The sequence below is a fragment of the Phyllopteryx taeniolatus genome, chromosome 14 (assembly GCF_024500385.1).
Source record: "Phyllopteryx taeniolatus isolate TA_2022b chromosome 14, UOR_Ptae_1.2, whole genome shotgun sequence".
NCBI classification, from domain to species: Eukaryota; Metazoa; Chordata; class Actinopteri; order Syngnathiformes; family Syngnathidae; genus Phyllopteryx; species Phyllopteryx taeniolatus.
In genome coordinates this window covers 16,293,570-16,437,748 of record NC_084515.1, presented here as the reverse complement: position 1 = coordinate 16,437,748, position 144,179 = coordinate 16,293,570, and the positions used below count along the sequence as shown (strand labels likewise).

The 144,179-nt window shown below is 43.0% G+C and overlaps 5 protein-coding genes and 2 long non-coding RNA genes across 17 annotated transcripts in view; 4 read left to right on the top strand and 3 right to left on the bottom strand.

The window, feature by feature from the left end:
* Positions 1 to 51,730: 51,730 nt before the first annotated feature.
* On the top strand, positions 51,731 to 78,478 carry LOC133489054 (uncharacterized). 2 transcript variants are annotated; one of them, XR_009791802.1, is made up of 5 exons: positions 51,731 to 51,860; positions 55,080 to 57,361; positions 61,822 to 61,945; positions 62,020 to 62,223; positions 78,337 to 78,478. It is a non-coding gene; the product is annotated as an uncharacterized LOC133489054 (long non-coding RNA). The 2 variants fall into 2 exon arrangements; XR_009791801.1 differs by lacking the exon at positions 78,337 to 78,478 and adding an exon at positions 77,738 to 77,868.
* Positions 73,520 to 94,675, bottom strand: mylk4a (myosin light chain kinase family, member 4a). 5 transcript variants are annotated; one of them, XM_061797727.1, is made up of 15 exons: positions 84,455 to 85,236; positions 80,729 to 80,866; positions 80,459 to 80,543; positions 79,571 to 79,940; positions 78,246 to 78,622; positions 77,759 to 77,864; positions 77,224 to 77,317; positions 76,828 to 76,937; positions 76,158 to 76,299; positions 76,012 to 76,082; positions 75,800 to 75,928; positions 75,279 to 75,431; positions 75,126 to 75,204; positions 74,891 to 74,945; positions 74,357 to 74,495 (listed from the first exon to the last, which is right to left on the bottom strand). In XM_061797727.1, the coding sequence occupies exons 1-14, from the start codon at positions 84,914 to 84,916 to the stop codon at positions 74,892 to 74,894; spliced, it is 2,370 nt and encodes a 789-aa protein (XP_061653711.1). In that variant the 5' UTR covers positions 84,917 to 85,236; the 3' UTR covers positions 74,357 to 74,495; position 74,891. The 5 variants fall into 5 exon arrangements, with proteins under 5 accessions (XP_061653712.1, XP_061653709.1, XP_061653713.1 ...); XM_061797728.1 differs by lacking the exons at positions 74,891 to 74,945; positions 84,455 to 85,236 and adding an exon at positions 94,501 to 94,675 and having other exon boundaries at positions 73,520 to 74,495; XM_061797725.1 differs by lacking the exon at positions 74,891 to 74,945 and having other exon boundaries at positions 73,520 to 74,495.
* Positions 94,676 to 95,555: 880 nt separating this feature from the next.
* Positions 95,556 to 103,402, top strand: wrnip1 (WRN helicase interacting protein 1). 2 transcript variants are annotated; one of them, XM_061797730.1, is made up of 8 exons: positions 95,556 to 96,639; positions 97,939 to 98,133; positions 98,852 to 99,093; positions 100,746 to 100,954; positions 101,717 to 101,872; positions 101,961 to 102,040; positions 102,201 to 102,478; positions 103,287 to 103,402. In XM_061797730.1, the coding sequence occupies exons 1-8, from the start codon at positions 96,025 to 96,027 to the stop codon at positions 103,384 to 103,386; spliced, it is 1,875 nt and encodes a 624-aa protein (XP_061653714.1). In that variant the 5' UTR covers positions 95,556 to 96,024; the 3' UTR covers positions 103,387 to 103,402. The 2 variants fall into 2 exon arrangements, with proteins under 2 accessions (XP_061653714.1, XP_061653715.1); XM_061797731.1 differs by lacking the exon at positions 103,287 to 103,402 and having other exon boundaries at positions 95,559 to 96,639; positions 102,201 to 103,186.
* A 2,934-nt stretch (positions 103,403 to 106,336) lies between these two features.
* On the top strand, positions 106,337 to 118,918 carry wnt3a (wingless-type MMTV integration site family, member 3A). Its single transcript, XM_061797215.1, has 4 exons — positions 106,337 to 106,573; positions 111,660 to 111,901; positions 116,967 to 117,232; positions 117,377 to 118,918. The coding sequence occupies exons 1-4, from the start codon at positions 106,467 to 106,469 to the stop codon at positions 117,854 to 117,856; spliced, it is 1,095 nt and encodes a 364-aa protein (XP_061653199.1). The 5' UTR covers positions 106,337 to 106,466; the 3' UTR covers positions 117,857 to 118,918.
* Positions 118,919 to 126,385: 7,467 nt separating this feature from the next.
* On the bottom strand, positions 126,386 to 130,876 carry LOC133489122 (uncharacterized). Its single transcript, XR_009791821.1, has 3 exons — positions 130,648 to 130,876; positions 127,109 to 127,182; positions 126,386 to 126,953 (listed from the first exon to the last, which is right to left on the bottom strand). It is a non-coding gene; the product is annotated as an uncharacterized LOC133489122 (long non-coding RNA).
* Positions 130,877 to 138,117: 7,241 nt separating this feature from the next.
* LOC133489121 (ADP-ribosylation factor 1-like) lies at positions 138,118 to 141,533 on the top strand. 4 transcript variants are annotated; one of them, XM_061797887.1, is made up of 5 exons: positions 138,118 to 138,274; positions 138,838 to 139,017; positions 139,090 to 139,200; positions 140,164 to 140,288; positions 140,504 to 141,533. In XM_061797887.1, exons 2-5 carry the CDS (start codon positions 138,873 to 138,875, stop codon positions 140,660 to 140,662), a joined length of 540 nt encoding a protein of 179 aa, XP_061653871.1. In that variant the 5' UTR covers positions 138,118 to 138,274; positions 138,838 to 138,872; the 3' UTR covers positions 140,663 to 141,533. The 4 variants fall into 4 exon arrangements, with proteins under 4 accessions (XP_061653871.1, XP_061653873.1, XP_061653874.1 ...); XM_061797889.1 differs by having other exon boundaries at positions 138,132 to 138,274; positions 138,862 to 139,017; XM_061797890.1 differs by having other exon boundaries at positions 138,138 to 138,274; positions 138,865 to 139,017.
* Positions 141,534 to 143,794: 2,261 nt separating this feature from the next.
* The window catches only part of c14h1orf35 (chromosome 14 C1orf35 homolog), a 4,547-nt gene continuing 4,162 nt past the window's right edge, over positions 143,795 to 144,179 (bottom strand). The window contains exon 8 of one of the 2 annotated variants that reach the window (XM_061796399.1): positions 143,795 to 144,174. In XM_061796399.1, the coding sequence (XP_061652383.1) occupies positions 143,919 to 144,174 (256 nt within the window). In that variant the 3' untranslated portion in view covers positions 143,795 to 143,918. The remainder of the gene's footprint in view (positions 144,175 to 144,179) is intronic. The other variant, XM_061796398.1, reaches the window with a different exon arrangement.

Genomic DNA, 144,179 nt, shown 5'->3' with positions numbered 1-144,179 from the left:
AAGGTTAGCGCTGATGCTAGTGCCGGCATTATTGTGCACCACTTAAATAGGGGCTGCCATGGCAGTGGCAGATTGTTTTACTTTATGCACGCCAGTCTAGCATGGATTTAAAGCTGCTATTTAAGATACACACACGCACACACCCCACACACACACACACACACACACACACACACACATATATATATGTTTACCGATGACCCTTTGCACACTTTCTATTTTTTTTACTCTAATCTCATGGCATTTCATCGACCAAAATTAGACTTAAACTAAAACGGTTTAGATGACAAAATTATGACTAAAACTGAATTGCATTTTAGTCCAAAGACTGAATAAAATGACTAAAACAGGTAGGTTTTCTCCCTCTCTTCTGTCTGGAGGCACAAAAAGCTTTACAAGTGTCGCAACTCACGAGATTCATAATCCATTTGCAGAACTACATTAATAATAATAATAATAATAATAATCATCATCAATAAAGGCTGTGATAACCATACAGCTACTGTCTGCATTCTCACACATGCCGGTCATGGAGTTTAGCTGCCCTTCATGCAACCTTGCCTAGAATATTTATAGATTCTTTTTGCACAGCATCAATGTGACAGTTCTTCTCAATGTTTGTTTACAGGACTATGGCACGACTATGTTTCAGCAAACATGATTTTTTTATTTTTTTATTTTTTTTATTTTTTGGGACTCGTGTGCCCCCGAAAAATCCTGTGCACGCAACACATTTTTTCAACTGTGTGGGACCTTCCCCATTCCCAAACAGCCAGGTGTTGTAAGAAAAATACAGGTGCCTGGAGAGCTACGAGGGCTCACAAAAAGCCCAAAGAGGCGACTCGGACTTACGTTGGGTATAATTATGCCCGCCTCACGCCTGACCACCTCCCACGGGGAAAAGTGGTAAGCCCCGTTGCGAAAACTGAGAGCATGAAGTCATTTCCTCCTCACGGGGGCCATGAAGTCTCGCGACTGTGTGGCACACCATTGTACCTTTCCCCTCGCATTTCTGGAGACAGTGATGTCATCGGTGTGACCTCAGCCCTCCCAGCCAAGTGCTGTAAAGCACCAGCGAGGCTACACGCAGGTGACTTTGTAATAATATCCTGACTTTTTTTTTTTTAATAAATACTCTCCCTCAAGGCCTGTATTTCCCTGATTGGGATAATTATGTGCTTAAGCTCTAGCTGCGCTTTTTCTTCCTCCTGCGACACTTTTTGTTTTCTAAAGAACTCATTTGCAGCCCAGTTCGTTATGTGTTACATGTGAATTAATTTGTTAATGTGGAAATTTCCGACCAACCAAATGGTCTCTCTGTGCACACTCAGAATATGCAAAGGAACAGGTAGTCATTCATAACCCAAGGTAAAAAAAAAAAAAAAAAGGCATAAATACAATAATAATGTAATTCTGTAATGTAATGTAATAAATGCATGTGGGGAGGCCTTGATTGAGGGGGGTCTTTATTTGTATGCATTTTTTGTTACGGGTATAAATGATATCCATGAATTGAGATACAGTTTTCCCACCATTTTTCATGGTGGGAAAAGAAAAGAGTCTCTTTGAGGGAGATGTTTTTGGTTGGATTTCATTTTAAACGGATGACACACTTGGTAACTGATTGGGATTAGATGATCAGATTTTAAATGATTTGTTTGTTTGTTTGTTTATGAGTAGTGGTGGGGCTAGGGCATGTGACAAATCTTGAATCATCTGTAAACCTATTCAGTGTTGCCAGCTTAGCGACTTTGCCGCTATATTTACCTTCTCTTCCGACCCCTCTGGTGACAATTTGGTTTTTTTTCTCGAGAAAAAGGTCCGAGCAGCAATTCTCGTGACTTTCTGTGGTTGTTATTGAGAAGAGTAGAGTTCTCCGCTGTGTGTCCAGACTGCAAATGAATGGCGCGTACAAAGCCACCACTGGCGAAGCTGACTTTAATTTGTTGTTTCCAAGTCGATTGGGGAGGAAAGATCACTCTTAACACATCCTACACCACAGAATAACTGCTCAGGGAAGGCTTCAGAGCCATGCGACAATCTGCCCTTTGCTGACTTCGACTTTGCTGGAAAAGAGGACCAATGTTCAAATTTGGTCAGATTATCGGTACGTGCGTGCTCCGTTTAACTAACATCTCAAGCGGGCTTTTGCGGGCATTCAAATTTGGAAATTGAGCTGTAATTGTTTTATTCTCCGACTACAGCAGCACTCTGTGGGTGAAAAAAAAAAAGTCGACAAATACTGCCATCCGAATGGTGTGTGCGTACGCCGGTGTGACTTGCTGTAACCTATGATTGTGTTCCCTTGCACATTTTCAAATATAGGGGCTTCCCAATCTGTTCCAAAACAATGATGTTATGCTATCACGGTCAAGGCTTGGGCACAAAAACACTTGGTTAGGTGCGGTTTGGGTCCAAATTGGCACTTTCCTTGGGGGCAAAGGACGGTTGTGGTTTTTAAAAACATCGTCTTTCCTTTAGTTGAGATCTGGAAGTGCGGTACACGGCGGTCTCCTGTTGCAACGCACGTCAAAAGCAGTCATAGCGAGTGTCCTTGAGCACATCCAACCTTCTTGACCTGCGCTAATACCGACGACGGCTGATTTCCTTCCATTGACGCTTTGTTGGGCGGATGGCGTGCATTTTCGCCGCTCCAAAACCGCCAACACATTGTATGTCAGCAGAAAAGTGTATGTTTGCTTCCTCCGTGGCCCGTTCGGAAAACAAATCCAAAAAAGAAAGAACCCACTGTTGGCCCACACGGCTCCACGCGTACGTCACACCGGCGTCACTCGGACTCGACGCCCATTACTGGCGAGGCTGGGAGGGAGCGAGCGTTCTGCAGTTTGCGACCCCCGCTCTAAATCACACTTGAGTGGACTTATCAGCCGAGCTTGCTATTGCCATTATTTACAGTGGCTCCACTCGGCTTGAAGGGTGCAAAGTGCCGCTAATAAACGGTTTAGGGTTTCCTCATCTGCTCAGCAGCCACTTTACAAAAAGACTGTCTTTACTACTGATTGTTTATGGGGGAGCTGGACCCTTCTTCTAGCATCAAATCTGAATGGGGGAGGTTAGCGCTAAGCGCTGTATTTAACACCTGCACTATCTCATGAAATACCCTATGCCATTGCAAAGATTTTAATGCCCGGAGAGGCAAAGATAGCCTCTGTTGGAGAGGTATTCATTCAAGGATATTTGTATGATTGTGGACTGTGTGCTTCAAGAGGCAGATATCTTCACATCCGAATCGAGTTCCCTCCAAATGGGGATACAAATGGGATATGTATCGGATAGCTACCAATGCGAGGGTAATGCAAGTAAATGCACTGATCGGATTTTGTTCCCACAATGCGTGCTCGATGTGTTCGAAATACACTGGACGCACGTGTGAGTCTTTTTTTTTTTTTTGGAATAAGCGGGGATATACAGTACCACCAACAAGCCTTTTGGGGGTTGGTTTCCACCACCCCTCAAAAAAAAGAATACAAAAATTGGCCAATAGGTTTACATTATAAACACTATACATGTAAACTTTCTATTGATATATAGACAGTGTGCCTTTGCCTGAAAGCTCAAACGAGCCATCCTGCTATACTTTAAATAACATATCATTTCATAGCACTGGACATATACTGTCTATTATATGTTATTGTCCCTAAATGCACATAAGGTTCACTGATATTGTTTTACTTTGGTGATTTAGTGCTGGGAAAGTGGGAGGTTTTGGGCCAAGTTAAACGAGTGAGCTGGGATGCGCCGGCCGGGCCGTCCTCCCCCGCCGCCCTCAGTGGAACGATGCAGGCGCCGATCTGGCTCCCAATCAATCAGCTGCATCTCACTGCTCAGTGAACTCGAGCTCATCAGCTGCGACGGCAAAGGGGGCGGCCTGAGACCGGGGGGTGGGTCGGGTGAGGGTTTTGGGTCACATGGGGAAAAAAAAGTGCATAGGAGTCGTTATTGATGGCTTTTTCACGGGTGACCCGTGTTAAAGAGTTGCATCAGTAAAAACCTACTTATAATGACACATTTTATAAAGCGACTCTGGAAACTTGCATTTAAATGCATGTGTTACCATTCTAAGTGATATTTCTGTTGCAAATATAAGTAATGCATCATAAATCTAAATCTAAATTGGTGGACCTGTGACACTTATAAATAGAAATTCCTTACATGAAAAAATGAGTTCTGATGGATGCAAATAACTCATTTTCCACTGAAATTAAACAAAGTTGCTTTGAACCTGATGGAGACGCTAGCAGATCTAAAACTACTGCCTGCTAAGATTGTACAAACGTGTGTAAAATAGTATTCATTTGACTTTCTGAAAAGTGCATTTTGGTGTAAATGAACATCCGTTAACTGTATTATTAAAATTGTACACTGGCCTAATGAGGAGTAAAGGGAGTACAAATGGGCAGTGGTTGTAGATGTGGTATTATATTTACAAATGCAATAAGTAAATCGTGATGTAATCTTACTGATTTATTGTAGAAATGAAAAATTCAATATCTATACATATTACAGTATGTGGAAATGGGTCTCGAAAACAGGCTGAGTTGTTTATCTCTGTGGATAAAACTGTGCCACGTACATCATCTGGTGCAGTTCTGAGTTAATATTTAGCGAATAGAACAACAAATGGAATACATTTGCTGATGATTGAATGTATTTGTGTGTGGAGATCGTTACAGACGTGTTTCGTTAGGCAAACCAGGCATCGGCGAGACGAATTTGAAATCTGATTGGTCCCAGAGAGACAGTCCCGTTGCTAATATCCACCAGCACTACTGATTCTGAAGGCCTTGGGCAGAATAGATTGGCATGGCAACACATAGAGGCTGAAATCCCATTGGTCAAAAACAACAATAATAATAAGAAGAACCTTAACACCACATACTGCACTGGAGGCAGTGCAGCCGGGAGAAACACTGCGAAATGAAGTGAACACACTGCTGGGAATAAGTTCATACAATTTAGGTTGCAAATGTAGCAGAAAAAGCCTTCGCTACCAAATGTATTCCCTCGCTAGCTACCCAAACGCAACATAACCTGTTCAACGCAACCCTTGCATAAATGATTACGTTTTGGATCACACTCATTCTCATGTTTTGGTCCACCCATGAGGAATCGTGCATATGTGTGCCTGGCTGGGAGAGGAGTGGTGTCAGAAAAGCGCGGCCACCTCGTCTTTCTTCCCTCCGCACGTCTCCATCCATTATGGCTCTCTAACCGCATTTGTTAGCGGCTTGATGGGCCGCCCCGGAGTACAACATATTATTCTTCGGCCCTCCCAAAATAACCGCCTCCAGCCTTCCGTTTTAAGTCTCTCACCGGAGGGAGGCAGAGTGAAAGATGTCTCCACGGCGCTCAGAGGAGGAGATCAAAGCGGAGCGCTGCTTCAAGCCCGTGGCACCGCGAGGGTCCGAGCGAGAACCCTCGCTGCTCGAGATGTTGTAACACGGATGATTGGTGGCGGTGTGACACTTTGAACATTCGGCGTACAAAGGGAGAACCCAGCTGAGCGAGAAGCTTTAAACTTTTTTTTTTTTTTTTTTTTTTTTTTTTTAAGAGGGTGGGGGGGGGGGGGGGGGGGTCGTACCAGCACTCCCGGCCCAAGACGTGGGGAGATATCACATTGTTGGCCCGTCCCCGTTTTATGCACGTCGCGGGAATAAAGGACAACAAATAGTGTGGGAGGCTGCGTGCGTGCGTGCATGCTTGTCATATTTTCCCTGAGTTGAAGAGCCAAGTCTGGGACATGTTTTTCAACGGCCCAATGACACATTTGGACTGACCAGAAATGTTATTTGATCCCATTTTGCACGCTGAACACATTTGTTGAAATGTCTACAAAGGCAGCCTGTTGATACGATAATTTCCCTATGACCAGGCTTTGTTGAAACACATGTCATATGTGCTGTTATATTGTAATTGTATGATATCATTAGGATTATTATAGCAGCCTGTTCAAGTAGTTGTGCCATCGGTGACGAAGTGCTTTAGAATGCCTGAAGTCATGCAAAATGTGTAATATTATGTTAAAAGTCACTCACTATTTAACGATATAAACTATTACATATTCATCCATGTTTGTATTTGCATTACATTACATTTAACATTTAACATTTTAAGGACACTGGTGATAGCAAAACCTTCTGTACAGTACACAGAGTTTCATTTTCATGTGCTGGGAAAACAGGGAGAGTTTTTTTTTTTTTTTACTCGTTCTCATCAAAAAATATATATATTTATGAGTAACCTTTCCCCCAAAATATAATCATTTCTATTTCTAATCATGTTTCGCAAATATAATATCTTTTTTTCTTTAATTGTATTGATTCATTTCTGTGTTTTCAGTAGAAATCACATGGTTAGAATGTGACGTGGCGTTTTAATCACCAAATATGGGCCCTTACTCGTACCAAAACACAATCTAATCTGTGAAAAGTGAGAAAGACTTGAATAATAATAATAAGAATAATAATAGGCGGCACGGTGGCCGACTGGTTAGAGCGTCAGCCTCACAGTTCTGAGGTGCGGGGTTCAATCCCCGTCCCCGCCTGTGTGGAGTTTGCATGTTCTCCCCGTGCCTGCGTGGGTTTTCTCCGGGCACTCCGGTTTCCTCCCACATCCCAAAAACATGCATTAATTGGAGACTCTAAATTGCCCGTAGGCGTGACTGTGAGTGCGAATGGTTGTTTGTTTCGATGTGCCCTGCGATTGGCTGGCAACCAGTTCAGGGTGTACCCCGCCTCCTGCCCGATGACAGCTGGGATAGGCTCCAGCACGCCCGCGACCCTAGTGAGGAGAAGCGGCTCACAAAATGGATGGATGGATGGATAATAATAATAGCCGCCATACTTGTAAAATGCGGACGTGCGCTTCACCCCTTAAACAGCACACAAAAACTTAAATGCAAAATGAGGAGTGTTACAGTGTGAAAACGTTACAGATCAATTGATACTACTTTTTCGCAAAATCATCAGCGTGTAATGATTATACACTGTGAGCGGCATAACACCCAATCGGTGTTGCTGCTATGTAATGATTGACATGCACTCAAGACGGCTCAAATATTGCATGGACAAGGTCGGAAGTCAGCCAAAATCGCGAGTCAAGACGCAGACTGACTGACTGACTGGCGAGCAGTCCAGCGTGGACGGATGGGTGACGTTGGAGTGCGAAACGCTTCGCCGCTTGGTGTTGAACTCTCCGGCGCGTGAGTGATAAAACACCGCAGTGAGCTTTCATTGCCAGAGTGACTTTGTTCTGGGAGAATGAACGTGACCTCCTCCTCGCAGACTCAAAAAATGTCACGACCACGCATGCATCCACATAACTGGCCTAGAGAGGGGGGGGGGGAGTCTCATTACGTGAGAGTATTAAGATCAAATCAGGTATCAGAACATGATGAGGCCGACATCTCTGCAAAAAAAAGGATATATGACATATTCGGATGTAGTTTGCACAATTGCTGCGTTTGTGTCATAAATTTACAGAGCAGCACATGTTTTTGCTATATAAGGCTGTACATTGCTTCTTTAGTCACAACCTGGGAATTCTGGGATTGTGTCAGGACTCTGCACAAAGTCACAAGGCAGCCAACTGCTCTGTAGACTGGATGAGACCCGACTGGACTGTCTGGTCTGACGTGGAGGAAAAACGGTTCCTGTTTTCCCCTTGAGTTTATGTCGATGTGTCATCTGTTGCTTCTGGGGCAAGATCCCGCCTGGAGCAGATCCAGACCGAGGGCAATCATTTTGGACTTTCTCACTGAGCCTTTTGCTGATGGTTTGGTCCAAAATCTTGTTCTTGACATCTTTTTACATCTCTTTAGTCTTCCTCATGTTGCTATAGAGATTGGAAGGGAACAAAGTGATTCTTAGAAAAAACACACTTTATCCACACAATGTGTTAACTTTCTGTAATTGGTTGATGGGCCACATGGGCAAATACTTATTTCACCACATAAAATGCACATCAATGTTTTTTGGGCATTCTTGGCTTATATTCTGTCTATTATTTCGATCAATAAACATTGGCGACCTTTAATTAAAAACTACAAAAATTTGTCCCACTGTTTTACTTTCAAATTCTCATCAGTCGAGAAACCATATATTTCATTTTTTTTGTCAGAACTTGCAAAAATGATGGTTTATAACATTGGTGGACCAGCCTGGGTTCCTTTCATGTTGCGTTGACGTTAGCAAAACAGTAATGCTAACCGAGCTGTTCAGTGTACGTAATAACAATGTTTACAGCCCATTAAAGCTTTTGAAACATTACTGTCATGGCTGTGTGTTCCGGTTGTTGTTTTCCCCCCTGTCTCGTGCACATTGGGTCCTGTCCTTTGTTCCGTTCATGACAATTACACAGATTTTTTTTTGTGTAAATTAACAAATGTCGGGCAAGCCCAGCAGCGACACAACAGTGGGTAAAACCATTACCACTCACTGGGTGAGCTAAGGGTCAGTCTGTTGTTGTTGTTTTTTTTTTACTGTCTATCCCTAAATGTCTATCCCCATTTTCTTCCTTCTGTCAGATGACAATTTGTGTACAGGTACAGTGTTTGTACTCACACAAGTGTTTCATTCTAAGAGATGTTATTTGTTAAGAAATGGAGAGGAAGCCCTGGATGCATCCAAGTATTCCCTCGTGTTGCTTTAAGAGCTCTTAAGTGAGCTTTACCTGCTTCAGAGAGTTGGATCACTTCATAACTTGAGGGGTTTTGGCGCTGACGGATGTTTTGTTATAACACGCATACAAAGCAACATGTGAAGCTGCACGTGTGTGTCTGTGTGTGCCTGCGTGTGCGAGTGTATGTGTGTATTTTTTAAAACTAGCAAAGCATCCTGCCGCAGCCCGTGGCGTAAATTCCCCCTTCCCCCTTCCCCCCCCCCCCCCACCTCCATCCTTGGACACCTTTCATTTAGTCTATAAATATTACAAATATTCCTCACAGAAGTAAACATGGTTAAAATAAGACAAGAAATGAGCCTTTTATGGACGAGAATAGGCCTGTCTCTTTCATGTCGGAGGAAGCCTCAAACAATAATGTCGTTGCATTGTTACATGTCCGCCTCTCGCTGTGAACGCGCCACATTGATCTTGATGAGGTCACACACACACACACACACACACACACGGGCACACGCATGCCGTGCTGCTCGCTCCCGCAAACAGCAGAAGTCAAATATCATGACAGCATTTTAGAATACGGAAATTGCTTTATCCATCCCTTTTGTAGAAAAGTGATGTAGAACACTAGTTGCAAGCACAGGGGAGAATACGTTCGCTTCACACAGAGATTTTCCAACAGAAATTCTAATCGGGATCTCTTCACTGTGAGAAAATTAGTTTCAAAAATTAGTTTCGATTTTGAAAAAAATAACATTGAGTTGGCTGTTCAGTAAAATGAACCTTAAACCACCTAAAACTAATATAAGACTCACAATAATGCACGGTAATATTGCATTATTCCTACTTGGCATGGTTCTACCAACTATTGGTGCTCATTCAGTTCCATTGGAAAAAGCAGGTACTATTTCTAGTACCTGGTTCCCAGCGTGCTGAGTCGAACCTGTAGGGATAGACCGTTGCTGGTTGTTCGGCAGGTCGCGACAGCAGAGCTGAGACTGCGGAGTATAATACTGCAGCATCAGGAGCAGAAGCACGGCAGAAGGCTAAGCTAACATTAGCATGTAGGGCTGGGAAAAAAGAAATTGGCTGACTCGGCTAAGTCGACCACCCAAAAATGTCTGCGTTGAGGCAATAAAAACTATTAATGAACGCATGTTTGCACCGCCTGTAACCATTTGGCCACTGTCCATGTTTACCGCACGGACATTTGTTGCAGGCGGACGCACTGTTGGGCCAGTGAACAACATTGCCAAAAACGACAGAGGCGCATCTGTAAGTGATTTTTAAGACACTATTAGATGTGTAATGTACATGTAACATATATGATTGAGCTCAATGGTAATTATTATTATTTTTTTAACCTAAAATGGTAATCACTAGCATGCTAATGCTAATCGCAAATGCTAACCATTTAGCAAAGGCTGATTTTGTAAATTCTATATAGTTTATACTGTACAATACACTCAGTAGCGACATGTGCAGTTTAAGAACAGAAATCCAACCTTCACAAATGATAATAAAATGCATATTGGTAGTAAAAAAAAGAAATAAATAATAATAATTGGGGGGGGGGGGGGGGGGGATGATTACTCGAGTACTCGCCAAACTCGAGTACTCAGTGAACTAGCTATAGGATAATTGATTCTTAAGACTTGATGGTGACTGCCTTATCATTATGTATGCAATTTCTCTTTGAGTATCCCCAAATGTTATGCAATGCTGATCGGCATTACTATTCCACAAGAAAACCTACTAAAATGTTTTTTGTATATGATAAAATATAGTTTTATGTGGTTCAGTTGGAAAATATTTATACAGAGGTGAAAATAGTTAATAGTTTTTTTTTTCCCCCCAAAAAATGGACACACAAAAGGCAAGTGAGCCGTCGCAGCGAAAAAGAGGCGTTTCACGATATGTGAAGTTTAGACAACGAAGTGTTTTAAGACAGATGCTCTGCTGCCGATTTAATGTGCCCCCCATTCCTCCCCTTTTTATTATCTTGTTAAACTCACTGGCCTTTAAATAGCTTTGCAGCAGCACTGCGTAAAAACAGCTTTCAGCTGACAAGTAGAGAGAGAGAGAGAGAGAGAGAGAGAGCTGAGGCCCACTGAGACAGATGCATTCATCATCGGGGGACGTCGTTGATTTGTACAGTTTAACTTGACATCTTGAATTCGGATCAAGACAGATTTTTCTTGCAGACGACAAACATTTGATTAGTTGGCACGCTTTCACTGTCAGCATCAATTGGCCACATTCTTCTCCAGACTTTTTTACTTTTTATTACAAGCATATGATGGGGGTCGGGGGAGGGGTTCGTGGGGACCACCAATAATGTGTGCAGGAGGGGGTCAAACAGTCAGCTCCATTTTGTCAGTTAGAAACAAAAGTGGGCAGCAAGATGAGCCTTGTGGTGAGCATGTCTGCTTCACAGTTCTGAGGTCCTGGGTTCAAATCTTGGCTTTCGCAATGTGGGTTTTGCATGCTCTCCCCATTTTTGCCTGCCCCCCCCCCCCCCCCCCCCCCCCGGGATTCAGTTTAGGGGTGCTTCAGCAGCGCAAATGGGCTACCCGCACCTATCCCGGTCAGTAAGATATTCAGTAGCACCATGGCTTTAATATTATCACATGTACATGACACAATAACTAATTTCTCTAAATCCAATTCAAACAAAGGACAGTGAGTGCTTCTTTCTCACCACCAAAATCGTGTTTTATAGCTAGAAAAAAAAACAAAAACGCTAGCACCTAGCTGAAATGATGATGTACGATTAAATGCAGAAAAAACTGAGAACCTATAATGATAATGCTGTGCTGGTATTACGTGGTTGTAGTTAGGAAATGTGACGCATAGCCTGAGCTGGGCACTATTGATTGAGCAAACCATTTCTGATTCATTTTTGTATTTTTGTTGTTCAAATGTTACATGTTACAAGTACTGTATTGTGGTTTTACACATTTCTAGAATGTGTAAAACCGGCAGACATTTTTCAAATAATCTTTTTGGGATGTCTCAAGTGGAAATCATTTTGAGGGCCCAAAAATCTGCTCGAAACGCCCATGATGAAAAGGGACGGATGGAGCATAACGTGACACATCAGGCCCACTGAGTCACTTGTGAGTCTCTTTACTTTCTTCCACTGTTGCTTACCTTGCACCTCCACACGCACGCACGCACGCACGCACGCACACACATATGCATACCCCACACAAGGCCCAGCTGCTGCTGGCCCATTTGGTGGTAATCAAGTCGACCAGAAGGCCCACATCCTCTCCCTGATTAACACTTCTCAAGTTCTAACGCGGATCTGGACTCCTCCTTCTATTGAAAACTGGACCTGCTCACTGTCCAGGAGATGAATAACTCTGTTGTCGACACGCAAAACTGGCTAATCACACGCCGCGAGAGAAAAGAATGTCCGTGCTCCGCAACTCCGTTTCAGCCGCTGTTTGTTTATTTGAGGGGAACACATTTTTGTAATCAGCTGAGGTTGCGAGCTCAGGTTCTCTTGTACCTGCGCTGAAATCTGGACGCTTCTTATACGCTCCATTACCGCGCTTGTCAGCCACAACAAATTCATGGCCCAACATGCAGATAAATCTACGACTTCCTGCTACAGGACATTTGCTGCAGACATTCCTCTCCGGCCGCAAAGAAAGTCTGAACACACAGGATGAAAAAAAAAAAATCTCCTGTTGAAGGAAACATTGAATGAACTCTACTCTCTGTTCACAAGTAAATGATCCCACAGCTTCAAGGTTTTACTTTAAATACACTCAGTAGACTGCGGACCTCCTCCGAGGCATTTGGGATGAAGATTATTACAGGTATCATGTGCAATCTGTTGCTTTGGCATTGTTGTCATATTGTGTGTTGTAAATAGAAGTCATACTTTTTTTTTTTTTTTTTTTTTTTTTTGGTGAAGGACATTTTCCCAAATGACATTCATTTACAAAACAAAAAATATATACCTTTTGGTTGGTTGACCAGCCTGGACACCTCTCATAGTGTGTTAGCACTAGCTTCAATGCTAATGTTGCTGTTGAGTTGCGTGACGTGTTTTTAACACACTAAAATGCAGGCACATGCACAGATATGGCATGGGGGCAGGTGCTCAAGCTAAAAAAGGGCACCCAGCGCTGAAATTGTTCATAGTTTTAAGATTTTTTTGATATGTTAACACAATCAACAGAGTCATTGTGACAAATATTAACAAAGGAGATGAAGGGAAACTATCGTGGAAATACTGTAAAAAGTCGACACTCCCTTGTTCAAATGGCACATTTTTCAGGTATACAAAATGAGACCGCGTTACATCTAAAAAATAAAAAAAAAGAGGTAATTGTAGATATTTTGGTAAAATGATTATTATTAGAATTATTTTTAGATCTAAAAAAGAATGTAATTATATTTTTGTAAAAACTGACTTCCATATTTTGTATTCCATAGCCTTTAAGTATATTACGCATGTCAATTGAGTGTGAGTGTTGAATAGTGCAATATGTTTTCCTTGATCTATTTTTGGCTGTCGTGTTTCCAAGTGTATCTTAGCTGAGCAGAGACACTGTCTCCCCCCTTTGTGGGCTTTTGTTATTAGGATGCAGCTTTCTACAGAGGACAGAGAACGCTTTGTCTGTAAATCATCAAAACCCACCGGGGGTGTCTTCCGAACGGTGGAGGCTATGAAGTTTACAACTTTTCCATCCCCCCTTTTATTCGTCAGATACACTTACTTTCTTTCGATTGGTCCCGCGAGCCTGAACATGTTTCCCTCCGGTGTGACGTGCATTTCCATTCAGTTTCAAACACGCTCTATTCTACTTGGAAGAGGCTCTTTGTCAAATGCGCTTCCTTCAAAATCAAGGCTGCATTCAGGACGATGACATTAACGACTTCATTGTGACTTTCAAACCGTCTCAGCCCATGTTTGATCCCCTTGCTTGGATTCTGACTGAGCCAGCTGACCAACCACGGCGTTAGGTGCACCTGCACACTCTTTTGATTGCAAATACAAGAGGTGCATCAAAAAGGTTTCTTTTTCAATATTAATAATAATAATAATAATAATAACAATAATAGCCCTCGCACCCCCGTTTTCATGGCAAATCCTGGGGAAAATGATGTTCCCGGCGGCCACGGCAGCACCGTTTGCCCAAAACCTAGCGCGCCGTGGGACTTTGACCATTTCTTCTCCGTGTGGGAGAAGGGGCTGCTGAATCCGGAGCCTCAAAGGCGCACTATAGTCGGGCCTGCAGTCTACTACGGATTCCAGTACCTTCCCTTCAGGCCCGTCACATTGTCATGGGGTTCCTCGCTCTTTAATAAAGGTCTGACACTGTTTTTTTTTGAAAGATAGAGCACGTTTGTGGCCACCGTGGCCTCAAATAAAGCTGTATACCCCTCTTCCGCATCCTGTGCTCCGTGTCAAATCGTAGTAGAATGTAACGCACCGTATGGAGCGCCGTACACCCTATAACCTGCCGTGAGAACCATGATCAAATGTGGCAGAATGTCGAAAAACCCAAGAGGGACATTTCGATTCTTCCCATCCCGCTTCAGACTGGCTCCAATATTTTTGACACCCTATCGGGCACTGTCACGATTTGTTGTGTGCACCTCATCCCACTACAACCGACTAGATTTCTCATCGCCACTGTGACTGCTGACAGTTTAACAATCCGGCCAGGCATCGATGGCAATCACGGCCTGTCACGCTCACCGTGTTGTTTCACGTCTGTCCGGTCTTGACCACGGTGGCTTGAAACGTGGCTGCCGGGAACTTATGCCATGTTCCTATATTGCTGCATGATATGTTGGCAGCAAAAACTGTCACAACTGTTCTGTGTAAAAGACAAACGTGGATAAATGCCACATCTTCTCTGATCAGCCAGTTTTCCTTGATGGTTGTGTGTAAGAGGCTATAGTCTTCTTCAAGAAAGATCGTCATGGTGGGGGGGGGGGGGGGGGGGGATCTTCAGCACAATTTATTGTAATCATGACTTCACATACCGCTGGCAGCATGTGGTCGAGCTTAATTTGTTAGTCAGACGTTTGCACCTGGCACAGATGAGCTCCCCAGAGAGGATTAACAAACCTCATTTAAAAGCCCATAAAAACAATCCCTCTGTCTACAAACCTCAGTTGCACTTGTTATCTTCTCGGACACATGACTTCATCAATAAGCAAAGAATGAACTTGGGTCAAAGAATGTAATTTTGACATCGGAACTGTCCTCAACATTTGGTGTCTCTCTCTATTAGGAGGCTCTAATACTGTAACGTATTGTTCAAACAAATGTAATTGTGGCATGCTACATTTGTTGAACACTAACAAACAAGTGTTCCGCCCTGCATCAGGAGGGTGGCCGGTTCGTATCCCCACCCGAGTGCGTGTCGTCGTCGTGTCCCCGAGCGAGACACTTAACCCACATTGCCTAAGAATGAATGAGGTTGAATTTTTGTTGGCGGTCAGAGGGGTCGTAGGCGCAGAATGGCAGCCACGCTTCCGTCAGCTGTGCCTACACAAGTATCTTACCGCCACTAGGGTGTGACTGTGGCGTGAATGCTGTCGATTCTCACGTGACCTCTACGCCTGATCATAAATTTCATTGCTCATATGCACAAACTGTAAATAAAGGCCCATGCAGTCATCGAACTATTTAAAGCAGGATGTTGGTGACTTGAATGTTTTGGGGCTTTTTTTTTTTTTTTTTTTTTTTTAACAGTTCCTCTGAGCTTTTATTTTTGGAATTTCATGGTGGGCTGTACCAAATGGTCTCGCAGGCCCGTATATAAAAGGCCCACGGGCTGTAGGGTGGGAACTTGCAGAACCAGATAATGAATGTATGTAATGTACATAAGTAGTGATTGATGTTGTAGATTGAAGGGACCCTTTGTATACTAAGAGGTGGTTGTCTAAGTTGTATTTGTCGCATACTGTAAGTACATTTCCATATTATTACTGTTGCAAGTGAAAACAAGGAGTCTTTCTTTGTGCGAAGTCAGCCAAAGACACTCAGAGATTATTATTATTATTTTTTTTTTATACACTTTCTGCACAATTTCCTCTGTATTTCCTCCCCGGAGACCCTCGTCTGCAGAATGTGCAGAGTGTGCTTTCCATGGACAACAGGCAATGGAACCTGCTCCTCCTCCCTCCCTCGCGCTCTCCTGCACCACAAAACAGACAGACAGGGAGATGGAATTATTACCCAGAAAACCTCCCCACCACCACCACCACCAGCACCACCCCCACTGCCTCACTTTTTTTTCAACACTCAATTCTATCCATGAGTTCCCGGAACACTGAGCTACTATTACGACCAAAATACTTGGACCGCACACCGGTTAGCCACTTGTTCACTAGGAAAAGCAAAGGCTCCTCACGGGAAAGTGCATCTGCCTTTATTTTCTGTCCTGCATCACGCCTAGATGGCGTCCAAGGTGGACTGAGATGTAGCTACAAATATTACAACACACTTTTAAACAGCATAAACGTACAGTATAAGTAACTTTTAAAAAGTATCACATTAATATATCAATTTTCTACCGCCTATTATCAAATGTCCAATTGTACTCAAGAAAAAACATGAATTCTTCACGGCACCTTTAAGTATAGCAAGCTATGCTTATTATAGCTAGTTAAAAACAAACAATTCAATGTGTTTTTTGGCCGTAACCCTCAAGAGGCACTATAAACTGAACGGTTTGCCCCTTTTGGATGTGAAAATGTCCAACTGAAATATGAGGTGTACGAAAATCTACTTTGTATTTACTGCTAAAATTGGGCAAACGACAATCAGTGTGGAGCAAATGTCATCACGCAGTATGTTGTTGTTGAAGTGGTAATCACATGAAATATTTAACACCGTCCCTCGACTCAAATGTCAACTATGTATCAGCCTTGAGCTTTTTATCAGTCATCGTGTGTTTTGGTCTCAAGAGGAGAAAACATTGGCAAGGACACCGAGTTGCCATGGTCAGTGATCTCTCTGGCAAAAACCTCCCCCTACCCACACGTGTCGAGAATGACAGCCGTTAGCGGCCATTTGTTTGCAGGCTGAAGTCCAAGGGCCTCACGGATGAAGCACCTTCTGCGCAACGTGTGAAGCGTGAGGCTGTGTGCACAATGGGTGTTGGAGCGGAGGAAATGTTAGTCACGGGAGGAAGGATGCCCATTTTACAACCAGGAAGTGAGACTCCCAAGATGCTCCGGGTCAAATGAAACAGCAAGAATACTTTATGGATACATTTACACAACATTTTTCCGTTGAAATGTTTGAAACGTGGCTCACTTTTTCAATTTTCAGCATACGTATGTCATTCAGATATGCACACAATTACAAAAGTCCTTGTCTCTTGGTCAGGGGTGTGAAACTGTGGGATGATTCTGCTGTACCACTCTGAATACTGTAGGTTCAAGAATGATTTCATCTTGAAATATATTACAGAAAATTCCCCCAAAAAAAGGTGTCAACTTAAGAAAAGAGAACAAATGTGAATAACCAATTGTTTAAAACCTGATTGATTGATCTTTTTCTTTTTTGTAATTCAAAAGCGATAGTGGAAGTGTTTGAAAGCTCTAGCTTAGACTTTCCGTTTAGTTTTGAATAGTGGGGTCTTTGGTGTTCTTTTTTTTTTTTTTAAATAAATACATTAGTCTAACGGTGACACATCTCCAGCTAAGTCATTTCTGAATTTTTGGAAAAGCCGCTCTCAAGACTCTACTATTTGTATACCAATTTTACTAGAATTCTCTAATGCGGTGGTTGTTAAATGTCCGGTTTGGCCCACTGAAACATTCGGGGTGGGCTGCGGTCAATCAAAAAGTCAACAAAAGCCACTTTCTCCACCTGTTGTTGGATTTTTAGGATGAAAATGAAACCTCATTGTTTGGGTTCCTTTACTAAGCAGTTGTCAATGTTCCCCCTCAGTTTACCCTCAATTCAGAAATATAAGTGAAACGTATCATTTTGTGCACGCTTTCTTTCTTTCTTTCTTTTTTTTTTTTTTTTTACTCATACAAGTTTTTTTCCTCTTGTTTGTCTAACAACGTCTTTATTGTCCTCTTCCTCCCTCGTGATGAGTCATCACTGCTGTCGGACATCACCCCCATTAATTGCCGTCCTAACACGCTCAACTCAACATTGTGGGAGTGCGTACGAACAAGGCCAGTGTGGAAAGGGAGAGGAAGGAGATAAATAGATCCACAGAGTCATTAAGATAGCCTGAGTGTCGGTGGAATTCATCACGTCAGATAAAGGCGGTGGGCCTCTGCAGGGGGCAAGGTGTGTCGCTGGCTCCTACCAATCATTGTCAGCGCTAATGTTGCCCACAGCCACTTTGTTGTTTTTACCATATTAGATTAACAGAAAAGAGATGACCAGCAAGAGTTGGCCCACATGACATTAAACACACTATCAATGCAAAAGTGCACAGGTACATCTCAATAATATGGTAGAAAATCTATTGCAGTACTCATTTCTTATATAGATTCATTGAATACTTTGGAGAGAGCAAATTCCTGCATAATTTCTAAACTAAAAATGATTGGTTCTTGATTTTTAACGAATATTCTACTTTCTAGAGATGATGAATCTTGGGGTTTTGTTTGCTGGAAGCTATAATAATCAAAATTATATATACATATTTGAAAAAAATAATGAAATATTTCACTCTGCATGTGTGCAGTGTGTCTCAATAATATGTTAACGAATTGAAGCCTTTGACACCATTGAAATTTAATGTACGTACTGGTCGCAACATTGAGTACAGGTGATGAAATGTTTTACGTTGATTATGTCGATGAAGAAGGGAACCGGAATATCAGGATGATGCAGTGTAGTTCTAGATCACTGGGAACTACATCCATCCTATCCCAGCTATCATCGGGCAGGAGGCGGGGTACACCCTCAACTGGTTGCCAGCCAATCGCAGGGCAAACAACCATTCGCACTCACATTCACACCTACGGGCAATTTAGAGGTTTCAATTAACGTGCATGTTTTTGGGATGTGGGAGGAAACCCACGCAGGCACGGGGAGATCATGCAAACTGCACACAGGCGGGACCGGGGATTGAACCCCTCTCCTCAGAACTGTGAGGCTGACGCTCTAACCAGTCGTCCACCGTGCCGCCCTGGGAACTACAACCACAATAAAAAAAAAAAAACATACTGTTAATTGAGCACCAATGTCAAAAATATGGCTTTATTATATTTGTAATCATATTGTATTGTATCTTATTAATAGAATTTAAAAGTCCACATACGAATGTAACATTGTGTTACCAAACTATACTTGTTGACATGTTGTCTGAATAGAAATCATTATGCGGGGCAAACAAGCATTCCCTCTAATGGCCAATTCAGAATCTTTAATTAACCTAACATGCACATTACCCGCACAAGCACGGAGGGAAGCACGCAAACTTCCCGCAGTAAGGCCAGAGCCGAGATTCAAAGCCAGAACCCTAGACGTGGCCCACAAGTCAACAAAATTTGAAAAAGTGTCATTAAAAAAAATGACATGGGAAGTGGCCAGCTTCACAGTTTCATCAACCAATTTGAAACCTCAATCATGAGTTTAATGTTGCATGTCTTTGTCCCTATTATCCACAGGTGTCAAACTGGTGGCACGGGGCCCAGATCTGGCCTGCCACATCATTTTATGCAGCCTGTGAAAGCAAATCAAAATTTGCTAATTATCTCCTAGTGTAATGACATTAAGATATTGTAAGCATTTTTTGTTACCAATCCCCCTTTGAAAAGAAATGTAATTGTTGAAAAACGTGTTTTTATAGGCTTCTGAGTTCAAAACTGGTTATACATCAATTTATTGGGAACACTGTATGTAATTGTATGAGGTGATAATTCATTTATATGGGTTCACACAGTCGTAGCGGTGCTCCAAGGGAAGTCACAAAAATTTGTTTGGCACATCTGCTATTATCTACAGTGGGTACGGAAAGTTTTCAGACCCCCTTAAATATTTCAGTCTTTGTTATATTGAAGCCATTTGTTAAAATCATTGAAGTTATTTTTTTGGCCTCATTAATGTGCACACAGCACCCAATTTTGACAGAAAAAAACTATTGTTGAAACTTTTGCTGACTTATTAAAAAAGAAAGACTGAAATGTCACACAGCCGTAAGTATTCCGACCCTTTTCTGTGACAATCATAGATTTAGCTCGGGTGCTGTCCTTTTCTGATCATCCTTAAGATGGTTCTACACCTTCCTTGGAGTCCAGCTGTGTTTGATTATACTGATTGGACTTGATTAGGAAAGCCAAACACCAAGAGCTCAGAAACAGAATTGTGGCAAGGCACAGATCTGGCCAAGGTTACAAATAAATTTCTGCTGCACTTATGGTTCCTAAAAGCACAGTGGCCTCCATAATCCTGAAATGGAAGACGTTTGGGACGATCAGAATCCTTCCTAGAGCTGCCCGTCCGGTCCAACTGAGCAAGCCTTGATGACAGAGGTAAAGAAGAACCCAAAGATCACTGTGGCTGAGCTCCAGAGATGCAGTCGGGAGACGGGAGAAAGTTCTAGAAAGTCAACCATCACTGCAGCCCTCCACCGGTCGCGGCATTATGGCAGAGTGGCCCGATGGAAGCCTCTCCTCGGTGCAAGACACATGAAAGCCCGCATGGAGTTTGCTAAAAAACACCTGAAGGACTCCATGATGGTGAGAAATAAGATTCTCTGGTCTGATGAGACCAAGATAGAAATTGTAGGCCTTAAATCTAAGTGGCATGTGTGGAGAAAACCAGGCACTGCTCATCACCTGTCCAATACAGTCCCAACAATGAAGCATGGTGGTGGCAGCATCATGCTGTGGGGGTGATTTTCAGCTGCAGGCAGGGACAGGGAGACCGGTTGCAATCGAAGAAAAGATGAATGCAGCCAAGTACGGGGATATCCTGGACAAAAACCTTCTCCAGAGTACTCAGAACCTCAGACTGGGCCAAACGTTCACCTTAAAAAAAGACAATGACCCTAAGCACACAGCTAAAATACAGGAGTGGCTTCAGAACAACTCCGTGACTGTTTTCGAATGGCCCAGACAGAGCCCTGACTTAAACCCGATTGAGCATCTCTGGAAAGACCTGAAAATGGCTGCCCACCAACATTCACCATCCAACCTGATAGAACTGGAGAGGATCTGCAAGGAGGAATGGCAGATGATCCCCAAATCCAGGTGTGAAAAACATCATTCCCAAAAAGACAAAAAGGGTGCTTCTACTAAATACTCAGCAAAGGGTCTGAATACTTGTGGCTGTGTGATATTTCAGTTTTTCTTTTTTAATAAAGCTGCAAAAATGTCAACAATTCCGTTTTTTTCTGTCAATATGGGGTGCTGTGTGTACATTCATGTAGAAAAAAATGAACTTAGATTATTTGAGCAAATGGCTGCAATATAAAAAAAGAGTAAACATTTTAAGGGGGTCTGAATACTTTCCATACCCACTGTATTTGGCCATAACAGACAAACAATTCAATCTTTTGTAGCAACACTCACTCAAGAATGAATGACATTACTCTTAGTGGCAGTGACTTCATTTCACTCGCCTCACCTCCATAGACTTTAAATGGCTGACGGCAACTATGGGAATGGCTGAGTCTCTTCGTTAACGTTCCAGTCGGTTGTTAGGTCTGTCCCTCTCAGCACAAATGGATGAATCCGTCAGTGGGCCTGATTGAGAGGACTTATCTCCCAAGTTCCAGTTGACCCTGCTAGCAAAAACCAGTGGCTGGATCACTTCTGTCAGCTTGCTCCACTTTCCCGGCCAGCGAAGGTCTGCAACAAGGCCTTTACAGTGAGCAGCCGCACAAATGGTCAATGCTCGATTCATATCAACGGTGACACGCCCTCTAACGGGCCTTCTGTTTCCAGTGGGCATTGATGGTGCCTACACCCACTTCTGGTCCCCAAATGAAAAGCTGCCTGTGAGTGAAAATCGAGGCGCGAAAACCTTTTCCTCAACGTGTTGAAATGCACCCCCGGCGACTCAAACTCAAAGATTCCAGAAACTGGTCGAATTGGAACTCAAAACGTCAACACCGCGCAGATGGAGTTTTCAGATTCTGTCATATGTCTTGCGATGTGTTTGCTGCACGAGAGCATTTATGATGACCTCCGGGAGACTTTTGGAGAAAGCTGCGACCCTCCTGCCGCATTCAAGAGGTGTGAAGGAGCTGTCGAGCTTTCCCATGCTCGGGTTCTGTCCCCAACAGCAACAAGAGTGGCTGTGTGCCCCACCTCCCCCAATTTTTTTTTAAAAAGCACAAAGCACGACCTGTGTCCTGAACGCACAGCGTGTCAAGCAGGCCCTGGAAGCCCTGTAAGAAATATGTGTTCGCTGACAGCCTCCTGGATGTGCCAGACTGCCGAGAGGAGTGAAGCGCTGCAACCCTCATGCGCTTCCCTCAGGCTGATAAAGTGCTCTGATAAGCGGCTCGGTGCTGGTAAAAAGTGGGCCTGCCGTATATAAAAGAGCAGCTTGTCTACGGCGAAGAGCAGATGACGAGGCCCAGAGAAGTACAGCAAAACCTGCTGGAAGGAACGGGGGGGGGGGGGGGGGAGGTCCACAAGAAAGGATGAATGATGAATTGGGTTTGGATGCATGCATATGCGTGTGTGTGTATACCACCAGCTGTGGGGGAAGGGGGTCTGTAGCAAAAGGGGGAGCCCTGCCATGTGTTTATGTTGACTAATGAGCTAATTACCCGAACCCTAATCTAGCTCAACTTGTGTCATTTCACAGGAATGCTGCAGCAGTCAAACGCTTGCAGATTATGCCTCATTTCCTGACAGTTAAAGCAGTACAGCACTAATTCCTACGCACGCACACACACACATGCGCACACACTGCCATTAAACAACAAGTGGCCCTCCATTTGCCTCTTTATGTATTTATGGTCGCCGTGACAACATGGTTAAACGTTACCTCCACCTACCACAAGCCTTTTTTATTTGGCCAAGTGCAACCTGAGATCAATGATCTGTTTTATTTGAAACTATTTTTTAAACAAGCATTTTGTTGTAGTTGTTTTTTTTTCCCTCTTACTTGAATCATGCCTTGACATCATTTACTCTGTTTTGATATATTGGGCTGTATTTATTCCTTATTAAAACTAAAATGGACGACTACCTGTGCATTTCACAGCATAAAGAAGAGTACATACATTTGATTTTAGTATTTGATGCAAGAAACAGCAGCAACGTTGACCCACGATAACATTTCTAAGTATTTCTATCAGATGCTGAACTATTGAAAGCATTCAAATAAGTACAGATTTAATGGCAATAATTATCACAATACTTAAATAATAACTTACAGCCTTCCACCATTTGGCCACCAATCTAAACTAAACAAACTAACATTGGCAGTTGTAAATTCAATACTGACACCCCCCCCCCCCCCCAAAAAAAACGACATTTCACAATTTCCCCCAAAATGAACAGCAACAATTAAATGCACAAAAGAAATCAAATACTTCAACATGGTACACTTCATGCAAATAGTCAAGTCAATTCATCCACCCAATGGTTCATATCTGGGCCAAAAACAAATAATAAATAATCTGACTATATATAAACCGTAGATTTTTTTAAGGACGGGCGGGGGTTGCATTTTCAAAGCATCCAGTAATAAACACAAATTCAGTTTGATATCTATTCTCTAGCATCGCATTTTGTACAAAATCCTACTGTCGTAACATTTGCTTTCCTCAACTCAATTAAATTGCTACTGCAGTGGCTGAAACAGTCAGTAAGTCACTACTTTTCTCTAGAAATGATTTGTTTTTCTTTACGGGGTAGATGAAAGTACAACATTTGATGCAAAACAGACCAAAGTTTTAAGGACTCTAAAGGATGATGTCAATTTAAGTTGGAAAGCATGGGAGGTCTCCTCACAGAGGTGTAAGTGGGGATTTAACTCTCCTCCACACCCCCTGTGGTCATCCACTACCCCTCGCTCCCCCGCTCCCCTGGGGTATACGCTGCGCTACTCCCCCTCAGCAAGCTCCCATCCATCACTGCTAAAATTTCACTTTAATAGGTGGTCCTCTTCCTCCGTTCACACATCTTTTATGGGAAAATGTTGCTCCGCACAACGAGGAGGCAAATGGCGAGAAGTTGACCTCTGTTTTTCCACGGAATCCTACAGGCCTCTTTCACACTGCTGCCATTTATTCAGAGATTTCGGAAAGAACTCCCCAAAGCGTCTGTTCGCGCCGGCATTCCAACATTGCACATTCAGATAATTGCATGCACAGCGACATCGGCATCAGCGTGCAGGATAGAGACGATGGCTTCCAACTCAAAGTGGTGTGCCTACTGAGTCTTGGCTGTTAAACTCCTGGTACGTTGGAAGCCCCCAATCCTGCATTGGTACCATAATTGGTGTACACACCTACGAGATATAGCGCCAAAGTTTTTTTTTTTTTTTTTTTTTTTGGGGGGGTTTTGTTTGCCCTGTTCTGATCAACATCAGCAATGGTGTGATTGTCAGAAATCTCTAAACGATTAACCTGAGGTCTTACCCTGAGGTCAGAGCCGACAATCCGAAATTTTAAACCCGTTCAGTATTTACGATTGCAAATCCTTTCACTCCCCGCAAAAAGCTTAAAACACACTGTAAACATCATAAGGTAACATAATTTGACCTATTCTAAACTATAGAATAAACGTCCAAGTGTTCAATGTTTCAGTACTTTTTGCATAACTTTCTGTTCTCTAACACGGAGCTGAACAGAAACATTCAAAACAGGTGTTTGATCCAGGAATCAATCAAGACATTTTGTGGCTCAATTAGAATTGATACTTAAGCAGTCCTCTTCATCATGCTGTTCACATTTTGACATCATGTGACCAAGACAATTGATCAACAGCACCTAGCAAAATGTTCTCAGAGGGAAGTGGCCACTGAGCCAGAGAGACATAGAGACTGGAAGAGTCAGAGAAAGGCATAGAAGTGGACGTCCTTGGTTGATTCCCGCATCAAACACCCATTGAACATTTTGCTGTTCAGCTCCATGTTGGAGAACAGCAAGTTGTTCCAAAAGTACTGATTCGTTAAACAGCTGGACATGTGCATTTCAAAGTTTAGAAAGGTCAAATTAGGTTCACTCTGAAATTTCCTCCAAAGTTTGATTTCCCCAACTTTCTGTGAGTATGTATGGTTAACACCGAAGTTGGGCGAGCCACTGACTCAGTGATTGCGACATGAAATGAAACAATAGCCAGTTAGGAAGCAACCTGAAGCTTACGCTGCTGTCGGAAATATTTCTTCTTTCTTCTTCTTTGATTTGCGATTGTCTATGGAGATACGGTTATGTGTGTGGTGCTGTGCTGTGCCGGTCATCTCCAGTACATCCCAGATTATAAGAGCAGTACGAACACACTTTTTTCCCTCTTTACAGTATATGTGGGGTCTCTGTGCTCTGATAATCTATTCTCAACACATAACACCACACACCAAAAGTTTCTCAGTTTCTCCACCCATCTACAAACAAGTCCTCCAAAGCAGATGACACATGAACTCACAAAAAGGCGAAGACGGGCAGACACTCGAGACCCGATCTTTGCCAAGAGGTTCCGAAGCAACTTGAGGCGGGCCTGTTGTAGAGCGGCGATGTTGTCAATAAACAAACTTGCTATGGAAAATACTTCTTGCCATCTTTTGTACAAAAAAAAACATGAAGACGTTTGTTTTTATTTACGGCCGCTTTCTCGTTCGTGAGTCAGGTCGCTTCTTTGATTGGCTACATTCTGCTTCATGTCATAATTCGCGGTGTAATGTCTCAGGAAGACTTCGGTTTTCCCCACAGAAAGATTTGGCAGTCCAACCTGTTTTGGAGCCTATTGTCGGGATCAATCCAGTTAACACACCTGAGCTCTCAGCATCAATTTTTATGATAATCTTATAACACATAAGGTGTTTGACATCCTTGCTCGCGAAGGGGCAAAATCGTGACAAGAACAGCCCAATTGTCTTCATGTGTGTGTCGGGCCTAAGATATGTCTCCCTCATGGCGTGAAAAAGCCATCTCAATGTACCCTCGTGTAGGGGCTGCGGATGTACAGTTTCGCTGCTGCGTGCAAGACAGCAGGCTGAGCCTCGCAGTAGCCTTTCCTTCCAACAGAAGGCAGGTTGGTTGATGTTTAACTGGTCTCTGTTTGTTTTTCTTCTGGTCCCGTGTGTGCATGTGAGCCCGGTATAAAGGCCCGCGTCCTTTTGAAGGGGGATAGCACCAGGAAAGTGTGGAGGTGGGGGAGGGTGGGAAGGAAACCTCGCTTTGGTGTTTTATATATCAACAGATTGACTTCCCTCAAATAAAGACATGCTCAGTCTGGAACAAGCCCGCTGGCTTCCTGTCCAGAGGAGCCTCCATCTTGGAACAATGCAGCCCTTCGGGAGTGTGGAGATGTCACGTCTCGGTGATCTTTTGTTTCGGCGCAGGTTCAAGATGAATCATCTCTTTGGAGTGCTGCTGACATCTGAATGAACCTGCAGTACAATTTGAATTGAATACAGTAAATGCCGGGACAATGCATCATCACCTTTGGACCGTCTGCTGCCAGCAGGTCAAGATAAAAGTACTTCCTCACAAGTGGCTTCCTTATCACTTTCTGCAAAAACGGTAGCCTCACGCAATAGAGATGACAATAAAGACACTCCCGCAATTGAATGATGGAGTTGACTTCATCTTGCAGCTAACAAATCTGCCAACAGCTTGTCCACAGCGAGGACAAAGGCCTCTCTTTGACTCCCTCTGTCCGCCATGCGGACTTTCTCACTCACGCTGCCCCCTCATCAAATTACAGCCCCGCTCCCTCCTGTCGTGTTGGCAAACAAAGGTCTTAAAGCGCACTCACGGTGTAATTGCCTCTAATCTGAGACATAATGTGCTCTTTCATGTCGACTGATCGCGGAGAAAAGGGAGCTGTTGTTCTCGCCGCCCTCCTACTTTCCCCTCCTGGAGCACCATTTGTCGTGCTTTGATTTCTATTGTGGCCGAGCAGGAGTTGTCGATTGTGACACAATTAACAAAACCTCCTTTGCGCAGAGCGTTTCATCTTATCTTGCCGCAGTACAGCTTGGGATGGCAAACCCTGTTCTGGCTTGTGTTAGCTGAGATGGCAATAGCTGTGTTCATTAGTGTAACTCACCAATTCATTCAACAAAAAATGTAGAGTACTGCAGACCGCTGCATACAGACAATAGCTGAGTACTTAAGAGATGGATGGATGGATAGATACAGAGCTAGATATTGTACATGCAGCATATGCATTGATTAATGAATGGACTTGATACAGACGGACGGAGGGACAGACAGACCCAGCGACTGACCGATCAACCAACCCACAAACCGTCTGAGCAAAAGATAGCGTAATATTCATTCATTCATCTTCCGTTGGGTCGCGGGCGTGCTGGAGCCTATCCAAGCTATCTTAGTGCGAGAGGCGGCGTACACCCTGAACTGGTCGCCAGCCAATCGCAGGATAGTGTAACACATTTTTTTGGATTTTTCCTTTTTGTAAAGTTGTTATATTTATGTACGTATGTATTTCTTTTTCTTTTTTTCCGTGATAGAGGTATTTCTCCTTTTATGTAAATGTTTTCTTTTTTCAGCGTTTCTATTTCCATTCATCCCTTTTTGATAGCGCTTATCCTCATTAGGGTCGCAGGTGTGCTGGAGCGTGAGGCGGGGTGCACCCTGCACTGGATGACAGCCAATGGCGGTGTATTTTCTTTATTTTCTATTTTTTTTAATTTGTCTTTATGCTGAAGTCAAACTCATTGCTCGGTGCAAAATGGGCTAAAGCGGTTGGGCGACAGTCGCATACCAAACTGAACTGTCCTGCTTTACATTTGCAGAGACTCACTCACCCAGCCTATACCCACGATGCACCTCTTCACATGAACACATGCACCGTGATTCAAATAAACACGGCGGAAGCGAGGCAAATGTCTTCTGGTGGCGCGGTAGTCCTCGGCAAGCTCTTCCACCTTTGGCCTGAATTCTCTCTGCGGCTAGCATCAGGCAGTCTGCAGCTGGAAGTGTTTTCTGCGGTTTGGCCAGGTGTCTCTTGCCTCTCTGCCCTGCCCGCACGCATTCGTACGAGCACGGGACGAGGCCTCAGAGCGGGGCCCGTGCGGGAGGCGGGAGGCCGGAGGGGGGAGCCGAGAGGGCTCGGCTGCCCTCTGCGATCTGAAACGTCCCGTCGACCCGCCTGACCGATGGTCAGCTGTAACTGATAGAACACAAGCGCGGTGCCGGAGGGGGAGAAGATGAAGATGCGTGTGAGCATGTGTGGAAAGACAGGCAAACAGGAGAAAGCGTGGACGGAAAGATGGAAATTTGGAAACACGGGCAGTCGCTTTGGTTAAAAACAGGGAACAAATTCTTTCATACGCTACGGGTAGCGAGCACTGCGTCCGATATGTGTCATGGAGAGTCAGTGTGGAGCACAAGATGAGATGCAGTGTGTATCTTTGCACGTCCAGCTGCAGCGCTTTAAAGAGTCCAGCAGTGCAAAGTCATCTCAGTTTGGTTGCCGGGGACTCGTATTGCCGTATTTGCTTTAGCTTTATGAAGGAAAAATCAATGAAAAGAATATCCTGATGAAATACAAATTGGGATAAGGACTAAATACCTCACTCTACTCATATCAGCAAAAGCTAAAGAAACACATTTTTCCCGACTAAATGGCAATATGTAAAGTCAGAGAGAGACTCACCGCCGCTGTGCCTAAATGTCACTTTGCATGTTGTCACGTAGGCATTTCTGTTATGTTCTGATTGGGTTTGTTCTGGCGTTTGCAATTGTTGTGACTTGTCTCGGTTGCCGTAGTCATGGAAAAACATGCAGATCGAGGATTTATATATTTATATATATATATATATATATATATATTTCCACTTTTTGTTGCCCCCTTGATTTGTCATCAATACATCCAGCAGATGGAGCTGTGTTGTGAAAGGCTTATGTGTGACAGTTAGCACACATATTTCAGTGAATTCCTGCATAAAAAGTTTATAAAGTTTATATTTGAATTGCTATTTTCTGGATGTGTTACATAGGTTTAGTTTTATTTAGCTGTCATAATTTTTGCTTCAGTATTACAGGATGACACGCTTGTGCTGACTTCTTTTGGCTCTTTGGTGTTACAGTCCGCTTGCATTTTGGCCACCCAACGCATCCTGCAGATGGAGCTGCGCAGTAAAAGATTTAGAATATATGGCAGGTGACAATTACATTTACTGCCATCTCCAGGACTAGAGTCCCGTGGATTTAAATGAACATTCTTCAAAAAATAAGATTGTTCATCAAGTTTTATTACAATTTATGTCACCAAGGAAGTTGAAAAAAGAAGAGAAGAAGAAAAATGTTTGTTTTTGTGTTTTCTGAAATGTTAGAGTGTTTCACAATTTGTTATATTGGTTTGCACTTCCAGGCCACCGTAGTTTGTTGTATAGCTTTAGTTCGATTTAGTTTTATTATGGAAGGATTACATTAAAAAAAAAAATAAAAATCGACTGACTTACACGATATGAAATTTGCTAAAATGTTTGCGGAGCTCTGGATGAAGGTGCAATGCAGAAATCTATTTTCACTTTCAGTTGTTACAGTCTGCTTGCGTTGCGGTCGGCTTGGACATTCACCCACGACACCCAGCAGATGGCGCTGTGATGTAAAAAGCTTATTATGTGTGGCAGTTGATACCCACTTCTCTCATACACATTACCGCCATCTACAGGCCTGGAGTGTTGTGCAAGTCACGCAACATTGTACATACAGTAATTTCCTTGATTTTTCAGTGATGTCATATGGCTGAAGCTGGCCCCATCACGCCTCATGTGCCAGGAGGACACACACACACACACACACACACACACATTTCTGTTACGTAAGACAGCTGCTGAGCCCATCCATACTTTGGCGAACAATCCTTAGGTGGACGAAATGGGCGGGTTCTCGGACCTGTCCGAGGTGAGAGGTCAGATGCGCGCGACTTACCAATGTTTCGTCGAGCAAAAATATACAAGTCCCCTTTTTCGAAGGCGTCCACTTCCGACCGGAATGCTCAGAATTCACTCGGCGAGCGTCGAGTTGGCGGGACTGGCAACGCTCATCGAAACTCTCAACGGCGGCGCAGTGGAGAAGCTCATCCAGGTTCGAGCTCCCCTGTCAGCCGAGCGCACGCTCCTCTCGCAAAACAATAGGCCGCTCCCCCCAACCCTATAGCAGTTTACCTTCTACTCCGGGCGTAGGCAAAGTGTGGCCTGCGGGCCAAATACGGCCTGCTCCGGTCTTGAATCCGACGTTATCAAAAGGCCCATAAATATTTGTTTGCGTTGTTTTATACTAAAATTGGTTAGTTTTTGTAAATGAATGAAATTCTCATAAGTCATTAATTTAATTTCTCTTCATGTATTTCATTGAATAATGTACTCATTTATTCGCCGTAAATAATAGAAACAAATATTCGTCAAATAAATAATGTACATCTATATTTCATTTTAATTTGATCAAATAATTGGTTAATTCTTTCTTATTCAATTATAAATAATACATATTTAAAATGAACACTATTAGAAAATTAAAAAAAAAAAATTCGTACAAATTCTCCTTAAGAACGATAGGCCACTCCCTCCACCCAAACATGTTACACCAGGGGTTTCAAACCCAAATCCACGGTGGGCCAAATTAAAAAATTGGGACAACGTTGCGGGCCAAATTCAATATTTAATGAAAAATCACTGCGATGTGCACGTTTCCCTTCTCTGTAGCGTTAACGTTTATCATATGACAACAAACTTCAATTTTACTTAAAACACTGAATCTGGAATAAACAAACTTTAATATTATAAACACATGAGAAATCAAATTTGCGATAAAAGACATCAGTGGTATTTTGTATTTCAATAGATAACATGAATTCTTCTGTCTCTCCATCTTCTATTTATCCATCTCCAACTACCTTTCTTTTTGATGTAACTCTTTTTTTCAAAGGCCAACAACAAAACAACCCCCACCCCAAAATAAGAATATGCTTCAATAAAAAGCTAAACTTCAAACTATTACCAGTCCCTGCCTAGGAGTTGATAAAGGGCATTCAAAAATATATTCATTCAATGATGTTATATTGTCTGCTACAAGGAGGTCGTCTGTCTTTTACTTTAGTGAACAGATAATCTGCCTCCCACTCGTCTTGGAAGTGAACCGTTTTCCATCTTTCGTTTGGCTATTTTTGCAAAGGGGAAGTGTAAATTTTAGCATAGTTGCTAACGACTGCAACAGAAAGGGAAGGGGCGCTTGCCGGTCGAGACCCATGGGCCAACACACTTTGTAATATTAGTGGCGCATGTGCTATATACTGGCGGGCCAGCTCTAATACACATTTGATATGATTGTGCGGGCCAAATATAATTACATTGTGGGCCAAATTTGGCCCCCGGGCCTGAGTTTGACATATACGTGTTACATCAAACTTAACTTTCTGCGTTATAAAAAGTGTTTGGCCATGTAATTACTGTTGCTATAAAGAGTGTCAAAATGACTTCATAACAATAATTGATGTGGTACATTTCAAGGGACCCGAGGATGCTTGTAGCGGATTCCCAAAGTTGCAGTTATAACAGCTTTTATTTTTCTGGGAATCTTGGGACTTTGGAATATTTTTTCAGGGAGAGAAAGAGAAAAAAAAAACTGTGAGGGAAGCGATGTGCTTGATGTTAGCATTTTGGGGTTCTTCCTTACCAAAGTCATCTGAACAGATCTTGAAAGAAAAAATGGGCCTTCACCAAACTGTGTACAATTGTTCCAAATGTCTTGAAATTCAGAAGAATTCAGATTCAGGGGGAAATAAGCGAACAGGGCCAAGTCCGATTGACTGATTGATTCATTAATGAATGATGAAGTGTGTCTGGATAGCTTTTTTGTCCATCTCGTGTACGGAAAGTCCTCTCATTACAGAGGCCACGCTTTGCATTTGCTCTCCACGCATTTCCATTCACGCCGAGGAATTTCTTTTCGCTGACAATCAAATGTATATTTGTATTTTGTTTTTTTTTTTGCTAAACGTGGGTTTAAATTAGTCATTTGCAAAAAAAAAAAAAAAAAAAAGGTGTCAGTGTTTGTTTGTGTATGTGTGAGAGGGAGAGCGAGAGCGAGAGAGAGAGCGAGAGAGAGAGGATGAAGTGGGCAGACGCAGACGCAGACGCTGTTGAGACGCTGTCTGCATCCGAAATGCTTGATTACACGCACTGGGAAAGAAATTCGACTGGCTTGACACTCCCGGCCACACTTTCTCCTTCTTCTTCTTCTTCTAATTCTGTCTGACGTGCATGCTGGAAGCACGCGCGCGCACATGTACGCGCACACGCTGGCCAGCCGAGCAGTAACGAAAAATGTCTCATTATTATTATAATGATGATGATGATGATGATTAGCACTACTTAGTAGTAGTAGTAGCATCATTATTATTATTCTTTCGTATTTAGTGCACAACTTTTATTGTATTTTTATTGTATATTTATGAATCAGATTTGACCTATTATAATAATCATTATTATTATTATAAAGAAAGGGTCATTTCGACATCATATTCTTTCACGTGCATTATTTGGTGTAAGACTGCATATTAGACAATGTAAGTCATATTTGCCGTATGACAATGAAGTCATTTACTGTTTGCATTAGAGTATGTGCGAATCTAACCGAAATATGTTTGAGGTTGTTGCAAGACGATTTCTCGTTTGGTTCGCGAGTTGCATTTCGAAGAGGAAAAGAAACTGAAGCTCTGTACGCTGCAGCCATGCAAGTTCAAAGTTAGGATGCTGGGATCTTCTTTTTTCTTCGCGGTTAAACTCCTCGTTATGCTTGGAATATTTTTCCATAATAAATGTTTTTTTTTTAAGTCGTGTTCTCTTCAGTGGGGGAATTATTTTTTTTTTTTGGTGCTGTTTATGTAATCTTATTACGCACTAAAACCGACTTGTTCTTGTTTGTTTCATTCAGTGAAATGGAAAACTGCACAGTAATTGTATTTTCATGAACACACTTTTATGCAGTTTAACAAAACATTTTGGGAATGAATTCCTTCTATTTTCGTGACCACATTAGAAAAATCCATTAATGCGTTTTTGTTTATTTTTTTTAATTCTCACAAGTCCCTCACCCCACCAAAAAATAAAAAATAAAAATAGGCGCAATAAATGTGTTAATATGAGAGTACAATAAACATTCAACATTTAGGAATGAATTCCTTCTATTTTCGTGACCACATTAGAAAAATCCATTCATGCGTTTTTTGTTTTTTTTTAAATTCTCACAAGTCCCTCACCCCACCAAAAAAAAAATAATAAAAATAGGCGCAATAAATGTGTTAATATGAGAGTACAATAAACATTCAACATTTAGGAATGAGGCCACCACGTGATCTTTCCCTTGTTTCTGAATACAGTGTGAGCGTTTTTGAAAGAAATTACAGTATAAATGTCATTCCATTCCAATTTCTAAATGACTAAATCATGAACATATCGCGTTGACTGTGGGAAATATATAATACCCAATTTTACGAGCGACTCCACAGAAAGAATTCATACAAAATGTAATGAAAATAGTTTTGTGTTTTTTTTCCAAACGATCATAACCTATTTAATTTGAGCTTATGAACAAACAACAGGCCGATCAAATATGAGCTGAATGGGAACAAACACTTTCCCCACTGGGGGTCATCTGCAGGGGCAGCCTGGCAATTGACCGCTTCGTGCAAAACAACAAGAGTAATAACAATGGCATAACTATTGTATTTGTAGTGCGCTTTATTTGAAAACAAATCTCAAAAGTGCCACATGAGGAAAACAAAATTAAATACACTGCACAAGTAACATTTTACTAATAAATATAGCATTTAAAAATAACAACGTTTTTTTGTTTTGTTTTAAGAAGAGCAATAAATGCTCGTGACTTTGATTGTGACAAACTCGTGCTTGGTCCTCCAATTGGGATGCAGAGACTTCATGTCGCACATCAAGGACACGCAGCGCGGAAGAAAGAAAGAAAGAAAGAAAGAAAGAAAGAAATGTCGTCCGTGGCTTTCCATCCGAGCGGAACGTGACAGCCAGCCGGCGCATGTCATGGAATTGTTTCTGTGATTGCACTTTGATGGCACGCCAACGCATCCGTGCCCCCCCACCCCCAAAAAAGACGTGCACAACAACATAGAGGCATGTTTCAACGTCTTCATGTGACCACATCATCACGCCAATTATTATTATTATTATTATTATTATTATTATTATTATTTGTCATTTATAAAGCATTTTCCACCAAGTGACGTCATTTTTGTTGTTGTGCGTTGACGAGAAAAAATCCCAATTGGCTTGCATGACTGACTTGAACGCAACGGAGCAAATATTGTGTTATGTTATCTCGACCACAAGCGGCTGTCAATCTGTGGACTGCAGCTAATTAACAAAATGGGGAGGGGGCGGGCGGGGTGGCACTACCTTACCCCCTGCCCTGTGCGTCTTATTTGTTTGCCTGCGAGAGCCGTGCGTGTGCGTGCGTGTGCGTGCGTGCGTGCGTGCGCGCTCACCTTTCTTTGAAATCGCTCCCATGGTGGCAAAAATGCCGAGACTGAAGAAAAGCGCAAAACAAAACATTCCTCCCGTGACAATGGCTGACACACATGTTGAAGTTTACTCGAGAGGACTACATTCACGTTTTCGAATCAATTTCCTACTGCGAATGCCGATTATTTGAATGCTCAAAATGTATTAGCCCAGGCCTTCATCCGAGCCAAACATCCTGCTTGTGTTCCTTGAGACTTCATCGCTGCCTTCTCAAATCGCGAGCAGTGAGGAAAAACGAATGCCAGGGAACGAACAAACCATTTGTAATTGTGTACTGTAAGAGCCCCCTTTTTTTTTTTCTTTTTCTTTTTCTTTTTCTTTTTTTTTTTACAGTATTGTTCGCCGGCTCTGGCCGCACGGCGCGGCGCGGCTCTCTGCTGCCACCTGTCTCTCGGTGGTGGAATGGACCTGCAGAATGTGCTGTGTAAATGCTCGGGAGGCTCTTGACTTGTCAAAGCTGAAGAGTATTCAAGCACGTAAAAAAAAAAAGATATATATATATATATATAGTTATTATTATTATTATTCCATTGCAAAATGTCCATATTCCTCAACTGATTCAAAGCGTTACTGTGTCCAAATGTTGCGCTTCTATTTTTCCCACATTGCACAAATGTGCGCTTTTCCCATTATTTCCCACACTTGCCACAAGAGAAGAACAACGAGATTCTAATGAATTGATAAATGTAACAAATTAGCCTCAAACTGAAAATGTTTCAGCTAATTCGAATCATTCCGACGTCAAAATGTTAAATTCAGATTTTTTTCAGTTCCACATGTCCGTGAGAAAGAAAAAAAAGAAGATAATGAATGGAGAGATTTCACAGATTTGACTTTGTATCAATCAATTCTAACTTCAAAAAGAAAAATCCAAATTCTGTATTTCCAAATTTCCCCTCAAATTCCCCGTCTCCCAACCAATTCAAATGATTGTCATTTCAAGTTCACCCAAATTCCTGCCTTTTTGATCAAGTCTTCATTTACACATTCATGGAAAAATGGAACGAGTCACCATTTCTCCACCAATTCAAATAATGCCGAACAATGGATATCTCAAATTCACAACTTCTCAATTCTAACTTGAACAAAAATCCTCCTTTATGGGCGGGAAAGGGTTCCACATTTCCCATGAGAAAATTAATCCCAAATTAATGTATAACATCCAGACGAATTCACATCAAATTTCCCCATCTGTCCAACGATTCAAACCATTCTCCAACTGCTAAATCTGAAGCGCGCAGGCGCTCCACAAATGGCATTTCTAGGTTTCTCCTGAAATGTCATGGCTGATTCTGGTGTCAAATACTTGCAATTCCGTCTTATTTCATCATCTTGAGTGACTCGCGACTTCAAAAGTACACTCACAAGTTGCATGTCCCTCTCGAAAGCGGCAGCGTTATTGTTTTTGTCTCGCGTTGAATCAAATCTGCAGCACACAGCCGTGCTTTGATTGGAAAGCTCCACAGGAAGCCATTAAAACGTAACATAAATACAAAGCAGCTGCCAAGTATGAACCAATCAGCTGCTTTGCTTCAATCAATTAGCAAATGGGTTTCCCTTTCCTTGCAAATGGTCGGCACAAACCCGGAAACAAGCTGCCGTGTTGACTTTTAGGTGAGGAACCTTCGAGCAGGCGATTCCAAGCGACATTTCCAAGGCGGACAAGCGTTAGACACTTTCGATATCCAAATGTCAAAGCACTCCATGAATAGCGGTGTCAACTTGTAAAAGTTGGAACCACTCTTCATGTGAAAATGTAAAAGCAGTTAACCATTCAGTCTCAACTCTAACAATGTATGGTGACGATGAGTTGCGTGTGAGTGTCTGGGCGTGAGCTGCGGCTGACAGCAGCTCCTTCTTGAGTGCGCTCGTTGTCTTTCTGTGTTTTGCTCTTCTCGCGGTGTTTAATAAACAGCCCAAAGGCTCTCCTTTCGCACATGCGAGGGGATTACAGCAAGTATACTGTAAAAAAATGGAAAATTAAATTAAAAAAGAAATAATATTATTTCAGCCTAGCATGAGTACGCCCTTTGAGGTTCCACTGTATACTAAAGCCTCGATGATAAACAACGGTAGATGATGTCATTGTGCTTCCTGTAATTGGTCTTTTCTTCCTGCAGGCTTTTTGTTTTGTTTTGTTTTGAAGACGACCCGTCGGCCTCCCGTGCGCTCACACAGCTGACTGGCGGACTTCAAGTACAACTCCATCCTCTGCGTCCATCTGCAAAGCACTCACGCACTGAGGTATTTCCCCCGACCCCCCCCGGGGGGATGCCGGCGGGGTGCGAGGCTGTTGATTTGTAGCCGAAGAGGCCCAAATCTGAAATCCACGCAGCTGCATTGCTCATCACCGACGGACAGCGTGCGCCGTTCCATTGCTGTGGCACGAAGGGCCGATACAGTAGGAGGATGGAATGCCGTCCGCACACGTGACAACACTTCCCCGACCGCAAAGTATTGAAAACAGGCCCCGCGTTGCATCGATTTAGTCATTTGATAAATCGCTTCGGAATGAGTTAGCGCTTGGCGTAAAAGCAAACATGGCTTTCTTCTTTTAAGTACAGGAAATGAGAAAATAACGGGACACAAACGCATCGCCTATTGAGAAAAATGCGGTTGGTCCGGCCGACTGGATCGCGTCTGTATTGTGTCTGAGAGCTAAACATGGACGATGATGCGGATGTGTCCCGTTGGAAGACCTCACTTACAATTCAAAAGGACACTTGGTGCTTCAATTGACATTGGGAGGTCTTCCAAATGGCGCGCTATCCCATGACAAGTCAATCAAGTCAATCACATGATCGAAAAGGATCAAATCGAAATCAAAAGTTTTGAAAGAATTACAGTGCGCTGCTCACACTTTGGTTGAAATCACTCAGTTTGGTGGGGCAGTTCTGTGTCTTGGTGAATACGGCATTCGTTACCATGGTGATCGGGGGTGGAGCTAGTTCACAGTCCATGGGTCCAGTCACTGTTTGCAGCCAAGCGGGGAAAAAAGTCGTTTTTTGCATAATGTGTCCCATTTCATTTAGTGTTTCAATTCGTTGAGTGTCGCTAATATTAACTCAGTCTGCGATTTAAAAAACAAAAAAAATGCTGCTGCCTGGAAGCTGCGGCGACGAGAAAATAAGCTACCTGAAATAGTATTTCCGCATTTCATTTATTCAAATATTACGACGGCTCTCACTTTGAATGGTCACATTCAGCGAATGAGGCTCATCATGATCAGTTTGAATGTTTTTTTTTTTTTTTTTTGTATTATTTTGCCAGCCTGGAGTTTCTCTATCCTAAAGTCAACCGGATGAAACATCACAGACGACAGAGGAATGAATATTTCCCCCAAACGATGTGCCCCTCCCTTGAATCTGACTGGAGTCCCAACTTAGAAAGCCAGAAAGTACTTTTGGTCTGACGACACATCAAAAACAAGCTTGATTAGTGCAAACAGTTGTGTTGAGAATGATATTAGTGTTAAAAAACGTGTCCTTATGATAACATGAAAACTGGATCGTCTTCTGTATCCACTGTAAAACGCTTGAAGCTTTTGCTTTCCTGCGACTCACCCAACCACTTTTTTTTTCCTTCGGAGTGCTTCGCCTCTGTGTTGCATGGACTCCATCCTTTTGTGGCGCCTGTCACCTGCTCTTCCAGTCAGTCCGGCACCATTGGACTGTATTTCGCAATTCCTCCAAACAAATGGCTCCAATTCCCTTGGCTTCACATTCTGTCAAGAATGTCAGCTGTAAACGCTTTTAATGGAAGTTTGAAGCGATGGGAAATTATTTCAAGGCGACACCGTGGAAATTCTCACCGGGGGAAGAAAAATGAAAAATGCGTGAGAGGTCAGCATCTTTTTGCGGGGGGTATTTGAGCTTGTCAACCTTCCCGTTCTCGGCAGCATTTCGCAACTGCAGACCTTGAACGTAACACCTCGGCGTGTGCACAGTCGCTCCTTTGCCGCCCGATTCAGCGCTGAACGCCGCCGCTCGGTCGTCAAAACATTTTCCTAAAGCCTGCAAACTCCGGCGCAGTTATGAAAACAGGATTAGTCACCATGGCAACACCTCAAACGCGGAAGAGAAAAATGATTCTCGCCGAACTGACGGCAGTAATGACACTGCTCTATTTATTTGAATATTTGACGAGGGACAACTAAGCTGTCCCAGTATTCACCATCAACACTTTTTTGGGGGGGGGGGGGCCTGAAATGTGCCAGTATGAAGTTTAAATCCTATTTGGAATGATATGTAACAGGAGAGAGTCCAAACACTAAAAGGGTCAAGGGTGTCAAGTGACTGAGAACTCCTTGAAAGAGGGCTTAGCATCTAGCGCACGTCACTGAGTCGGCTTAATAATGTGCTTGACAGGACAGACCTGGAAAGTGAAGACAAAAGGTGTTTCGTTTTATAAGTGGTCCTACAGTAACCCTAACCTAAATAACAAACCAAAAAATATACCAAGATTGAAAAAAGAAATCTCAAAGGCTCGGAGGTCCTCGGTAACGGTGTTGACATACCGTTGCAGCATCATCGACTAAAGTCAATGGGAAAGGCTTGCTTGTTAACATTTTGAAGATTTCTGTCCGAGAGAATGCAAACCTTCTTTGAGCAAGGCAAGACTCACACCTGCAACTCCAAAACTTCCAGTAGACTGTTGACCCTGAGTATAAGATTCAGCGTCGAGATGCTTCCACCCCCACGGATCATTTGGAGTTGCCTCCTAAAACCTAGAACCTTTCAAACACAACGAGGGCGGCCTTTGAGCACCCGGAAATGGTTTCCAGTATTGAGATGGTGGGGCAGGGGTCTTAAGTTTGGCCTTTACAGGTCCGCAGGTGCCAAGAAAACGAATTGCTTGATGGCCCCGCATCATTACAGGGGGCGATAGATTTTTACTTTTGATAAAGTTGTACCTGCAATTGGCTGGTGACCAGTGCAGGGTGGTACACTGCCCAAAGTCAGTAAGGACGAGCCTTCTCCGCCTTAGGCTACACCCCAAGCTTGACTTCAGATGGTTGTCCCAACATTTCTCCTTCCATTCCTTCTACCAAAAAACAAAAAAAAAACAAAAAAAAAGGGGGGGGGGGGGGGGTGGGACATGGAAATTCACCACTGTTTATTCCAGAGAATCCCCTTGATTTATGGTGGTCAGCTACTGATAGCGCACGTCGCTACCCTCCCAGGCCTCGGGTCACGTTCAGGTGGAGCTTCTGTTTGGGCTACAACGGCAACCACGCCGGAGCCCTTTTTTAACACCTCGGTGACCCAGCGGCCCCGGACGGTAGGCCATCCTGCATGCCGCAGCCCCCTCTGCTTTTACAGAGCGTCTCATCCGGTCCTTCACTGTACGTACGCACTGTACCCAACAGATATCAAAAGAAACACCGAGTCGGGGTGAAGATATGTCCAAACAAAGGGAACAAATGAGAGATAAAGTGTTCGACAAAGAGATAATGGCAGCGGCGTTATCAGTATGCCCGGACTCCTGGCCGTCGGGTCAGAAAGGGTGTGAGGCATTAGCTGGCACGGCTAAGAGCGGGAGCTTGTTAGAAAGCGCGTGGGGCCATAGGAAGTGCTGTGTGGAGAAGATAACAGTGTGGGAGTGTTGGAGGGGGGTGAGGAGGAGTTGAGAGAGTAGCAGTGCCCTCGGCCATGCCCTGCTTTCCTCTATTCACTGCACCGTATCCTGTCCTTAATGGCTTTTAATGAGCCGCCAGTGAATCTCTCTCCTTCCTGCCTTCGCACAACACGACAGGCGAGGCAGCGGCAACTTGAAATGTCGACGTGGAAGGACACCGCTGCCGCTCAGGCGTTCTCCTCGGCACGCCAAATAACGTGAAACGTTCCAAATCAGGTCGCGCTCCAGAAGCAATTGGTGACGAGGCAGAAACGTTGAAGCGATGCATCTCGACTGGCACATGTCCGCTCATCTCATCATGCTTCTTATGCGCCTGGAGCTCAAACAGTTTCAACAAAGTGCTGCGTTTTTGCAACATTTTCGTAGCGGTTTGGATGTTACCACGGCGCAGAATGATAGTTTACCCTGTGGCGGAAGAACTACAGGGTTTTTAGTTGCTAAATATGAATGGCCACCTAGAATGATTTTTTCATACAAACGTTTACCCCAATCATAGCATTACAAATTCAGTCTCTGTCAGTGCCGTAGCAATGCAAATGCGTCATAAACCGAGGAGCCCCTGTTCAGTTTCTGCCGGCGCAGTAATGTAGTGAGCGACGTGTCTTTCTGAAGAAACACTTCCTTCACGAATGCAACTGCTTGTCATTGTATCCGCGTATGGATTGTGTGGGTTCTGAATTCAAAGTATGGAAGTCACATTTTCCACCCTATTTGACTATTTTGACACTGAGCTTTTTCTGGCAACAGGTTGTTGAGCCAAATGGAGCTTTGTCATGACTTCGGCAGCCCAAATGTTGAACATCCCATCATTAAACTTTGATGGTGAGCAGGGGTCATCATTTGTTGTCATCAGATCGTTGCGAGTCCCGAAAGTCAACTTATGACATTGCTCGTAGCGGAGAAGGTCAATGCTTGTTTTCTGTACGCGTCCCGTGATTGGAAGGCAACATGTCCAGGTTTGTAGCCCACATCTCGCCCAAAGTCACAGTTCACCCCAGGCTCATATGATGCCAGGTACTATACGATGGATAGATGGATGATATTGCAGGTTTAAGAACTGATACGAGTGACACACTGAAACATTTGCAAGAAAATGCTCAAGCGCCTGAAGAAAATCCAAAGCAAATATGTTGGCTCACCAATGACAACTAATTCCCAAACAAAATCCCCTCTCCAAGTCCTATGAACGTCTGTCCCTTGATGTCCCCGTCTGTCGCGATCCCGCCGGCGCAGACATTCCCGAAATCAGTGTCAGCCCCTTTTCTCATTCTCTCAACTATGCACCAGGCAAAATAGAGAGCTGACCTCAACTCTGTTCAAAAGGAACCTCTAATCCAGAGACCTCAACTCGATTACACGGGATCAGAGAGACTCTCTCACCTGTCATTTTTCACCAAGAGGAGCTACAACTCGAAGCCGGAGGAATACCGCCAGCCGGGCTCAGGAAGGACGCAAGGTGACTCCGGTACCATAGGCGGCGCTATGTCCTCGTTCAGACAAAACTCAAAAACTCAATTCAATCGGCAGCGGACCCCCCTTAGTCCTTAAGAAGTCAATTTTAATATACCTATTACACAAACCGTACGTTCTCAAACATTGAAAATAAAGGAAGGGTTTGTTTTTTCCCCGTCAGAGGGCGTCCCAGTAGATTCAAACTGATGGACACCTTGAACTGGTACGGACCAAAAAAACACATGGTCTTTAATATCGTCAGATCAAAATCAGACCTCGGTTTTATTATTTGATTATTACATTGTTTTATGAAATGTATAACACTTTGTCCAAGCCCTGTTGTTTTTTTTAGATGTGTTTTACAAATCCAAATAATTTGGCCCAGGCCAACAAAACGCTTTGTAACGTTTAGTGTAGGAATTCTTTACGTATTATCTTGACTTCCATGTTGTCACTGCCCTGTATTGACTCTTTTGGAGTTATTTACATTCAAGCGGTTTAACGTTCTGTACGTGTTGTTGGATTTGTGTCATTTGAAATCGACATTTTTTTCACCATTGCCATTGAATTGGAATTTTGCACTTGGACCTGCGCTGTAAATCCAGACGTAGTATTTCGCTTTTGGCCTCACAGTGAAGAATCTAGTCGCTGCCACAAGCCAATCAACGTTGATTTGAACATCTCTGTACTTTTGGTTAGCTGCTGTACAATTCATTTACCGATGACATGTACGTTACCTGTTTTGTAATTGCCGTACACACCACCGCCGTATTGTGCGTTCCGCAGCTGGTCGACCAGCTCAGCGGTAGTCTCCTGCCAGAAAGGTCACCTCTTGTGAAGAGAGAGACAAGGAACATTTGGATTTCTTTTCTACGCGGTATATTGTAGTGGGGACAGCAACAGATGGCAGTTAGGTTAGCGGCACTCATAAACTCTATGTCGATGATGCCGACGACGGCAATAATAGCTCCAGTGGCGCACAAGTGGACTTGCAGGTGGAGCGCAAGGGAGGACGTGTGCGTATCCATGCGAACACCTGAGCGTCTCGGCGACCCTCAGAGGAAAGGTCCTGGCTGTCGGACATCCCAGAAGAGCCCCCTAATCAGTGGGAACAAAGGGGGGAGGGGCTTTTTGCGACTTCCCAAAATAGCACGAAGAGGGAAGGATGTAAGAAATCTGATGCAATGACTTCAAGCATTAGTCGTAGTTCAGAGGTTCTGTCACTGCCGGTGTACAGGAAAGGTAGAGAAAGGTGCAATATTCTCATATAAGTATTTTATGTTTATTGTGGTTTTAATACTTGTGCGTGAATATATACCGTCTGCGATGTGAATCGAAATCCGATGACAAAACAATTGCTAACTGGCGACGTAACCAGAAGCTACTGTGACCAAATTGTGTACTACATCGAATGGGGAGGAATGAAATGTATTCAAATTAAAGTTGCAATCAAAGTGTGAATGTGTGCAAGAAGCCATAGTACCCGTAGATAACCCACGCGAGCACCAGGAGAGCGCGCCGACTCTAAAGGAGTTTTGGACCCAGATTTCTGAGTGTGAGGCAGACATGCTAAACACTACCCAACGGCGTTTCCGCCACTGTTGACTTTGTTCACATGTTGGTGTCCTTGCCGCTGCTTCCAGAGGTCCACTCTTTAGCCCTCATCAGGAGATCGGAACATTCAGAAAATTGCCAAGGTTAACTGGTTACAGTTACACAGGAAAAAAAACAAAACCCCCCAAAAAAGTCACTAACCAACGAAAAGTCGGTTGATTAGTCTTTGTGTTCGAAACCCAGCTTATCCTTCCAATCTTGACCTCCAACATGGCCGACAAATACCGATCACATGATGGAAATCTCTCTTTCATCTGTATTGTTTTACTGCCATCTTAGTGCCAAGAAACTATGTTGCAGTGAGGGGAGGAGCTTCATTTAGGCAGAAAAGTAATGTTTTGCCCTTGATCTTGTGGCAACTCTAAGCAATTGTAGACCTTTTGAGGGGAGCGTTAATTCCTCACAGATTTTCGCTGCAAATACGCTATTGTCCCCAACACTCAAAAATCCAACAATCTGTTAGGCATTTATTTTCAAGAGTAATGTTGAAAGATGACTTTGAAGTGATATTAAAGTGTTGGGGGATCATAGTTACATTTAGGGGTACATTTAGGGTTTCAACACAACATTTTGAGGGGGGTGTGTCCATTTTTTGCAAATTTTTGCTATTTGTGTCGGGACTTGAATAGCAAGAGCTCACTGTCACTCTTGCAAGCTTGAATAAGTAATAAGTTGCAACCAGGATCGCTGTCATGTGACAGCTGTCGTGTTATGAATGCGATCTTGTCATCAATCTGTTTACATGGCACGTGCGCGCTTCCCAGTAAGCTACTCTCATCATCTCTTCTGGATTGTTTTCCACGATAAGTCCATAGGGAGCGAGGCCCGACCGAAGCAGCAGATGATAAAGTGGACAATAAGTTGGGAGGCCACCGCGTCCCCATCCCCCCCGCCCATCACGCCCACCCGCTCTGCTCCGCCCCTCACTAACTACTCTGGAGGCCACAGATTAGGCCTCCTGCATTTCCTTTGGAAAACAGGCACAGGACCCAGAGGAAGCTCCTGTCAGCTGTGCTCACTCACCTCACTTTCTGTCTCTTTTTTCTCTTTCTCTCCTGTGCTCGCTCGCCCACTCAGAGAAGAAATGCAGGCCCCTCTGCAGGTCCACGAGGCCAGTCCTTGTCAAGCTACTGCGCCTTGTCACACTGACACCCTTCCTCTTTTCTTACGGCCACATGCAAAGTCCGGGACACAAAACCAAATCAAAAATCAGCAATACGACGTAGTGTGAGATGGCGTAAGCACAGGAGGCAACAGTCTCCTGCTGAGGAACATCCTGCTGCTGTGGGTCAGGTGACCAACAGTGACTGATTTTGGGTCCGCCCTTGACTTGTAGAACCAAATGCACAATTAAGGTCATCAGACATGCCTCCACCCCGATAGTTAGAAGAAGACCTTTTCAATGTCACTGACTTCGGTGCAGGCAGCATTGGTCCAGTGCCGCGCTGCGATTGGTTGTATCTCTCTTTTTGTGCTCTGTGGTTGACTTGCGACCAGTCCTCCAGGATGCAAACGGATCGATGGATTTTTGTAGTCTGACTTGCTTGCTTGAGTTGAATGAAGCTCCAGAACTTAACCAAACTATGAGGAACACCTCTCATTTTGAGGCGACGCATGGTTGTACATATGATGACAACGAAATGCACAACTGCAGCGTTTCACCTGGAGACGAACTTGTACAAATGACAAATGTCATTCATGGTATACGCACATTTGAAAATTTGGGATTTGATACAATCAACATTTTCAGTGTTCCTAATATTTTGTCCCTCTTATGTAGCGAAGCAAACCAATAGGAACGCACCTTACGATGATGATGAAATGTTCACAACGGCAACAAAATGAATAGCACGATAATAAGTCCTGTAGAATGCGTACATCTTCGACGGTGTCCGTCAGAGCTGGGCGTTGCTATCTTTGTAAAGGCTGTAAAGGTCCGATGAAACTCTGGTAAAGGATCTCACGAGGTGTGCCTAATGCTTTGGCTAAGGAAACACACCAGGCATTATTGTAGGACTTTTAACCCTGCTGCTGAGCAGACTGCAGGACATTTCGGTACACAGTGTCACATTGTCAGTGATTGACACGTTTAGACGTCTTCAGGGGTCTTGTTGCAGGCGCTCACCCGTCCCCATTGTAGACGTGGAAGTCATTTCAGAGGGCTGCGGGATCGTAGATTCTATTTCCAGCCTCAGCCGCGGGCACTTTGGATCTCCTGCAGGTTAAAGTATGGAAAGCCAAAGTAGGTAACTCTCTCTGTCAGACTGCGGCGGGCTGAAAGCTGGCACGACGTGCCCTCGCCACCGCAAAATCAAACCGCAGGTAACGTTTTCCTGATGCCGTGCCAGCCTTTGAAGAAATGCCACGCACTGAGGAAAACAACCCGTGGTCGCCCACCCCCCTGAAGAAACCCAAGACGTCCTTTCCGCCAAGACTGATGTCGTCGTCCGGCGTGTCAGACGGTGAGCAGATGAAGGATCACCTGGAGGCACAAGGGTGAGAGGATTAGGGCTCTCCGCAACGTTTGAACAACACTGGACCTTGTTGGATCCAATCAGGGTTGCTAGAAAGCAGACACGGATCACTCGGACCCGCACGCCCTATTTGGGACGCTCCTTTGTTCGCTGTGAAGGAGAGAGCGCGTGCGGCTGCCGGACCGCTGGAGCTTTGCCACGCGTCCTCCACGGGAGACCGCAGCAGAGTTCTGTTACGTGTCCTCAGACATATCTGACACTTTCAAAGGAAAATTCCATCGTTTGCTATCAAAATGTAAAAGACACGAAAACACGGCGGGCCTAGCGCTTAGCAGTGACCAATCGACCAGTGATGCGGGATGGTTTTTGCAGGGGGTTTTTTCTTCCCACATTTGCTCGGAAAAAGGTCCATCATCTTAAATGTTAAACCTATTCTATATTTCCAATGGCCAATCTTTGTGTGTGGTGAAAACCGAGTTAGGCCAATCCACGGACTCCGTACTCGTATCGGGAAATGGACCGACAGCCAACAAATCGAGTTGCGTTGAGCGTTTGTGTAACGCGTCACAAGTCATTCATCGTAGTACAAAGGAAAAACAGAAGTTTGTTAGGTAGTTACCAGATAGCTAACAGTTAGCCCAGATTGTTCTACGTATTCTTCTACCATTACACTTCCTTTTTTTATATTTTTCTGGCAGGCTGAACGCCCCGTGGCCCTGTCTCGCGTTTCACAGGTCAGTCTTGGTACCAGGGCCGATTCTAGGATCAGTTTAGGGGTTTTCTGAGCTTCCGGCCGGGCAGCGTTTTGTCTATTTCAACACAGTTTCTGTGAAGGAAAAGCGGAAGACTTTTGAGGAAAGAACCAGCATATCTGATGAAGGTTCTTCAAATGTGCCACAGCAGAAGAGGAACGGATTGGATTTATAAAACCAATATTGTAATCCTGCTAATTTCTCGGGGAAGACGACTCATTTTGATACAGCAGCACTTCTAAATACACATTAACAGTGCAGTATATTTTTTTCTGGAGTAAACAAGACTTCTGTAGTTAGTACTAAAAACACCAAAAATGGACCTTGGATTTATTTATTTAAAGTCCATCGACAGAAATGGACTTTTGTGAATACTTGGAATTCTCCTACCTCTCTCTGTGTCCTGATAAGTGTTATAATATTTATTAATTTATTTATTAATTTTCATTTATTTGTTTGGGTGGGGGGAGGGTGGGGGAATTAAAAAAAAAAAAAAGCTAATGGGCATCTAGTCAGATTGCTTGTCGGAAGCATCTGGGCTTTCATATTAAGACAACATCTAGCTTCTCTCATTCCAATTTAAACAGAGCACGAAAAACATCAGCGAACTACTATCTAGCAACATAAACAGTGAGCTACAATTAAATATGGCAAAAATGAAGAATGGTGATGATAACAGTTCAAAAAAATGTCCTGGTTTAAGCCAAGTGCTTACACCACGACTGAGGAAGGGAGCGTATTGCTCTCTGCGGCTAGCGCGCTCAGAGGTGGAGTGCACCTTTTTGTAGTATTTATGTATTGTATTTAAAAAGGGCATAAAGATCAAATTAAATAATAATCTTTCAAATTTTAGAAGTGCTGGGATTCAATTCAGGGGTACTTGAACACCCCCCCCCAAAAAAAAAAGGTCCAGAAATGCCTCGCTTGGTACTACGACACACATCAGGTTTGGGGGAGGAGACTTACGATATCGTAACTGCGCAGTAATTGACACAATGTAGTTCAGTGGCTCGGTGATGTGAAGTGCCGCCGCCATGAGGGAAAATAAAATCCATAATCCAGTTTGCACTTTTTTTTTTTAGATTCGTGGCTCTCACTACAGTACCTCTAGTTGTTATAGTAACAAAATCCATTGTCCACATTAGCCCAGCAGTCTGTGGGGCACAATGAAGGCTAGCTTACGTGGCTGTCACAGACACCTGGGAATGGTTATAAAACTGTAGAAAAAAAAGTGCATAGTACAGTATCCTCCTGAATTTCTTTGAAGTCCTTTTTTTTTAACATTTCTTTTCTGCAAAGAATGACAGAAAAATGACACGGTTATGCGTCACTGTGAAAAAGCTGCCTTAACATTTTGTAAAACATGTTTCTTTCAATCAGCTTCCCGTGTTCACATGAGCGACGTGCCAACTTCATGCTCCCCTTTGGATTCCCTTTCCACCACAGTGCGTCAAAACCAATACAATAAAAATGACACAAAAACCTGCAACGTGCCAGCCCAATGTTTCTTTGACCTTTTCAGCGTAGAAGCCCCGCTCGTGACTGAGAAGTGTCTCGTTATCGTGAACGTTCCATTTGAGCCCGGCCAAAATTCCAGACAGCTAAACGCCCCGCACCGCCCCTCTGCAGACCGGTTCCGTGATTTGACAGGGTCCGGGCCTCCGTCTGGCTGGGCCTGGAGCGGCGCGGGCCGCCGAGGAACGATACGTGATAAATGGCTCTTATCTGGAGGCTGCGGCGTTGGGAAGCCGACTCTGTTTCCCTCCGATTACATTAGCAGGCAGGAAAATCGCACGCGGGGGAATGGCTGGAATTCCATACTGCGAGCACGAGGCAGGCGCTGGCTTTGACTTGTTTGCTGACTGATAAAAGAGAGCTGGAGGAGGCGTAGACCCAGGCGTGTTTTATACCATGTGGCTGCGTATCTACGAGCACTATTTGGCATGACCGCGTGACAATACACAGCCTGGAGAGCCGTGTGATTTGTGGAGATGACATAATCTCATAATTACAATTCACCTACCACTGGTTGGAGTATATTGTTTTCCTTTCTCAAACTGTAGCAGATTGGTTGAGGCGATGTTTTGCTGTTTGCACGGGTCCACACTGGATGATTGATTACAGGGTCTGGGACAATTTCACAAGTGCCCACTTGAATGGATCGTTTCCCAGTCACAGACCTCCGCTGTGGTGGCCGCCACACGAAACGTGGGGGAGTTTTAGGAGACATATTGGGCTCACAATTGAAGACAAGAGGACCAGACTTGAAGATGCAAGCAAGCGTCTTCTACTTGCTGTAGCAGAGCCCGGAGTGTGGGATGGAAAACAAAGCACCCGTAAAGAGATTATAAGCATTTTTTTTTTTTTTACTCAAGAACGAAGCAGAAGAATGGTACACGGACAGCAAATACAAAGTAAACACCCACCGCCACAGTGTCGAGAAATTCACCCAATTATCAGAAGCTAACGCTGTTAGCTAAGGCTAATTTTGGAATCCAACAAAAGTCAATGCTCAAACCATTTAGCTTTGACATGATAGCAAGGGCGTCACACTCGCGTAGGATGTGAATAAGTAACAATATGTAGCACTTTCACCTGCTAAAGTTTCAGACGACGTCGTCCGGAAGCTGGACTCTTGTCTGTCGCTTGAAAGTGGCTCTGGATCTTTGCCCAGCCTAGCTGCTCAAGTCACAAGCAGAGAAACTCGGTGTAGGGGTGTGGTTATTATGGAAATGTTCCCACTGTTACCTAAGTGTGGGGCGGAAGCGTATTGCTCCAAAAAGAGCTCGGTCACAGACACATTTACAGAAATAGGCAGATTAAAAAAATCAATACATTTGAAAAAAGAACAATGAAAAAAGGATTTACTCGGTTGTTTCATTTCACACTTGATGAGTGGGCAGGCACTCCAGAGACCCAACTAGTTTGTATACACACATGAAAAAGATATTTTCCATAATACGTCCCCTTTAGGATAGCCTTCTACATGCAGCATGTACGGTACGCTACGGTACGGTACTGTACTGTATATATACTTCACCCGATGGATGCACATTTGAAAAGCCTTCGCTTATGAAATAAAACAAATACTTTATACGGAATGATATCAATGTTGGTGGAGACAAAAGGAAGATTCGACAACCAAACAAACATGGTGTGGTCCTTCCTCACTGACATCCTGAGCAGGAAGCGGCGGTGCCCAGACCCCCTTTGAGACATCCCCCACCCTCCTTCCTCATTTTCCTCCTGGACACGTGTCAATGCTTGTTAGCATTTTGTCATCCACTTTGATTTTGGGTTTTTTTTTTGTCGAACTAACTCTTATAACGCGTGCTAAGCACAATTGAGCATGTCACTACTTTTTACTTGTTTGCATATACAAGATTTATTTGTTTGTTTGTTACCGTGACTCTTATAAGTCAAAGTCTATACTACCCTGCTAAACTTTTTGCTGGGGTGTCACAGGGGCAGTTTAATTTTGGTGTCAATCCAATTATTTGATCCATTTATTTCATATGTGCTATTGTATCATGAAAACCGTACAGTAATTTTTGGAATGTGCAATATTTGCAAGAAACATTTTGCATTCAAATTGTTGTCATGCATTGTAATGTTGCCGTTATTATTATTATTGGGCAAAATAATCCTATTTTTAGAGTGCTAACAATGGTTACTTTGGGCTATCTTTCTATGTAATAAATGCATTAATCAAATGAATTGTACAACTTTTTAGATACAATTAATCAATAAATAAATCTCCTTATTAGAGGGTACAATTTAAGGCCTATTTGCTTAGAAAATTTCATCCAGTTTAGATGCTGAGCTGGCGCATATGCCACTGATTACCAGGTAATAGCATTTATAAAAATCCACTGATTAGCTAAAACAGGTTTTAGAGGTAAGATTCAAGCCATGTATATTTTGAAATGTATTCATGAAAGATGTCCGTTTTATACATTAGCTTTACTAAATTGTTCGTACTTAGCCAAATATGGACAAAGCGGATACAAAACTGGGTCAAACAGAAGTAGCTGTCAGAGGGGCCTTTTCTAGACAGGTATGACAAAATCAAGGTGTTTTTTGAACTGAAATTGACACTTTTATACCAAGTCCATGTTAGAGAGTCACTACAGCTCACCCTTTTCCATTTCTTTAGCCCCGCCGTCCTTCTCTGCGTTGCAGGATGTAACCCACGCAGCAAATAACAGCAAGTACGCTCCAGACATTCAGGAGGAAACACATGAGCCCGTAAATCACCATGCAGACAAACAATCCGCCCCCAATAAGCGATCGAATGGATTCGAATGGCGACTTAATGAAATTGCGTTTAAGCAGCGACTCTGGAAAGGCCATCTCGTTGGAGTGTGTGGCTTCAAGTCAAGCAGGCGGGCAGGCAGGCCGGCCCGCTGGCACCGCATTGCAGGCGCAGCGGTAGACGGCTCCGTTTAGCGTTACAGCGGTGGCTCCCTGCGGGCCCGTCCGCCGTCGTAAGCGGAGGCCTGAGGAAGTGCAGGCTCTCCACCAAAACGGCTGGAAAATAACCAGTGCGAGACGAAGAGAAGCAGGTTGTGCCAGTAAAGTATGTAGACCGCAAAGCGCGCACTTACTGTGCATTTTTCTTGTTGAATTTTTTTCTACGTACACATATATTGTGCACGATTGTTTTGAAAGAAACCTGTTATCAGCCGTCAAACGCTAAGTTGTTGACGGACATGTTTGGGACAAGGTGTCAACATAAACGTGTACAAAAAACAATGCACCCTCCCCCACAAATCAGTGGATGTTGTTGCACTGTGTTGTTTGAGCTTGAACATATTCATCATCCAGCGTGGTTATCTGCCCTCGGCATGCCTGCGCAGCGCAGCAGGGGTCCCCCGGGAGAACAAAACCACACGGGTGGGTACGTGGCAGTCCCACCGTTGACTTTCATGCGCTGTCGCCCCCTCCCCTCCTGCCGTCCCGCCAGGCTCCATCGTGACCTGCTGATAAGGGCAGCTGCGGTGCCCAGCGCCCGGTGGCGGCCCTTCCCTTTTACACAAAGCCAGTCGCGCTGTGTTCCTGATAGGATAGGTGCTCAAGAAACAAGAATAATAATACCCCAACATGGGAGAGTTACCCTATGGCGGGGGAATTGAAGCGTTTTCATCCGAGGACTGTAGAAAAACAGAACAATTGAAGGGCCACTTCTATATTCTGCACCTTCAAGTCATTTCACTGAAAATCAATCCATCGGTGTCGGTTAACATGTACAAAGACATTTTTCTTTTTTCACAAATTGGACAGAGCGCACAGTCGTAATTCCCACGCTTTGCTACTGTGGCAGAATTGGCACATTATGAATAGGAATGGTAATGCTATTTAAGATATTAATTGAGTATTTGCGTCATTGCACATCTCGAAAACCACCAATTTTCGTATCCTCAGATGAGCTGGAACCTATCCCAGCTGACTTTGGGAGAGAGGCGGGGACTGCTTGCCAGCCAATCACAGGGCACATACACACAACCGAATCCCTTTCACGCCTCTGGACGAGTCTTCGATGAACCAAACGTGCGTGTTTTTGCAATGTGGGAGGAAGCCGGGACACCCGGAGAAACCAAGACCCATACTTCGCATGTCTGCCCCTTGCACTGAGTAAGTAGGAAGTCAGAAAATGCAGGCGAACAACGGGAGCAATGTCAACTGTCAACTTTTTACTATATGCCGCTGAAGAAAAACAGTAATACTCTATTAATGAATCATTTACATTGTTTGAGGACCTCTTCGACTTACAACGTTAGTGTTTGTGTCCTAAATGTAGAATTTGTTCTCATGATTTTGATCTCATCTGAATTTACTATCAACTTGATTTACTCAGCTTGTTGCTGTAGTGCTCGAGAGACTCCAAGTGCTGGGGAAAAATTCCTCGTATATTTTGACATACTTGTCCAATAAAGATGGTTGATTCTGAAATCGTTAAAGAAAAAGCAAATTGTATTTGATTTGATTAGGGCTTAACTATATGCATGTTAGTGCACCTGTGGAATCGCTCAAATTTCCTAATTGCTCACAAGTTGTGTGTGCAATTTCTTGCAATCGGAATCTGGAATTGGAATTACAGTTCAAATATTGGCGCTTAATGCAACTCGTAAGATATATATTTCTGTATACAGAAGTAAAATCCCCCTACCCCTAGGATTCAAATTAGCATAATAAATCAACACAATTAAGCAAACAAACAAAAAAAATGTCTGTCAATGTCATCATTTTTGTTTTGATGAAGTCATTTGAAATGAGAGGAGGCCACTTGAGCAGAATGTTCCGACATTGGCCAACACCTCTCTTAAATGACACGCACACACCATTACACATTCTCGAGCAAATACCTGCAACCCCCCCCCCCCCCCTCCCCCTTTCAATCAATCACATAATAATTCCAAAAAGTGTGCCGTGTGCCGTGTGTGTGTGTGCGTGTGTCTGGCATAGCCCAGTGTAAGCCCCTGGTACGATTTGTCTGGACATATGTAACAAGGCTCATCAATCTTCTTCAGGGTTTCAATTAAAACCACCTGGGCCAACTCATGAGGTGGAAACACACTGCTGGCCTGTCACAAGACGCAAGAGCGGCCAGTCTAACGAAGGCGCAGACAGATAGAGATGGAGACCTGGGCAGAGTACAAGACCTTGACAATGAAACTTTAGACGTTTTTTTTTTTTTTTTTTTTTTGCAAAGCTACTCTGGAGAGAAACAGGCACGAGACAGCAGAGAGAGAGAGAAAACAAAAAGTTCTTGAATATTCACTGAAGCTGTGCCATGCTACACGTGTTGCACCTTTGACTAGCGAGGTAAAACGTAACGTGACACCTTAATGCAGTGTTTCCAATTGAATTCATTGTTGAATCAAGGCACGCACACATTTTACACCACCGAACAAAAAAAGTCCCCAAAAGTATATGCTGTACTAGATACTGAAATATTGATGCTGATGTCACAATTTCCTCCCAGATTTTCTGACTTGGCGTGGACTGTGGACCAGTTGAGTTGAGCGCAAAGCTATTATCTTGTTGTATGAATGCCAACAGGTGGATGCATAGGTTGATAGTTGTTAGTTGGACTATTATTCCGTTTCTTTCTTTTGAAAGGAAAACAAATGCTTCTCATCTATCACTGTTGCCTCCATCTATTTTCCTTATTGTCAATCCCAACACCCAAAAAAACTTCTGACATCCTCTCACCTTCATCTGGACACAAATATTCTCATATGACGGGTGTCAAAGTCATATTCCGTCGGAGGGCCATTATGACTGGGAAGCTATAGAAATGTATTATTACATATACACCCCCCCAAAAATGAATGGATAACTAGTTTTGAAATCAGAAGCCAGTCAAAAATTGTGTCTTCAACTATTATTCAGTTGATTTTGAAACGGGGATTGTTCACAAAACTCTCGATTGAGAGACCAGCTTTGTATGATGGGGAGGAGTTACGTTTAGCCTGGGTTGTTACTTCGCCATACAGTATGTGTGCACGTATGAACCGCACGTCTGGTGATTTTTTGTTTGTTTTTCCAATCAAATCATCTGAGAGTCCTGTCTTTTCAAGTGTAATAATTCCATTTCAAACTCCCATATCACGTCTTGTCCCATCATTTTCAAGTAGGAATGCGCTCAATTGGAATTGGCCATGAAGACATGCGACCTTAAAGTGGGAAGGCGGTCACGATCCAAGAAGAAAGGATGAGTGGCACATCTGAGCAGAGCGGCGCAGGCTGCCATGTGACTGAGGAGTCCTTCCCAGTGTGTGCGTGTGTTTGTGCGCACGTGTGTGGCTGAGAGAGGTGACCTCGGTCAAGTCACTTGACTTCTCGGCACCTCGGCCTAGCCCAGCTGTATCAACACCGGGCGGCTCTGTACACGGGCGGGCAGGCGGTGGGCCGGCGGTGTGTCAGGAGTCTGGCTTCAGCACTGACTGTGGCCGCCTGTGTGAGTTGCGAGGGCGTTTCCAACCAGCGCCCCTGCCACAAACCTACTGGATGGAATTCAAATGATTTCTCTCCGCCCCCATGTGCCCCCCACTGGCAACCGTGCCCTGAGTAAATAAGCGGCTGAGGTCAGGGCCAAAGCAATCAGCGCCACCGGGTCGCTCTTAATGGATTTGTGTGTTTGCTGACAGGTGGCATGTTGGTGCCTCAAAATCAATAGTCAGTCCAAGTATCTTCTTGAAATGCAACACGGCCTTACCGGGTTTTATTCCTCGGGCATTAAGGAGAACATCTATATTTGTTGACATAATGTCACGTCCTTGCTTGGATTCAACACACTTTGTAATGTGCATTATCGCCACCTACAGGGCTGGAGTAGAACGCTACCAACCACAAATGACCAACGTTCAAAATTACAACTGAACTTCTGTATACTTTCAAACAGTATGAAAATTGCCTGCACCGCAATGTATTTCAAATGTACTTTTCAGACCAGAACCATTCTCACATCATCACGCTCTGATGATATTATCGTTGGCAAGAGATGCTGATAATATTCTATGGCGAGTATACTCTGGGATTCCCAACACTATCAGATGTGACATTTGTGTAATAAATCACGTGGGCCCTTGATGAAATTGTCGCTGGATGTTATTTTTGAAGAAGTTTTTCCTTGAAGTAGCCTACCACAGTGGTCTAATTTTTCATACTCAAAGCACCACCGATCCACACGGCCCCTATTCAAATATAGACAATGTTATTTGATGCCCCCAGCAGTGACATTAAAAGAAGGGGGAAAAAACGCCAACCGCTAATGTCATGACTGAGAGAATATTATCTTGGCCGAGGAGGACTAAATAGAACCTCTGTTTTCTGATTGTTTCTGGCCAGATGGCGATGGTGCGCCGACGTATTGTACCACAGCCACATCTTGCAGGCTTCTCTCGCTCTCTCACCGCATACTTCGACAGAGTGCGCTTGATTGACGAGCTGAAGGATGCTGGGAGCCTTCCTGTTGCAAGCAGACTAATATCCTTACAGGAGCTGGACATTTTGAATCCACCTTTTCACATAACAGTAACCTCGATGCATAACGTGTCTCGTTGTTTACCTTTGAAAAGCGCGACAAGAAAGCGTTCGCCCGTATATTCATCCTCTCCGTTTATGTCCTGTGCAAGTGGCCCAAACACACCGTTTTACCAGAATTACCTGTTTAAAGAGGTCAAATGTATCTTTAAATTCTTTCCTGCGCTGTGTCGTGATTGGCCAGTTTGTTTCAAACAAGAATGCGGTGTACACTTCCTTACTTCCTGATAACTGGGTCGAATTTAAACATTGAATACCGCATTCCCATTAAAGTCAGCAAAGGTCCGATTACGAGATGTCACTAAAAGATGATCTATCCCGAGTGATTTTCCTGAAAGGTGATTTGTTTTTTTCCTCTGCTCCGCCCCTTGCCTCCCATTTGTACAAAGCTAACCGCATATATTATTTTACATTACAACGCTCTGTTGTTGTAATGCGGAACTCCCACCTGGGGGGGGGCGATAGAGGCTTTGCACTAACTTTATAAAAAAACAGTTGAGATGTTAAAAAGCAGTACGTGTGACTGTGTACCCTGCGCAAACGGATTTTTTATTTCTTGCTGTGTTTCCAAATCCATAAATGAACCTAGATGAATACAGGCTTTGGATAAAGCTATGCGGCCGCCCACATCGTCGCGCAAAGCCGACAAAAATCCACAAGCACACCTTTACTATCACAGACATCTGCTTTGGGTGCAGAAATGTTCTTTTTTTTAAAAAATATAAGCCAGATCACAGAGGCAACATATGCTTGTTCTTTATGTGCCAAAATATTTCTGATCGGACATATTTTGTGCAAGAGCATTTTACTGGATTAATGCTAATTAATAAAGTTAGTCTAAAAGAATAAATATGATATTTCTGTAGGTGTAGGTAGTAAAAATACACCAATTTTAAGTCATCTGTGTGTTTTTTTTTACGGTAGCAAAAGAAAGTCAACAACGTTTACTTGTTTTAAGAAATATCGCAAAGTGAAATTCTCCTGTTCTATTGGCAGATGCTTTTTGCTTAGTTTAATATATTCCTCATTCAATTCTTAATTAATTATCGTTATTTTGTATTTAAAACAGTGCAGACGTGGTTACGTGTGTGGTGTCTTGTGTTGGTCATCCGGAGTACACCAAATAGCAACATGAGAGCAGTACGAACACACGTGCAGAGCTTTTCCTTCATATATATACACATTTTAAAGAAAAGCAACAAAAAAAAGTGATTTTTAAAAATGGCTACGTGTGTGTGCCGCTTCAGCGAAAGGTCAATTGCTTATCAAATACTTCATGCTTGCCATAGTGTGATGAATGACCGTTTGCAGTCTAAAGGTGTGAGTGAGCGAGTGAGGCCTTGAATTCTGTAGTCTGGATTGTGACAGCAGGCAGAGGAAAAAATTAGCCCGGCTGAAAAGTTTAAAAAAAAAAAAAAAAGGCAGTCAATAACAGGAACTCAATCAAACTAGGCCGGTTTCCGGTAAGCTGTGCACTCGGAGCCCGGCTGGCTCGCTGAAAGACTGCTTGGCTTCGGGTCAGCCTTCGCACTCGGCTCCCTCAGACCGCCACGCTCATTTGTACCTCGTCTGGATGAGGTTTCACTTTATATTCGGCCGGGCAAAAGAAATGCGCCCGACGCCCTGCTGCCATGTGCCAAAGAAAGTATAAGCCTCCAGTCAGGTTAACACCACACAAAGCTTGCTTTTTGATCCGGCGATTAAAAATAGATTGGGTTGAAGTGAATGAAAACCTCAAGCGTTGGTGAAGTTAAACACAGCGTAGTGAAACTGCTTAATTATCGGGATTAAAGCGGAGGCCAATATCAACATGTTTTAAAGGACATCCAAACAAACAAATGAACACTTTTAAAACCACTTTTGCGCCACTGTCAGTTTACACAGGACGATGAAACTAGCTAGGGAAAATACTAGTGTTAGCAATAACATGAATTATGGTTTTGCTTTCAGAGAGTGAAGGAAGCGAGCGACTTAACACCGTTGTGGAATTTGGTGTCCAAATGTTTTGCTCCTTGGTTTACGACGATCCCAGCGTAAGAGGTTTCCAGGTTGTGAACGAGTTTGCGTGCCGGCGCTACAGTACCGAGGTAGCAGCATACTTTCTACTTTTCATTTGATTGTTTTATATTTATTTTGCACAAATATTGACTTTAATTATGACTACTGCTGCATTAGTGTAGGTTCGTAATAGAGTCTTCCACATTCTATATTCGAATAATGTCACGAACGGACCGACATTGTAAACCGAGGAGCCCCTGCAGTTTTTTTTTTTTTTGCTTCATTCTGTATGTCGTTTTTAACTATCAGTCTTGCGAATGCTATGCAAGTATAACTACACTACTGTATATGACTAATGAAAGTATAGTTAGGTCAAATCGATACTTGGGATGAAAGCCTTCTTCTTTATCCTTGGTATGTTTTGCGAATGAATTCTAATGAAGAGGCAGAATTATAAAGGTTCATCTCAATAAATTAGATGAATAATGAATTCATCAACTCTTGAAGTGAAACTCAAATGTTATATATCACTACAAACAGAGTGAAATATTTCATATTTTGGTGGTTATAGCATGCACCTGGATCAAAAACCCACAATTTACCCACAATTGAAAAAAATGGGAAAATACAATTTAAAAAAAGCAAAGAAATATTGCTTTCGAACTTCGGTAGGAATTGGCCTTCTGAGCAGTATTTTTGTGTATTTATTGAATTGGTATCAACGTCATTATTTGAGCGTCGAGGGAGTGAATTTCCGAACGTACCTATTGTGTCGGTGAAGTAAATGCATGAAGGCACGCTAGCTTGGAAGCTTTATTTGTTCCGAGGAGAACACGTCGACTTGGAGCCAGATGTGTTTCCCAACTCTTCTCTTCAGTGAAACCCTTCAAGGGCAATATATAAAGAACTTGCATCTCCACAATATTGGAAGAGTGGATTCCACGTCCACCGTCACCACCCCCACCTTGTTTAGTCTGCGTGTCAGCGGCTATCAGCTCACCGCCGCGCGGAGACGCATTAGCGCCGCAAAACCAAACCAGAAGCGGGAAACGTGAGCCCTTCGTGGCCACGTTTCACCTGTTGGTCAAACAAAGAGACACCTAAGTCCACATTTCCTGCCCAAAAATGCTTTAAATGTCATCCTTTGTGAGGTGGTCCTTCAACCTTTGCCGGTATTTCTCATACATTTGACGATGCTAATAGAGTCTAATTGCTACAATGAAAACGTGTTCCTGGGTCAAATAGTTGCTATCATAAAATGATTATGAAGTATGTGAAGTAAGGACATTTGATGTATACAGCACTTTTCACAACGCATTGAATGCAATGTGCGTATATTCTTAGGTGGCAAAATGAAAATACAAAATAAAAAAGCAAATTATTTCTCTGGTTCTCGCTGAACCGAGTTCTTTTAATCATGTAAAGCACATTGCGTTACCTTGTGTATGAGTTTTGCTGTTGTCCCTGAAAATCTTGAGGGTTTTCTGCTTTCGAAGTTCCACTGCACCGGTGAGCTTGGATAAAACACTCCACCAAATCCAAACAGTAACGCAGAACTGCCCTGAGCTTTGTTAGATGCACAGAATAGCGTTAGCTAACAATATTAGCTTCTAATGAGGGGCAAACTCGATTGCTCAGTGTCATTGTCGACGCAGCATTTGTGGGGGAGACATTTGGATTTGCCTTAAGTGTCCATTGCATGCGCCAAATACATGGGTCCTTTTCGTAATTGACACGTGCAATTTGGCAGCTTTGTGAGGAAGTGCTGCGTCCCCAAGTGAAAACTGAATCCATGACGACTTGTAGCGGCTAGCGTGTTCGTCGCAGTTAGATGTCGCTTATTTCAATTCCGGGCAGCCACCCTTGGCTCCCACCCTAGTTGTCATGGTAACACAATTGGCCCTGCAATCAGTGGGGTGACGAGGGCCTGCTCACTTGCATTACAAAGTCTGCTATAATTCTTGATCCTTGAGGTATTTCAACAAAAACATGTCACAGACGTGTTATTAAAACTTCCTGGGAACTGTTTGAAATTTTAAATTCTCAAAAAGTAGCAATGTCTTCTTTGAAGGTTTTTGCCCTCTCAGGGCAAGATCCATAATTGATTTGAATTAGAATCTGATCCCAGATTAATGACTGAGGCTACTGTTCTGTATCACTCTCTTTTTGGAAGTGCTGCACATTCATATTCGATATTTAACTGTGTGTAAACGGAAAAGACAGGCGCTTCAGGTAACTGAGTGAAATGACCCACAGCCACTCGTGTTCCTCTTCCAAAGCCCCCAAAGGCATTCCCATCCTGGGCTGTCACGTTGGCGCCACCCACAGGCCAAACAATCCATGTGCGCTTACACACAAAAAGTCGGATGAGCTCAGAGCTGATCAAGTGATCAAAATGTATCAAAAGCAGATTTAACCAAATAAAATATATACAGTCGTTGAACTTGTTCCTCCTCGTGAGAGGGACAAAATATTTAGAAACGCCCTCGTGATAATGATGCACTATTGTCACACTTACCATCACTGGCACCCTTCTGTGGTGCCATCACAACAACAAAAAAGCCAAAGAAAAAGCTCCTTGAAGATTGAGGCATATTCTTCTTGAAGACTTTGGTTGAACTCCTAATTGTGCCACTTTTGAATGCGACACTGTATTGTTAAATGATTTTTGATTTTTGAATCATTTGTATTGATATATTTTGTAATTCTATTCATCGCATTCGGTTGTGTTGTGTCTACCTAATGAAGTGTCGGGCAAGCGCACGGCCTCGTGTTTATCCCGTCGCATTTCTCACACTCTTCGGTCGAGCGTGTTAAGGAGCGACGACTTCAAGCTAATTAAATAAGCGGCGACCCTGCGGACGGCCTCTCCGAGGGATTTGGATATGATCTGCGGAGAACGCTCCTCCGAGGGCAAACACAGCCAATTTACAGCCATTTCATGCTCTGCGCTTCAGCACACACAAAGATGGAGGCCACACACACACACACACAAACACACATGCATGCATACATACAAACACACCAGAGAACTTGAGCTTAAACACATTTTCCAATTGCCTTCTCTACAGCTGGAGGTCACTGAATGACCGTATCTTTTATGAGTTCAAACACACAAAGGTCAAAAGCAAAACCCATTTCAACTTCACATACAGTGCAACCGCTAAAGTCAAAGTCCGGGAATAATTGCCGTCATCAAACTTTTATTTACTGTACAGGCCATGTTTTGAGTCAAATTTGAACCTTTTGCAAATGTAAAGAAAAGTTAACCACAGCACGATAGAATGACAGCAAAATAAAAATGTTCACCCTTTGATGACGACACGTAGGAGGTGCAAGTCGACTTTGCACGTCGTGCTTTTCAACATCCCTATCACGTCAACTGCTCAACAACACAATCGCACAAAACAAAATGAAAGTCAAACCATTCGGCTTTCAATGACAGGCGACGGCTGCTCCATTTTGTTTTTGAATATTCAAAAACACGTCCGCTGCTGTGTATCAATACTATATAAAACAACAAATAAAGTCAAATTGCTCAACTTCTCAGTCTTTCTGGGATGCGTCGATTTGACGCTTCGTACTTTTTAACAATAGTAACGCAAGTATAAAAAGATGCTTTGTGATTTTTAATCTGTCGTACAAATGCGAGAAAAAGTTATCCACAGAATAATTAAAAAACAAATGTAAATAACGTAAACATACTCTGATGACGTGACAGACGCTGTTCTTGAAAGAAAATAGACATTTTAACACTCTTTGGTCTCTATTTTCGCAGACGACGACACATCTGGCAGAGCAAAAGCTAGCGCAGTTGGAATTTTGTGCAAGCGAGAGTTTGCCAATTTGGCAGACCGGTCTACGACATGCGCCCGGCGGAGTGACAATTTGGTAGCAGGAAGTCAGTCTAAACTGACGTGCGCTGAAACCACATCTAAATCTTGCCGCAGCTGGTCTAACGCAATTTTGGTGCGTTTGATCAGGGCACAGGCAGACAGAAAATGTAAACCCTCTGAATCCCAGTAGAAATCAATTCATTTTGATCATATTAGTTATTTGGTAAATTAGCCCCACGAAACATTGATGAAATTGGGCCGAGAACAAAAGCTTTACTCGACTCTTTACTCGAGTCACACTTGATGGGTGGTCAGGGACTCCAGAGACCCAACCAGTTTGTATACAAACATTTTCCATACTATGTCCCCTGTAGACATCATGCAAACAAGTCATTTATACAGTCAATAAGATTATTTTTTTCTTGGGTACCAATGTTCACACGACTTTGATGCTCGAGGTTCGACAGAAAAAAAAAGTCACTGCGTGTGTGTTTTATTCCATGCCTCAGTGATCCAGGAAAGGGAAAGCATATGTCTCGCTGAAATACGATCTCATTCGAATTATCTGCCGACGCTGTGGCCTGTTTTAACCACTCAAATGAATCACACAAATGTCCATCCTAATTCCACGTGGGTTATTTGTCATACAAATGTCTTCTTCTTATTCTCCCTCTTGGGTGAGCAGAACTTTACTGCTCGGACTCTTTTTACAGCTGGCCTGTCGGAGAAGCCGCGAGTTGATCGGAAGACGATCCAGGACGACAAACCCCTGATGACTGCTTCTCGGTGTATGAAAAATACACATGAAGTACACTACTTTGAATTTGGAAAAACCACGTATGTACATATATATATAAAATGAGAAGACTTTTCTATCAGGCAAGTGATTCGTCAGCTCATCTGCCTCCCAGGTTCTGAGTTCAACTCCCTGCGTGGAGTTACCATGTTCTCCCCGCATTCCAAGACTACATTGTTCATAGGTGTGAATGCTTGTTGGTCTACACGTGCCCTGGAATCGACCACGGCCTCGCCAAAGTCCGGCTCACCCGAGACCCAAAGGAGGACGTTCACTCTAGAAAATGGATGGATGGACTTTCGATCATACTAGCTGCAAAGTAATGTATTTCCCGTTTTACAGTTTTAACCGCTGCACTCCATCACGACTAACTTTCATCTTTTTTCACAAATGAACTAAATCACTCCCCGGCCCCTGCTGCAAATCTCACCTCATCTGTCTTGATCGCCAGAGAGCCAGCGCAGTTGTTAGCGGTGGCTACCTCAAGTAGCAACAAAGACGTGTAATCAAAATCACTTGTGAAACAGGCGGCGTGCACAACATGTGGTTTTACATTAGATTCGATTTGTGTTTGATTTGGATCACGTTGAAATTTCAAACGTAAGTAACGGTGCTTCTCAGCATGGGCCACAAATGGTACTCAGTATCGTTATGGCGTTTTTTTCCCCCTCATAGTGTCATTGAGCTGAATCGATATGTTGAATTATTTTTTTATGATACATGCCCGCTGGGGTACCTTGTGGTCAAAGTGGTTTTTTTTCCCCTCCCCGACGTGCTTCATGGTTGAAGTTTGAAATCCAGCCAAAAGCATATGAAAAATTGGTATTGGTCATACAATTTATTGTCACTCTCGTGAAGAAACCTCATAGGTCCGAATTTATTTTTATATTATTATTTTCATATTGTTTTCACTAAATATACTGTTGGTCAGTCCTTCATGTGGGTCTGTTATTTCTCACCATTTTTTACCAATCTTAAGTGTGGAAAATGTCTCTCTCCATTTTTTGGGGGGTGGGGCTATCCTGAAAAGTGATTTGGAGATGCAAGGGTTCTGCCCGACGACAGCAATGTTTTGTTTATTAATATATAATCTAAGCAGTTATTTAGACGGGTGTTTATTTATGAATTATACTGACTACTAAGTGACCGTCGCATCGCTTGCTGTCGTTAGGTTGTTCATAGTTGCACAGGTCACAGTCCAATTGTTTAATTTTGCACGCCGGATCATCCTAGATGGTTTGTTTGATCTGATACGTAACCATGCTTAATTAATTAAGCAGCCTGTGGTTGGGAAGAAAAAGTTTGGAAAAGGAATTCAGGACTTCTTTGACTTGCTCCTCCATCTGCTGACTCGAAAGCTAAGCCGCGACTCAGGGCGCCGCGCCGCTTGAGCTTCGGTGGCTTTCCGCAGAGGCCGCTGACTCGGCATTTTCATCCCTCTATGCTTCCTCCGTCCCTCTATCCCCCGGTGTCCTGTTTACACGCTGCGGCTCTGCCACCTCGGAGACAATCCAGACCACCGAGGTCCTGCGGGCCCGAACGGCCGACGACGCCTCTTGCCATGGGAACGGAAGGGAGTGGGTGTGGCCTAATGTGAGTGACACGACCGTTAAAAGTGAGCGCTGTGCACCATTTGCCGCAAAGGGTGCAATGCCCCACACAACGGTGCTGCACTTTACCATATGCATTTCATATTTCACACAGAGCAGTGATTCAGTTACAGAATCGATGCGTACGATGACGCGTGAATAACGGAACCTGAGATGTTGCGCATAATCGAAATTGTTTTCATTTCAAAACCTGGGAAAATCATGTGATGTGAATGAATACACCAACATGAAACCTTCATTACTGGCATTTCCATTCATATATTTAAATATATATATTATGGTCACCCGTTATCCTGTCTTTGTTGCAATCCGCTTCTTCCCTGACAATTGCACCGAGTACGGTACAGCATATTGTGCGTGGAGCCTCGAAACCATCACGTGACCGGAGAGTGCCTTTTGGTAAATACAATTGCACGCAGCCAGCGCGCCAATGTGCTCTTCTCTCCCTGCCCGCTATGTACCACTGTGTACCAGTTCTAGGCAGGACACGCCCTGCTGCAATATGATTGGCTGCTGACTTGGGACATACTTGATGTCACTTCCCAACATGGAAAATGAAAGCAACTCGACACATCTTTTTGCTAAGGAAAATTCTCATAGCGTTGCATAGTGACTTGGATAAATAACGTTAATCTGATTACCGGTCCGGAAATAGTCACACGTTCGATTACTCGTCAAAGAAGTGGTCGTGCTAGAATTCAATAGAACTCATACCTCACCCCACACAAAAAGATCATCGCTCAGGATAATCTTTAAGAAGCAGCCGATAATTGGGCCAATGATTGGGAGAGAGAAAAAAGAAAATGCAATCCAACCTCGCATAGATCCTTTTCTAATGATGATTTTTGCTCTACACAATCCGTCTACATCGCCACAAGTGGTTACGTGATGAGTGTAAAAAGAATGAGTGTAATTCGGGTTTTGGGAGAAATTTGCACATCTGTGATGTTGTTTAGTAAACTGCTGCCAGGAGTGGAAATGCATATGAGCGTGACTACCGGTACTGTCCTCTTTTTAAAACGCCACATCGGACATCGTCAAAACGATTTCTCCATACTGATACACTTTCTATAAGTTCTGCTTGACGGGAGCTTTTCTTACCATCCTGCTTGGGTTTCCTCTCGACAGTAATGAAAGTCAGGAGATATGTTGTTTTTAACAGAAAGCTGGCAGGGGGCACCTTTCGCTCGGCAAAAGTTCTTTCCCAGACTTTCAAGCGCCCTCTGCTGCAAAAACGCCCCCCGCCGCCCCCAATGATGACATCTATTTTTGCCCCGGGTGGTCCTCGCGTCGAACTCTGTGACAGCGAGCCCTCGTAAATGTAAGAAAATAGCGACGGCCCCAATTTGAGGGCGGTTAAAAGACGTTCCGCTCGGTGTCCGTCTGTCAGCGAGCCGTCGAAAAGCAAAGCGGCGCACCCGCCTATTGAAGGCCATTCTCGAAACAGCTCAGTGCCAGGACATTGTATTCTCTGCGAGAGGCCCGCCACTGTGGAATGATGTAATGAGTAGTGTAGCCAGTGGAGAGTCAAATCGGTGCTCTGTGGCTACTTTTGCCGGAGTCGATGGTCATGTGGGGTTAACGAGAGACTGCTGGAGGAAGTCGAGGGCGCTGACAAGGCTGCTGGGGCGGGGGGGGGGGGGGGGGGGGGGGGGGGGGGGTTGCAGGTGTGTGTGAGTCTGTGCGCACTCCTTTTCTGCTGACTTTTGGGAAAGTGGTTTCCTGCTTCGGGGCAATCGTTATGGGTCCGCTGCATGGTTCTGATGGGTTCTGCTTGTCAGACTGGAGGTTTGCTAAGGGGAAGCCAGTTGGACCATGTGGGAGGGGGTGGGGAGGTGAAGTCGGTGTCGTTTTTTTAAAAAATGACCAATAACCTCTTTTTGTGCTTAAATGTACCCCCGTAGCTAGCTTCACAATGCTATGTTGCCTGCTTGCTAACAGGATTAAAAGTATGTGAACATTACCTCAAGTTCTCCTTGAAGAATTGGCAGCCCAAACGGTCCTCTCCGAAGCACCCGGTGACCTCTCCTCCCCCCCCCCCCCCCCCCCCCCCCCCCCCCCAACACAATCATATCAGAGCTTTTAATTGGCCCAAAGGTGAGACAAGGAGAAGTTGGCGCTGGGCTGCAAATGTAGATGTGCGCTTTTGTTGTTGTTTTTGTTTGTGCGACCCTTATACAGTCCTTTGAGGTTTGATTTGTTTGAATTGTATGGCATTATCAGATCAAATGTTCTTGCATCCGCGTGTAGCCCCCGAGCCGTAGATTCCCCACCCCCTGCATGGAATGACCCAAGCAAGTTCTTGCTTGAACGTGCAAAAAGACCTCCACCGATGCTATAGTAGAAAATAAGTTTCACAACTAAAGTCTGTTTGAAACACAACAAAAGTGAGACAAAAGCTGGAACAAGGACTCCAAATGTTTGTGTTGAGTCTTTGGTTTGGGGTTTGACAGCCGCCGGATGCGAGTGGACCATTGTTCGTCACTCCAAATGGCACCTGACTGCTACAACTTCCTCCTCTCCCAGCAGCTTACACACACGCAAACAAACAACAACCAATTGTGCCACATTCCGCACTACCGCTAAATAAAACAATGGCTAGAAATGTCAATTTAGACGTTTGCAACAATTCCCGATGATTCTATGATGATGAAAATCTCCCGCAGAGACAGCCAAGCATTCACATCATCACCAAGTGGGAACCGAACCCATGCAGTGAACCGCTACGCCGTAAGATCCATCCAATTTCAGTGCCACTTATCTTGTTCGGGCTCCAATTCCCGCTGACTTCAAACTGTTTGCCAGTCAGTCAATATTGTTGTTGACTGACTATTTAATTTGAAAGAGTGAATAGGATATATTGTGCTCCATAAAGGGCTTCCACTGCACAAAATGTAGCCGAATGAATTATTTTCATGCTACCTGCATTACTGTTATCGCTGACATTTCCCTGTTCACCCGTTCGTAAGCTTTGTCGTCTAAATAAACGCAAACATTCCACTTTTGCTCACTCAGCGCACGTAAAGCGTGTGCGTCAAAATCTTTGTGCGGTCAAAAGTGGATTTGGGCCCAAGAATGCGCCGCTCCACTTTTTCACTATTTTCCTGTTTCCTCTGTCTAAAAAGTAAAGTGGGTTCCGACGATGGCAGGGCGCAACAAGGCCAGACAAACAGCACACCAGGCAATGTATCTTTTTCATGTTGCTTTTTTTAATACATATATAAAAAAATTTTGTAGGTTGAGAACAGCCTGTAAATGCATTTTTACATTTTAATGAGACCAAATAGCCTCTGCGGTTCCGCAAAGTGGACCTGGAATTATGTCCCAATAGAGCCCGTCCTCCCAGGAATTCAGTCGGCTTCCATAGTTAGTAAGTCTTGCTCTGTCATCAGTATAAAATGGACATCTTTATGATGGAATGCTATGAAAATAATAGGCCCTAACCAATTTGAAAAGATGTCAAAAAAAGAGGGCGTTTTCACTTGAGCGCGTCCGCCATGCTTGTGGAGCATGTTACGGCGGCGCTACTTGTCTTAACTTTTCACGTGAGAAAATGCCGTTAGGATGTCAAACCTAAGCCTTACTCTATATTTGTTCATTACAAAAGTCCTAAAAGTTGGAATCTGCTGCTAATTCTTCTTGGTCATGGATGAGGGGTGGAGTTCATACACCATGCATGAGGGGACAATGAGGACTTCAGAGACGGGTGGACGGAAGGAGAGACTTTTTATTTTCAAAACTATATCTCCATCCCTTCATTTTCTTCACCTCCGTATGAACCTCATCACCGGTCCTCGGGATGCATCACGTGTTTGCGCGGCGGTAAAGCCGTCACATCGCGGCCTTCGGGCTGCCTCTTCAGCGGCCTCTCCCCGCTCATCCGCCAGGGAGGCGGGAGAACGCGACTGTTTGTGTCATGTACGCCACGGACACTCGAACGCGTGACCCGCATCTGCGCCACTGTGACACGTGAATGTTATGTGGGCCAGGCATTTGAGGGCAGGGTAAGACGTGGCTGAGGGGATGTTGGGGTTGAGGAGGACGTCACGGCTGACGGGCGGACGACGAGTTCAGACGTCACGGGTGACGGCTTGAGGCGGGGTTCCTACGTTACGGCGGAAGGGTCAAGGAGGAGTTCATACATCATGGCCGAGCGGTCAAGGAGGAGTTCATATGTCGCGGCGGACGGGCAGAGGCCACGTTCATACGTCTCGGTTGACAGGTGGAGGAGTCGATACGCCATCCGCGACAGGTTGAAGAGTTCATACGTCACGGATGAGGGGTGGAGGATGGGTTCGTCCGTCTGGCCGGAGAGCTCCAAAATGACGGGATCTTGACAAGATCGTTCAAGTCGTGTTTGAACAAAGCAATGGATGTAAAAGGGTGACGTGCGCACACGCGCACACGCGCGCAGCGGCAGCCGTGACGGATGGCGTCTCTCTCAGACGCTCAGCGGGGCCGGCAGACTGAACAGAGACCCCGTGCGGGCGTCGGGGTGAGTCTGAGGGACGAGTAAATAGAAACCCCATGGAAAAAGCGCCGGCAGCGTGGGAGCGCCCGACCGGCGGCGAGGGTTGGACTCGGAGATGAGAGCGGATGACCCGAACGCCCCGCGGGGCGAGTCAGCGCATCATCTGCTTCACTTTTTATTACATGGACATTAGACCGCTCGCCTTTAACTTGTATACCAAAACACATGACCTTTTGGACAGCTGTACAAATATGAATGTCGTAAACACTCTCCAAAATACAGAAATTCTCACTTTACAAAGAAAATAATGCATTGTAACGCGGTCGTAATCGAGTGCTTGTAGTCGACACGATGGCATTTAGAGCTGTTTCTCATAGTTTGCCGCGCTTCTGTAGTCAAACCAACGAACAGACACAAGGCAGCCAACCTTTTTGTGCTAACTTGACCTTGAGTCCAAATGGCCTGCTAAACTCCAAGTCTTGTGAGTCGCTAAGGATCCTTGAACAATTAGCATGAAATATATCATATTGCATATACCGTATTCAATTATCTAGCATATTTATCATGAAAGGGTGGAACAAATGATGACAAATATTATGGGAACCGGAATGCAAAACATGTTGGAGATTTTGGGAGCTTGTACGCCAGCTTATATTCAAAGTTACATTTAAAACGTAACAGTATATTTTAATTGAGATCCAATCCAAAAACGGTATCAAACTTAACACAAATATGAATGTTCTTATTAGATTATTTGTTGTTTCTAAAAATAACTTTCATGGAGGTGAAAGAAGGACCCAAAATGCCAGAAACCTCTTGTTCAGGCGCCATCCATTTGTAGTGAAGGGGTGTAGACCTAACCCTAACCCTAACCCCTAACCCCAAACCCCAAACCCTGCTCTGGCGGTTAATCACTTATTTTAAATTTGACAAGTGATTTAGGCCCGCTTCATCACGTACCGTAGCACCCCAGGTGGTCATGGCGATGAAAGCCGTAATGTGCATTTGCATGAGACAGAACCAAAACTAAGTGATTTGAACCAGAGTGTGAATGTTATTTGGAATGTAATTCTTGATGCCATGTGGACGTCTGTTGATGGGAGAACGTTTATTATGAAAAGACTCTTGGGGCGATAAATTGCATAATATGGCTCCTTCCAATTGTGCAGGTGTGCCTAATGTTATGGCCGGCGAGTGCACATTTGCTTGTTGTCATGTCAGCGTGTGACGACACCGGTCCCTCGGTTAACCCAATCCCAACCCTCGAATCAGAACCACCTGCCCGTCAGCAGGTCCTCGCTGGTTTTGCGGACCTTCTTGTAGCGAGCGAGCGAACACTCCTTGTTTGGACTAACGTCGGGGTCCGCTCCGGGGATCTTACATGAAACGTGGAATCTCACCCTTCCCATACCCTCCGAAAACTCCTCCTGGCCCCGTCTCCTCCCTTCTCCAGCGGGGGGCTCCGTATTTTTTAATTAGGTACAGGAAACTCTTGTTACAAAGGACACTTTCTTGGTGGATCTGCAGGGGGAGGCTGTGAGAACTTCTCGTCTCCGAGTGGCCTCTCCGGTGTGTGGGTGGTACAGCTCGTACCACCTGTAGATTTGGCTCAATGCTGATTTTATTTTCTTTTTTTTTTCACTTTCCCCAAAGCCAAGATGGTTGACTGCAGCGTCAACGTGTCTCTTTTCACATCGTAATATAATTTTATACAGCTGGATCAAGATTTCCACATCACCATGTTTTTTCCCCTTTTCCAGCGCTAGGATCTTTTTTTTTTTTTTTTTGCTCCGGTGGTCTCTAACTGACAGGAACTCAAGCCCTATTTGTTATCTTTAGGCCCAATAAGTCCATCTGGTTTTAGTTTGGCTCTTGGAGATCGCCCCTGGAGATGTGGATGGAGGGGACGGCGAGGCGGTGGAGGGGCAGTGCTTTCTCTCACTCTCGCTTTTCCTCTCGCTCCTCCCAAATTGAATTTCTCACCGTTGTGACCCGGGTCTCGAACCGGGGAGTCCGCGAAAAGCTTGAAGCTGGCTTTGGAAAAGAATATTTGGAAGAAATCACTATCACCTGTTTTGTCAGGCAAAGTTCTTTATATTCTAAAAAAAAAATGGAGCAAACATATCATCCATCCATCCATCCATTTTCTGAGCCGCTTCTCCTCACGCAAACATATCATGAACATGTTATTCAGTGAACCCCTGCTATATCATGGTCCATCGTCCATTTCTTTACGTTTTGCCCGAAAACACCACCCATAAAGAATACCAAATTTGAGCAAGTTCAGCTTCAAACTGTCCTATTGTCAATTTGTAGTTATGCGCATTAGTGCAGCATACACAAGAAGTCCGCGAGCCTGTTTTCCGGGTTTGGTCACGTGACATTCCGCATATGGATATACAGTGGAGCCTCGATAAAACGGACCACAATATAACGGATATGGGATCAAACAGACGGCACGGTGGCCGACTGGTTAGAGCGTCTGCCTCACAGTTCTGAGGACCCGGGTTCAATCCCCGGCCCCGCCTGTGTGGAGTTTGCATGTTCTCCCCGTGCCTGCGTGGGTTTTCTCCGGGCACTCCGGTTTCCTCCCACATCCCAAAAACATGCATTAATTGGAGACTCTAAATTTTCCCGTAGGCATGACTGTGAGTGCGAATGGTTGTTGGTTTGTATGTGCCCTGCGATTGGCTGGCAACCAGTTCAGGGTGTACCCCGCCTCCTGCCCGATGACAGCTGGGATAGGCTCCAGCACGCCCGCGACCCGCGTGAGGAGAAGCGCGACAGAAAATGGATGGATGGATGGGATCAAACAGACTGTCGGGACTGAACAATGTGTCCAAAAATAGTTTCCATTGGTCACTTAAAATGTCATTGACAAAGTTCGTTAGTTCCAGAATTGTCCGCTGTTGTTTACTGGCGCTGTGGCGCAATGCAGGCAGAGAATGGGACTGACCTATTTCCAGGTCACAGATATACAATAATACTAGATCCTCCCAGGCCTATGCGGCGTCCAGCTTGTATATGGGGCATTGACGTGGCCCCCATGTGACAATATATATTGCCTATTATAAATAGAGCAGAGAAAGAGCGGCATGGATACGGCGTTACGGAGTACAAAAGTCTTTGGAGTCTGTAACATGCTATTTTTAGGACATTTTTTTTTTTTTTGTCAAGCTGTTCACCTTCGGCAACGGATTTGGAACTAGGAAGCACTCTAATTCCTCGCGGCTCATGAAAGTGACTCGCCTACGACGAGTACTGTACGTCAACAATGTCACCGGGACCAAGCATACCGTCGTGCTAAGTTTGGATAAAATGTGAAATTTTCAAACATTTTCAAGCTTTTTTATTTGTTTATTTTTTTGTGTTTGAATGTCACAGACAATCAGCTATATCAGACAACCCCCGGGCCCTATTAGTCCTTTCTATTGACGTTCCACTGTACATTGATATACATATTATTCGCAGAGCAGAGAGAATATACAGTATGTCTGTAATTATTGTTGTATGCTGTTTGTATGTGTTGCTGCTTTGTTAAAGTAGCAGTTAGTGAATGTTTAGAATTACCGTAACGGCTATGCTAACTTCCGTTAGCCCAACTACGGCTTTTTGCATTTTATGTTAGCATTAAGCTCGTGGACTTTCATTAGAGGGAATTATATGGTTTGGGTGAAGATTTTCGGTATTTAAATACACAATGTTTGATTCTCTTGTTTTATGTGTCAGTTTCACAGTAAGCTTCAACTGGGAGTGAGAAATACACAAGCAAGCGCACTTTGCCTTCATGTGTCATACACCTTGTTTCACCCCAGTTAACAGGCAGACATAAAAAAAAGTTTCATCACCATCCAAAGTAAACAGCAGGATTCAAACATTAAAGCCACACTGCTACTCCACATTACGTTCAATTTGTGTGTCCAGAACTTTTTTGTTGTTGCTGCTGTTGCATGAATTCCTCCTTCTCTCTGGGGTGTATTTAATTCTTTGACGACATACAAACTCCTGCGCGTAATCTGAGCCGTGATCTGTTCAAACATGAAGCACATAAACACTTCCTTATAGGCCGGAGATGAAAGCGCATATGACTAACTCCTGGAGACTAATAAGGAGCATCTGAGGGAGCTTGTTGTGTATGTGTGTATGCATGTCCGTGTGTGTGTGTGTGTGTGTGCGTGTGCGTGAGCGTGATACAATTTGTTCACCTGAGCAAATAAACGGTGAGTGTGTGGAACGGTGATGGTTTAGAAAGAAGGCTTTGACTGAGATACAGTATACAGTATACAGCCTAGGAAGAAAAAAAAAAGTTCGAAAGGAGACTTTTTTTTTTTTTTTTTTTTTGCCGAGGTCACAGGAAGGGTAGGAAATGCGAGAGTTTGGTGAGGTGAATGTGACGATTTCAAGCTACATTGCCACAAAGTATACAGTATGTTTGATGCAGCCGTGTCCTGTCAAAAAAAAAAAAAAAAAAGGACACTGAGGTCTTATTTTACGCTGGCTACAACATTAGTCAGGGATTGCTGCACACTCAATGGCGGAGAACCATGAGAAATGTATATTTATTTGTGCAGAAATAGCAGAAAAGCATGTGAATGTCCCAGACAATGCATGAAAAAAAACACAAATTTCATTGGACACTTTCCCAGCAACCAAAAACAGATTTCTATAGAAAAGCACTCTTTTAGCTTCACAAGAAAATACTCACTGGGCAGAATATTAGGTACACCTGCAGAGCTGTATCAGATATTCTTCCTATACATTCGTTTTCTGAAACGGTCTTACATTTGTCTTACCTCATGTTTAACATTTCTTATTCAATAATTAATATTTTTATCTTATTTTGTAAATGGGCCAGTTTGACCCCGCCTGGTGGGAATTGGTGGGTGGTTGCAAAATTAAAACCATTAAAATATTTGTAACAAAAAGAAAATGGCAAAAGGTCATATTTTTATGATAGAATATCAATCTGACCCACACCACAGCAGGAGTGGTATGCCATGTATGAGGGATGGCAGGACCAAAAATAATGTAAACATTTAATAAAAAGAAAATGACTAAGGCCATTAGATGTTTTATCCTAACACACATTTACAAAAAAAAAAAAAAAAGCTATCATAAGGTCAATTTTACCTACAACATAAGGCAGCATTAATATATTGCACCATGTATGAGAGTTAGGGTGGAGGGCATTTTCAAAATTCTAACTATATAAATATATATATATATATATATATATATATATATATATATATATATATGCAAATTAAGGTCAGCATTTGTTTTTACTAAAAATTGTGTTTTTTAAATGGTCAAACCCACCCTCCCCCCCCACCAAAAAAAAAAGAGGGTGTGATGGGTATTGGTAAGTCAAAAAGAATATGAAAACAATCAAACAATAACTAATGGCCAGTAGATTGTATTTTTTTTAAGCAATTTGTTTCCAACCACAATAAACATATTGTTAAAGTAAACAATCCCAAGTTCTTTTTTGTAAAAGGAACTTTTGGAGTCAAGCTGAAAATTAACCACTCAGATTGAAGACAATGTATCAGTTTAATGGGTGTATGCACTCAACAAAAACAAGAAAAAAAAAACATGCCAAATCGCGTGAGAGTAACCTATTCAACAATCCAAACATACATTATGACATTTAAAGTCACTTATTAGGCAACAGTAGGTAGGTAGTGTGTTCTTTCAGTTATACAGTGAACCTTCACAGAAGGCGACTCCATCACGTGGCGCCGGCGAAAAATAAGCTTCTAACGGCAAAGTGGAACCAAGGTGGCTTGACAGTGCAGGCATACAGTACCGTTTTTTAGTAGATTTAAAAAAACACATTGAACAAAATGCACTGACACAGAATGAAAGCTGATAAGACATATTTTTCTTGTAAAGTAGAAACAGACCAGTGAAACCTACAGAAGCTTCTCAACTAAATTATTATTATTCATATATAAATACCATTATAAAGTGCGCAAACACCAACAACATAACACCACATGGAACTGATATAGTTCTTATTTGTCAAAAAAAAAAAAAAAAAAGGTACCTACAGTATATGCTGTCGGGGACAATGTTACAAAAGACATGAGCTGAATCATGTTGCAGCTGTCATGGAGGAACACGGAACACGGAACACGTGCTTACGCCTTAAGTGAGGTTGAACACCAGCAGAACGATGTGCAGTCTACATTCAAAGCAATGCTGACACACCAAGTGAGGCTCACATACACGTTAACGCATGTTCAATCCAGCTAGATAATGATTTTAATCAGGGATGTTTGGGTAGATTACAGTCAAAAGTGTGTTTATCTTATGAATCCCAACTAAACCAAATGGTTTTAACCTTTTGCATGTCAAACAGACAAAAGATAGATAGCACACGGCGCTACGAGCCACACTTTCACTGATTTCGACGGTGGTGACATGACGCTCGTGCCAGGGGGGGTCAGGAGGCTTGGTCCGGAGTGGCCACACCACAGCTGCGAGCCATCGTGCCACACTGGCGCCCTGACAAGGAAACATTTGTCACATACAATCACCATGACAATTCCCATTGTATGTACAGTATGCTTTGGAAAAGTGTAGTGCTGTTTATAAATGTATTGCTGTCCGTTTGTTTTTTTGGTGTTTTCATTTTTGTTCTGAAAAAACAAATACTATACAATGCTGCTGACTATTCTCTCGCTGCTGTTCATTCACTTGTACAGTAACAGCACAGAATTGACGTACTGACGTCCAGTTATCTGTCTAATCTTGCGTCATGCTTCCCTCTAGTGGTTAGCCTACGAACATTTCTCTGAGGAGTTTGCATACAAATAATTCAGACTTGGCATAGCGGTTAGCACGTGCGCCCGACAGTGAAGTGATACAGGGTCCGAATCTTGAATGGCGAACGATATTACCTCAACTGTCTGTTGAGGGCACACATGATGACCGGCGAGATCGGCACATGGTTTTCTGTGAAGAGAGACCAAAAAAAAGGCTCCTTCTTGTATCAGATATCAATACACTGTTAACTTTACAACATACGTTCGTCCCAATTGAGTTCTTTGGGGTTGTGTTCGATCGCACATAAACCATCCAATGAAGTTACGCTATGATTCTAGTTGACTGCAGCATTAGGACTGTGTACGCTACCTTGGTATTAAGTTTGTGATGAAGACTAGCGTCAGACAGCCAAGCATGTCTCAGTGCCTCGGACGCTCCCATCCTCCAACTGAAGGAAGATTGTTTTACAAATCAATCGTTGTTCAGGAGGAGAAATAAATGCCGCACAATGTGATGGGGTACCTTTTATTGACAACCAGGAGTCTGGTGATGAAGTCTTTGGCCTCTTCAGACGTGTCCACAAACTCTTGCTCTTCGAAGTTCCACTGGCAGGCCAAGATGTTGTTGAGCGTCTCGTTGTCGTCGTCGCCCAGGAAAGGACAGAGGCCGCTCAGACTGAGCGGGGAAAGAGAGACATGCGTGCGTGTTTATGTTATTCTGACGTAGCATTACATCTGTCAGCTTACATTGGGAGGGGCGGCTATGGCTAAATTAGCCAATGGTGTTACAAGTCTCCAATGAAAACAATGATTTGATGATGATTTTTGAAGTCACGAGAAACAATTGGAAAAGTCACTTCTAGAAACAGAACCGCCCAGCCCCAAAACTGAGTGATTTCCACCAGGGTGTGACAAGTGGGAATTAAGGTGTACTAGGATTCTTTTTCCTTTCCTTGTTTGGACCACAGAACATCAGAGACCTTTTAATACTCTTAAATTGTGTGTGTGCGTGTGCGGGGTTCCTTTTATGTGTGGCCTACTTACAGCATGTAGGTGATGACGCCAAGGCTCCACATGTCTGTATTAAATGACACAAAGTCGTAGTTGATCACTTCAGGGGCCAGAAACTCCGGAGTACCGAAATTGACGCGTAGCTTCTCCCTGGGTTTGTATCTATTGGGGCAGAGAATCCTACCATTCAACTTAAAAGAAAAGGTGCACGACCAACATTACACAAGCAGAAGGTGAACACTTACATTCTAGCCAGGCCAAAGTCGATGATCTTGATTTTATTAGTGACTCTGCTTACGCAAAGGATGTTTTCCGGCTGCAGTTTAAAATCCACCACAGAGTTGAATGTCATAAATACCGGAAGAAAGATTTGGGGGAGTATTCACGTTACCTTTAAGTCCAAATGGAGGATGTACATTTTGTGCATGTGCTGCAGGCCCTCACAGATCTGCCTGATGAACACCACGGCGTCCAGCTCCATTAACGTGTAGTTTTCGTCGATGATCCTGTCAAACAGCTCGCCCCCTCCGACACTGGCGAAACCAAACGGTGCGTAAAGCATCTCAGCATCAAAGGAATAAACTTGTAGGCAAAATCAGGGAAGTACGAATTAACTCAACCCTGGATAATTACAAGACTTTTTTTTTTTTTTTTACATCAGCAGCTAAAAACCTTCCTCCAAAATCCACTTGTTTCATGGATCAGTAGTGAGACCTGTTGGAGGCATGTCCGCTGATGTGTCATCCATCAATCTATCTATCACCCATCTATCAATAAATCTATCATCCATCCATCCACCCATCAATCATCCATCTATCCGTCCATCCATCTATCCAGCTTTCCATCTCCAGTATCTAGTAACAGTCCATAATCTATTTTCTATTGCTTCTTTCTGTTTTGTCTGATCATGATGCATGTCAGGTACATTTTGAACACCCACTTGAGTTACCAAATGTGATGCCCGCAAAGTTCTGGAGAGCAGCACCAAAAACCAGAGGATTAAAGCTAATCTGTATTATCTTCAATGGAGAATATCTTAGCGAAAAGTAATGGCGGCGTACTATTCAAGCACGAGGATGATGTCATTCCTGGACTCGTAAGCGGCGTACAGTTGGATCAGGTTGGCGTGGTCCAGATTGTTCATGACCTGGATCTCGTTCTTCACCGCCTCCTGGTAACGAAACAAGACAGGCGTCAGGAAGAAGCGGGACAACGTCAGCTGTTCTCAGCTACGGTGATGCCGCACAATGCATCATCATCCTCGTCATCGTCACAGGTCAAATATTTCGCACCTCGATGATTAAGATCCCTCCGGTGTCTCCTGTTATACCAGTGTGTGCTAAAAAATGTAAATGAGCCTTTCGCTTTTTATATTGCGCACTCGAGTAGACGTCTGCGTATCAAGTAGGACTCATCCATCATGGCGGTGATGCGAATGAGGGGCCGGGGGGGTATACCTTTTCTTTCTGGGACCTGGCCTTGATGACCTTGGCCGCCAACGTCAGACCAGATGAGTTTTCAACACATTTGTGCACTTGGCCAAAACGACCCCTTCGGAGAAAGAGAAGACAGAAGCAAATCACATCTATGCAGCCGCCTCCATTTCGCTCACCGGGCAACGACATCTGGATCGGTTTCTCGCGTGGTGCTTCAAAGAAATGATCTGCGTGCAAACAAACAAGTCTAATCTGTTTTTTTTTCATTACATCGGCGCTCGCTGGTGCCTCTGCTTTGAAGATGCGGATTAACACTTGGTGATTAGCAAGCAGCTGGCACCAGAGATACAGTTTCACATACCGCTCAGTCCGGCAGTAAAAATAGACGCCAAGACTCTGGAGTTATGAAGCAGATAAGGCGGGGGGGGGGTGCAGGTTATACAAGGCCTCGTCAGTCACAGACAGGGGATGTAGGAACCCCTACACTGACCAATAAACATGCCATCGTCCTTCTTTTTGTTTTCAATTCATAAAGGACTTGAAGAGCGTCTCTCACCCGCCTAGGACCTCCTGCCAGTTGATGGTGTAGAAGTTGCTGATCTGGTTGGGCTTGGCAGACACGACGCGGTGATCGAACGGCGCTGCCGGCGGTGGAGTCGTGTCTAAAGTAGGGTGAAGACAGAATCCGTGCTCAGAAGTCAGGCCACCACATTCCGTCTCCATCGATTGCCATTGTGCATTAGCTTAGCATTTTTGTATTTTTGTTTGCCCTGGTTCCCTGCTCATTTCAGGAATCAGTTAAAAACAAATAATATCAGTCACTTACAAACTCAATGGTCAGTGTCCTCCATACTTGTGATGTGATCATCGCTGTCATTTTATTGTACCCCAGCCTCGCAAAAAATGAAACTTGGAACCGATAACATCTACTTATAGTAAGACTGGATTATGAATAAGGTGCTTTTCTGGGGTCAGCGTGAGGCTGCAGAGGTGCGCCCACGATGCGTGTGAGCGAGAGTGCACGACAAATAATTGCCACTTACCGATCAAGTATTGTTTTACATCCCCGGGTTCTTGTTGTTCCTTAGTCTCGGCTTTGATTTTCTTCCTCTCTTGCGCCAACCTCTCTCTCAGGTCAAACTGGAACTCAACCCCATCCGCCCGGAAGACGGCCCAGTCCTCCTCCTCCTCCTCCTCCTCCTCCTGCTCCTGCTCCTGCTCCTGCTCCGGCTCGTCCTCCTTATTCTGCTCCTTATTCTCCTCCTGCTCCTGGTGCTCTTCCTCCTCAACCTCCAGGACGTTGGTGTATTCTTCCACCCCCACAACTTCTTCGGTCTCAAAGGAGCCGGTGGCGACGCAGAGCTCCGTCGTAGGGTCCGTCTCGGTTTTGGAAGGTGGGCAAGTGGCCTCACAGTCGTCACTAAGGGAACAGCATCAATGTTTTTCGGATATACAGTACATGAAGTTATGGATACATACTGTATGACAGAAGGACTAAATTAGAGATAATTTTCTGTGCTTTATAAATTCAATGTATTATTATATGTATTATTATTATATAAATACTAATATCATATATTTTTTGCATTATACATTTCTAAAATAATTTCAAATCTTATAATTAAACTGATTATATTTTCTGTTTAATGTTGTTGTATTTACTTTTTTTTTTATCAATTATTGCTTTGCTTTATTTTAAATTTACAGTTACAGTTTATAAGTGCTGAAATATCGTGTTAATATTGTGGTAATACTAAAATAAATTTACAGTGAACCGCCACTGCGGCAGAAATCTTCCAGACCCACCACCAATAGGTAAAATAATCTACTTATAAAACAAATAAAATAAATAATACATGAAATAACTTTAAAAGAAAATACTGTCATAATCGTAACATACTGTGTTACATATTGCTACAGTATTGCATCACCTATTATATTGTATAAAACATTTTTAAAAAATCTCCAAATGCAGCCAACAATGTGGCTAGAATTGCAAATCAGTATCGATAATAATGACTAGTAAAGATTCATTAAAGAACTGTAGAGAGAGAGCGATGTCCCTGAAAATTAATAGGGGTTTGGCATTATCACTTTAATCACGTCTTAAAACACATCTCTTCCTTATGACCTCCGACACCCACTGACTCATTTACAGTATCAATGAATTTCCATGACTTTTATTCCCATTGATTGTATTGCTCATTTGACAATATGTTCGACATTTGTCTTGAATTTGATTTGTCCACCCACCGTTGTGTTTTATGTGAACCTCTCTATCGACGGTGTTCCGTATTTATTGCCGTGGAGCCCTTTGGTGCACTGCGCTTGCTTTGAAAGTGCTTCGCAAATACTGAAGCCACTATACCTTGCATCTGTTTGTTCGTTTTGATTGTCCGACTCGGAGGATTCTTCTTCCACCTCTATCTCCACCTCTTCTTCCTCCTCCTCATATTCCTCTTCGACCTCCTCCTCAACTACTTCCCGCACATGAAGCACCTCCTCGGTAACGTCCACATCTTCGTCAGCCACCTTTTCCTCATCGCCTTCAGCGCCAAGCCCCTCCTCTTGGGAGCTTCGGGAATCTTCCCGCAGGCCGCTGTCAGAGTCGGGGTCGGGAACGTCGGCTTCCGGATTCAAAAACACGGCGCTAAGCTGCTGAGCTGACTTCTCTGCATTCTCCCTGTTGAGTTTCTGCACCTCTTCTCGAAGCAGCTCCTGCTTCTTCAATGAGATAGCTACGAAAAGTTCCAAGGAGAATAAGTATTACATTGAGCGTCCCGTATAAGAACGCAGAAGCTCAAGGAAAAATAAAGAAAAATATATCTTTTTTTTTAATGACAAGATGATAACTTCAGCCTCTAGATTTTGAATTCTTACAGGCAGGGGTGACGTAACAGGGCCCCAAATCCCTGGCAACACCGCTGCCTACAGGAGTAATTTCCTAAAATATATTCAAATGTATTCAATTATAAATGTATTGTTTGATTTGGAATGTGCCTTAAATAAGGTAAAAAAAAATTTTTTTAAAATAGCATGCAATTTAAGCGCGCACGTGGGAAAATGGCAGGTTCAGTTCAACATATAACCAAAAATCAGAAATATATTTAGATTCTATTCTAGGGATTTAAAATCCGTAATCAAGCCATCTCAACAGGTGAAATACAATTATCCAAGGAATAATAATAGATTGATATTTGACATTTAGATTTTAGGTATCAAGTGGTACGAACGACTCCTATTACTATGTAATTACCTGGTGTGTCTGGGGGCTTCATCGTCTTTTGGGCTGTGGGCGTCAAACAGGTCTTCTCTGCACCATCTTTACTGTGGTCCTGGAACTGTGAAGTAAAAGTCATTCAAAATCACAGACGCTCTCAAAAGTACAGCAGAACACATTTCATTTCATCCGCAAAATTCCACTGATTTTACTACTAACGTTACAGTGTAAAAATAAGGAACGAGAAAAGTGCAAATTTATAAATAATACAGAGGCACAGCTCTTAATGAGCGTCAGTAGACCTACGAGGCTTCCACATTTGCGAGCGGCGAGGAAATGCTTTGGTCCGTGGAACTTTGTCCTGTGAGATGACGGTAGCGTAGCTGGCTCGCAAACAGCGGCTATCTCTGCATTCCCCTTTTGGGCTTTGTTAGAGGTAGTTTTCTAGTAAAAAGACAAGATGGTAGCGCTTAGTAGGGTTACGACGATACACGATCGCATCGCGTCGCATACGAATAAAGGCAGATGAGTGGCACAACACACACAAAGCAGGACAAACGAGTCAGAATTTCAATAAGAACAGAAATTGCTTGAAGTTCGGACGATCAACCAGCGTAGATAAAAACTTCCTTTCCTACGGTGACGATATAACAGAAATTTGCAAGTTGGAACTTTCAGTAAATATGTGTATGACAATTACTTCCAGGCTAGACTAATAATAATAAATAATAAAACACTTTGAGGAAAAACAATAAGCACTGCAATAACTGAGTGCGCCTTCTCTGAGACCGTGACAAACCGAAGACTTTTAGAGAAGCATTGTGTGTTTGGAGTGCAGTAAGTATTGCTTGATTTTCTGGGGTAAATTATCATGACCCTGCTGACGGTAGTACTCAACTTGCTTCCAGGGCTCCAGGAACCTGGCCTGATCCCAGTAGCTTGAAACATATCTGACTGGGACGTTTTAGTTTCAGGAACTACACGTACCAAGAGCAAAAAGTTCCTGAAACTTTAGGATGACTACTCAGTGCTATTAGCTGATGGCACGACTGGATTTGGATTTTTCTTGCCTTTAACCGTCTAATTCTGGTGGGAAAATAGAACATTTGGCAATCAAATATTTGGACCCAGTTAACTACATTTGGGGGCAGCAGTACAGTCCCTGTACTTGCGTGGGTTTTCGACAGGTAGTTTAGCTTCCTCCCACAATTCAAAAACACGCATTTTAGGATCATGAAGACAATTGTCCATAGGTGTGAATGTAAATGCGTATGCTCGTTTGTTGGGATGTGCCGTGTGATTGCCTGGCATGATTGTACCCCGCCTGTGGCCCAAAGTCAGCTGGGATAAGTTCCAGCTCTTCCGCGACCGTCACGAGTACAAGCACTATAGAAAATGGACAATTACGTTTTGTTATTTCAAAGGGTTTACGTTGGTCTGATCCAGTTCAACTCCTGTGTCAAATTACATTTCTATAATGTATAGCAGTTAACATTTCTTTATCGCAGGGTCAACGCTTGACGCCAACAAATATTTTGGACACGTATGAATGGTTGAATCTTCCCGTAGTGAATGACAACACCAGGTAAACCTGATGACGTTAGAGACAAGACAATGGAAACGCATGGAGGATTATTGTTGCAAACAAATAAGCAACAATTCCCTTTGTTTTCAAGTTCCACTCACGCACGCGCTGATCGCTACGACAGCATGCCTGTGATTATTCGAGGCAGACGGATCGGCGGCAGAAGGCCAGTGAATTTATAGCTTATCGCTCGTTGCACTCAGTCACAGAATGCAACACGTCGGAGTCCAACCTTGAATGGAAAATATTACAAGTGACCGTAGGCTTCGGTCCAAACGCCACAGCTGAGGAAACTCACTAAACACCGGGCGCTCAGGTTAACATGGAAAAAACTGTCTTGAACCCACTGTGGGGGTCTCACATTTGCTGGCGTGAGGTAAACAGCACACGGGGGATATTTCCGGTGCCGTGTCTCCCCGGTGACAGCGACACTTGCTGCAGATCAAATCACTGATTGAGAGAAGCGAGGAGAAACAAATTCCTCGACAGAAATTTCGGAACGTCACACCTGTAGTGGTAGACAAGGACGGAATCTAAGAGGTCTGACGACAAGAGAAATTCCCTGAAGCGTGTGTCAAGTCCTTTTGCTCGTAACCCTGGATTCATTATGTGCATTCAATTAGCATGAGGTTGATGTTATGTTCATTCTTCATGACACTGCGTTGCACGGTGACATAAAACATGTTTTAAGTAGGTGACAACCTTATCGTTGATGCTCGTTTCTTGGTTACACAAGTCATGATAGGCATGCACTGATAATACATTTCAGAGTGCCAATGAATGCCACCACTCCTGATGCCAAAAAAACACTTAGAGACCTTCCGATGAGGTTGATAATTGGCAGCAACTGAAGGGAAAAGAGCAGGCTTTTAAGGGAACTTGATTATGTGCATTGGCCTAAAATCTAGTTTGTGGCGAGGTGGGGCATGAGACGAGGAAAATCTCTTGCATATAAACTATTCACTTGTTTTGAATCATAGGAATTCCTGGATCGCTTGCAAATGCTTTTGAACTCCTTAACCAATTTGTAGATGTAAGGGACGCCTACAAACGCGACAGGGGAACAAAATCACCATGTGTGTTCTGACTGCTGTGCGGCGTACTCGAGATGCCCAACACAGCAAACCACACATAACGATATCTCCATTGACAATCGCAAGTCTCCTCCCCACAACCTGATTTCTGTTGTAGTACAAACAAAAACTGAGCCGTGAGAGGCAGTATGATGCAACGATGCATGGTGATCGGAACTATTGAACAGGTTAAACATTTACGATTATCTGACCAGTTTGGGGAAGAAAAGTCAACGCACCACAAGATAATCGCTCAGGATAATATTTTAGAGACATCTTCATAATTGGGCTTTTGATTCCTTTTATTGCAGTCGGAATGTGTGTGTCCCACTTACGTAAGAGTCACGATACTCTGGCAAATCCTTGACGTCATTGCCGAAGCATTGCATCTGTCCACTGACTAATCCTTCTCATGGCAGATGTCCAATATTTTAAAAATGTTGTTGTTGTTCGGACTTCCCGAAACCATCTTAAGTGTGCCACACTTTTTGTTCTTTGCTGGAATTTGCATTGATTTGATTGTGTGAAAATGGCAACATCTGAGTGTGGTTCAATGTGGACGGGGGTCCTCGGTGTATGGCCAGAGTTCAGTTCTTAAATTTCCTGATATCACCCAAAGGTTGTCCGTAGGAACACACATATCAATAACCTTTGTAAATGCATTAGTAAAGTCAGAATTATACAACGGAATTTTTCCCAAAGAAGAAATATGAACCAAAGAAAAGAGCTCAGAATGCGCCAATCCAAATTATGTGCAGTGGCCTCGGCAAAGATTCGCACTCTACTGAATGCCATCGAAGTTCATTGCGCGATGACGAAGTATGCAAAGTACTTTGGCACTCTTATCAGATGCATTTTTACAACGCGGAAGTTTGAAACAGTGAGCAACACCCACTGTTACCAAAATTAGAGATTGCAGCGCTTTATCAAGGAACAACTGAGACACAATGACTGTCAAAAGTGTGCCAAAGGGAGAACAAGAGCATTTCTGACTCATCACACTCCACTGACACCAGACTCCCAATGTGTCCAAGGGATTTGAGCCCTTTAAGACCACAAACTACTGTGCCCCTTATCCAAAAACAGAATTTCTAAAGAGGCCACTCGCGTTTCACCACTGGCACCAAGCCGTCACACGTGCCCGGCTTGGAGTCGCGCTGGCTCGTCTCACGCCAGTCGGGCCAAGCCATGCTAAGGGTGTGCACATGCATATAAGCCCTGCGAATGTATCTCACAAGCCAGGTCGCGTGTAAAATAGTGTTGCTGCTGTGATCCATTTCACATCTTAGCAAAATCACCCAAAGATGTCAGAAGTAATGGTAAGACTGGAATGGTGAGCAACATTTGAGACTGTGTTGTTTCAGTATTCCTCACCTTCTCCGGCTTTTTAATTGTGTCTGATGATTTCCTCTTTGGGACTTGCTTTCCTTTGTTACCCTTGCTCGCGGTAGGACCTTTGAACATGAGCTCCATAACTCTGGAGCTCTTGACCGTCTCCCCGATGAAGCTGATCACCTGCTGCATGCTGAGGACCAGTTTCTCCATTCCCTCCAACTTCTGAGCGTGAATCTCTGAGCGCTGGTGGACCGCCGACATGATGGTGCTCATTTCCTGGTATATCTCCTTGACGTCTTGTCCCTGCGACTGACCGTTCTCCTTTTCATCCTTTTCAATACCACTGGACTTGGCATCCAAACGAAAAAGGACCTTCTCTTGAAGGTTGATAAGCTTGTCCATCTTGCCACTCAATGAATCAATCCGATTTTGGATGAGGTCAAAACTGCTGTGGTCGCCCACCCGCTGGCCTAGCACCATTGTCTTCATAGACGAACTCATGGCTCTTCCAGTGAAAAATCACGTCAAGACACCAACTCTAGACAATAGCGAGAAGGGTAACGTCCGTGAAACAGACGGAAAGACTTTTGTTACAATCGGAGCCAGCTCTACCCTTCAGTGCTCCCGTCAAGTGTGCGTTGTCAATTAATACTCCGGTAAAAAAGGTTTAAGGATGAAAAATGATCAGTCACAAGTAATCACGACTGCGGAAGATCAGTAAAGAACCTAAAAATAACTTGCAGTAAACCATCCAGTAAACCTAGAGGTCTCTCGTGCAATATTCCTGGTGCCTGCTCCTGTCCACACTATTGGGTTTGCAGTGAGCCAGCGGACCTAAATGTAAATGGTCAGATTGCGTCAGCATGGGTCAAGTGTTTGGGGAGGGGGCTTGGCACTGCTCGAGCTATGAGACATTTGAGAGCGTTTAAGTGCTAAGCCCACCAGCATCACTCGCCGGCCCAGTGTCAAAATGGTCACTGCACACACTACTTGAGTGGCACAGGGGGGATGCTAAAGCTTGCTCGCTAATGAAAGGGCAGAGACAACAAGTGAGGATTAGATAGCCCTGTTTCTAACCACTGAATACAAACGCCAGAGCATATTAAATGCAAGTTGTCCAGCACTTTTGTCACACTAGGAACCTATTGTATTCAGTGTTACAAGGTAGTTTTATTTACGGAATATATATATGTTGAAGATCATCAAACAAATGTAAATATCAGGCAAAGATTTGTAATTAGTTGTCATGCTATCAACGTAACAAGAAAGCTACCATGACATTAACTTCTTAGTTTTGTAGAAACTTAGCTCGCCAGTTAGCATGTTAGTTATACCAGAAACCTAGCTCACTAGTTAGCATGATACTAAGGTTGTTCATTAGTTATACTGGCAACTTTATTAGTTAGCCATTTAGCTTTTTAATATGTTAGTTGTCATTTACTCATTAAATGAGTTAGTTAGCATGTCAACAACCTATTAGTAAGTTTATTAGTCTAGCAAATGAGTTAGCACGTTAGCAAGTTAGCTTGTTATATCATCGTAACAGCAACTTCACTAGCTAGTAGGGTAACAAGTTTGTTAGTGATCATATTAGCAATGGCGTTACTTAGCAAGTGAGTTTGTTAGTATTGTATAATTACTAGTTAGTTATGGAAATTGAGCGTCTTAGTTATCATGCCAGCAGATTAGTTGGCATCTTAGCTAGTCAGTTAGTTCAATGGTACAATCCACTCCAGAATCAATCAGAATCTGTCCTGTTTGAAACAGAATTTAACTGGTCTAAGAGTCTAACAATTGCATCATCTGCCACTAAAACAGTAACACGAGCAGGAATTGTTTGCTAACACCGATATTGTGAAGTCAAGTATGTTAAGTGGAGAAAAAAAACAGATATTAATAAACAAAAATATCAACTTGAAGAGGGATGAGCGCCACCTACAGTCTAGCAGCAGGCATCCATACATGGGCCTACTGTACGGTTTCCTTCATACACATGTTTACAACTAAGGACGATGCAAGTAGTCAGATTTATTCCGTTCTTCAAGTTACCTTGAGTAAACAGTGTATATAATTACTCCATGTTCCAAACGAAGAGCCATGTTGCAATTCCAACACTATCGGGAGGAATGTCTAAAGGGGCCCTTGATTCCATCCATCTTTAGGGGACATACAGTACAGTTAAGATGATTGGCCTGGCTGCTGAAAAAAGAGATGGCTGACACGAATGATTAATCATCAGCCAGCTCACTGACAGACACGTCCACTGATAACCAGCATGGAAGAGCTAATTTTAACTGTACACTCGCAATATGAATGTAATCCACATTCCCTCTCAAACACAATGTATGCCGGTGTATCCAAACAGACTCAGCACACAAGGTAGAAACTGATATTAACGTCATGAAGAAAAAACTCGCCGACATTCTGCAGACGCCATAGTCGAGGTGACTCAAATCATCGGACATTCTAAATCCCAGTGGAGCACAGCGGCAACGTGGCCGCGATGACACTTGACAATGTCGGAGGCGCGCACTGCAAACTGAGCCAGAGTGACCTCGGCCAAATTTGCCACACTGCTGTCGTCCAAGCCAAGAACGGAGCTCACGGTGCAGCGAGCCATGACCGAGGGCTTTGCAGACCCAGCAGTATGACACTTGACTCTTATTAAATGAATGACAAAGGTAGCCTATGCTTATTTGAAAAAGCGTCAGGAAAGAACACGCACTTCTGACGCGACGGAAACAGATGGGAGAGAAAGCTGAGATCCGTCACGCCGGCCGGGACGTTGACGCTCACACCTGGCCTGGGTTGCCAATAGATGACAGACGGCGAGGTCATTTGCTGCATGTCGGGTCAATTGAAGAGACATGGAACTTGTGTTGTGCATGGAACAAGCTGGAGTCCCTTACATGTATGAAATGATGATAAAGTGTATCTATTGAAAAGAAATCTGCCTTTGCAATATCGACTCAGAGGCTATCCTTCTTGATAAAGTTTAGTAAGTATTACCAACCGTTGTGCTGCGGTACCAGTGTTGCCAGTTACCTTGAAAAAGTAACTTAGTATCTTTACTGATTACTTGATTTGAAAATAACTAAACTAGATTACAAGTAATTTTTTCAGTTACTTTCAGGAGCTGCCAAGTGCCAGGAATATTACTTATCCACAGTACAAAAAGAGCATTACCATTACTTGGTAATATACACCAAACAGGTTACAGAATGACGTCATCAACATGAACCAATAACTGAAATATTAGTGTACAACCCCAATTCCAATGAAGTTGGGATGTTGTGTTAAACAGAAATAAAAACAGAATACAATGATTTGCAAATCATGTTCAACCTATATTTAATTGAATGCACTACAAAGACAAGATATTTAATGTTCAAACTGATAGAAAATGATTGTTTTTAGCCAATAATCATTAACTTAATATGTCCATAATATCATCAAAAGGTTCGGAGAATCTGGAGAAATCACTGCATGTAAGCGGAAAGGCTGAAAACCAACATTGAATGCCCGTGACCTTCGATCCCTCAGGCGGCACCACATGGGCTCAGGAACACTTCAGAAAACCAATGTCAGTAAATAGTTTGGCGCTACAGCCGTAAGTGCAACTTCAAACTCTACTATGCAAAGCAAAAGCCATTTATCAACAACACCCAGAAACACCGCTTGCTTCTCTGGGCCCGAGCTCATCTAAGATGGACTGATGCAAAGTGGAAAAGTGTTCTGTGGTTCGACGAGTCCACATTTCAAATTGTGGACGTCGTGTCCTCCGGGCCAAAAAGGAAAAGAACCATCCAGACTGCTATGGACGCAAAGTTCAAAAGCCAGCATCTGTGATGGTATGGGGCTGTGTTAGTGCCAATGGCATGGGTAACTTACACATCTGTGAAGGCACCATTAACGCTGAAAGGTATATACAGGTTTTGGAGAAACATATGCTGCCATCCAAGCAACGTCTTTTTCATGGAAGCCACTACTTTTTTTCAGCAAGACAATGCCAAACCACACTGTGCACGTGTTACAACAGCATGGTGTCGTAGTAAAAGAGTGTGGGTACTAGACTTGGCCTGCCTGCAGTCCAGACCTGTCTCCCATTGAAAATGTGTGGCGCAATATGAAGCGTAAAATACGACAACAGAGACGCCGGCCTGTTGAACAGCTGAAGCTTTACATCAAGCAAGAATGGGAAATAATTCCACCTACAAAGCTTCAACAATTAGTGTCCTCAGTTCCCAAACGTTTATTGAATATTGTTCAAAGAAAAGGTGTAACACAGTGGAAAACATGACCCTGTGTCAGCTTTTTTGGAACGTGTTGCAGACATCAAATTCTAAGTTAATGATTATTTGCTAAAAACAATCAATTTGATCAGTTTGAACATTAAAGATCTTGTCTTTGTAGTGTATTATATTAAATATAGGTACTCTGTTTTTATTTATGTTTAACACAACGTCCCAACTTCATTGGAATTGGGTTGTTGTTGAAGCCACAAACTGTCCAATTCCACTTAATTGGTCCAAATATTATCTACTAAAAACAATGCATCTTTGCCCATCTATCTGTGGCAGTGACATATAGTGACATGCATAACAATTAAATGCTGTTCCACTACATGGTAAAACTAACCTATATATTCACCTTTTGCCATTCATACAACAGAATAGCTTGGTGATCAACAAAACTGGGCCATATTTCATACTGAATGAGTAGATTTTTAAGTAAACTGAGACAGGGTTAACAATGTGTATTGGATTTTAAAATATTACTTGAATGGAGTTATAAAAAAAAAATCTAATTAACTTAGTCACAAGGTGCGTTATCCAGTTATCCAATATAAACGCCGCCCTCAACTAAACACCTCCCTTTTGCCCATCAGGAAGAAAGAGTAGTAACTGTAATTATCTGTTCACACACTCTTATTGTTCAGTTAAATATTGAGCGGTTGACGAGGGATTAGCCAATCTAACTGTACAGTTTTTAGGATTGCGCTTCGAATCTCGGTTGAAGCCGTCCTTTGTGGAGCTTGCATGTTCTCCCTGTGCTTGTGTGTCTGGGTTTTTTTCTTTGTTTTTTATTTTTGCGGGTACTCCGGATTTCTCCATATTCCAAAAGCAATGCATGACTTGAAATTGTCCGTAGGTGTGGATGTGAATATAAATGGTTGTCTCTATGCGCCCTGCGATTGGCTGGTGACCAGTTCAGGCTGTACCAAAGTCAGCTGGGATAGGCTCCAGTTTAGCGTGACCCTGATGAAAACAAATGCTGTAAAAAAAAAAATAATAATTTAAATGGATGAATGGATGCCGAGCGCATTTGAACTCTGTTGCTAACCAAAACATCAGCACTGAATCACATAAGCAGTCTTTTTGTGTGTATGGAGTGTTACTGCGTGTTATTTGAAAGTTTCTTAAACTTATGGTCGCCTATTCTGCGCGTGTGCTTCATGATTTACTGTATCTGTAATTATATTTTTGCTTTTGTTTTAAACTCCACTTTGACATGCATTGTAATGGACCCACTAATAACTTTTGGATTGTGTCAAATGTTTGCACAAAATGCCCCTCAGCGGTTGTTTAAATATGCCCCCAGTCACTATTTGTAGCGATGGGCTAAGAACGTTAGTTTTTGACTTAACATTGTCGCAGAGGTATTCATTGAACCAAGTTAATTTTTGTGGTTGTACAGCAGTCTGCAGTGGTGAAAAATATTTTGGATATTTGAGTTACTTCTTTTAGCCATAAAGAGAGGGGGGTGCCCAGCAGGGGATATAAACACACTTTTGACAAATATATAGTATGTGTCACTCACTCACTCACAGTGAAACCAGTACCAAAGAAAATAACAGTTATCCTGAATGTCTTTTAAGCATTCCCTCATCCGACCGAGTCTGTGTGCACACACGCGCGCACACCCAAGCAACCTCAAGGCGTAGTGTGGCAGCTGTTCAATTAGCTGGTGTGCAATTAAATGATCTTTAGCTATTGTGACTGCAAAATGTCTTACGTTCTGTTTGGAGACACTTGTCCATCGAATAAATGCTAGACTGTACAAACAACGCTTTTGCGCACGTGACCGCCAAGGTGCAACTGGACATATCATGTGTAAATTGTACATCTTTGCTGCAAAGTCATTTTCACTTTCTGGTCAGTGTAAATAATAATAATAATAATAATAATACAAAAAATAAAAAATAAAAGGATAGAAAAAATATATATTAGCAAATATATATTTCTATTTAAATGTTGCCGTTTTTGCTATTTCTCACTGTGCTAATTTTTAATTCCTGGTTGGATTGATTCTCAAAAATATAAACTAGGATATCTAAAGTCTCCATGTGATCTCGGGGGACTTTAGTAGGAAGTGATACAAAAGCGCTGGCCATGAGCGCAAAACACCCACTCACAGAAAAATGGAAACTGTCAAAGAGATGTAGTACATAACGTTTGTTGTATACAACTGAATTTTTTTTGTCATTATGAAAAAATATATATATATTTATACTTTGTTTCTATCCACCAGCTAATCATTACAATATTTTTCGATTCATTATTTCAAAAATATACAGTAGCATTTTTTTCTTTTGTTTCTTTCTTTACATGTATTTTAAAACGGTGTCTATGTCAAGCTGCATTTGATGCTTTTATTCCAATATCCTTGCTTATTGACTTCATCTTACTGAGACTTTCATATTTCTAGTAGAGTATTTCATCTGCTTTATTTTGTTAGCCTCTTTTATTTTGGATTTGCGTTGGTTCTTATTGTTCCTTTATTGCAAGCCTCTGTCAGTTTGCCATCGATGATGCTGTTTCCTTTTACTTCAGGAAATGCTTGTGTCTCTATGTTTGTCGACAGCATTTACTGTGCAAAGTGTTTTGCAATTTACAGTATTTGAACTAGTTATCTGATCGATTGCATTTGCAGCGCTATTGTAACTCGCGGGGAAATCTCCTTTTTCGGTATTTGGTGATCTGCCTGAGCCCCTGCTATCAGGCTGTTTGGCAAGGGGTCTCTATGTGATCAGTTAAAAATGGAGCATGGCCTCCTGGTCAAAGAACAAAATGTCCCGGGAGGCGAAGGGCCACTGATCTGCGTGGCTTCTCTCCAGTCAGCCTCGCTCTGCTCGCTCTGCCTGCCAGCCTTGGCTCGACTTTACCTCGGAAACTCGTGCACTTAAATGTGTGTGCGGCAGCCATGAAACTTAATTCCCCCACGCTAATGTCTCCCCACTGTTCTTTTGCTATCATCCTGTGTGTTTTCTCAGCATGCAAACATATTTTTTTACATTTCAAAACAGCTACATCGACAAGATGGATTTATTCCCATTCGTGCTTCAAAGCCTTTTGGAGCGATGTACATAGGCGCCTCGAGATACGAATGACCTGACTTTCCGTAGTTTTCCGAGATACGAGCCATCAGTATCTATACAGATGCAGCCGTCAGCCGCCAGCTTTGTTGCTTTGACTTACAAGCTTAAATTTAAGATACAAGCGCTGCACGGCGGAAAGTGACTCAACTTGCTTCACCAGTGGCAGAGGTTTGGCCAATATAATTACTAAGAATTCTGCAAAAAACACCTCTTTATTTCTAATTCTCAGCTGAGAATTACTGTGAGACTAAACATACGGTAAACCAAAGACTTACATGTTGTGTATTTAAAGCAACCGCAACCTGTTTCCTAACATATGCTAACATATAATGGGAAACACAACTCGAGCTAATTAGCATCGATGTGGCAGTGTTGTTATCCTTTTAACAGCTATCTGAACACAAATGTTGCCGAACCAAATAAGAATATGCACAGGCATATATTCTTCATTCTTTGCAAAGAACGTGTCGTTATTGCTTGACAATAGGAATTGTTACCAGCTGCGAAAGCAACACACGCCTATGCACATTTTGGGGGGGAACTCAAATCATCTGTAAGCCATTTATTTTATGACGAGTTACAAATGATAAAGTGTTTTGGAGGATAACTTGTGCCTGCAATCTGTGGCGCTACCAAGATTAGCCAGCTAACCTAAGGAGGCTAGCTCTTGCTTGCTGCGTTTAGCTTTTGAATGATAACTATGATCCAGCATGTGCAACAAATGTTTCTCTCTTTCAAATATGATAAACATTGATGTTCGTCTTACACTTGCTTTTGAAGTCAAGCGCTCTTGTGGAGGACGAGGCCGTGCCGCCGCGCTTATCGTTCCATCATTACGGTATCCGTACGCTCGAGGATGCTACACGAGACATTTCGGGTCAATGACAGAATGCGGGAGGTCGCATGGGAAGAGCTTTGTCACATAGTGATGGATCTGCTGTGCTAAATGTCATTGTAGAGCTCCTAAATGTCAAAGGAGCAATGGAAACAAGAGAACGGCGGCTTGTCTCTGAGATGGCACACTCTTAAGGCTTTAACGAGAACTGCTGAATGAGCGCGTTTAATGCGCCGTTTAAAATCTATTTCAACTATTTTACAGTCAAAGAACCTGTTTCGAGTAATCTGTGTAAAAGAGTGTCTTCAATCGCAGCGCGTTGGACCAGCACCAGCAGTGTGAATCACTAGATGGCAGTAAACGCATGTCGTAAACTCAAAACTCTGTACCGTACAATGCCTGACACGCCGCACTCGCTCGTAAACGCCAGTGGCCTAGTTTGCTCACGTTTAACTCCTCCAGCTGCTGTGCACAGAATGACCAGGCAGGTTAAACACTTGCACACAAGCGTTTGCACTGATGAAGGCTGGAATGAGCGCCCACCATTTCAGAGCAAACTTTCTGTTACCTTCAAATTTCGATATCACGTTGCTTCCTTTTTTTAAAAAAAAAAAAAACCTTACTTAAGTTGTTGTTGTTGTTGTTGTTTTAAAATAACAAATAACTTTGCCTAATGTACTTAAGACAACTAAGTAAAATAAACTAACATTGATATATTTTTCAGTCTGTCCTGTCCACATTGTTGTACACAACATCAGTGTTCTTTTGACCTGAGCAATATAAACTTTCAGAAAACAATTACAAACTTTTTTTTTTTTTTTTTTTTTTTAAATCCAAGTTTGAGTTTACTGTTTTTGTTTTTTTTTACCTTTTGTGACACTGATACTTTTCTTTTACCTCTGTTTTGTTGACCCAAACACATTTTAACATGTATTGCACAAAAATGGACTTCTGTATTTAAGGCATCACGGTATTCAAACACTATTCAGTGATGGCACAATTGAGGCTGTTTGGCGCCTTGCTCAAGGGCTCGCTTATGACGCGAGATGTCGCGGCTTCAAATCTCATACACACGCTGTACTTATAGGGCAGTGGAAACGTGAGGCAGATATGCTAAACGGCGATGCCCACATTGAGTATATTAAGTTGAAAGTCTAATCAATATTTTATGATAAACATAAGAAGCAATCAAATGAATTTACCATGTCATACAATACCGTATTTGCGTACTATGAATTCCTCTCAGAAAATGCAATAAGAACTGGTTTTGGGGGGGGAAGGGTTTCGTTTATGAGTGTAAAAAGAAAAAAGTGTCAATGTGTCAGAAAAATAAACTTTCAGGGAAAAACAACTTCCCCTATATTGATGAAAATTCCCGATCCAATTGCAAGACTCGTCATGAAATGTTCGATATTTCGCAAGATGCTGACATTGTAGCACAATTATGACAGAAGGCAAGAGGCGTTTGCATAAAACATTGTACCATTTGCCAGAGGGTTAACCCTCATTTTATGTTCTTGGCCAAATTAGATTTTAAAGTATTAGGTAAATTTGAAAAAATCTAATCAAATTGGAAAAAAATCATTATATATATATATATATATATATTATACTGGCCTCATTATTGTAATATCGATTTCATAATTTTGGAATTAGCATTTTTGGTTAATTCATTTTATGACTTTCCATGCCGGTCAGACTGACTCATTAACAAACATAACTGGACGGTTAACAATAATTGAATACTATAGGTGAAAACCAAGCTTGTTCTGGGCGTAAAAACAACAACAACAGCTTTTTCCCGTCTTTCCTGCCAAGTATCTCTGTAACATCACTCCACATAAATCTTTGTAAGATGCATGTGTTTACTACCTGTGTGTCGTGCGGGGATGCTCTTTGACTTCTCCTGAAGCAGAGTAAATCCCAAAGCCTGTACCAGATGTAGGCTGCAAGCACACACATGCTGCTGATCAACCAAACATCCCAAGTGCTGGCAAAGTCCCTCACTGCTTTAACTAGACCCCACATGTTCTTTCCTCCTCTATAGCCCCTTTGCTGCAATCTACAAACTGCTATTGGGTGCTGGGGGTTGAAGGACAATTTCAAGTGACGGGTTTGAAGGGATGACAGCAAGGTGTCGTGCAAGGGACACCCGAGTGAATAGTCGTCTATAGAGCCTCCGTTAATTCAGTCATGCCCCCTCGGCTCATATCAGCACGCAGAGCCCCAGTGACGGTTGGTTTGTCCCTGTGACAAAAGAGTGACAGGTGCCATCAAGAAGCGTGTGACAGCTATGACGCGCTTGCGTAATCCTGCGTAATCGCTCCTCATCTGCACGACACACACACACACACACACACACAAGTGGCCCTTTATTAAAAACAGCCCCCTTTTAAAGTTGCTCAAATTCTCGCTCAAATGTGCGACCACGTCTTTGTTGTGCGCAAGTCTCCTTGCGCACAACAAAGACGTGGTCGCACAACTGGAACTGGTGTCAAATAAATAGCCTGAGCTATGTCGTATTATAGTACTGTTGTAAATGTCACACGAGGGATGCCCACGGTGACGATTTTGTATCAAATCATGTTTGCGATTGATGCACACCCGAGGGTGGCCTTTTATTTTGAAAAGCATACACCGGAAACCAACAGCAGACTTTTGTCTTTACAATCAGAAGCGACATGAATTAATAATAATAATAATAATGATATAAGGGAAACCTTTTTACTTTTTATTTTTTTTACATGCAATAGTCATGAGTGTGTGCTAAATGCAGGTATAAAAGTGAATATAATTTGGTGGCCCTTTTTGATGATAAATGTTAAAGGTTTAACCAAATTAGCATCATGAACAGTAATGTCACATAATGGTAATTGCATTATAATGAAACCATCTTTATTGAAAGTACATAGTCTCAAATGTTTGGGGGAAAATGTAATTTGTGGGCTTTTTTTACATTGTGGAATATTGTTCGCATAACAACTTAGGTGTGCATTTTCTACCTTGTGTTCGCATTTCCTGCAAGCAACTACGGTACAATGGACAATATTTGATGCGTTTCAACAATAGGAAAATATAAACTCCCATGACTTCACATGTACTTTCATTTCTCTTTAGGGACAGACACTACACTGACAATGCATGCCAGATTTAGAATCGTAAAGTCGATAAAACGTGTGGAATATTTTCGAAATTAAATACTGCGGTGGTGTAAGGTGGTCGCACCACCTGGAACCAGATTATTGAACGTCCCATTGCCCCTGAACTTAAAACAGGAAGTGTTAAACGCGAAGGTTGAAACGAACACGGCAAAACGTTAATACATAAAAATAAATAAACACAATGAAATAGTGTCTTGGTCACGTGACCAGGGTCCAAGGTTTAGCGGGAAGCAAGATGGCGAGCGACATGACAGGCACCGCGTCGGACACGGTGCAGTGTCCAATTTGTTTTCAAGACTTCCACTGCGACGCTATTAATGGTCACCTCGACGTTTGTCTGACAAAGAGCGACGCCCACGACGGTCGTTTGTCGACGGACTCCGACGCTGGAACTCCGCTGAAGAAGTTTTGTTACGAAGCAGCGCCCAAGAAGCTTACCGGTGGAGAGCACCGCACGGCGGCGCCCTCCACCTCGCATGGAGCATTCTCCATGTTTCGCGACACGAATACGTCATTCCCCAACAAACGACTTGGTGGCGGCGCGGTCAACAAGGCAGTTAAGCGTAGTTTTGTGGCGGAGACCGAATTTGAACCCGGATGCTCCGGGACGCGGCCGAATAATGGCGGACAGACCTTGAACGCGACGCAGGACTTGAACGCAACAGATGCTTTGTGCCTTCGGACACTGTTAACGTCAAACAAACCGCTGGCGGAGATGCTGAGGCCGAACACGCTGGTGGAATACTTTGGGCAGAATAAAGTTGTCGGCGAACAAACCCTTCTGCGCTCCCTGCTGGACTCCCAGGAAATACCCTCGCTCATCCTCTGGGGACCACCAGGATGTGGAAAGGTGCATTAGGAATCATCAATATCAGAAGTACAAAAGTCAAAGATACTTATGTAGGAAAAAGACGTACCGATAGAACTTCATCACTGGAGTGAAAGTTCAAGTCCAGCCTCTGAAATGTAATGAAGTACACGGGTAAAAAAAAAAAAAGCATTTTTTTGTCAATAAAATACAATACCATACAGTATTGTATAATGTACAACTAATTTAGTACAATTAAAAAAACCTACACACAAAATACTTTAGTTTCCCATTATGAACATTATGAAGAAAACAAGAGCACTAAACATGCTATCAAAAGAAAATGTTCCAACTGGAAACATACAATTTATGTGTTGTTGTTTTTTTTAACATTAGCTGGAGAATTTATGAACGCTGGAAGTTGGTGGTTTTCAGGGTGGCACAAGGCAAGCATTCGCCAGGAATTATTCTCGGAACCGATAACGTCAGGCAATTCTTTTTCATAAGGCCACGGATGGGGAATATCTTGTTTCTCTGAATGTTGTCATGAATGCGCCCTCCTTCACGTTCCTCCGTGTCGCTGCTGTCCCCGTTTTTGCCACCTGATAATTCCCCAAGATCTCAACCGAGTGCCGTCATCCGCGGCGGCTGAAAAACCAAAAAGCAACAAGCCTGTTTTGACAAAGTTCAGGAATAGAAAGTACAGATATCTATTTTCAAATTTATAGAATTCAAAGTCCAAAGTCGGCAAAATAAACACTCAACTACACTAACAAACTATGTTTTACTTTACTTCCCACCACTGCATAACATTATGCTATTTGTTTATACAGTAAAGGTTAGGGGGGGGGGGGGGGGGGGGGGGGGGGAAGTGTTGCTTTTTTTTCTGGCTCAGATGGCGGCAGTGGCTTTTATTCCTCAGCGGAATAACGCTGCCTTGAAAACTACAATTTCTTTTACGAGACATCTCTGAAAAGCCAAAAACAAAAGGTGTCATGCTTGTTTATTGTACTTCTTTTGGGACAAAAGAAACATTATTTGAAGAAGATTCATTCTTCTTTGACAATTTTAGGAGCGACTTCTGTTGTTGATCCAGATTCCAATTGTATTGAAAAATAAGTTCCAGCTTGTGCGATGTTGGTCAGATAATAAAAGTTTTCACGATGTCAGTCGGAGCTTTTCAAATCCGAGGCGGCCTTGCTCTACATTTGATATGCAGTCCCAGTCAAAAACACCATTTTTGCTCCAATGTTCAATTGTAACCTTCAATTCTTATGAAGAGGGATGCTGGTTCTCAATGCTGTGCATGTTTTTTTTGTAACATTGCATTCTCCGCGTCAGACCACTCTGGCTCACATCATCGGCAGCAACAGCAAGAAGAAGGGCACGGCTCGTTTCGTGAGGCTCTCCGCCACCGGCGCGTCCACGGCCGACGTGCGAGAGGTCATCAAGCAGGCGCAGAACGAGCTGCGGCTGTGCAAGCGCAGGACCATCCTTTTCATCGACGAAATCCACCACTTCAACAAATCCCAACAGGTGGGGTTCGGTACTGTATGTGGGCCAGAAATACACGCCGCTCTCTCTGCTGTTTGTTGTCTTAGTTAACGACTACAAGGCAACAGAATTCCTCTCTGACGGTGTCGATCCAAACTGAACTTCGTGATGGCCTACTTCAGTAGATTGCACGCAGGTATTGAGCTATATTACATCGGAGCTCCAAATGTCACACGAGGCACGTCAACCGAGACCAGCGTATGCTGTTTTAAAATGTAGACGCACCTGTTGCGGGCCTTTTCTTTTGAAAATCCTTATATTTCCAAACGTGCAGCAGTCTTGCCTCTTTCCGAGCGGGCGCAATGGCAAAGCGTAAATGTGGCCCCGGCTTATAAAAGGTCGGTTTTTGAACATGAACGATTTAAGAAATACTAACTGTTTACGTTGTTATTTTGTGCTGAATGAAGAGATAGAATTGAAATATGTAATTTTGTGGCCTGATTTGTATTTTGAAGTTTTTACATTTTCACTGCTTTTATGAAGCACTTTGCGCATGTACAAGGCAATAAAAGTAATTAGAATAAAAACGTCAGTTTGTGTGTGTACATTTAAGTTAGTGGAAAATAACTTTTTTTACTTTAAACCTTTGCTTTGATGGATTTTTATGATTGAAATGAAGCGAAAAGATGTCACCTCCGAGATGGTCCCAGTTACGTCCTCACAGATTTGACGTCCCGTCTTCTTTTTTTTGCTCTTTCAGGACACGTTCCTTCCTCACGTCGAGTGCGGGACGGTCACTCTGATCGGTGCCACCACTGAGAATCCGTCCTTCCAGGTGATCTCCGCTCTGCTGAGCCGCTGTAGGGTGCTCGTCCTCGAGAAGCTCTCGGTCGAGGCGATGGGCTCGATCCTGGACCGGGCGGTGGCGGCGCTCGGGATGGCCGTACTGGAACGGGAAGAAACCGATCCCGAAAGGCCGGACCCCCCGGCGGACGGAAACCAGTGAGTGCCCCACGCGGGAGGCCGCTCCTGACTGGACAACGCACAACAAATCAAAGTTCTTTGCCCGAGCGCTCTCGTCTTCTGTTGCTGGCTCAGCGGGCTCGGTTAGATCATTTATGGGAGGAGAGTAGCAGTCCCCTCGGCTCTGGTCCCGTATGATGTGTTGACAGATTAGATTTGTGCACAAGTTGTAGCCCGCGAGGCCTTTAATGGCTACTGGCTTCGCGCGGAATGCGACGCTGCACGTCAGGCAGATTTGTTGACCGTATTGTTTGCCAGCCATGGAAAGAACGCAGCAAATCACACATGGCCCCCATTAAACGGTTGGATTTGCACCAGATTGAGACGGTCCCGGGCATCAATGTCTAGCCGAGCTGAGTCCCATATAGCAGCCGTTCCCAAAATGGCTACCAGACCAGTTTTGAATGGTCGCTGGTTGTCAGAATAAAATACTCTTAAGATGCAACGGTGCCTTGACTCACGAGTACAATTTGTTCTGAGACCATGCTCATGACTAAAAACATTTTTACTTTGTTAATCCCTTCCAGCCCCATGGAAGAAAAAAAACAAAACAAAACACCCCCCACATTTTCATGCTTTAAAATGAAAAGTAGCACTTGTTGAAGTTTATAAAAACATACAGTAATAACATAATTGGAGCAAATATATAGAATTAAACAGTTTGCGCATCATGATTTCATGCTTCAGCGCCATTGACATTGTGCTCCTTCCGCTATGTGTTTCTGGGCCACCAGGTGGCAGTATAACACAGACACGACGAAGAAGAGTTTTGCGACTGATTCATTAAGCTGCAGTAATAATAGTTGTTTTCCGCTGACGCTAAAGAATATATGCCTGTAAGTACAGTGAAACATCGATTTAACAGACTAATGGGGGGGTTGAAGCCATTTGAAGCATGTTTTTTCATGGCATTAAAACACCCAGTACGGTACAAAAGGATTGTAAATAAATGTAAAATGCTTTCGAGTTGACCTAAACTTGAAACATTGCTGCGAAGGTCTAATTCCGCAGTCATCGCTGGTGCTTGGGCGGGTTGATATAATGGCGTGCAGCCGGTGGGAGAAAGTTGTCGCGGGAGCGAGACGGGGTCGCTTTTATGAGCCGCGAGGTTAGTCAACCTCCTTTTATCACCTCCGTTACGATTGGACGCCATAGTGAACGGCTTGACAAACAACAAAACAAAACAAAGACAGATGTCTGTTTCCAGAGACGTTTACACGATGTAAACAACAGCGACGGGCCCAGAAAATATGCGTACCAGTCTATGACTTTTGCGGCAGTTAACAAGAGCGGCCAATTCTGGAACAAACGGACTTTGTCCATTGCAAGGGCGCATTTTGAGTTCCAACCGAAACTTTCAGAAACACATTGAAGGCAGGCCTTGTGTTCTGCCGAGTCACATTATTGTCAACGAGCGACGTTTGAGACACTTTTAACAGTGGCACCCTCCGAGGGGTTTGTTGTTTTGAGATTAGGAGGATGAGAGGCCTTTGGCTCAGACATCAGAGTTCTTATTTGCTTGCTGTAGTTTTGTAGGGAACACACACGATGAGTCATAATCATTTCTGTGTCTTTGTAAAAGGAAAGCACACACAATCATTGTTTAATTTGATGTATTGATTTGTTCTCAGGCCAAAAGTTTACATTGAACAAAAAGCTCTGGACACAATCGCCTACCTGTGTGACGGTGACGCCCGGACTGGGCTCAACAGTCTGCAGCTGGCCCTCCAAGCTCAGGCCGGCTTGACGGGACCGGATGGTTTCACCCGGGATATTCTTGTGAAGGAAGAACACATCAAGGAGGGTCTCCAGAGGTCTCATATTCTCTATGACAAAGCTGGTAAGATGCTCTTACCGACGCAACAACTCGCCAAATTTAGCAAAGCTTTAATATTTATAGTATGTTGTTCCACTTGAAATTGAGGTGCAATTAACTATTTGAAGTCAACTTTTCAGTTATCCATTCTTATGAGTGCTGTGGTAGGGATTGGCATCATCATTTTGGATTGTTACGAATTCTGTTGAATGTGTGGAAATGATTGTTGAAGAACTTTTAAGAAAATGTAAGACTTTTACGTGCGCCTTATGGGCGTAAAAACACGGTGCTTGGTCATTTAATTTCACACGAGATGGGTGGGCAGGCCTTTCGAGTCACAACTCGTTCAATACGAGCAGTATTGAAAGAGTTGTGAGTCTAGACCTCGCCTCCCAGGCCCTTGTTGTGACCATCCATGATGAACGCTCGCTCACCATTTGTCCTTCTGGCCTCCCCAGTTGTCCGCTTACATAACATTCAGCTGTCCCAAAACACAGAGATTTACTGGTCCCAGTTTTATAGGGTGATGAAAAGCACTCTGCCTGCTTGACAAATTGCCCAGATCAAATTTAAAACGGTGTCCTATGCTTCTCCTGGCGTCATTGCATCAACCTTAGTGTGTTGAACAAAACCTAGTATGGTTGTAGGCTAAAGCAAAATTGGAGATATGATCCGAACGGCTTTTTTTTTTCTGCCCTCCTCTCTCCTTGATGAGTTTGGTGTGGAAATACCCAAATTACTTAAAATATGAGTTCAAATGTAACCTTGTGTTTGTGTGACTCAAAGGCGAAGAGCATTTCAACTGCATCTCAGCGTTGCACAAGTCCATGAGAGGCTCCCACGAGAACGCCGCCCTCTACTGGCTGGGCCGCATGCTGGAAGGCGGCGAGGATCCGCTCTTTGTGGCTCGTAGGCTGGTCTGCTTCGCCAGCGAGGACGTGGGTACGGGACACGGACATTGTACCATACTGACAGTTTCAATGAATGACTTCTTTTCTAACTCCTCTTTGGACTTTGTTTTCACGCTCAGGTCTGGCAGATCCCTTCGCTCTTCCTCAAGCCGTGTCCGCTTTCCAGGCCTGTCACTTCATCGGGATGCCTGAATGTGAGGTATGTGGCAGTTAAAAAAAATATCTACGGGGTGCAGCTCAATAAATTAGAATCCCGTGGAAAACAATTTCAGAGTGAATTTAGTTTTTCAACGATATTCTCATGTACCGCGCGGCACCTGTGTGCTTGCTATGCTTCATTATTCTCTCCTACTCTACAGGTGATCTTGGCTCAGTGTGTGGTCTATCTCTCCCGGGCGGCTAAGTCCACGGAGGTGTACGTGGCCTACAAAAACGTGAAGGCCTGTCTGAGGAACCGCAAAGGCCCCCTGCCACCCGTTCCGCTCCACCTGCGCAACGCACCCACCCGCCTCACGAAGCAGCTGGGCTACGCCGAGGGTTACAAGTACAATCCGGCCTTCGGCGCGCCCGTGGAGCAGCAGTACCTGCCTGACGAGCTGCGGGGCATTGACTTCTTCACCTGGACGCCATCGGAACGGTGATCCACCGAGTTACTCTTCGGCTTATGTTTGCACATGTCAAGATAATAAAAGACTTAAGCGTTGCATCCATTTATGTTCTGCTTAGCTACTGATCTTAATTAAGGCTGTTGCTCTTCAAGCGAAATACCTGAACGACGGAAATTTCATGTTATGCTATTAACAATCACACAGTTCCGATCTTATGTACAGACAAGTTATGTTGCTTTTGCATTATCTTTCAAGAGTAAAGTTTTTCCCAAATTCAAAATTGACCGATTATTTTGCAGATATGGGTCATATGATTTTACGCCGCCTTTGTTTTCTGTGGGTAACTGTCTCCCATGTTGAAACAGCCATGTTTAATGTCCTATTTTCAAAAAGGTATTGATGATTAACAATTTTAGGCATTTCAATCCTCTCATTTAGTTATTCATACACAGCATACACGAGAGATGCAAGACGTTAGGGATATTGGGCTCTCGGTTGACAATTCTGGATGAACCTAAAATGCACTATAACCTTTGCGGCAGGTGAAGTTATTAACCCTTCTCTAAACTTTTGGATGCACTTGTCAACAGTACTACTAGCAGAGTTTTCTGCTCTCTTACAAGGTGCTGGATGGCAAAATTAGCCATTGTTGTGTCTAGTATATAACAGATAAATTATAAAACACGAACAATTATGCGCTAAAATGTCTTTTATCAACCCAGAAGAATTCAATGTTGGGCCATTGTCTGCAAAGACAAAAAAAAGGAGGTGTCAAGCAACATTTACAGATAAATTGTGAGCTTTATTTTTTTTCTCTCTCCTCTCTCCCCATAAAAGGATTGAGGGTTCTGACTTGCGCAATCCAGGGGATGAAGGAGGCCACACGGGTGAGGACGGTGGGTCTGCGAGGAGTGTCACAGCCACTCCTTGGACGTAGCATTTGCCGTCTCAGCGGGCCCCCGGAATCGCCCTGCAACGCGACAGCTGATATCAATCACAGCCCTGCCTTCTTTTTGAATGAACACCTCACTAAAGAAAAAAAAAAGCGCAGATAAATTCGAAGCAGAATTTGAAAGCGTGTTGAAACATTAGAAGCTCACAGTAGAGGCGACCCCAGCCGGCACTGCCCCAGCGCCCACGGAACATGGGCGGGTCATCGTCACACCACCAATACACCCCGGGAGGTCACCCCAGTGGTCCCCCCCCCCCCCCCCCCCGAGATCGGGAAGGAGTGAAGAAAGTCCCGCCCCCACAGACGCCGGAACCGCAAACACGGGGACAAGAGGAGAAATCCCCACTCCGCGCATGTGTCCTCTCACCATGTAAAACGATCTAAAATGTGTGGGAAAATAAATCAATAGGATTATAATAAAACAACAAAGAATACAAAATTCCAAAGTTTACTTTCACACTTACGAAGATAGTCTCGTTATTGTCAAATGGCACCCTACGCAGGCAAAGGAATCAAAGAGTCTCGATTTAAGAGAGCTTTTGTGTAACCGAAGAGCAAAAAGCGTTGCATTGGTGTGCATTCCCATATAGCATGAAAATAGGTGTCTGGGTTATTTTGGGTGCATTGCGCGCATAAATTAGCTGGAAATAAGCCCATTTGAAAGTGTGTTCTATGGAGCACTTTATATTGTATAAGCTGTAGATTTGTGTTTTTTGTCATTGGAAACGTATTGTTACAAATCTGGATCCAGTAGCTACGGTCAGCGGACCCGGAAAGCTCTTTTTCCCATTTGGTGATTGGGAAGTGCATTGATTTAGTACAATTTATAAATATATATATTATATAAACACCCATTGTCTTGAGCAGTGGTCTTCTTGTCTTCAAAGTGCGGTACGAGTGGCACGCGGGCTCCCTTTAGTGGTATGCGAAAGAATCACTGAATTCGATGTTGAAACTGTGCATCGTGTCAGAGGGTCTTCAACCTTTTTTGGAATCCAGTACATTACATTTGTCAAGTACTGTTAACTTTGTTTTCACAACTTATTTTCTATACATTTCACATGAATAATTATTTATCCGTCCGCTACAGCACTTGTTGTCCTTGAGCCTATCCCAGCTTGACTTTTGGGCAAGATCGCCAGCCAATCACAGGGCACTTCACATTCACACCTATGGGCAATTTAGACAAGAGATTCTCAAAGTGTGGTATTAGCACCACTAGTGATATGCGGGCTCCCTCTAGTGGTACATGAAAGAATCACTGCCCAAGTACATTTCAGTTGTGTTTAGCTTTTTAGTTCACTTTTGCATTTAATCTTTAAGAACTGTTTGTTTTTAAACGTGTATTCGTATTTAACTTCATGTGAAATACATTTGAATTGAATCATTGTTGAAATTATTTTATTTCCCTATATTGAATGTGCAGTGTTAATGTTCAAAGTGCATAATTTTAACAGTGGCTTACAATTCATATTTCATTACTTTTACATTTTTATTGACATGACTTGTTAATAATAAAACCTCGTTTTTGATGGATACTTGGGCTTACTGCACTACTGTATTTTAATGTTGGTCATGATGGTTTGATTTTTGAAGGGGTACTTGGTATAAAAAGCCGGAGAGCGGAGAGAGAATTGGAAGCGGCCCAGATTCGAACGCAGAACCTCAGAGCTGTCAGGGAGACAGACAAACGTGCACGGCACCGAATACAATCCGCCAGGTGGCGCTGACATCTTTTTCTGACTGCCTCCGAGGGCTTACGTCCTGCATGGGGAAACTGGAAGCAAACTGATCAATATTAATAAGTCCTAATATTTGAAGGATCAATAAAATGATGAATATAACAAAGTCAAATGATGTTCCGAACATTTCAATGTCACAGAAGTTATTTGGGATGCGTTTCAGTTTTGCTCATGTGTATTCCAATCATAACCACTAATTAGAGGAGTGATTAAATATGAGTAGATATTTGTGGCAGACCTGACCACTTCGGTTTGGTGACCTCTGCTGGCGTAATCGTGCAAAAGTACAAAATTAAAATTCCCTGCTGTAAAGATGTTGAATTTCTTTTTTTTAAATTATTATTATTATTATTATTACACGATTGACTTAGTTCAATGAGTTTACTCTTTGTACTCTTGCCCGTTGAGTTTGAATGGTTTTGCCATGCATGGTGTTCTCGGCTCGATTAAAGAATAATGTGAATCATGATGATAAGAAAAGAAAAAGTAGTTTTGCACTCGATACAAACCAAGATAAAGGGAACACATCTTTCATGTTTATTACCGGCAAAGATGGGACCATTTATGACGTCAAAATGGGACGCAAGCTCCTTGCAACTTGATGCATACGAAGTTAGCTATTTGAGATTCTTGCTAATTTTTCGTAAACTACGACTTTGTTTAATTCTCTATATAAAAAAAAAACTGCTATGTATGTAATACATTAGGATATTTAAAAAAAAACAAAAGCCATATATTAAACATGAAAGGGGACAAGGGGGCTCAAAACAAAACAAAATCCCTTGGAGACGTCAATAATGGTCCGGAGCAATTCACACATATTTATTTCTGCATTTTAGAAGCTTCAAGCCAGGGAGTGAAATCCGGACAGGTTGTTATAGCTACGCAATCCGCGGGGGTTCCGATGTCTATTTAAAAGCCCCTCGGACCCTCCCCTCTCCCCCCTTTAAACTACATTATATATCACACGCACGGCAATTCTCAATGAGCTCCAAAAAAGAAAGACATCTTCAATATTGGCTCCTCGGGAACACATCATCGCAGTTCAGCCTTTGGCGATTCCTCATGATTGGGTCCTTAAAAAAAAAAAAAAACAAGCAAGGAAGCTTTTTCCCTTTTTTTTTTTTTTTTTTTTTTTTTAAATATATGACTGTCAGCTTCTGCCACGGAATGATTGCCACACGCGAGTTGATTGGCGCAAAGAGATAAAGATCCCATCATCATCATCGTCGTCGTCATCATCGTCATCATCGTCGCCACTGTTTGTTTGTTTGTTTGTTTGTTTGTTTGTTTTTTGGTTCCGCGTCAGCATCAGGCTGATTCATGGTGGACAGGTTCGACCGAACTTTTTTAAGGATGATATTCGCTGGATGTTTCCTCTTGTTGCTGTGCGGGCTCACGCGTGTCATGGCAAGTTATCCCATCTGGTGGTAAGTCATTTTTGGACGCAAATAGTCACCTCAAGTTTCTTTAGAAAATGGTTTATCTATTAAATGTAACGTATTTTTAATATTTTGGATTCATATTTTTGCAGAAGGGTCTCATTCATCTGGTGTTTTTTGACTATTATTATTTTTTGCAATTTTACTATTTTTTGCATAACTTTTGATTTCTTTTTTTGTATATTTTTTATTATTATTTTCTGCAGAAGGCTCCCGTTTGTGTGTTTGTAATTTTTGTTCAAAAATAGTTTTCTATTTTTTTTCCATTTTATTTGTATTGTTCAGGTGTTTCAATTCAGTTTTTTTTTTGTAGATCATTATCACATAGGAAGTTAAATAAATACAAACAAACAAACAAACAAAACTTGCAACATGCATGTGAAACATCTGCTAGGCAGGTTTTGGTTCTTTTATTTTTGGGGGGGGGGGGGTGTCCAAAGAGCACTTTTCCTACTGCGAGTACAGCAGGTGCAAAAGTTTGCTGTGTGTGTGTGTGGTGGTGGTGGGGGGGGGGGGGGATTGGTTGGTCACCCACATTTGGGATGCTTGGGCATTTTGATGCTGCCGTTCATATTTGAAGTGACACTTTTGATGAGCACGTTTGTGTAATTGACCTGAGTTAACATACGGAACACATACCTGTATCAATGAGCTGTATCAATCAATTAGATAATATTAATGTCTGGAATTATGTTGTGTTTTTTTTTTTTTTGCAACGCGTTACATCAGTCTAAGAGGCATTTCCAATAGTTTGTTCTTCATGAGTAGGGAAGTTGCAGTTTCATAAAAAGTTTGTTAGTGCACAAACACCGATTTCGACAAACTGTGTGGATCGGTCGATTCTTGATTATTATTATTTTTTTTTTCACTTTCTGTCCGAGATGTTTGTTCATTTGTGAAATACTGTTTATTCGTCGAACAGTACACAGTTAGCTTGCTAATTGAATCATGTTGCTAAGTGAAGGTCCACCATGTGCTCGTTAAATGCTAATATTAGCACAAAAAGAAATGTGTTTGCATATACTGTACTTGCAGTGAATTTTGCACACAAAAACGTTTGGGAGCTTGCCCAATATGCATTTCTATCAGCATAATATCTACTGAATACAATCCAAATGAACTCTGACGGAAAATCTCAACTTGGGAAATCTCAAAGGCACCTTACACTACTGTTAACTGTACATTCCGGTTTACAGTGTGCTTTATAACTTCCAATGAGTTTCTCTAATGCGGCTCTCGCGATGTGTCCGTGCGTCACACGCGGCAAGCATAGACTTTATGGAACATCACAAAGAAAAGCTAAATTATTGTCTTTATGATTCAGTATTTGCGCATGGTTGGATATTGGGTGTATCTTCCTGTAACAGGTCCCCTGCTGCTTAGAGTGATGAGAAACTCATGATTGTGCTCAGCTGGAAGGAAATCCTGATATAACATTTTGGGCCTTAGATGGAAAAAATGCTGAGCCACATCAGGACCATTGCTGCTGGTTTTCCCCCCCAAAAAAGGGAAAACAATTTCATATTATCACCTGATATGGGCAATGTTTTTAAGGTTGTCAGTGTGTGAGATAGTTTGTGGCAAATCAAGCACACAATGAATGGAAGGCTGTTTTCCATTGTGTCATCATAGCAGCAGCAAATTCCAAAGCAGCTCTTGAACTGGTTCGATTTTGGAGGGTGGATCGAGTTTGATTCAAAGGAAGGACAGCAAGCAAACAGAACAGAACCGCTTGCTGCACGACTGCTCCCGGCGCAAACATTCGCTCCTTGACGTAATCGTTTTAGCTTTCTTAGAAGGACTTGTTTATTTGTTTGCTGGCAACTGATCCCATGTCAAATAAGGTTGTATTTGTTAAGCGCTCGCCTGGCCGCCGCGTCGCTGGCCCCCTAAGATGCGCTGTCTCCCCTCAACCTGACATGACATAGCCTGGCAGCACCCGCCGAAAAACAAAAAAAAAGGCACCCACCAACCCCTTCCCCCTTCGAGTCCACCCCACCTTTAGAAGATAAATACCTGGAGGTGAAAGCTCGCCGCACATTCCTTTTCCCAAACATATTCTCTTGATGTCAAAGTCGGCTCCAAGGCCCTGGGGCCCACGAGTAAAGTGGTAATTCTGAAGCGCCCTGCTTGGGCTTGCTGAAATATGCATTAAACCTGCGCTGGATTCGCTTAGATGAGACGGTGGGGGGGCAAGTGTGTCCCCAGACAAATAATTGTATTCGATGTGTGTTTCGCTTAAGTGTTTACTTGCAAGCAGTTTCTCCTTTAGTGACCCCTGGTTTCCTCGCAGCTTGCGAGCAGGATCTGTTACTGGGAATCTGAACCAATGAAAGCCCCGAGTTACTTCGAGTGTATCGAGCGCAGTGTTCATCACGTTTGGGTTCCAACAATTTTTCTTCAGGTATACCCAAAGTGAACCCTTGGTTCCCCGACTTTATCATTTTGGACATTTGCATGCTCCCAACTTCGTAGAAACAGTTTGAGGACTATTTTGAAAGCTATACCTGGAGGAGTTTGGCGTGGAAGAACCCCATCAAACACATTTAGGATGAACGAGAACATAACTGGCAGGCCAGGCCATCTTTCAAGTCCAACTTCAGTGACCACCGAGCTGACAAATCTGGATGAACGGACACCCGTTACCACAGATGAACTCCAGAATCTTGTAGAAACGTAATCGTTACGTAATCGTTACGGACGGGTGGTGTCCCAATGCTTTTGTGGCGTTTTTCGGCTCCCGGAGAAACCAAGCAACCCGAGTGATGCTCTTGTCGCAGACGTCCGACGTCTCGATCAAATTCCCAAAATGCGAATTTGTGAATTTTGTTCAGCAATGTTTGCACAATGGGTGCTTAAGGATTGATCAATGTAAAGACGGAGTGCCACGGAAACGTCGGAGGCGTCGTTGTTCTTTCCTGCGAGGAGGTTCAGGATGTGAGTGACAAGCGGTTCTTTAAAGATGCGAGCCTGCGGCGCTTGTTTTCACCTCCCCTGCGGTATCACAGTGACGAGCCTGTGATGAATCGGTCAGCACGGGCTTCCTCTGCATTTGCACTCTTTTGTTGTGCGTGTGAGAGGGAGCGAAGCAAAAGTCTGCTGCGCTCTGGGATGCGGACTCAGTGACGGCTGTACGGAGTGACAAGGGCCAAAGAGAGGTCAATATGTGATAGCGACGCTCTTGTTTATTGGCGGCCGCTGCAGACGACTGTGACTTCCCCCAGGGCCATTTTCAACATTTTCTGTGACTGAGAGATTCTAGAGATGAGGCGAGGAATTCTGCCAGAACTACTGCGACAAATAGCTCTGACATGTGCTCGAGGGCCCGCAAAACCGGAATTCACTCACTGACGCGCCGTGACGCCCGACAACATCCCAACGTAATCTTGAAATTCCGATTTCAACGTGCAATTTCTATGTCATTCTGATCACCTGAAGGCATAATGGAGGGAGGTATTCAAGGTCAGCTTGTTGGGCGCCCTCAAGCAGGGGGTCTTCGGGCTCCCCGCAGCCTCAAGCCAGTGTCAGGACTTTTGCTAATCTTGTTGTGATTAGCCTGTGGACGAAAGGTCAACAGCTAGCGAGCTCGCTGGGCAGCCAAAGACTTTTACACCTGCTTGGGTTCTACCTTTGCAGCATTTGGGTGGATCGTAAGATTAGTGACATCTTTAATAGTCCGCTGACATGAAGCGCAAACTTGCCAAAAAGTCACTTTGCAGCCAACCTGCAGGGCGTTTGTCAAAGATAATAGTGGGGGAAGTTCTTTAAACAATTGATCTCTGTTGTGACTTGTGTCGAGCACTCGGAATATTGATTTTAGTGAGTTGAATAATCAGGTCAACAGTTCAAGTTGTTATAGAAAACGCTCATCCAAATAGACAAGAGACAATGGCAAATGTTGAAATAATGGGCATCCACTTTCGTGGATTTCCGATAACTGAGAAGACGCAGTTGAAGACGTTAACTCAGGATAGATTTCCGTCAAGGCTGAATAAGGATCCGAGATAGCGCTTAGTTCCTGTCAACAGCGGAAGAAAGTAGAGCAATTTAGTTTGAAACCGCTGATGTGTTATTGGAACGCACATGAGCGACAGTCAATGTTGTTCCACTCCAGTCCGAAGAGTCGATCGAGAGGACGCAGTGAAGACGATAGAGCGCAGACCCTCCGCCAAGGCTCAATAATGATTCGAGATAATGATCGATTCCTGTAGCCGGCGGATGGAGTCGAGCGCCTGAGTTTAAAAATGCTGATAACCGTCGTCAATTTGAATAGACATGAGCTCCAGTCCAAAAGGTTCCGCTCCAGTCTCGCAAGCGGTAATGCGCTTTACAAACGTGGTTGACAACAACGCAGAAGATGGAGGTTTTCACGATGATGATGCATTTCCCATCCCCAATCCGCACCGAAATGTCGCGGCTTCGTCCTTGGCCCGTGCCGCAGCCCTCCGCAAAGTTCTGGTTGCTTTTGACTGACAAATGCTGACAAAAAAAATACAAAATAAAATAATAATAATAATAATAATAATAACCTCCTGTCTGGCTGGCACTTGGCGCTTGGCATAAATAATGAAGAAGGGAAGGCGAATAATAGCAAGGATGTCATTGAGTGAACCAAGTTTGCACTTGTTTCATTCTCAAAGGAAAACAAGAAAGACGGAGAGGTGGGGGAATCGAGTCGCGCGTGTGTGTGTGTGTGTGTGTGTGTGTTTTAGCCTTGATACGCTCTCTGAAGTTCCGACGTAGCGTTTGCACTCTTATTAGCCTAAGCTGGAGGCCTGTTAAGTGTGCGGACAGCTAATAACAAGGTGTAGCTCTCCTGGTTGTCAGCTTAAGGTCTATGAAGACATGGAGATGCATGGTGGACTTTCATCTCAGACAGAAGCACTGCGCTGGCAGGCCTGCAATTTCCAGGTGGCTGCAAGGTGGGGACGACACCTAGCAAGCTAGCATCTGATACTCAAATTTGCAATCACACACCCACAGACATGAAATCCCTCTTTCCCGTAGCAGGGCAAACATTCTCAACTTTTCGGGTGCTAAAACTCCAAACATGAATGACCTTCTCTGCATCTAGGTCACTAGCGGTGGGCCACCAGTACTCGTCATTGAGCACGCAACCCATTCTCTGCAGCAGCATTCCAGGGCTGGTGCCCAAGCAGCTACGCTTCTGCCGAAACTACGTGGAAATCATGCCCAGCGTGGCGGAAGGGGTGAAGATTGGCATCCAGGAGTGCCAACACCAGTTCAGAGGGCGGCGCTGGAACTGCACCACCGTCAGTGACAATCTGGCCATTTTTGGACCAGTGTTGGACAAAGGTAATTCTGTTTCATTTGTCACGAAGTGACACCCTGTAGTGGTTTGACTCATGTACCGAAAATGGTTTTTCTCTGACTCTTTGTGGCCTCTCAACAGACCGTTTGACAAGGGTTGCATGTGATTTTCATTACACATTCTCAAACCACCCTGAGGAGAAAGAGGGGGAGAAAAAAACCTGCTCTTCACGCATGCATCAGCAATTATGCTCATTCAAATCTTTATTTACATAGAACGAAGACAACACCACGCCTGAAATCACGCAATCGTATCAAACTACGTCGGGTCTTGTTGGCGTTTTCTTTAAGAGGGAATCCCCAGTGATTGTTCTGATGTTGATCCTCTGAAGCGCCTTTTACAACACTTCAGACGGAATTGTGGAGGCGTGTTGTCTAATATGTTGACTTTAAGTGAGAAAGAATGGCAACTTCCAGACAAATGCCAAGCCGACAAAAAAAGAAGAAGAAGCAGCTCCAAACAAAACAAATCCAGGCAGTATTGTTTTCGTGTGTATTTAGTTCAGTGGGAGCTTGTCTTCATTTTTCGTCATTGGAATCTTCAAGTGTTGAAAATGGATGGCTCTCTTTGACGACGCAAGTGTTATTGGCTCGACTAACGTCAATATGTGGGTTTCCTGAAAAGCGGTGGTTCTGGCGCTGCGAGGATTCTGCCCGACGCCAGCGATACGATAGATGAATATCTATTGTCCAAATGTAAATGCACCACTGACTTCCCATGACCAAGGTATACTCGCGTACCAATCAGTTTTCTCTCAGCTCATGATTCCGAAGCTCAAAATAAGCAACGGTGTTAAGGTTCTGAACTTATCACTCAGCTACCAGAAGTTTTACCGAGGTTAGACAGAGCGGCCGCTTTAATCTCTCAACCCCTTAACACTTAATGAACTCTTGAGCCAGTAATAAGGAGGCTTGAGGATGAGGAGGAGGCAAGAGGGGTTCTCCGTCCGAGCTCCTTTTGTGGAACAAAATGCCACCGCATCGCCCCCCTTCCCACCCCCCGTTGCTCCCCACCTTCCCGAGCCCAAATTGCTGGGGCGCTGAGTGTTAAAGGGGAGGCAGCGACTGGGCTTCAGTAGATCATTTTGATTGGATTAAGGTCAGTGAAGCCCTTAATAATGTGAGAGGTCAAAGTGACTGGATTAAGTGCCTTTGTCAGAGGCCAAGAAGAATGACTCGGGAGCTCCCAGGCCTTTGATAGGGCTTAGTAGGAGTGGACTTCCATTTCATCGGATTTGATTGATGCCGGTGTTTGTCTGTGCTGCCGGCCCATTGTCCTCACTGGTGTCTGTTTGTCTGCAATTCAGACTGTAGTGTGTCCGTTTCCTCCTGCTCCTTTTGGGCCAAAGGGGAGCAAGCGTCTTTATAGGGCTCACTTGCTACATGTAACGGCCCTCGTAATCCTCACCTTCACTATACGCAGACTGGTCATATTGGGCAACTTTTCAGCCGAGTGACCTCCTCTCAGGATCAAACGTGATCTGAGGGCGGCATGACGGCACACGTCACGTCATACGGTCAAACAGTTGCCATGTTGTCCATCATTTTCCCTCGGTTCGTCGCTCAGCCCGCACCCCGAATCGCCAGGCCTGCCTGCGGGCTGCTTCAGCGTCAGCGCTCATTAATTTGCATGAAGCAAAGTGTCAAAACATGCACCGCAGGAATCTGGCCGTGATGAAAGGTAACAGCTAGACGCGCAGGTGTCCTCAGCGCAACGAGACGATCCCGGAGCTGTTTTTGGCATTCCTGGTATTTACAGAACACCTCCCTGCCATCAGTTGACAGAATTACAGAGCCTCTTTAAAACAAAAACCAGGCTTCCGTGGTAATTTTGCAGGTATTACACCGTCACTCCTACCTCAAACCATTACGAGCTCGATCGGAAACTCGATTGACGCGACGCGTAAGCGATGTGGATGAAAGGCTCCAGCACTCCGAGGAACTGAAATCTCGCGTTCCCTTCTCAACCAGACAAGGATAAGGTCGGGGGATACGGGTTATGACCTGTGTCCCGAGGATGGGAAAGTGTAAGTATTTAGGATGAGCTAAGAGCTCTCTGCTTTTCACGAAACGTATGTCTCGCCATGCTGGGGGAGGGAAGCTAGCACACCGGTATATCATTAACTCTGGGCAAGAAAGAAAGAAGGGGTGTGGCAAATGGAGTTGATGGGGGGACCTTAGCCCCACTCCCTGCTGGGCTCAGCTCGGAGCACAATATCTTTGCAACCATGAGATTAAGCAGGAGAAAAAGTGCTTTTCCCCATTCACACGCCCTTTAGATTGTTTTATTAAACCATTTGAATAGGGATTTCCCCGTCTGCCGACAAGCAGGGTCCAGCCAATGCATAGTTCTCTGTTGCTATGACTTAACTTGGTCCCCACTAATCACCGGCCGGGGCAAATTTCATATAAAATATCTGGAGCCATTGTGGGGCTAAAACAGCGTGACAGTGGAGGCACAATAGGGGATTCAACCCCCCAGCAGGTCGTAGGGACCACTTGGCCTGCCTGCGTTTGGCAAAGTTTGCTGGGGAAGCGCTGTCAGGGGATGTGAAGTGTCATGAAGCGCCATCAATTGGTCTTAAGACCGAGCAGTGGAACCAATGCGAGAGCAGGTGAAATAAATGTTATTGTCGGTGTAATTGGCCCCAAAGGTCAACCAACCCCGTGTTGATCGGCCAAATATCTTTACGAGCCTTGTGAAGCCCACCTCCTCACACTGCTTTTTCCTTGAAATGTTGGAAGGTGAGGCCACTGTATTTTCCCAAAACATCAAGTGTTTCAACATCAAAAAATATACCGATCACTAAGCATTTCATCCTTTTTCTCGGGTTACCGTCTCCACGTTCACCGCCGGGGCCTGTTTAATTGGTTCCCGGGTCTACTCCTTTGCTCATTTTGTCCCAAGATAATCCTCTTGTCCTTGTCCCGTTCATCCCTACCCTCACTTATCCTCTGAAGCATCAATACAAAGCTGCCAAAGGAGTTCATCAGGGTTCTATGTTAGAGCCACACTTTGTACCCCTTTAGACTAACAAATGATCATCCGCCGGTTCCAATTCAAACCTTGCATCTCCTCTTTGTGGTGATTTTCACACGAGGGATTCTCAGCATGCACCGCAAATACAGTAGCTAAACAACTAATACAATAAAATACACCTCTGCTTCAGATCACACCTCCCCATTCACATTTGTCTTGAAGACCAGCGACAAAGGGGGAAAAAAAGATGAGCCGATCACTATTCCTTTGTTTTAATAAGCCCGGAGCCGACAACTTTGAATCGTGAATGTAGTGTTGTGAGCGGATGAGTTCAATAAAAGTTTCATTTCAAAGTTGGGTCGAAATTGGGTTTCTAAATTAGCCATTTAATTATGATTTGTCAGAAATCTCACATCAATATTTTCAGACCAGATACACAGCAAAATCACAGGTTTGGTTTTTCTTTTCTTTTCTTTTGCCAGCAGTTCATTTGATCAACACAGATGCCTTCCAACCTCATAAAATCGTCAGCCTGTACTTTTTGACGGTTACGATTCTGTTACATTTATGGCAGTGTGGTGATTGATTATACTGTAGCAGTGTGGAGTGGGCGGTGGCGTATGACAGTGGGCCTTTTCTCTTGCGTCATTGTTGTCTAATGCCCTTTAGTCCTTAAACTGGTTGGAACCTGCTGTAAGGGAGGAGCTCCTCCTGCCTTTTGCTTTGTACTTGTCCCTTTCTTTCTACTCGTTTACTCTTGATCTTCAACAGAAACACGCACTCGTGAAGTTGTGTTTGTTTAGCAGTATTCCGCTCATACAACATTTGCGATCACATTTGCTGGCATATCTGGACACCCATTGCTAGCGTGTGCGAAGCCATTTCCTAACCTTTCAAAAGCTTAATTGAGTGTCTTAACGATAGGCCTGTCAGGGGCCGTGCCTTCTGATGAGTCATCAGTTAACTATGTCAGCCGAGAGACAAAGGTCCTCGCTGGCCTTATTCACAGACATGACGATTGATGTCTGGGAGGATCGAAGCCCCACACCGGCACCTTTTTGCGGATGCCACTTAAACACATGTGGTCGACACCAGTAATGACCTTTGAGATGGAAGTTCACCACCTGAACGTGTTACAAGGGGTCTCATTGTGAGGTGATGCAAAATGGCATTATGTAAGCAGGTTTTGACCTACTTTCTCCACCAGTAAACTCATACATCCACAAGAAGAAGGTGATTTGATTTATATATTATTACTCTACAAAAAAAAAAGAATCCTCGCTTTGGGCCTTGAAATGGAGCTGCATTAACGTTTGAAGTGGTGAGGTATACATTAGTTTTGTGGTTCTTGGTAGGTGCTAGAGTTAGGTTAGAGGTTTGGTTTCAATTTGGGTTAGGGTTAGAGATGTGGTTAAGTAGTCGACTTGGGGTTCGTTTCAGCGTTAAGGTAGCTGGTGGGGTTAGCGTTAGGAAATATCCAGCAACAATGACACTCAGATCCGAGCAATGCTGTTTCTAAAATGAATGTAAAACTTGAAAACTAGACGTGGATGTGGATTTGTCTTTTGATTCGGTTAGTCATCGTGCTCGGGTAATCTGTCCGGTTAGCGTTTTCAGCGCTCGAGTTGCATCAGGTTAGGTTGCTGTGGCTGGGTTAGTGGTTTGGGTAGGGCTGCGTTTGGGTTTACGGTTGCGGTTAGGTAGGTTAAAGGTTTGGGTGACTGTTGGGGTTGGGGGCTAGTCTGTTAAAATAGCACTCAGATTCATACCTCACTCCTTGCGAAATTCAATTCAAACTTAAAACCTTTATCGGGATCTTTTTGAAGAGTTGCATTTATGTTAGGTTAGTTGTGTGGGTTTAGGGTTGTGTTTACCTTTGGTACGGGGTTGTGGTTAGGGTAAGGGTTAATGTTAGGCGGTTCGGAGTGTGTTAGAGCTTAGTTTAGTGAGGGTTAGGGTTCATCCCTGAAGAATGGAAGCTGTTACAAAGGGGCGACCAACTTCACATTGTCTTTCATGACAATTTCGTGAAGTTGTTTGATCAAGTTTGTGGCATCTTTCCCCTTCCAGCCACTCGAGAGTCAGCGTTCGTCCACGCCATCGCCTCGGCCGGCGTGGCCTTTGCGGTGACGCGGGCCTGTGCCGACGGCTCGGCCACCATCTGTGGTTGCGACGCACGTCACAAAGGCCCCCCCGGCGAGGGGTGGAAGTGGGGCGGCTGCAGCGAAGACGTGGATTTCGGCGGCATGGTGTCCCGGGAGTTCGCCGACGCGAGGGAGAACCGTCCCGATGCCCGCTCGGCCATGAATCGCCATAACAACGAAGCCGGACGCACGGTGAGCTCACCTGCGTCCTTGTTGCGCACATTGCTATGGTGAAGTTGTCGTTTTTAATAACAGTGAAAGAATAATGGCCCAAGTGCAAGCTTGGTGATGGGTCCTCCCACTAACGAAGAAACGTCTTACTTCTTTCCTCCACAGTCTCTAAATGACAAAATTTTCCTGAAGTGTAAGTGCCACGGGCTGTCGGGCAGCTGCGAGGTGAAGACGTGCTGGTGGTCTCAGCCGGACTTCAGGGTCATCGGCGACTACATGAAGGACAAGTACGACAGCGCCTCCGAGATGGTGGTGGAGAAGCACAAGGAGTCGCGCGGCTGGGTGGAGACCCTGCGGCCCAGGTACAACTACTTCAAACCCCCGACCGAGCGCGACCTCGTGTACTACGAGGGCTCGCCCAACTTCTGCGACCCCAACGCCGAGACGGGCTCGTTCGGCACCCGCGACCGCGTCTGCAACCTGACGTCGCACGGCATCGACGGCTGCGACCTGCTGTGCTGCGGCCGTGGGCACAACACCCGGACGGAGAGGCGCAAAGAGAAGTGCCACTGCATTTTCCACTGGTGCTGCTACGTCAGCTGTCAGGAGTGCGTCAGGGTCTACGACGTGCACACCTGCAAATAACACCTGCTTCTCCATCTTGAAGCTTCAGACTTTGGACCGCACCCGCCGTCCGTCCGCGGGGTCCGGCGGCCGGGACCTGCCGATCTGTTCGTGGAGGCCCGAGGAGTCAGCCTCCATCTTCTGGAAGGCTTCTCGAGGAGAATGTCGTGTGAGCTGTCGTGATGCTGTTGATGACAACCGGTTTCTCATGCTGACCCACAAATGACTGTTTGCTAAATGTCAAACACCACATTGGTGTTTTTATTTTTCATTTAAAAAAGATCTTGTCTGTTTGTCTTCCGTGTAGTTTAGCTGAGAAGAGTATGACTTGGCGCTACGGCGAATGAAAACCAACATCGGCCTCGCAGTTCTGATGTTCGGGGTTTTTAAATAAATCAATAAATAAATCTGCTAAACTCTTCCGGTGGCTGGAACATATCCCACTGGGTTGTTGCGTGGCTTCTCCACACCGTGACAACGAGGCGCTCTAAAGCAGCCAAGCCAGTCTGAAATCCCAGTGCACCAGCTGGCTGTCAATTTGGACATTGGCTTTTTTTTTTTTTTTTTTCCTCCTCGCTCTTTCGCCTTTCTCTGTGTGACGTGCATGCACTCATGGCTGACAATGAGGCACTCCAAAGGGGCCACGCCAATGGACTATCCAAAGGGAAGATACTTTGTTTGGGTTGTGGGCATTGCTAGCTAGCTAACTGTGCAGGATAACCGCTAATGCGAATGAAGACGCTCTTATGTAGTGACGGAGAGGCGACTCATTCCGAACTCGAAAGTAAGTCGCTATGCACCATTTTAGCCACGTCCCCCAAAAAACAGGAAAACTGAAATGGTGAAAACCCGTTTGTTATGTCTCCACAATCAAGTACTACATCATTTTGTTTCTTTGCATATTTCCAGCAATTATCTTCAAACATATCAAATGTATTTCGAAACAAATCTTTGAACTCAAGTCCCCAATTAAGAGCCAACCTTCAATTTCTGGTTTATCGCTGAAAGGTTTGCAATTAGTTGCTGAATTGTGCTACCTTACCCCTAACACACCCACACCGCAGCATAATCTTTCAGCCATCTGATAATCTGGACATTGCTGACTTATCTTATTCGAGACAAGCTGTCATTTCGCTTTACACAAGCTAAGTTAACAGCATTATCCCGAGCATGACAAGAACATTCCCGGGAAAAAAAAAATATATATATATATATATATATATATATATATATATATATATATGGAATTTTCCAACCAAAGACACCAACAAGGAAGCTCCACCCCCCAAACAAACGCTAAAAGTCCAGCACTTGTGTCCATAAAGTCATATGAGGCTTGTGTTCGCCTTTCTTTTATCAGTATTATTAGTAATGTCTCATATGACGGCGAGATGTTTGTGATGAGGGGGCATTTATTTATTTAAAAAAAAAAATTGGTAAAAATTAAAAGAAAGTACTTCCACCATTCCAGTTTCAATTACTGTACGCTGAGGGAATATGGGGTGACAATGAAATGGGAAAAAAAAAAAGACATTGAAGAAGTCATAATGTTATGAGAATTAAGTCAGAATATTGCAAGAAGTAAAAGTACAATTTGAACTTGAAATATATTCATTTCTGCACAATAAAGTTCCAACTTAATTTGGCAGAAAATGCAGACGTTATCCTCGCAACGTTTCAACTTTATTCACTTTACGGTAAGAGTTGATTCTTGCGTATTTGCATTTCTCGGAAAATGACTTCATTATTATTCTCGTAATTGATGTCACTAACCTTCACAATATGTCACTATTTCTATATTTTACAATGTTTCACAATTTTATGACCTTTTTCTTGAAAAAATACGACTATTTTCTTGGACTTGTAGTTCTTTAAATCTTACAACTTGATGATCATAATTAAGCTTTATTATCATGCTATTACAATATTGTTTTTTGAATAATAATTAATAATAATAATGATAAGAATAATGAATTTTTTTGTGACAAGAATTTCTTTCTTCTTGTAATATTACATTTCGTCATTTACAACTTTATTCTCATAATTATTGACTTTGTTGTCCTATATTTTGGAAATACAGTATTACAACTTTTTTCTCAAAATCCGTAAAAGTCATTCCATTTTATGACTTCGAAATTATGAATATTGTTTTTTGTAATATCCCAATTTTATTCCCGTAACAGCAGGGTTTATGGTCGTAATACTGCACTGTAACATTTTACTTCAAATGAAAGAAAATTGTGACTTTATTCAGGTAATAGAAGTCATCCTTCATTACTTTTTTATTGTAATATCACAACTTTATTCTCGTAAAATTAGCACCCGGAAAATCATGACTTTATTATCTTAATATCGTGATTTTTATTATTTTTTTTCACATTTCTCAGAATACTGCAACTTTATTCTTTTTTCAAATTAAATTGACATTTTTCTTGATGAAAATATCTTTTATCTCGTAATATTAAAAGGTTATTCTTGTGAAATTATGACTTTTTCCATAAAATGTCAACTTTTTCTCATGAGGAAAAATATGCCTTTTATGTCATATTACAATGTTATTCTCATAAAATGATGATGTTTTTCCTCATAAAATGACAACAATATTTGCATCATTGTTTTTGTTATTCTCTCTCTCTTTTTTTCTTTTCAGTGTGGCACCTAATAGTCCTTGAGGTACATTGATACTCCCTCGCAGAATCGTTTTTTATTTGGGTAAACATTCCGTGCAAGCAACACAAAATAACTTCTATAATAACTAACGTTTTGGGGGCATGCACAATGTGGATGGAGAGTGTGCAGTTGCGCTGAAAAGATGACCAAAAGGTGTGATGAGCCTTCTGCAATCTCTTCAATTAAAAAAATAATAATAATTACAAAAAAAAAAGCAGCGTCACTGAGTCTATCAAATGTTCCTGTCTTTTAATGCTGCTAAGTTAACATAATATTTGTTTGTCGTTGTTTGTTTATTATTGTCTGGTTTTAGGTTCTTACATACAGTATGTCTTTGTATACATTTTTCTTCTCCAATTCTTTCTGTGAAAGAGGTGTGTTTTATCGTTTGGAAAATGTGAAGTTTGGACTAATTGTTTGCCTACAGTAATCTTCTCCAGTTTAACCAAAATAGAGTTGTTTTTATTTGAGTTGCTTCTTGCTTTGTGGGGTGATGAGAGCAAACGTGATTTGACTTGTTGCTCTTTTTTTAATTTAAGATGACTCATGGCCGCTCTTTTTTTGTTTTGTTTTGTTTTGTTTTCGAGTAAAAACGACTGAAAGCTGAATCGAGAGGTCATGTTGCCACTTTATTAGGTACACTTGAACAGTCTAATTAAGGCTTTCTATTATTTTTAATTGCCCCTCCCCCCCCCCCCCCGGAAAAAAACCAAAATAAAAAATAATAATAATCTCGAATAAAAATACTTTTTCTTGAAAAATATGGCTTTTTCTCTCCAGAACTAGACTTTCTTGAAAAATGCTACTTTTTTTCCACAGGAAAAAACAAAACATTCTTGAATAATATGGGTTAAGGTTATGACTTGTTTGTAAAAAAAAAAAAAAAAAAAACTTTTTCTCAGAAAAATAGGACTTTTTTTTTCTTGATTTTTCTTCATACCAGTACAACCAATTTAAGAATATGGCTTAAAATATATAGATTTGTTCAAGAATTGTTCCTCCAAAAAATGAGACAATCTGAAAAAAAATCAAACTTCTTCAAATAAAACACATTTTTTTCTCACAAAAGACTTTGTTCACCTCCCACCCCACCCCACCCCCCAAAAAAATAATTATCTTGACCAACTACAACTCTTACTGGATAAGATAAATAAATCCAATATAACTTTTTCTAAAACAAATCTCAAAACTAAATTGAGCAATATTATCATTGCTACGGCAAAGATTTTCATACATTTTGTAGACATGATTAGATTGTGCAGATGTACCTAATAAAAGTGTAATGTAGCATAAAAGGTCATTTCAGATGAATTGTAGATGCAGTACACATCATTTCATTATGCTATTCATGTCCTCTGATGTATTTCTGAAACCTGTCCATTATGCTATAAGTTTAATATTTGCGCTCTAATTTCCTTTTTAAAGTCCAAAGTTTTGTACATACTAGTGTTTGTAATTTTTTTTTTACAATTATTTATTGTCCGCTATGTATATATGAGTAAGTGAAAGTATATATTTACAGAATGTTTTTTTTTGTTTTTTTTGGGGTAGACTTGAGTTGCCTTGCATTTGTACAGTATATGTAAACGCTGTAAGTGGCGACACTGAATGCCTCCTCGGCTCCATTTCTGGTCTCACACTGACTGCACGCAGGCGTCGTCGCCCTTGTCGATTTTTAACTCTGTAACAACAAAATAAAACAACGTAAACAGGCAAAACGTGTTGACAAGCGTCTGTCTTTTTCAAATAACTGCACTGTTAAATGGATTTATTTTTTACAGATTTTAACATTTTATCATGTGTGCTTTCTGGGAAAATTTTGCTTGGTATAATTGTTCCCAGTGCGGTGGCATTTATAGCATATTTTATAATAGTATGTGGGAAATACAGAAGTCTGAAACTACTTTTCCAAGAGGCCACTATCACCAAAACAAAAACATAACATCCATGCTCTTTGTTGGATGAAGCGGTTATAGATAAGACTTTCTTAGGAAACTCGGCGACTCTGTGTAGGTTTCGACCGACTTTCAGTCACCAAATTGTCCAAGGACACGCCCTCACGCCCTCACGCCCATCTTGGCACACAGCGGTCTGCCAAATTGGCAAACACGCCAGCGAGTCTTGCGCTTGCACGAATCACGATACGCCCAAGTGCAGCTGCAACATCTACAAAAACAGAGCCGCTTAATGAAAAAATACGTTTAAAAAAATCTTTCAAAAAAAGACTTCTTTCTTATGACTTTATGACTTATGACTTTTGGGGGAAAATACAACTTTATCCTTAAGATAACTTTTTTTCAACATACAACAACAACACTAGTCTTTTGTTTAAATTATATGACATTCTTACAAGGATGGATGAAAGTCACGCTTTTATCTCTCCAAATTTGTTTTCTCCTAAAGAAAAATACAACTTTATTTTAATTTTTAAAAAAATAGGTTCTTATGCTAGAAAAAAATGGGACCATTTTCTTATGTTTACAACTTTTATTACAAAAAATACAACTTCATTGTTATACGATTACACAATGTTTGTCTGGACAGGACTGACTGAAACACTAAATGTTCACAGAATATTTTTTTCAATAAAAAATATGTTTTTTCTGTATGAACTATATTCGATATAGGCTAGTTGGCATTGTGTACATAATATGGGTTGCACATAATATGTAATTTGTATAATATCTATCCATCCAACCATCCATTTTCTATGGTGCCATTGTGTGTCTCATCTCTTGCAATTGTCATTGGACGTGTGGAACCTATTTTGGACTAAACCTTGATAGTTATTAGCAGGACTTTTTAGGGCCATAAAACGACATCTTGGACTCAAACGTGCAGCCGGTTTATCAATGAAAGAAGCTAGACTCATCTTTTGAGTCCTTTGAGACTCGTTAAAAAGATGCTTATCTTGCCCCCCCCCCCCCTCCCCAATGCCATATAAAGAAAGAAATGAGTGTTTAGAAATTTAGATTAGTGGAAGAAGAAGAAAAAAAGAAAGATTAGAGGTCCAGAGTAGTGAATAGAGCCCACCAGTGGTCCGGCTCAGCCTGCCGACCCCTCATAGTGGTTTTGGAGGCCCTAATAATATCTAACCCCATTATCACGCACGCATGCACACACACACACACACACACACACGCCCTCCATTCAAAAAGTCGTATCAATGAGAAGTTGTCATTGATGCCCAGCTACTCCAGAAAGAAACGAAATATATTCAAGGCTGCTTTTAATCAAGCAGGTGAATAAGTCAATACAAATCGAAAATGTTGGACTGAGCAGCCCAATGCATTCCTTTGTCGCACTAAGTTACAATTCTCCTTCTATGGTTATCATAACACTTCTATTTCCCTGGTACCCTTCTGCGCTGGGAAAATAAGACTTACAAATATATATATGACTATTGTCTAAGGTACCAATTTAAAACAAATAAATAAATAAAAACGGGTCGAAAAACATGACAATTTTAAAATAAGTCTTTTTTTTTATTTTGAGGCACACAAAAAAAAGACTAATTGAAGACTATTGAAGATTGAAGGCTTGAAGAAATAGTTTTTCTTGAAAAGTATTATGCATTATTATTTTTGTAAAAGACGACTTTTTGAAAAAAATAAAAAATCATCACTATAAGATTTCGGTCTCAAAATAAAATACAAATATTTTAACGACAGATTTTATCCAAAAATTCTGAAGAACCTGCTCTTTTTGTTGACAAAATATTGCTTCTTAGACATTATTGTTTTCAAATATAAAAATGATATTTTTACATTTCATTTTTTTCTTAAAAATATTTGTATCATTATGATATTTCTTTTTTTAAGAAAAATTAAAAAAAATTCTAGAATAATATTTTCTTTCTGGATATTTTTTCCCTAAAAAGATTCATTTGCTTCGGAAAATGTCAAACTGAAACTCTGACTTTTTCTGCACGAGTTTTTTCTTGAAATAATACAACTCCACCCCCTTAATATTATGAATTATATAGTTATTATATTTGGTGATTTCTTGAAAATATAAAAGAAAATTATTGTTAAAAAAAATATGACTGACTGTGATGTGTTTGCTGTGGCGTTGCTTTGCAGTTTCTCTTATTTTCAAGTGAAATACAAAAGCATTACAGTAATGTGCAACAAAAAAGCGCCATTATTCAATTGCATCTGTCTTGGCTGTAATGTACACATTTTTGGGACAAATAACAGAAACAAACCACCCTACTAAGTCCCTCCCTCGAGAATGTTGACCAAAAAAACAACAAGAACCTTTTTGATTTTTGTATTGAGTCTGTGAGGAAGCTTGCAGTAAGGAGCAGCTCATTGCGCGGCCCTTTGACAGCATTCACGGCAAGCGAATGAGCATGTAAACGGGTCCAAAAGGAAAAAAACAAACAAACAAAAAACCACGAAACAGCTCTCAGGATGGACAGAAAGCCCGCGGCCTCCGCAGCGCCTCCGGAGTGCTTCCCTCCACCTCGCCGGCCGCGCTTTTGTCACCCACGTGAGACGGACATTGTTAGCGGATAGTTGCCAGAGGAGGAATCATGTCCTCCCGACTGTGAGAACTTTGACACGGCCAAAGTGAGAGCGCTGGCGGCCAATAACCATATAAAAGCAACACAATGGACCTCGTTGCAATCACTGAGCCTTTTTTATTTGATGTCCTTTTTTGCTTGGGAATGTGGGGGGGGGGGGGGGGGGGGGGGTGTTGCGCTCGGACACTGACAAGGGAATGCATTTCAAGCTACTCAGTCACATACCAATACTGTATAGAGTACAAGTAAGTAGAAAATGTCTTGGGGGGGTTTTGCCCTCAAAAAAAGACCCAACAAAATGTGACTTTTCTCAAAAGCAAAATTACAAATGTATTCCATAAAAAAAAAAAAAAAAAAAAAAACAATTCTTAAAAGAATAAAATGGTGGGTTTGTTCCTCAAAAAATTCTTGAAAAAAATGGAGCAATTTATTTTTCCAAAATATGATTATTTCCTTGAAGAAATACTACTTTAGTCTGACAAAAATACAACTTCATGCTCGTATGATTAGGACTTCTTGTTTTTTTTTTTTTAAATATTACTTATGAGTAAGATTATGGGGAAACATGATGTTTGCCGATGACATTGCGATCTGCAGTGAAAGCAGGGAGCAGCTGGAGGAACAGTTCGAAAGGTGGAGGCGAGCACTGGAAAGCAGAGGAATGAAGATTAGCCCAAGTAAAACAGAATATACGTGCATGAATGAGAGGGGTGGTGGGAGAAGAGATAGCGAGGGTGAAGGACTTGAAATACTCGGGCTCAAGCGTCCAGAGCAATGGGGAGTGTGCTGTGCTCAGGAAGTGAAAAAACGGGTCCAAGCAGCTTGGAAGGTGTCCGGCGTGTTATGTGACAGAAGAGTCTCCGCAGGGATGAAGGGCAAAGTTTATAAAACAGTGGTGAGGATTCGAGACAGTGGCACTGAAGACACGACAGGAAGCAGAGCAAATGAAGATGTTGAGGTTCCGGGTTGGATCAAATTAGAAATGAGCTCATCAGAGGGACGGCCGAGGTTCCATGTTTTGGAAACAAAGAAATCGTGAGTATATTGGTAGAAGGATGATGAGGATGGAGCTGCCAGGCAAGAGAGCGAGAGGAAGACCAAAGAGAAGGTTGATGGATGTCGTGAGGGCAGTTGGTGTTGGAGAGGAGGAGATAGCAGGAGACTTACAGGCTCACATGGAAAAGGAGGACGACCCCGAAAGGGACAACAAGCCCAAAGGAGAAGAAGAAGAAGAATCATGCAAAGCACATTATGCTTGTGCATGAAATGTGCTATAGGAATACATTTGCTTTGCTTTGCTTTTGCTTCGCTTCGCTTCGCTTCACGATGTACTGTTGATCGGATAAAAAAAGTCTACGTTTTTTTCATGAAAATAAATCACTTTTTTTCTCAAAAGATACAACTTTTCCCCTCCAGAAATAGAACAAAATATATTCATTTAACAAATAAAATGTTTTTTCTTTAAAAAGTACAACTTTTTTTTTTTTAAATAAATGATATTCGTCCAAAAAAATTATGTTTATAGAAAAAAAGTTTTGGCAACTTTTTTACATCCAAATATTTTTCCCTTCAGTGTGACCTTACTAGCTGTTTGAGTCGCGTCGAAGGCGACGCGGTCACCGAGGCGTATTTTGCCTTTTCGAGACGACGGAGGTGAACGAGACGGACGTTTATCAGGATGAAACGTGAAGAGAGGCGACGGCCTTTTGAAGTATTGCGGCAGCCAACAAAGACCTCTCGGCAGCTCTCTACTTGCAAGAGAACGTCAGCCAGATGACGAGGAGCCGCTGGGGGGGGGTTGTCGTACGGGAGACATCTTGACGCACTCGGCGGGTGCGCGTGCGCGTTCGGGTATCAATCACGTCACTGTCGCCGTATGATGTGGCGGTCCGGCCCAGACGCCGCTCGAGCGGGGGGGGCCTGAAGGCAATGACGAGAGGTCGTCAGTGGATCATAGGTGCAATGGGGAGGAGGCAGACATGATCACTCATTAGTCACCTTTTCACCTTTGTGTGTGTGTGTGTGCGCGTGCGCGTGTGTAGTCGCGAGCAGTTGAACAGGTCGGATGAGCTCACCTGCATTGCCAGCAGCACTTTCACTCGTCTTTTGGGGATTTTTCTGCTTCCACATCGACCCCTTTTCCAGTCTTCTGTAGTTTATATATAATACAGAGCAGAAGTGTTTTGTCATAAGATTACAACTTTCTAATGAAGTCACTTCATTCAAATATGAATTTAAAATACGATATTTTTCTTCAAAGGTTCTGATTTATAATATTTCAAATATTTTTGTATTTCTGAAAAACGTTTTTTTGCCAAAACATATTCTAATTCTAACAGTGTTTGGACAGATTTTTGGGTGACTTTTTTTGGTGACTTTTTCCTCATAAGATGATCCATCCATCCATTTTCTGAGCCGCCTCTCCTCACAAGGGTCGCGGCTATGCTGGGGCCCATGCCAGCCATGAACTGGTTGCCAGCCAATCGCAGGGCACATACAAACAAACGACCATTCACACCTACGGGCAATTTAGAGTTGGCAATGAACCTACCATGCATGTTTTGGGGATGTGGGAGGAAAGCGGAGTGCCCGGAGAAAACCCACGCAGGCACGGGGAGAACATGCAAACTCCGCACAGGCGGGGCCGGGGATTGAACCCGGGTCCTCAGAACTGTGAGGCTGACGCTTTAACCAGTCGTCCAATGTGCCACCTCATAAGATTATGATTTCTTTAAAAAAAAAAAAAAAAAAAAAAGACTATTACTGTCCTAATAATATTACACTTTTGAAAAATATGGCTTTATTCTAATCATTTTCTTGAAAACACATTTTCTTAAAAAATATGATAATGCGTACAGTTTGAAGAGAATTACTTTCGCTTAAACTTTTTCTAAAAAAGAATTCTGGAAAATACACCTTTATCTTTATAAGATTCAGACTTTTCTTGAAAAATACAAACTTCAATTTATAACATTTTGACTTTCAAAAAAAAAAAAAAAAAATAAATAATAATAATAATTTTGTTTTTTTTTTAAATCTCCTTTTTCCTCCTTAATGAAGATGATGTCGTTAGCTTGAGCAGGTGTAGTGAGCGTCCTCTCCGATGTGTGATGGTCTTTTGGTTTGTTACGTTCACCTAAGTAACCTTTTGGATAAATTGCACTTGCCAGATCAATTTCAATGCGACATACTTTTTACTTTTACTTGAGTATTCTTGTTAAGAAGAAGGTTACTTCTAACGCGTTACGCTGAGATGCAGTACATTCGCTGTTATTGTTCGGGCCATCGATTTGTTTTGTTTTATCAGAGAGATTTCTGTCACTTGACTCTGTTTCAGCAATACAGCGTAACCACGAGCGACGTTTGACTTCATTTCACCTATCAAACTGAGCCAGGCAGTCACATGACCGCAGAAGTCTCTGCTGCCCCCACAAGTTTGGAAGTGACAAATTTACGTGACGTATGGCAGAGAGAAACAACGGCGTGCGACTGTCAGTCGGGAGCGTCGGAAGCATCAGGCGTCACATTCGACACGATTGCAGAAACATCTCCAGGTGAGTCTGGCATAAAAATGGCCACAGTTCAAACTTGAGAAAACTCGTCTCCACCTGGTGAGCCTACTATGCTGTTTCGTGAGTGTAAAGCCAAGAAAAAACTTCATTTCAGACCATTTCTCGCGGCTGAATTTGCCTTAATTCTGTTCTTATTGTTCTCGTTAAAGTGACTTGAGCAGTTGCTTCACTGAACACTTCCTCTTACTCAATTATTTGGAGGCCTACATTTGACTTTTAAAGTAACAGTACTTTTCCACCAGTACAATTGCGGGCTCCACTCGGCACCTCTGTGACCCGTATCGGTGACAAGGTAGGGGGCGGGTGCGCAGGAGCGGGCTTATCATTAGCGGGGCCTGGCGCTGGCCTCTGCTAGTTCCAGTAATTAGCTCACAAAGGGCGGCGCTTGCCTTCCCACTGCTTTTCCCACACTACACTGCAGGCTCAGAATTCCAATCGGCCCCAGACCTGCAATCTCCTCGCTTTTTAGACGGCAAATTACTGACAAGTCCCATTCTTCACAGCACTGTAATTGCTTTTTAGTGTTGTTTTTATTGAGGCCACAGCATACCCCCCTACCGACCCCCTCTCCGCTGCCTCAATAAAGTCAAACGGGGAGGGTGCGAAAGGAGGGTGGGGGGTGCGAAGGGTTAATATAGATAACATTAGCCCCTAATTGGAAGGTCTTGGTCAGCAGGGGGGCTCGGCAGTTTTTGGGGCTGATTTTCGTTATCTTCAAATCATTTCCGAGTCGTATGAATTGGATCATGTCGTCATGTCCTGTGTGTCGCTCGCTCGCATCTATTCTTTGCGCGCTATCATCGCCGTCACAATGCAAACCCGCTTGAGCAGAGAAAACGTCTCATTATGGCGCTTTTAAAACGACACCCAACATTCTTGGCTTGCGTCAAGCTGTTTCCCTCCGTATGACACTCCGTGTCTTTTCAGTGGCCAGGACAAATGCTCCAAACTGTTGCCATCTCCAGAGGCCTGGGATTAAAGGATATTCATTTAAAAAAAATAAAAATAAAAAATAAAACACACACACACACACACACACAAAAAAAGCAGTTGAGGATACATTCTCGGCTACTTTATCGCCACAGAGGAGTTGACACTAATTACCAGGATGTAAATACTGCACAAAAACTGTCAATTTCACACAAAATATTAGAATTTTAGGATGATGTCATTTAAAAAAATATACATTTACATCATTACTTTTTCATGATCCTTGTCATTTGCACAAGCGTATACGTGCATTACACTGTTACTATATTTCATTTGATTTGACCGTCATGAATACAAATCTATTTGAAATTACTGCCCTAAATAAAACCAAATGAAAGTGTAAACAATTGTAGAAATGGGTGATGAAAGTGTAATGAGTAATAAATACAATATGCAAATGGGATTATAACAAATGAAAAAATATGTCATTCATAAAACGTTATCATAAAAGATACATACAAATGAAATAATTAAAAAAGATTCATTATCATTAAATTAAAAAAGAAGTAACATTCGGATAATACATTTAAAAATATAAAAATGCAACTAAAACACTGTAATGTAATAAATCCATTGAAAGAAAAATCACACTAAAGAACTTAATCAGAAATGTGTGTACTGTAATGAATGAAAACTATTTTAAATTTTTTCTGAATACCCAAATAATTTCTAAAAATTATAAACACATTAATTCAGACTTTAATAATAAAAAATAAAAAAGCTCATCAATTTAAATGATTATATAAAAAAAAACAATGAATACACATTCTGTGCATGATTTTTGTTTTCAGTTTGTTTTATTTCTTTGCGTTCACGTGTTTCTATAATTGTATCATTTGACACTGTCAAGCAAAGGTGAGTCTTGTTATCTTTCTAAAGCTGATAAATACCTACTAGTGCCTTAAAAAGGTGTGTGAGGTGAGTGCATAATGAAGAGGACTAGCACATAATACAGGTGCGCTACGTGCACATTTTTACACATGGCGCCGTGGCCTGGGGGGCTACGAGCTTCTATTGACGCAGCTAGCGTGCTAATTCGCCTGTGCCCTTACGTGTCCGTGGTGATGTCAGCGCGAGCAGCTCGACACCTCTGACCCCGTCATGCGCGTCAGGCAGCCGGTCAGAAGCCTTCATTAAGGCGCCACTACAAGCCCGCTAATGCGTTAGCACACCAACGCCAGCCAGAAATGCGAGGCTGCAGTCGACTGCGCGGCCTGGAGGCAGACAGGTGCGCAGTCGGGCCGCGCACGCACAAAAAGCGGCTCTCTGTCTACATCAAAACAATGACTCAGCAAATTGTACAATCATAACACGGCATGTGAATATCAACATGCAGGTTCAAAATGTGAAAATCACCTGCCAAGTTCGTTGGTCAGGTCACGCCTGGATCGGACTACAGGAAGAATCCGGTCTCTCGCGATGGCCCGACGGCAGACGCTTTTGAGCAATCGGCCGATTGCGAGACGATATGCCAAAAAGTCGATTCGCAATTTGTCGACTTTAAGCTTTAAACGTCGACTCATCGATGAATCAGTTCGCCCCTCTACTCTGTGCCCAGACCGGGGAGATGCCAGATCGTTCCTTTGTGCGAGCCGAATTCCGTTTGCATTCCGTCTCGCTCCTGGTTATGATTTACTCCTTGTTGACCTTTTTATCGTTCATTTTGGCATCTTCCTGGCAACTCTCCTTGCTCCCTTTTCCCATCACCGTAAGCCATGTGGTTTCCTCGTTTTTTTCCTTTTGTTATGTTGCTTTTATTTGCGTTCACTTTGCGTCCTAGCTTTCAGTTCTCCCCCCCCCCACAGTTTGGTTGCGCATTTTTGTGCCTCTGTTTTTAACTAATTTATTTGTTGATTACAACAAAGCTCTATTACTGCTTTGGGCTCCGATCTATCACAAAGCATAAATACAAAGAATGTATATTTGCACGCCAATCTGTGCCAGCAACGTACAGTGACAATTCCAGGCTCTTCCACTGTTGCCGAATAATAGCTTTGCGTTCAACTGAGCAGGCCCAAATTCCACACCAAGTGAACTTGTGAGTAAATTGACATGATATCATCATTATCTCACTTGTAGTACATTACTTTTTGTAACATTTTCATTTGGTGTGTTGTAAGATGTCTCTCACTTACAATATGTGTCTCGGCTCAATCAAGTTTGGGAAATATTGTTTCCCAGACATCAAATAACGGGTCTTCGGTGACTTTGATTGGAAATGAGGAAAGGTGCTCCAATTCTTGCGTGCCGAGTAATGGCTCCTGCATTGCAGGGATTAGAGGGCGAATGTGTGCGCACTGGAAATGTGAATCAACTTCAAACTGATATACGTCATTCAAAGAAATAACTTCAGTCACCATTTTGTTTCTCTTTGCTCTTTGAAGCAACTTTCCAAAACGAGTCTCCCACACAGCACTTTCTGAATCGCTGCTTTAGAGAAACGGACCATGCAGCTCACAGCCAACCGAGTCACCCTCCACCGCTAAATCCACTTCCTTGGCACGGCGCCCCTGTTTACCCTTAACGCCTTGCCAGTACGGCCCACATCCCGCAAAGCAACAATCGGACCTTCTTGATATCAGAGGCCCCCCGTGTCATCCTTCGAGGGCTTGTCTCAACCATCGGTCACGGATGTCCTAAGATGTCGCTCATTGACTCCGATGGCTCTCGCGTTCTTCGGGCCAGTTCTGCTCGGGCGATTGAAGGGTGACAGATGTACAGCAGTTCAAATAGAATACACAGTAGATACAGTAATGACCTGGAAGGAAGAGTCCATTTCTTGGCTGAAGGATGAATGATCCATTGGCTTATGGCCAGGACCCGAAATATGGCCCTTTTAGTCTTGAGATTTCGTCGCACGCTGCACAGTCACTAAACCCTGTTTCGGATTCCCCAAATATGGCCCTTGATAGTTTTGAAATTTCGTTGTACCCCGCCCAGATTCAAGACCCCCCTCTGCCGGATGCAGTTAAGTAGCCTCCGATCATTATGGAGCGTCGTCCTTTCTGACACCGTGCAGCGCATTTCACTCCAGAATGCCTCGATAGTCTTTAGATTTCTTTGCTCACTTGATGGACTCAGGACACCACAACTGTAGCAAAGCAGCTGAAGAACAGAACCAAGACCAAGCGTTTCTGACACCAGGCAGTACATTCCTCCCCCAAATGCCTCCGTATTCTTGACATTTCATCGCATGCTGCAGAAATTCAAGACACCCTGTGCCAGATGTAACAAAGCAGCCCCAGAATAGAAGCCGAGACCTAGCTTTCTGACGTCAAGCAGAATACTTCTCTCCCGAACGCTTGGATAGTCCTCAAAAGCTTTGCTATTATTGAGACTTCATTTGACCCTGTACAGATTCAAGACACTGTATGCCGGATGCAGCAAAGCAGCTTCCGAACAGAACCGGGCCTCCTCCATGTTTCACAATAGGGACAGTGTTCTTTTCTTTGTCTGCAAACATAGAACTGATAGAAAGCTCCAGTTTTGTCTCATCTGTTCCAAGGACTTTCTCCCAGAAACTTTATGTCTTATCAACATGCATTTATGGGTTTGGGTAGATCCTTCTTTCATTTTGTGTGTATATGAAAAGCATCGTCCGGACGCATTGACGCACACGGAATCAAAGTTGTCCGCATGTAGCCGGGGCGGAGTGTAAAATCGTATGTAAATCCCCTTAGCAACCTTTTCAATCAGCACACAAAGGTGATTGGCAGACGACACCGCCGCACATTGATCCTTTGCCCCGTCCTGTCTCCCTCTGTGGCGCCCCCTACTGTGAGAGGCGTGGGGTACGGTGCCCGCTGGCTCGGGCCGGCGGCGGCCGGGGGCCAGCGCAGATGCTCTCACGGCGGCCGTAATAATGTACGGTTTGTTTCCTGCCTCTTTTGGAGCCGTCATCCTGAATATGAGACGCAGAGGGAGGCATCCCATGCCTGTCCCTCCGAGTTGCGTTACGTCCCGGACCGAATCGAACCGCTTTTCTACCACCGCTGCAGCCAAACCCAATTTTTATTCGAAAACAAGGACAGTGACTGTGATGACTACAGCAAGTGACACGGAACATGATGTGTCCACATCCTGAATCAATTCTTGTGAACAGTTTTGATATAGCAATATGAGACACTGCATTCCCATGCCCCTTGCTGGGTGTTTTTATCCCCACGTAGCAGGGAGCAAGGCCCCTACTGTGCTCCCTCACTCGCTTTGACCCACCGGCAGCCCCCCCCCCCCCCCTTCTTTTAGTCAAACGTTCATATTGATCTGATATGATGTGCAGGAATAAGTGGGGGATTACTCACCACGCAGAGGTTTACCGGGGTTGCGGAGCAAGGTGCTCGAGGGGGGAAACATTTGAGGAGATTTAAGGAGACCATGACATTGTGACATTGTGTGTGCAGGAGATTTGTCAAGCCATCAGAATTTGTCTGTTTGGTTTTTTACACTGGATTGAGAGTGGGTGGGGGGCGTATGGTCACCCCCTACTGTCCTATTTATAGTCCTGTGTCCACACGTCACAACTGTCAGTATGTGCTGAGATATGACGGCGAAAAGGAGCGAAGAACATGTAACGCGGAGCTCGGAAATGATGGATTTAACTGGACCTCAAGCCGCTTCACTGCCAAGGATGGCGGAATGGCGCAAAATCGCATTTTTGACCAAAGTGAGGTAAGTTACTGTTGTATTTTTCCACAGATGGTCACTTCCAACAAACATGTAACTCTGTCGCCAGCATGAAGGTGCTCTTTGCATAATACACATCACTTGTAATCTTGTTCACATGTGTACACCAGGGCCACATTTGGATTTTGAAAAAGGACATATTGGCCAGGTCATTCATAGATGAGGTCAAATTAAATGTTAAAAATTGTCAACATTTAAAACTTACTTTTAAAATTGCATTCACAATTAAGAAATGCATATTGTATGTTCATATTTATAATACATCAATTAACCAAATAGTTAATGATAGATATTCATAAATATATTCTAATTCAGCAATTTTAGGGAAACCAGCTAAATTAATACAACACATAGTACAGGACTGTTGAAAATGTGAATGCTTGCTGTGTCACATTAAAGAACTCCATGTGGCCCGCAGGCCATACTTTGCCCACCCCTGCAGTACACAGAGGATTTCAATAACATTTGTCTTCAATAGTTGAAAAGTTAGCATGTTTCGATCATACCATTCCAAATGGCAAATTGAACATTCTTTTTTATTTGTGTTTTTCATAATGAATGTCTTCTATGGCAACGGTTGTCAAACTCGGGTCCCCGGCCTCCAGCTTGGGGGTCCACAAAATAATTTGCAACACATTATTGTATTGTACCATTTTAAAAAAAGTGCATACCTGGTGTGCCAATAAAGCAAAGATAAGAAACTAATTGCTCCTCCCTTCCTTTGCTCTGGGGCAGTTAAAAGCTCTGATATGTTGACGTATGACTACTTTTTCATACAAAAGGTTTATTATTTACAGGAATAAAGTTCTATTTTTTTCGAGAACAAAAGGCATATTCTTACGTCGTTGTCCTTGTAATCATTGGATGGAACGTTAGTAACAATAGTAAACATTTGAAACGGAAACGCTAACCACCTGAAAGTCTTTGTAGGTAAATTGTTTCATCCCAAATCCGACATCGCTATCTTTATATTCTCTCGTACCCAATGACTCCATATTTATCGGTCTGTGCACCTATAATGTACCATAGTTTGATCATATCTAATAGTACAGTATGTAATGTACCCCATTAATAAATTGATCTCGGCCATAGTGTATAATGTATCGTACACTGTATCGACCCCTTATGCAAAGGTCTGTGCACCTGTAATGATGTCCATATTTACCCCATGTTTAATGCTCTGTGCCCATATCATTTACAATATTTACAGTAGCTCAGATTTTAAAAATGTGTGTACCTATAATGTACCACATTCTCCCCATTTGTAATGGTCTATGCACCTGGTAGCTTATATTTCCGATATGTCATCACCCATGTCTAAATTAGGCAAACATGGGAGAAACCAATTGGAATTGTGTCACGTAGAGAGACAATGCACTGTAAAATAGAGCACAGCACATAAACGTGTGTGTGTGTTTGAAGACAGTAGAATGACAGTGTAAGCAAACTTTCTAAACTGGTCAACAGAGCACAAAGTAAGGGCAAAGCTTCCAACCCAACGCCTCGTCTTGCTTTTAAAGGACAACAACAAGCATAACACTCAGGATGTTGCGGTTTTTTTTGACATAAAAAGGCCAAATATTTTTGAAAGAGGTTTTTTTTTTTTTTTTTTTGGTCATTGCTCGTTTACTATGAATAGATTTGACTGATGGTTGTTATTGGCTGACCACCACCTGAACCAAAAGGAAAAAGTTAATTTACTTGTTTTTTTTTTTTTGGGGGGGGGTGAAAATTCTTTCACTGGGTGTCTTCAGTATGAAATTAAAGGATGAGGCAAAGAGCGAGAAAAAGTCAAGTGTGGTTTTGGAAACCGCCGTGTGTGTGTCACTGTGTGTGTGTGTGTGTGTGTGTGTTTTATAGAAGCCAATTTCAAGTTGTTTTCCAGCGAGGTCAGCGGCATGATGTTTACAAAAAAGCAACAGCACTAAGCTAACATCACCGCTAGCGTCACTCGTAAGCTTCTTTCATGTGACGGATAAGTAAGGTTTAGTACGTACCGTTGAACTACAGCAAAAACTGCGTTTAGCAGAAGCTAATTAGCAACACAGGCGAATATGAGAGCTGTGATTACAAGCACTTTAGCGAGCTTGTTTTTCTATTGTTTCAATTGTAATCTTAACAACTAAGGGATGTTTACAAAAAATGTAAATTGGTACACGCCTCCTGCCAATAACCAGGATGAGTTGAAGCGATTTTTTCCACTTACGATCAAAGTAAGCAAAGGCCTGATTACCAGATGTCTCGAAAACATTATCCTGAGTGATTATCCTGTGGTGTGGGGTATATTTAGATTATTTTTTTTTTTCTTACCAATTTACATTTTTTAAACCTTGTGAATATTTCTGATATACGCAAATCCTTTTGTACGTGGGCCGAGGCACGGACTCTCCAATTGTGACGTGAAAATGAACGATAGCCGACATACAAGACATACAAGTCGGTCACATGACTGTCTTTTCCAGAAAACACGACCTCAGCCGAACAAACCTACTCGAGCAAAACACCACTTGGATTATGTGGCCTATAAAGTTCGCTTTGGTGTACCTGTAAATTTTGGACATTGGAAGCCTGCTGGAACATATTATCACTCAGCATTACAAATCATTGCCAAAATCTACTTTGATTAGGTCGCAGTAACTTTTCTAGAGGATTCTCCACTGTAAATCATTTAAAATGTTCTTTTTTTTGGTTTTAAATCTCTGGGTAAGCAACACCCACTTGAATGACAACAATGCGTGCAAATATGCTGAAAGAGATCTCGGGTGCGCTTGGCGGCACAAAACACAAATTATGGTTTTTAGCGGGGAAGTGAGGCAGTGTTATGACCCTTGTCTGTGTGGTCCATCAGCAGCTATAAACTCCACTGGCCTCCTGCTGCACCCCCCCCCCCCCCCCCCGCCCCCCCACATCCCTCCCGCCTCCCTGCTGGGGGTAGCCGGCATAGTTGACCCTAGTTAAAATTCAACGGGCTTCACAATGAGCATTTTTTATTTATTTTTTTTCCCCCAATGACCTGCTCGGTTTAAAAAGGAAGTGGCTTTATTGTGGTTTAAAGATACTGCTACGAATACTTTCGCTAATTTAAATATAATATAACAAAAGTGATCGGATTTTACCCTGAGGAATGAGACATTATTTATTTTTGTTCTACTGTTTATTATGAGAATAAAGTTGCATACTGTAAACTTTTTTTATCTAAAAATATATGACTTCGGTTGAATAAATGTACATTTTTATTTTTTTCATCTCAACAATGTAACTTTTGATTTAAAATGGACGACTTTAATCTAAAAAATCTAAACAATTTTACTTACTATCTAAAAACTGCACAAACAGATACAACTCTTTTTCTAAATATACGACTTTGATATGAAAAAATACAACTAAATTCTCTTTTTTCTTTTAAAATACATGATTTTTTATCTTGAAAAACTACAACTTCATTCTCATAATATATAATATTAATATTAGAGTCCAACTCACCGGTCGGTGGTAAACGACAGCATACAACTTTAATCTCGAAAATATGTAATTTTAATCTCGAAAATATGCGACTTTCTATCTTGATAATATATATATATATAAAGATTATATAAAACTTTTTTTAATATAGGATTTTTTTTGCTGGAAAACATCTTCATCCTCGTAAAATCACAACTTTAATGTTCAAAACATACAACTTTGTGTTATTTTATCATCTTCTTATTTAGCACCAGAAGAAATATTACACTCTACACAACTGCAACCACAATAATAAACCAATTGTTAAATGTATACTGCGCTTTATTGTCTTTTTAAAGGCAGCTGTGCCTAATGAAGTGTCCCGTGAGGTCATTCACAAAAACACTTGGCAGTACGTGCATTTCTCCTTTTGGCCACATGAGGCGATCTCCCGCGGAAAGGAAGGAACACGGAAGCGAAGCCACGGCGGAAGTTGTGACGTGTCAAATGGACGCCATTTCCCGGAGTAAGGAAACGCCTTGAAGACGCCACAAGGTAAAAGCTACGTGTTAAGTGCTCAAGTCAAGAAACTAATTCAGCATCGCACTTCTTTTGCTTTGTGGTACGAAGAGCCGTGTTTTGTTATAAGCAAGGGGTAGCGTTGACGACAAGTGGCAGGACTGAGCGCCGAGGAGCTAAAGCTGCTAAGCGCTAACACAACCGGTTGGCTCACTTATCCGTAACATCGGTTAGTTTTCGGGCAATCGTTTAACCAATCCCCCTGAAAGCGTGCCGCCGAAATACATTCATTTATGACGTGATTTTATCTTGTTACGTGGCGACTTGATTATACAGCTGTCTACTTTATCGCTTTGCATTGCGCTTGTCTACGTGTAATTTGATACTTAACTCATTACATTACAACACAAACCGGTGCTAATTACACTTCTGCGCCGTTTTTACTACATTTGAAATTATTTAAAGTAGTCTTTACCTTTCCTTATTTTTAATGGTGCTTCCTGTTTTGCGATGTCATACACCACGTGCCCCAACCTGTGCATGTTATTGGCGAGGAGCGTCATCCACCTGTTGACAATGGGTGTTTTGTTTCTCTATAGCTGTCTAACGTGCAATCCCTTCAGCAGTAGCAGCCATGGGGAACATATTTGGGGGCCTGTTCAAATTTTTTGGCAAGAAGGAAATGAGGATCCTGATGGTGGGCCTGGACGCCGCTGGCAAAACCACCATTTTGTACAAGCTCAAGCTCGGGGAGGTTGTCACCACCATTCCAACAATAGGTAATCCGCATCAGTGTGTTTGTGTGTGCTCAGGGTAAAAACATTTGCGTGACTGCACTTTCTGCCTGGCAGGTTTTAATGTGGAGACAGTGGAGTACAAGAACATCAGCTTCACGGTGTGGGACGTTGGCGGTCAGGACAAGATTCGACCGCTGTGGCGCCATTACTTCCAGAACACACAAGGCACGTGTTTAGTCGTCACACTGAATCCCATTAACATGGCGCGAATGTGGTGCACACCGGTGTTAATTTTCTTGATGAAAAATGGTCGTCACAGTCAGCTAACCTTTTTTTTTTTGACGAAGACGAGACGATGACTAAATCGAAATGTATTTCCGGGTAGTAAGACGATCATGGAATGTGTTGACATTTTTGTCTACAAATAAAAATGAGATGTAAATGCCTGCCAGAGACGTGATCCAATAAGAACTAGTTTTGTTTGAAGAGGCAGGAGAAGTTGACGAGAACCAATCAGAACGTGTTCAGTCACGTAAGAGCTAGTTTGAGATTAAGTCCAGCAGCCGCGGGTGGCCACGTGTATTGAGCTATCGAAACAAAAAATAACTATCTATACTTTATCTATGGCCGCGAGTGCACTGGAATGCGCGTTTAGACAACCAACTGCAAGAGACAATTACCGTCCGGCCAATCCCTGCACAGGGTATGCATGTTATTAAAAATATGATTTGTATAGATTTCCTGTTTGCAAGTCCGGTGACTTTCCTGCAGTTTTGCTAACCCTCGTTGCCGTTTTGCATGAATAATTGTTCATAGAACAAGTTAGTGTTTTGGTGTTTGTCCACAGACTCACTCATCAAAAACATAACAGGAGTTGTATTCCTGCAAGCTGTATTTAATATTTTAAACCATTGCAACGTGCAGACATTGTGTGAAAATTAACACTGTGGGAAAATGGGCTGTACTGTACTTAATGGTATCAAATTAAAAAAAATGATTGCACACAAGTTAAAATTGTACCTACATATTTTAAAACAGTCCTAATATTAATTCATATCAATGTATTGAAGTTAAATCCAACTACATTTATTTTAAAATCTCTCTTCACAAGATTATCCGATGCGATTATGCTGTGGTGTGTGTGTGTGTTGTGTGGCCTGACCCCATCTTGACGTGCGTTTGTCACAGGTCTCATCTTTGTGGTGGACAGCAACGACCGAGAGCGATGCAACGAGGCTCGCGAGGAGCTCATGAGGATGTTGGCGGAGGACGAACTGCGTGGCGCTCTGCTATTAGTCTTTGCTAATAAACAGGTGAGTCATTTGCATGAATGAATTTTATTCGATGGCACTACAGAGTTTCCACCACGTGCACACGCATTAAAACGCAATAAAACCTCAACAGAGTGAGGTATAAGATTTATGCGTACAAACGCCCTAGCATGATAAATAGGGTTAACCTCCATGTAAGGTGCATCACAGTTTATTAGTTTATTATAAATTTAAAAAATGCACCGTGTTGTTGACAGGACCTTCCCAACGCCATGACGGCAGCTGAGATCACAGACAAGCTGGGTCTTCACTCCCTGCGTGACAGACAATGGTACATCCAGGCTACCTGCGCCACCAGCGGGGAAGGTCTCTACGAGGGACTGGAGTGGCTGTCCAACAGGCTGAAAAACAACTAACGGGCGCCTCGTACCTTTTTTACATTCTGCCTTTACTGAGCTGTTGTTACCACAGACGTACTGGACAATTGGTCCGTTCGGCTAAAGCTGACACGTTTGTATTTTATGTAAGAGTAATAGATTTTGGTAACGGGGCAGCTTTACTTGACTTTTTCTAGCGTGTTTGTTTGACTCTCTGGTTGGCCAATAAATGAGGGAAACGTAGAATTGGCTTTTCCCAGCAAACGTACGACCAATTAGCAAAAAAGATGCACTTCTGGGAGTTTCAAATGGCCAAATTATCAACCTCCAAAGCCGTTTCTCATTTGGTAAACACTGGAATATGTTTAATGCAGCATATCCCCTAAGATCTACCTGCTTTGTTTGTCGGAAAGGCATTTTCTTTTTCTATTCAGTCTCAGGGCCACATTTGCCTTAAAGTGCATACACTAACTTAAAAACCAACAATGCACAACAACTTATCACATGCCTTGTACTGTATACATTGTGTGACATTACATGTCGTGGCAGTCCCGAATGCCTTTTGGAAAGTGAAGTGAAGATTTTAAATTGCAATAAAGAATCTTTCTTCTACATTTCCTGCTTTGCACATTGTCAGGTTTGGTGTAAAGAGGAAGCTATAACATACCTTTACAAGGTAATGTGTTGCCTTTTTTTTTCTTTTTCTTCCCTCAATGTTACTGCACTGCTCTGAATACATCTGGGGGTGGGGGTGTTTTTGTGATTTGTAGCTAATGTTTAAATTAATCTATGGGTGTTGTGAGCTAATAAGCACTGTAATTAAAGTGAATAGATTCAAATATATCTGAAATGGATTTTTCTTTATACTGTACTTGTCTATGCAATAAAAGTTTCAATGTTATAAAGTTAACCATGAATGCAATTAATCCCTGAATGGATGTTTTTTTTTCTTAAATACTAAAACGTTTGCTTAAATTGGGGATATAAATATTTGTGAGAGACAAGTGTGTGCTTATTACAGAACATTATGGTATGTGGTGTGAAATGGATCCCCGCATACAGTTTGGCACTTCCAGATTTACCTTTTTTTTTTTTTTTTTAAATGTCATGACAACTCAAAAAGTTTTTTTGTTTTTAGGAGTTATGTAAATTCATTACATTTATGCAACACTTTGTTGATGCTCTTTCTGCAGCAATTACAGCCTTGAGTCTTTTTAGATGTCATGCCACAAGCTCGCCACTCTTACTTTTTGGGCAGTTTCGACCATTTGCAGAAACTTTCAAAGTCCAATCGGTTGGATGAGAAAAGATGGTGCACAGCCAATTTCAGATCCCTCCAGGGATGTTCAATCAGATTCAAGCCTGAGCTCTGGCTGGACCGCTTCAGGACATTCACAGTTGTCCTTAAGCCACCCCTTTGATATCTTGGCTGTGTGCTTAGGGTCGTCCTGTGAAAAGATGAACAGTCACCCGACTCTGAGGTCAAGAGCGATCTGGAGCAGGTTTTCACCAAGTATCTCCCTACATTGCCACATTCAGCTTTCATGTTGTCATTGAGGGGTGTTGTGTGTAGAATTTACATCCATTTTCCACAGTAACTAAACTAAGTTTGACACCCTTGTGATCACAACCTGACAAAACGTGGAGAAAGTCAAGCGCCATGTATACTTTCTGGATGCAATGTATATTTCAGTCTCTTCTGGATTGACTAACAGCTAAAGAAAAAAAAAAAGTGGCTGTCATAGCCGCCCTCATTCGGGGACCCAGGGGGGAGAGCAATGTGATGCCTGTGGGTATAGGAGAGCACTTACTGTTTGGCCTGAAGCAGCAAGTGACACTGCACAGGGAGGTAATCTAGAAGGGCATTCTTGTAGGTTGATTAGGCTGCTATGGTTCATGCAGCCAAGCCTATAAAATGGAGGTGGTGGCAAAGGGGCGGGGAGGACAAGTCCAGGGCTGCTCATAGGGAGGCTTTGTGTGGGCCGCTCTCTCCTGCTGCTCCATCAGCTCGGCTTGTGTGTGGCACGCTAACGCTACTCAGCTGTGTAAAAAAAGGGCCTGTCTGCCCCCCCCCCCCCCCCCCACCACCACTCCCATGAATGCCTTGCTCTTTTTTTTTTAAATGTACACCCCCCACAGGGGAACCCCCTCCTTATTCAGGGCACATGCAAACACAACGCTCTATTAGGAGCGTCCTATTACAAGGACGGCGCACCAGTCAGAGGTGTGAACCTTGAAGGGATTATACAACAGATTTTCCCATATAATAATGGAATGAAGTGAATTCATCTGTTTAAGACTCCAACTGCTACCCTACATAAATGATTAAACTGTACAGGCGACATTTGAACATAAGGATACCTAAACGACCAAACAATAAAAAAATACGAAACGCATTCACTGCCATTGATGGCTGTTGAATTCCAATATCCATTTTAACATGGAGGACTGGTAGCGAATGAGTTTTCAAATTTGAAGACACCTGACATAATGGACTTTGTTTGCTGAGCTCCTCTGGTCATTTTAGACGATATGCTTCTTGGCCACATCCTATTTAGTGGAAATTGTTGGGGAGCTTTTCTGGTTATTTAGGTTACTTTCTGATGGGTAACAATCCAGTTTTACAGTAGATTCAATAAGCAAAATTCCTGCTGAATGTAAACATTCAAAAACATTCTGATTTGTTTGAAGACACCTGACACAATGGATATTGTTCGCGAGCTTCTCTGGTCATTTTCATACTAGTTGTTACGCTTTTGGCTACACGTTATTCGGGTTAGCAGCTGCTTGGCAACATTGTACAAGGATATCCTAAACACTTTAATAAAAGTAAAGTAGTTGTGAAACTACTCACCCTTTGAAGGGACTTGACATAATGTTGGCGAGCTACGCTGCTCTTGATCAGGCTAGTCATTCGCCATTTTTCCACTCACGTTAGCACCTGCTTGGTAAAGCGACTTTGTGTATGTAACGTAACTGACAATCAATCAACAGTCTTTCATTTACGCAGTAAGTCACAGTTCCTGTTATATTGTTATTACTTTTCCTATTGTAGCCTGAGGTATCAAGTAATAAGACTTAACTAGGACTGATGTTAATAAAAACTAAAAACCAATAGCATATGTTATTTTGGAGGTTTATTCATTGTGTTTGTGGATAAAAAAAAAAAAAAAAAAAAAAAAAATAGTAATTGGGGTAATAAAAGCCTCCATTAAGTAAATGAAGTCTTCAGGAGCGGTCAAGCTTCTGAAGAGCGTCTTTATGAGCGGGTGGGGCCGGGCGGCGGGGAAGCACATTAGCTGTCCGAGTCTGTGTCGTGGCGTCGCCTGCGGCTTTGTGCGGCACCGCCAGAGGCCGTCTTGTGGCCCGAAGGGTTACGGGGGACGGGGGACCCCCCGTCGGAGGAGTCCGTGTCGTGGCGCTGCTGTCGATGATGGGGGCGGGGGGGCTGCCGCTGTGCCTTTGGTCCCCCACTTGAATGGCTGTCATGGGGTCTGGCTCCACTCTGACTGTGGTATGATGGATTAGGATGGTGGTGGTCCTTTCGGGGCCTGAA

Bases quoted from the DNA above. Each gene is read 5' to 3' on its own strand.
- mylk4a (XM_061797725.1), bottom strand. From the start codon at position 84,916: ATGAGTTCGTCTATGAAGACAATGGTGCTAGGCCAGCGGGTGGGCGAC. The intron at 80,867-84,454 runs GTGAGGAATACT...TCTTTTTACTAG, and splicing joins CAATTAAAAAGCCGGAGAAG to AAAACTACCTCTAACAAAGC. The intron at 79,941-80,458 runs GTAATTACATAG...AACTTTTCGTAG, and splicing joins GAAGCCCCCAGACACACCAG to CTATCTCATTGAAGAAGCAG.
- wrnip1 (XM_061797730.1), top strand. From the start codon at position 96,025: ATGGCGAGCGACATGACAGGCACCGCGTCGGACACGGTGCAGTGTCCA. The intron at 96,640-97,938 runs GTGCATTAGGAA...TCTCCGCGTCAG, and splicing joins GACCACCAGGATGTGGAAAG to ACCACTCTGGCTCACATCAT. The intron at 99,094-100,745 runs GTGAGTGCCCCA...ATTTGTTCTCAG, and splicing joins CCCCCGGCGGACGGAAACCA to GCCAAAAGTTTACATTGAAC.
- wnt3a (XM_061797215.1), top strand. From the start codon at position 106,467: ATGGTGGACAGGTTCGACCGAACTTTTTTAAGGATGATATTCGCTGGA. The intron at 111,902-116,966 runs GTAATTCTGTTT...TTCCCCTTCCAG, and splicing joins TGGACCAGTGTTGGACAAAG to CCACTCGAGAGTCAGCGTTC. The intron at 117,233-117,376 runs GTGAGCTCACCT...TTTCCTCCACAG, and splicing joins ACAACGAAGCCGGACGCACG to TCTCTAAATGACAAAATTTT.
- LOC133489121 (XM_061797887.1), top strand. From the start codon at position 138,873: ATGGGGAACATATTTGGGGGCCTGTTCAAATTTTTTGGCAAGAAGGAA. The intron at 139,201-140,163 runs GCACGTGTTTAG...CGTTTGTCACAG, and splicing joins TTACTTCCAGAACACACAAG to GTCTCATCTTTGTGGTGGAC. The intron at 140,289-140,503 runs GTGAGTCATTTG...TGTTGTTGACAG, and splicing joins TAGTCTTTGCTAATAAACAG to GACCTTCCCAACGCCATGAC.